The sequence below is a fragment of the Haliotis asinina genome, chromosome 3 (genome assembly GCF_037392515.1).
Source record: "Haliotis asinina isolate JCU_RB_2024 chromosome 3, JCU_Hal_asi_v2, whole genome shotgun sequence".
Taxonomy (NCBI): Eukaryota; Metazoa; Mollusca; class Gastropoda; order Lepetellida; family Haliotidae; genus Haliotis; species Haliotis asinina.
In genome coordinates this window covers 5,650,419-5,770,129 of record NC_090282.1, presented here as the reverse complement: position 1 = coordinate 5,770,129, position 119,711 = coordinate 5,650,419, and the positions used below count along the sequence as shown (strand labels likewise).

The 119,711-nt window shown below is 39.9% G+C and overlaps 3 protein-coding genes across 4 annotated transcripts; 2 read left to right on the top strand and 1 right to left on the bottom strand.

The window, feature by feature from the left end:
• Window positions 1-333: 333 nt before the first annotated feature.
• On the top strand, window positions 334-15,895 carry LOC137277356 (enhancer of mRNA-decapping protein 3-like). The gene is made up of 7 exons (XM_067809050.1): window positions 334-454; window positions 1,017-1,182; window positions 2,093-2,424; window positions 4,499-4,822; window positions 6,310-6,463; window positions 8,871-9,088; window positions 11,159-15,895. Exons 2-7 carry the CDS (start codon window positions 1,019-1,021, stop codon window positions 11,482-11,484), a joined length of 1,518 nt encoding a protein of 505 aa, XP_067665151.1. The 5' UTR covers window positions 334-454; window positions 1,017-1,018; the 3' UTR covers window positions 11,485-15,895.
• Window positions 15,896-28,675: 12,780 nt separating this feature from the next.
• Window positions 28,676-58,442, bottom strand: LOC137277355 (mucosa-associated lymphoid tissue lymphoma translocation protein 1 homolog). Of its 2 annotated transcripts, none has more exons than XM_067809049.1 (17): window positions 58,302-58,442; window positions 53,915-54,067; window positions 52,239-52,402; window positions 51,796-51,967; window positions 50,537-50,643; window positions 49,550-49,609; window positions 48,232-48,401; window positions 40,347-40,449; window positions 39,726-39,878; window positions 39,172-39,327; window positions 38,524-38,905; window positions 37,876-37,962; window positions 36,043-36,158; window positions 35,421-35,576; window positions 34,928-35,088; window positions 34,483-34,563; window positions 28,676-33,863 (listed from the first exon to the last, which is right to left on the bottom strand). In XM_067809049.1, exons 2-17 carry the CDS (start codon window positions 54,058-54,060, stop codon window positions 33,657-33,659), a joined length of 2,421 nt encoding a protein of 806 aa, XP_067665150.1. In that variant the 5' UTR covers window positions 54,061-54,067; window positions 58,302-58,442; the 3' UTR covers window positions 28,676-33,656. The 2 variants fall into 2 exon arrangements, with proteins under 2 accessions (XP_067665150.1, XP_067665149.1); XM_067809048.1 differs by having other exon boundaries at window positions 51,796-51,976; window positions 58,302-58,384.
• A 265-nt stretch (window positions 58,443-58,707) lies between these two features.
• On the top strand, window positions 58,708-113,121 carry LOC137277354 (spatacsin-like). Its single transcript, XM_067809047.1, has 43 exons — window positions 58,708-58,939; window positions 64,773-64,918; window positions 65,268-65,495; window positions 65,845-66,430; window positions 66,836-66,962; window positions 67,591-67,741; window positions 68,231-68,691; window positions 69,471-69,650; window positions 71,021-71,229; window positions 72,015-72,217; window positions 79,591-79,813; window positions 80,780-80,983; window positions 82,822-82,916; window positions 83,322-83,467; window positions 83,789-83,944; window positions 89,500-89,566; window positions 90,611-90,782; window positions 92,464-92,690; window positions 93,317-93,425; window positions 94,001-94,160; window positions 94,253-94,448; window positions 94,716-94,799; window positions 94,930-95,081; window positions 95,524-95,718; window positions 95,934-96,041; window positions 98,538-98,718; window positions 99,117-99,331; window positions 100,317-100,454; window positions 100,851-101,009; window positions 101,661-101,810; window positions 102,069-102,185; window positions 102,899-103,031; window positions 103,686-103,834; window positions 104,201-104,338; window positions 104,654-104,723; window positions 105,053-105,223; window positions 105,744-105,886; window positions 106,518-106,625; window positions 107,060-107,228; window positions 110,024-110,100; window positions 110,462-110,611; window positions 111,017-111,168; window positions 111,882-113,121. Exons 1-43 carry the CDS (start codon window positions 58,716-58,718, stop codon window positions 112,069-112,071), a joined length of 7,419 nt encoding a protein of 2,472 aa, XP_067665148.1. The 5' UTR covers window positions 58,708-58,715; the 3' UTR covers window positions 112,072-113,121.
• The last annotated feature ends 6,590 nt before the right edge of the window (window positions 113,122-119,711 follow it).

Below are 119,711 nucleotides of genomic sequence, written 5' to 3'. Positions count from 1 at the left end.
TCGGTGTTTATATAACACCCTAATGCGCACAATATTGGACAACTCTGTGTTAAATTAGTCGAAATCGGGTCAAGGACACTTCAACCAAACAAGCCAAACAAAACGAAAATTACATGAAAGGGGAAGTAACTGGTGTAGGTCTGGAAGTTTTGTTTTTATCGCTTACATCATTGATAATAATACATGTTGATATTGCTTGCAATACTTGGGACCTATTTGGAGATTTGTACTTTTGTCGCTTAGTTTTTACTACTAGTTCTATGATACATCGGTCTATGACTGTGCAACACCAGTGAAATACGGCTGTATTTAGATATATTTGATCACGGCCACAAGCGATATATAGGTTATTGGAAGCCATGTTTGTTGTTTGATATCAAGTGGATGGTGGTGCAATTTTGAAATATTGTCGAAGATATCACTTCATATCGGAATATTTCAACAAATAACAAAGGTGATAGATTCAAGGACTGTCTAATTAAGTATATATCTTGCTAAGCATGCGAAAAAGAAGAGGGTAACAGTCCCTTTGTCTTCCCAAATCTAAATGTTTTGAATCTTGTCTGTTTACTATCACGCAATAACTGTGCATCTTGATTCGTTGTGCGGTAGTTTGACAGGTCCCTCTGTTTACATCGAGTGTGTTTGGTTTGTAGGTCTAAAAGAAATTCCGTCACTTTCCTGTCCCAGCCACAATAGCTCATTATTGGCATTAAGGTTATGAGAGAAATTGCAATTCTGTTTTGCTGTTATGTTAAGTTTGGCAATGACGAGAAATACTTTTTTGATCCATAATTGTCCAGAAAGCCTAAAAATAAACACTCCTTGAAACATAACAGTTTCATTTCATTGACCTTGTAGAAGAAGACAAACCTGTCAAAGTCGTCAGAGTAATCTTTTCTGACACATTTTGTTAGCTGTCTGATTATTGCACAATAATGTGCAATTGCCAGTTGTGATTACTTATGGTTCCTGATAATGCATGCAATGTAACAAATGAATGCTATCTACTCTAGGCATGACTTGTGAATGGGTGGGCAGCATTGTGTCTCTGGACTGTGGAGAGGCTTTAGGAACATATCAAGGCCAGGTGAGGAAAATCGACAATGTCACACAGGCTCTCACTATCTTCAAAGCTTACAGGAATGGCCTCAGATGTGAAGTCCCCGAGCTGACAATCAAGTAAGTTACCTGTTTATCTTGTGTTATTTGCACATTTTTAAAGCTAACTGGAACCTGTTGAAGTTTGTTAGTGTTGACCATGGTGCAGAGGCAAAATGTGAACAATTTGAATAGAATAATTTGAATATATATCTTAATGATGATCATCATGAACATGGTGTTGATATATGAAATATGTGCATGTTGGCTTGAAGGTCTTGTGACTGTATGTTTGTGTTATCATTTTGGTCATTTGAATTATCTGTAAAATGTCTTATCAATTTCATTGATAGTACACCAGTACCCTATTTAGCAGTATTCCAGTTGACTTGTTTGAGTGGCATATTTAGAGGTTGGAAGTTGAATAGAATAAGTGGGTATGGATGACAACTTCTTTAGTACTACAACACAACTTTTATCCTTGTATCCATTGTTACCCCCTATTTTTGTTATCATCACTTGTTAATTAGTTTTCCGTAGTATATATATATATATCGCCTGTTCTCTCCCTATATCATTTACACTTGAAAACGATGCAAGAACCTGTATTGAAACATTGTGTTCTAGTTTTAAAGAAGTTGTCATCCATATACTCTTATTCTATTTAATATTCCAGTTCTGTGATACACTTGTTCAATGCTCATCCCAGGGCCAGACAGTTCAGTGACAGATCTCTGTGATCTACCTGTTTGGGATGTATCAATCACCTTATCCTGTACGTCACTTCATTATGACAAGAATTGGTTTCTGAGGACCAATTCTAACATGGAACTTTACAAAGTACCTCTATGGCAGCTCCTGTAGTAATGTGTGATCAGTCATTAAGAGTGATGAGAATAAGATACCAAAAATATTATCGATAAACTGATGCTTTAATCGTTTATGGCTGTGGACATAAATATATTCACTTGGGATGTTCTTTTGTCTTCAGTGCGGGAGACATAAAAGATTTGAAGATCCTGAAGTCTCCATCTGAGGCAAGATGCTTGCTGAACAAGCAAGCTACCCCATCAAAACTATCAAAAGAAGTTGAAGAGGCAGTCAATCCAACTTGTCCCTCTCCAGTGAAGGTCATTCAACCATCCAACCACATTCACACAAATGGTTATCACAATGGCAGACATAGTGCTAATGGACAGAGAATTACCCCAACTCGGGACTATCATGACTCCAATGGTCTCTATTATAACCATAGTGGAAGTGGCAGTGCAAGACACACACCTACAAGGGAACAGGGTGAGCAGAAAACAAGACGCAGTTCATGTGAGTAAAGTTTGAAAGCTGGCTATACACTGATGAGAGATGCGCATTTTAACTTGGTCATAAATCAAAGGAACTGTTACCAAGAATTTCTGTATTGTACAGCTTTTTGCGTGCTGATTCTAGGTGTCATGACATGACATCTGTTGGCTTGAGTCATGAGATACATGGAAGTGTCAGCCAGCATACATGGCAAACATTTCATGGCAATCAATACATCTTTCACTCAGTCATGCGAATTACTCTTGCCTCTCCTCATTGTGCACTTAACAGGGCTCCAGATAAACTTTTGACAACGTGAGTTTGATGCCCATACTTATGAAACTACGTTGGTATTTCGAAATTTCAAGTCTGTATCTATTGTTTTCTTTTGTTTTGTTATTCTTTTTGATACCCACCAAATTTTTAAAATCCAGGTATTTTTTTTCAAATAATAAGTTTAAGAAGTGCAGCATGTTTTCATTCAAGAATAGAAATAATACAAGATCCTCCAGGTTAAAGATGAATAACAAAAAATGCTATTTTGTAGCTAATTAAGAGATACAGTTCGCTCTACCACCAAGTATAGTGTATTAAAGCAAACATTCGCTCTTACCTATTATTGTTTAAGCACAAGGATGCTTGCAATGACTAGTCAAGCGATATTCTACAATTGCATTGTGGCAATGTAAACATGTGGCAGTGCGGACTCTACCGTGTCGCTGTTAAATTGTGAGTTGAACATTTAAATGTTGGAAAACATAAACATGATGTTTTGACCAATGATGTCAGGTGAGTGAGGCAACTGCAAACCATGAAACAGGATGCAGTGGAGTCGTTTACTGCAGGAGGCTGTATGAGGCGATCACAGCTGACATCAGTTACATTGTGACATAATGCAAAAAGTTTTCGGTGGCAAGAGGGCAGACTAGAATGGCGCAGGGACGCCAATACATTGTGACATTACACAGAAAGTGCACATTATGGAAATAATATCGAAGTATTATGTGCCCTAGTCAACATCTGTTTGGTGTTGGGAACACCTAATGTTGAAAGTTCAGTTAAAATATCACTGTCAACTGAATCTGATTATGAAACACAGCACTTGCCTACTAATTTATCTAGCAGTCCTCAAATGAAATAGTTTTCTGTTTGTAGTGTAATACAGTAGATACTTTATTTTGTGTGTGTTTAAGATTTTGACGATGCTGTCTCGACATTATCAATTGTTTACAGGACATTAGAAAGACAACAGCTATTTCACTGGTTGCTCTTTATATATATGGGCCAATCAGTGGAGGGTTTACAAACCATGACTGGTATTCTGTGTCGCTCATCTTAAATGCGTTTTCAGTTACTCAGGAATTTTATTTCAATTTAGTTCCAAAAAGTTTGATTTGGAAAAACTTATGGCTTGTTATGATTGGCTTGAACTGATATCATATGCAACATGATTTTGATGTATTTGGTAAATATGCATTGTTATTTTGACAGCATTAAAAATAAATTGAGTATTTTCTTATATGCTGGCATTTATTTTTCTTGTGTATTTCAACTTTTCTACAGCTTATACGTGAATATGCATCTTACCTGGAGCTCTGTTTTCCTAATAAGTGTTTAGGATACCTGAAAGAGAAAATGACATATATTGAGTGAATGAGTTAAAATGTAAAGTCACTTCATGTAATCAATATTTCAGCCGTATCATGGCTAAGACATTTATGGAAGTTTGAGATTACAGTTGTGTGAAAAATGGCAAATTTACAACAGTTTTGGCATTGATGAATTCATATACATTTGTACAGTGGTATTTGTTCAACATCAAGTGTCCTTTTCCATGATACAGCTGGAATCTTTCTCAGCTTAGAGTGTATGGTTTGCCTGAGAAATTATGATTCTTCCTTCTACAGTACATTACATGCTGTACATGATGATGTTATTCATAAAATTTGTCTCCATTGTCACCTTTCAACTCCAATCAAACATCATGTCACAAATATTTTTCTTTTATTTCCATTAAGATGGGGTTCATTGTTGCGTTACGTGCTTTATATGGATAACATGCTCTATTAATTGGTACACAATTGATTTGTTACAGTCTCAGACTCTAAAGGCCGTAAGTCTACCACACCACGAAAGATTGATGGACGCAACAATATCAGAAAGAGTACACCACGTGAAGACTGTTTCAGTGCCCCTGTGGAATCGTTTCTGTCAAAAGAGTTTGACTTTGAAAAAAACTTGGCTTTATTTGACAAAAAGGCGGTATTTGAAGAGATAGAAAACCAGTTTCCTGAGGTTGTCCGAGTGACAGACAAGAAGGGTGAGAAGTATCGCTGTGATGAGAATGTCCTACAGTCTGGCCCTGTGCAGCTGAGCCAGATACATGTGCCAGCATCAGGGGGTGGCGACTTTGTCACAGGTAGGTGTACATCACAGTGGCATGTGATGAGCTTTGACCTAAAGGCTTTTACACTTTGAAAAGTATTCATTTTTTCCTTATCCTGACTCATACTAATTGCTTTTCTGTCACTTTCCCAAGTTATGGAGAAAACGTCTGTCTTAAATTCCCTAGGAACAGCAAAACATCTCACTTATGTTATTTGCACCAGCTCTGTCATTCCCTATTTGCTTATTGATATGGTTGTTGGAAGTATTGTACGTATTCAGTGACATCAAGGCTGTACGTCCGTACATCCTCTTTCTTGTTATTGAGATATCTCATGAACTGTTGTACCCAATGTCTTCAAATTTGGTGACAGCCTACATTAGGGGATCAGGCAGACACCAGTTGATTTTGTTGACCTTGATCTTATCTTCAAAGTCACAGACACCAATCGATTTAGGTGACCTTGACCATATTTTCAAATCACCATGACTCTCTGACCACCCTACAAACGCTTGTTAACGAGATAGCTCATGAATTGTTGTACCCAGTGTCTTCATATTTGGTGACAGCCTACATAGGGGGATTGCCCAGACACCAGTTGATTTTGTTGATCATGATCTTATCTTCAAAGTCACCCTGACTCTTTGAGTTTGACTGCATTTCAGATTCTTGTTAACGTGATGTCTTATAAACTGTTGTACCCAATGTCTTCAAATATTTTGAGAGCCTACGTTGGGGAATTAAGGAGACCCCAGTCAATTTGGATGACCTTGACCTTATTTGCAATGTTACCTCGACACTTTGGACCCGTGAAGGTCCCAGGTAGAATAGGCCTTCAGCAACCCATGCTTGCCATAAAAGACGACTGTGCTTGTCGTAAGAGGTGACTAACGGGATCAGGTGGTCAGGTTCGCTGACTTGGTTGACACTTGTCATTGGTTCCCAATTGCGCCCATGATCGATGCTCATGTTGCTGATCACTGGATTGTCTGGTCCATACTTGATTATTTACAGACCGCCTCCATATAGCTGGAATATTGCTGAGTGTGGCATAAAACTAAACTCACTCACTCACCCCGACTCTTTGTCCACTTTCCGAACTTACGTTAGCACATTATCTCATAAAACATTGCGACCAGTGTCCTCAGTTTTGTCAACAGCCTGTATTGGGTGATTATCCAGACACCAGTCATTTCAAACACATGAGAAAAAAGTAGTGAATGTGTTAAAAATAGAGGCAAACATTTGTTTGTTTTAATCCAACCCATACTCTCAGAATTAATAACATTTTTCAAAATGTTTTTAGCATTAAAACTGCTTATTATTTCTTTACCAAACTTTGCAGAGTTTGGCAAACTAGTTAAATTCATCAAAATTTACATTTTGTTTCTCAAATGTACTGTCATGTCATGAAAAATTAACGTCACTATATGGTGATGCCTATTTGGTTGACTAAACAGTATGATGCATGACACCCATAGTTCTATCAAACTTACTGACTCTGTGTGGTGATGACCCAGATGCTGGTCTAGTGGTGCCCAGCGTCACATACCAGCTAAGAAACAAGATCCTGTCAACTGCTGAACAGTGTGGTCTGAGTGTGGACCGGCAGATTGAGATGGTGGGGAGGTCTGCCAGTGAGATGGTGCTTCAGTTACTTGGTGGAAGTCACAGGTAGGTTGGGAAATGTTCCAGTCATTGCCCCTGTCTTTAAAGAAACAAACTTTGGCTCACAATATTTAACTGATGCCACACAAGCACACAACAATCCAAGCTTGAGCTGAATATAATTTCCAAATGTGCATATTGAGCATAAGGGCATTGTGGGATGTATTCTGCCCAAGTTGCTGTGCAGAGTTGTGTCCCTTGGTGATGTATTGTTGTTGGTTTGATGTTTCAAGGTTTGTCAGGTCATACATGTATTTGTGGGTGTTACAAGAGTTGGAGACCGAAACCTGCTTCATCCTCCAACACTTAGTTTACACAGTCAAATAATTGGAATACTGTTCACAGCATTAAAGCCAACTTGCTCAGATCTTGCTATGATGTCCCTTGATTGCCTTTGATTAACAACATTCATTCAGTCTCTTTGCCATCCGTTTCTAGTTCTTTTTTCAGTGACCATTCCTTGTCATTTTTTACCGTAAATGTCCAAATCTGTATGACATGTAGCATAAAAATTGTTATTGAGTTGTATGCCTAGCATATTTCTTTCATCATAGGTTAAAATGTCATTGTTATCCTTATTATGATCATTTGCATGTCAGCACATAAGCCAATCTCATAAATGTCTTCAAGGTAGTTTATTGTCTGTATCATTTCAGGCTTTGCTTAGTTAAACATTTTGTGTTATTACTGAAATAGTGTTAAAAGTTGTTTTATAGAAAGCTCACAGATAATATTATTATTGCAGAAGAGATCACTATCATTAGCATAGTCAAAATACTCAGAAGAAGTCCTCCTTGAGGTACATGTAAGCATTTATATGTCCAGTAAAAACCCCAAGACAGTTGTAGCTGTATTTGTCAACAAAATATTTACAAAACAAAAACTTGGTTTTGTCTTGTGACACCACCCTTACAGGGCCCCACTAAGGTCCCCTACAGCCAAGAGCAGGTAACTCTAGCCGTCAACCTCTTACCTCACTTTACATGCTGTTGTTCTAAGTGACTGACATGCGTGGTCCATTTAGAAGTTGCTTTGACCCTTCCCTTGAACATGAGTGAGAAAAGAGTCTCAACTTGTATATATGGTTCCTTTTCTACCATATAGGCTCTAGCTTGAATTTAAAGGTTGCTTTTTTCATTCATGAATTGTAACTGTACGGTCTACTTCTGCCATATGGCAGGCAAGATGGCCTCTAATATGGCTTACATCGCTGTGTTGCTGCAGGTGGTCATCCCATTGGATGACCCCAACTCAACAGTTGGTGAAGCTTTCGCTCTATGCAAGACTTTCAAGGTCCAGCTCCGCATTTTGCCGTAGCTTGTTAGCAAGGTAATTGATCCTCTTTTATTTGGTAGCTGGTCTCAGTTCGATCTTCCGGAGCTTGGCTGATGCTACTCAGTGGGAGAGGATGTGCTGTTTGACCCCCAGTGGTTGAGAGTGTGTTTACGCCTCGATGGCACAAGGGGGTCATCTGGCCATAGCCAGACCTCAGCTAATATGGGTCACCCTTCACTTCCAGTAAGCAGGTGTTGTGGTAGGTGTACTCGTCCTTCAAGAAACAATACTGTAATGCCATTCATAGGACTAATAGCTGAGTGTGTTTTCGATCACCCAATCACAATATAGGCTTGACATTAGGGGTCCTTGCCGTGACTGACATCAGCGGTCAGGTGACTTGGTAAGTGTCATTTATATATCTCCTTAGAATGCCACTTCGAATGTACCCTATGTCAGACAGAATACCACTTCCCAGCTTTCGAGTTTTGGGAGTCTGTATAATGCTTATATGTACCCCAAGGAGGACTTCTTCTGAGAAAAAAATTATACAAACCTGTCTAGGTTATGATTTCTTTGAAGGAAGTTGTCTTTGATGGAAGGGGTATGGCCACCCACCTCCTATCATTCAGTTGGATTTGTTCAGCATGAAAAGTGAAGTACAAGGTTGACAGCTAGAGTTACCTGCTCTTGGCTGTAGGGGGCCTTAGTAGGCCCTGTCTGCAGGGTGGTGTCACAACATGAAACAAAGTTTTTGTTTTATAAATACTTTATTGCAAAATATGATTACAACTGTCATGGGATATTTAATGGACATAGAAACGTTTACATGTACCCTAAGGAGGACTTTCTTCAAAGAATTTATAACCTCTACAGTTTTGTATATTTATGTTTATTTTGTCGGTTAGGTGGGGTAGACTAGTAGTTAAAGCACTGGCTCTTCATGCTGAAGACCTGGGTTTGATTCCCAACATGGTACAAAATGTGAAGCTCATTTCTGTTGTCCTCCTGCCATCATATGACAGGAATCTTGCTAAACGCAGTATAAAACCATACTCAATCACTCTGTTGTGTCACCGTCTATGTAACGTTAACATTGTAATTATGTTGTGAATGAAATGCTGTTTTGGTTATGCAGGCTAAATCCCCAGAACGACCACCAGTTGCCGACTGTGATTGTGTTGTGCGGACCACACACACAGGGAGCCCAGGGCATCAGCTGTGCAAGGCATCTTGCCAACCACAATGTTAAAACAATAGTCTTTGTGCCAAACTTTGTCCGTATGAACCAGATTCTTGAGAAGGAGCTCCAGCTTTTTGAATTCTGTGATGGGAAGAAAACTTCCAGTACCAAAGGTAATACACATCAAATAAATCACCAACTGAACTATTCTGTCTTGAATGTATAGTACTCAATAAACGTTCAAGAACACCCAGTTTTGTCATATGATGAAAGTTAATCTGTCAGTATTTCACTCTCAGCACTCATGCTAAGCTTCCAATAGTGGATGTTTTTTTATCCTGTGTTAGACCCGGTCACAGATAAAATCGTAAGAAATAATACTAAAACACATGTATGCATTTGCTGCATTGAAGTATTGTGTATGTTCTAACTCTGTGACATCTGCGCGAAGGTAGCGCACCCCATCCCATCCAAATCAATTGAAGACATATCAAAAGGTGGCCAAATAAAAAGAAATGTGGTGATTCCAATAACGCTTCTTTAAAATTTAGGTACGAGTTGTATTTTTTTAATATATTTTTTTTTAGAAGTAGAGTATGAAATGTTAACACACATCAGTGTGTAATTGTGTTAATGCAACACCACAAAAAACTGACACAAAGTACTCAAATATGAGTCTTTATGTAGTTCAGCTTACAGACAGCTGGGTGACAATCAGGCAGCATGGAGGTCAAATATACACTGACAAGCATGTGCTTCTATGTGCATGAGCTTTGGAGAGGTCATGATGTGACCTTTGATGTGACCTGTGAGCTTCGACATTAAACATGAAGGTTAAGGCTACAGAGTAGTGGAAATTTACTGGCCACATGCAACCATTGTTTACACTTTTGACTGATAAGGATTTACATGGAAATGAACTTTAGATATTACGAAGTATTTTATTTTTGGACCACCTTGGATAAAATAATTAAAACCAATTTTAATACTTGGTTGGTAAACAGATTCATTATGAAGAACTTTTACATTGAAATGTATGTAATGAAATCTTGCATTCACAAATTGTTTTCTTCAATCATTTTTGCGGCCATCATATCAGCTTTCGCTATCAGAATGACTGACTGTCCTTTGGTGCCAGGAAAAAGACAATGATATCTGAAAGTTTATTTTATTCATACCACTTAGAAAATGGGGTCACCACCAATACAATACAATGATCAGTTGGGAAATTTGAATCACAGCATTATTTTTTAGACCTTAGTTCTCCTGAGGACTTTAAACATGTATTGAAATGGCTTTAGTTATCACAGCAAGTGAAAGCAGAAACATCATCCCCCCATTGGCTGTTTACACACACAAATTACCTAAAAAAGAAATAATCGAACTTGAAAAGGTCATTTATTTTATCGGAATTTCATTTCTAATTGTGGAAATACTGAAGCATTTATCTTTTCAGTAACTTCTGGAATATATTGAAACTGTGTATGACCCTTACTGCCATTACATCTAACTTGAATCAAAACTTACATCATCAAGAGTAATCATGCCACAACTAGAAGATCATTTGCACATTTTCTGTGCTAAAAATATAAAAGGAAGTGACTCTGCATATGACAGCAAATTGTATGTTACGTTCAAAGCAGCAAAACAATTTTTTGTTACGTTATTGTTACCTTGTATCCAAATGAATAGAAGTTTACTATGTTTTGGCGATAAATGTGATAAATAATAATAAAACTGTTTAGGTTCGTTACTTGTCTTAGTTTACGTTTGACAGTGTCATTTGCTTGTATCGTTTGCCGTAGTAAGTGAAATAGCAATACCGCGATAATAGAGAGTTGCTTCAATTTCCGGATCAAGTGAGGCAACTGAGATTGACGCGATCATGTTGAATGAGTTGTGATTATGTGGCACATTGTTTGTAACAGAAATAAAGATTAAACATCAGTCAACTGAAAATATATATGAAATTTCAAAAGTCAGTAGCTGTTGATAATCCCGAGGGCAACAACATTTACTACTGCGATAATAGAAGGCCCCATGACATTCATCTGCAAAGAAAAACAAAACAAGTATGAAAGGTTAAATGGTGATCAATTGAGAAATGTTTACTGATGCTTTTATTTATATCCATAACTATTAGGCAGTTTGCCAAGGACAGAAGGACAAGAGCACAGGTAATGATAAAATGTCCATTATAATTATATTCAAAAAAGGAAATATATTTGTTTTCCTCTGTTTAGAACTACCTACCATGCCTGACATGATAGTGAATGCCCTTGACAGCCATGAGAACCCCAACCTTAAGGACCAGTCATGGTACAAAAGTCTCACAGAGTGGGCTCGCAACAAGCGTGCTCCCTGTCTTGCCATAGACCCACCCGTTGAGGGAGCTGCACTCGACTCCAAATGGAGCCTTGGCATATGTCTTCCTCTGAGCCTGAAGAATGCAGCAAGTCAGATGTACCTGTGTGACCTGGGGCTGCCCAAGAAGGTGTTTGTAGAATCAGGGGTTCGTTATGTGTCCCCATTTAGTCATAAGTTTGTTATTCCACTCCACAGAAGATGATTCACAAAGCAGTAGAATGGAACTGCTGCTGTGCAATAAGAGGCACACAACAAACATATGTACTTACATGCACAGCTGTCTCCAACAGCAGGAACATGATACAGCTCCTTCTTCACTCATGGTTGTGCATATCTTCAGTTTTCAGGGAACATTCACACTCTTGGAGATGTATGACAGATATACCAAATATGACATGTACATGAACTGACTGAATCTTCAGGGTAACCTATTACTCTGGTGTTCCTTGTGATTTGCTCCAAACTAATGCGAAGTGCTTTGAGATACTGAGTCCCAATCTAAAATAGACTAGTTTTTTAAACCGTTGTAGCAAAGAGATGATATGACTGTATATTTTATCCATGGTCATCTCTTTTTCAGTGTATTTGTGCATTTATGGTGCTGTGTAAATTGTGACTAACAAATAAGCTAAAACCTAGTGTCCCTACCATCCTACTGAACACGTAAATAGGAGATACTCATCCTTCCTCTTTAGTTGATGGACACTGTTCTATTCCTTGCTACTAGATTTTTTACTATCAAAGCATATTTTGTACAGTCGTGACAGACTTAATGGGAATATATTTTATCAAAACATTCAACAGTGACAATAACTTAGCCCTATTCAGAGTTCAGTGTCTAATGTTATATATCACAATGGAAAAATTGCATGTACCATTGCATGTATATTACCATTACTCAAGAGTTTGTATCATGGTAATATTACTATCTCTCAGTGTATGAAATTGATGCTCATCCCTTTTTATTGCAGTTTGTGGATTCAATTTTGACCTTTGAGTGACAGTATTACAGCTTTCTGTCTCATAAACAGATGATATTTTATTCCTTGGAACAATCATTCATACAAACTGCTAAATGACACAATGCTATAATTATTGACTACCTGAAAGCATTTCTTTAATGTTGGTTGGAGAGATGGTATTGCTGAAATACTTCGTTACCAGTGCCATATAGATGATGATGTATTTCTATAGACCCTAGAGGAGGTTTCAGTGACATCCAACAGAAGATGTATTATTGTGATGAACTTTGACTTGTTTTCCATCCCAGAAACTTGTCAGTGGCTTATAGCATGCGACCTTGACATTTCGTGTGTTGGACGTACCTCCATATTATTGTTGTTATTCTGAACAGGGAAAAGGCAATAGTCACTTTATCTTTTAACTCTTCACATAGAAGTTACCATTTTAACAATTTTGGTTTTGCTTTAACCTATGCTCTGCTGACAGTATCTACTCTGAAAACAGAATATGGGTTACTGTTGTTTAACCCTTTAACATTTATCAATTAGCTGAACATGGATTCTCATGCCAGTTTGTTAAAAAAATGTGATAGTTTCAACAAATATATTTGTCATGCAGCTGTTTTGTAACTTACTTGAAAAACATTTTATCGTGTTTGACTTCAGTAACCCCACAGATCCATTTGTTCCTTATGAGCAACCCATGTCATTCTGTTGGAAAATGAAACATCCTTTCAAAGCAGAAATATGAAGATCAGTGCTCAGCTAATTGGAAGTTTTCATTTGAATTTAACTAACAAAATGTTGATTTATTTTGAACATGTTGATATGTGTGATATATTTTAACAATGTTTGAATTATTTTGGAATATTCTCTGTACAGTTTATGCCATTTTTGATTTGAATATCGACATGAATAGCTGAGACCATTACCCTTGTTACTACAGTGTATTTTTACCATCTTCCCCATTGTGTGACAAGGAGTGTATATACATGTCCTTGATATTGGAACATTCCAACATATGTATCATGACCAACATTTATATCACTATGGTGGACAATGACATTTTCAGATAATCAGCAATTGCTGTTTCTCATTTCTTAACAATATGTTCACGATTTTCCTTAGAATCATGTCCACATATTTGTGTAGTGGTGTATTTTATATTTATACAGCTAAGTGTCAAGTTAAGAATACTAAACCGGTATGTTTGTTATTCAAGTGCTTGTGATGTATGTAATATATCTACTACATTGTTTCCTTGTCATCGATTCCACAACATGAAACTTAGTTTTGTTTTGATCATATGGAGAGTATATTTGTCAGGCCATCTGAGGTGTGTACCCTATACTATTGGTGTATAGTACACATTCAAATAATGTATGTTCTTAGTAAAAAATATCTTTCCAGATAAACTGCAGTGTGTATGTGAATATTTTCACCATATGATGCATACATATTTATTCATACGTTCATAATCTCAAATGCTTATGTTAACGGAATTTTATTATCATTATTATTTTTTGTCAGTTGTTGATTTGTTTCATCAAAGAACTTCAGATTGGGTCTAACTATTAAGGAAGTACCAGAGCATAATGAAATAGTAAAGCAGTATCACTGTGAAAAGATTTAGTAAATGGGAAGTAAGTGGCAACAACAGCCATTATTACAAGTAGGACACCTTTTACCACAGCTGGAGGTTATGTTACGGTCTGCCTAGATGGTAGCACTTCTTGGATGAATACTTTGGTAAATTTTAGTCGCAAGTTCTTTCTGTTTTTATTCAGAATTTCAAAACAGGAACTACAGAGATTATTACTAAAATAGGTTATGACATTGCTTAACTTTACCTTTATGTTGAGCTGTAGAGCAGGTTACTGTATGTGTATTTATGTTGCTGTATGACAATCATGATGACAGAAATCCATAACATAACGTGAAGCCAGAATCAAACTTGGGTTAACTAGTTCTTTTTATAGTGTTACACAGATAATATGAACATGTGGGTTTTTTTTATTGAATGGAATTCTAAAATGCTTCGGTGAAAGATCAAAGGCACCAACAGTACATTATCATATGATAATGGGCACTTTTTGCATTACATAACAATGTGTTGGCGTCACTGGGCCATTCAAGCTGCCCAAAAGTGATTGAAAACTTTTGCATTATGTTACAATATAACAGACTCACGATGCATGTCAGTTGTTATCGCCTTGTACAGCCTCCTACAGTAAACTACTCAGTTGCATCCCGTTTCCTGGTTTGCAGTTGTTTCACTAAGCTGACATCACTGGAGGAAACATTACGTTTATGTTTTCCAATGGATAAAATGTCTCTTGGTTCGACTCACAATTTTCCACCGACGGGGTAGAGTTCACATGTTTGAATTGCCACAATGCACTCATAGAATGTTGCTTGACTAGTCAGCTTCATCTTGATGGACCTAAACTTGCGTTGGTAGCACAAATGCAACGTTCATATTGCCCCATATGGTATAAGTTAATCACAGATGTAATTGAAATGATTTTGAGAAGATATTTAACCCAAACGTAAACCATCACCAAACTTTATTATTATAATTTTCTGGTAATGTTTGTTTTGCTGTTGGGGCAGACTCTTTAAAGGAATAGTGTATCAGTTAGCTCTGTGCGAGGATTCTTAATTTAGGTCACTGACACTGCTGTTTGTTTTCTGCCTTAGATTAATTGAAATTATCCTTAGAATTTTAAAAATTTTGCATTTTAGAAAAGAAATACAGTTTGCTCCACCACCATATATAGTGTAATAAATCCTACTTTAGCCCTAACCATAATAGTTCAGGGCAAAAGGGTGCTTTGTTACACTATACATGGAGGTAGAGTGAACTGTATATCTTAAATAACTCGTTCATGTGGTATTGAGCTTTATTTAAAATAGGCAAGAAACATTTTGACCAGACTGTTTCAGTTTTCTGTTGCAAAATCGTATCTTTTTTGTTCTACAGCTGAACATGAGGTAGATAAGGGCACTCATTGCAGCCATTGTTCGATATTCAATCTATCTGCATGTCCTCACCAGATGTTGTACAGCTTTCATCATATGTGAGCCATACTGCTGTCCACAATCTTGTAAATAGTGAACAGCAAGAACACGTTTAAATGCTTATTAGAGAATTGTTTCACACATCTACAATGTCTTATATGTATTTAGTACTTGTACAGCTCTGAAAATGCCAAAATATCACATTTCGCAGCTGAATAACAATATACCATATTGCATACAATATTGTAGAGAAGGTTCTCATTTTCATTTGACTGTTTTCACCATCAACTTTTAGCAAAACCTTGAACATATTCATATTTGCAAATGAGATTTATATTTTACATTAATACAAAAACAGCAAAAAAAAAATATTTATGGATATGAATATGTTCAGTTTTACTGATGTATGTATTATGATGGACTGAGCCGCCTATGCAGTATTGTTTTGAATGATACAATTGTTGTGTATGTAAGTGATGGAAAGAGCGTGCTGCAGTACTTTGTGATTACTCTTTTGTGATGTTTGAAAGTTTGAAAATGAATTTCTTGGGGGAGTCATGAATATTATGTATTCTGTGATTGAGGTTTATGCAATTTGTGAAAGATTTCTCAATATTTTTACAAAAAAAAGATGTCTTTGTATACAGGCATTGAAAAAAAACGTAGACAAAAATTGTTTTCTTTTACTGACAGGTAAGCAAGCCATGAGACATTTGGAGTTGTTTGCAGATTTATGATTGCTTGTACTGTTTTGAACTTCATCATTGATTGAAGGTATTTTGTTTTGACCACTGCCATGTTCATGTACTAAGGATAGTATGGACTAGATTTAGAGTGTGACATGTTTTCCAGTTAGGAATTCAAGGAGCCATGGCAATGGAGGAATGTGCTTTGAATTGAAAGGAAATGAATTGAAAGCTTGTGACATCCAGCTTCAGTGAAGAGGAAAGTGAAAAGACCGTTTTTAGGAAAGGGAATTCTGCCACAAGAAGGTGTATAAAGAACTCATGTGTTCCAGAATTCATTTGATCATTATGAACTTCGAGGGTGGGACAAGACTACAGAAGAAATTAGAAAAGAGCTTTGTTGCTGTGTAGCTGACATGAAACTGAATGTGTTGCCTGATGAAACAGTACACAGTGTTATGTACAGAACAGGCAGCAATCTGCTCGTTCTTTTGGTTGGATTGTAGGCCCATGAGGCAACTGAAGCCCTGTGGTTTGTGTGAAACGTTCTTTTACAATGAATAATCACACACACACACACACACACACACAGAGATATATATATGTATATGTACTAAATGTAGAGTGTGCTGGACATGCTATCTTACCTCCTTGGTCCTGCCAGTTTTTTTGCGACTCCCAATGGCAACAACTGTTGCAGCAAACCAGGAATTTTCCCACCGTCTGTAGGAACATGAACAAAACACACTTTCCTGCATGTTATTCACTCTCTTATTGTCTCAACAACTATCACAATTAGAAAACTCAAGACCAGTTTCTAAATTCTTGCCTAATAGTCTCACTGTGGTAGTCTAACCCCCTTCCAATGTCCAGCTTTGATGAGAGCTTTGTTATTATCATTGAAGGGATGATGGCTCTCTGTTGCTCCTCAGTGTAACACACCAATGGAGAGTAGGGGACCAAGGAGTATATATGTGTCTAATTGAATGTATGGTTGAACTTTGAAATGTTGAAAGCATGGGATTGATTTGATGCTAGAGAACAAAATACGTAGTATAACAGACATGGAAGTAGGAAGATACTTGTGACAGAACAACCGTGTTCTGAAAGTTGGATAACTGAGGCACTGAGAATACCTTGTTTTCTAAGTGAATGTCCCATGTTGAACCTGTGTGTTTTGGACGATATTGCAACATACCTAACGTCATGTCTGGGACTGAGTTACCAGCTTTTCTGTCAACCTACATATGTTACATGGATGGGTGTTCTTCAGTTTACAGCCAGACAAGGGTACAACGGTATTCAGGGATATATGACTGATGAAGAAACATAACCATGTAACTTGTACCCCGTGTGCATAGTAGTGCCTACAGCTTAACATGTAGTGTCTTAGACTTTCAGTCATTTTAAGTCAAACTTTACCAAGTTGTTTACAGTTATGATGGATCTCCTTAAACAGAACTGGTTATCCATTAGGAAGACATGTCAGGTTCATGTGCGATAATTCATAATGTTCATAGCAGACCAATTCTTAAAGTATTTTCATTGACATGTGAATGCTCTTGCATATGTAGGTTGAGATTGCCAGTGCCTTTTGCTTCAATTTCATGCTTAGTCGAAAGACTGACTGGTCCTCATGTTTGTTTTTATGAAATTGCTGGCTCAGTTGCAATATTTCTTTGGTCAGTTTCTATAAGTCACATTGTTGGTTACTTAAAAGATGAATGTTGAGGTCACAAGAGTTGAGTCATTGCCATGTTAAATTTGCTAGATTAGGTTGGGATTCCATGTAATTGAGGGCTCAATGAAGGACATACCTTATGCTGAGGGTGACCTCGACAGACATAGCTGTGTCTGTAATAAGCCTGCTAGCTGTACTTCCAACAATCAACATCTGTCTTTATGATTTCATTGAACATTGTAGGCCCCTGTGTGAAAGTTTGCTGCATAAGATCAACAAGTACAGCAGAGGCTGTGTGTAAACAGTGAATGTGACAAATTTAGATTATTGACCAAATGTCATATCATAAACATCATATATTAGTAATAGTGTAATAAATATGGTATATTCCTAATATGTATTTGTGTATTATGGTACAGAATTATGAGATATGAAGTCTCCAATGTATATTGTCATTGTATATTGGATATTTCACATGAAATTTCACAGAGTGGAGCAGTTTTTGAAGCTGCAATTGAGCACAGTGTTTGTTAGAAGTGTGTGATTAAACATAATGCCAAAGAATTTGCAGTCGTATCAAACTACAAAAGCACACTTGCACAGGAAGAAGCCCAATTTGGAATGCATTTTTGGAACTTGAATGTTGTATCTCATATTATTAATTGTTGCTCTTGATGCCAAGTGTATTGGATTGGCTTATTTCATCAGTAATGTCAGCCATTAGATAATAAGCATTGCTTGAATGATATCATTCAAGCATTTCAGTCTGGAAGCAAAATAACAACCTTTTGTATGGATATGGTTGTTTGTACAAGTTTTGGTAAGAGATGTCATTATCAGGCTGTTGTTGTACACATATATTGCTTTCCAGGGCAACAGATGTGCATCATTGAGGTAAGGATTAGCATAAGCTGGCAACACAAAGCCAGTTAAGATAACGCAAGCATTGCTTTAACTGATGGCAGCAGGTTAGGTGTGTGAGAACAAGTTCTCTGCCAGGACATATATTCCAGGACTCTTGTTAAGGTGACCACTGTTGTGTAGGTATTGCTAGATTATCACTGGCTGGATGGCACTGTCTCTTAGCGAAGCCATTGCGATGTTCCATATTGAGACATTCAGTCTTTGTTCTTTCCCATGAATGTAGTGGTTGGGAAATAGTCATGTCCACTCTTTTCACAACATGGTGATGACAGCCTTCTGGAAACTATATGATCATTATAACTGATTGCCACTGACAACACAAGCTCATTTAGCAATGTCAGTGTTTCATCAACTTGCTTTGTTAGGTGATTTTACAGATATATGCGTGGCATTTGTTCTGGCAGCTAGTGCTGAGGGAGAATTATTTCCCTTTGATGCATCCAAACTAAGGCGACCAAAGTGAGATAATTGTACAAATAACGTGACTAAAATGGCAATGAGCATTTGCTCTACAACTCAAAATCAAAACATGTTGCCTTAAGGTGTAGTAAAATATGTCCCTTGTATTGCGTTTTCAGAGATATGAAGTGTTTTCTGTGGAGGTAGTCACCGGCTATGTTATTATTGTGTTTGATCTGACTGTGCCATATGTTGCAATTAGATTCATTGTGTTTCGGGAAGCTGTTGTTCTCACACTTCCAGTTATCATGTGTGTCTTTCTGTGTGGTTTTTATCTTGTCAATTTTAGTGATAGTTCTGTGAGTAATGTTAGAGATACGTTTGGTGATGTTCATATATTTGAATATATATCTCATAGTAAGGGATGAAGGTGAAGCCCAGAGTGTTTTAGGAATGTCATATGCATATCACTGTCTTCTTACATGTAGAAAATATAACTGGCACAAATAATAGAATTGGGAAAACTTTTTAAAAACGGATGATTGAAACTTGCTGTTCTGCCATTGATCTTGTTAACACTTGTCAGCCCTTCAAGTTGACAAAAGGCTTACGTTTTTTTCCCTGTCCATGAATTATGTCCATGTCAGAGACATTGATGCTGGCTCTACCACTTTTGTGGATATATTCTAATAATGTTCTTTATGGTTATTCAGTGAATGCAACTGATGACTGGCTGTGTTGGTAGGAAGTTGTCAAGTGTTATTGTGTTAGTCCTGTTTATTATGGATTATGGAGTATCCAATCTCTGAGACTTGTCACATTGTACATATCCATTGTATGTTCAAATGATCTCCGCTTTACATGAATGTACAGGACTTTGTACTTATGAACTTCTTGTCACTGTTCAGGTTCAGGATCAGGTTGGCGATCTACATTGTCACTTCTACAATACACAGAAACATTGTGTTATCTTATCAAAAGGTCTCCTGTAAGAATCTCATCAATCACCTAGTTATTTCTCTGATATAATACGTCTTTGCACAAAGTTTTGAGGACTTGTCTAAAGAAAGTCACATCAGGTGAGCAGAGAATGAAATTTGACCCTTAATGGTACTCCCTTTTAGGCTATAGATGCCATTCTACCCAGAAAAGACAGGATGTTTTCAATATTCTCATGAATAAAATCACGCCACCTTAGTTTCTTTTTATTGGACCTTCTTGTGTAAATTCGTTTTCAAGACATCAGATACGCAGGGTACTGAGTGTTTGGAAGCCTCAGAACTGAGTAGTTTATGCGTATACATGAACTCTCCTCAGATCTTCACTCATATACCAGTTGTATTGAAATGAAGATGTGATGTTAATAAGGTTGATGTAACACTACAGGTGTATCTTGGCTGATCTTCCATGCTGAGAAACTAGTGGAAAGTAGTGCAAATAAATGGCATCTTGGTGTAGAGAAATGACATTTCTATCACAGAGCAAATCTTTACCACCATTTGTTCTTTCAAAATACAGTCATTGCTATGTTTTTTATGCTTCTTCTTCATCTAGTCTAGTACATAGACTTGTATTGCAAAAGTGTGTAATGGCAGATTTAATCAGAAAATGTTTTAAAGTGAAAGCATTTTATTGTTTACTGTTATATTAGTATTTTGTTGGCTGTACCATGATTAAGGATTTGTCTTTTTGTTTGTGTGCTCAGAGTTTTGGTGGGGTTCTTTGTAATGATTACTTACTGCTGTTGTCAAAATTGGCTTATAGTGTAGCCACTTGCGTACCAATATAGTCAATTATTGTGTGTTATGCTGTTCCTCATGTATGTTATCATGACTCTGAATGGTATATGATAGATTATCATCCTGTGACAACAGGCCAACACCTAGCTGGGCCCAGGTTCATGTCGCACTCGGCAGGTGGATTCACATTCAGATATGTACACCTTAGTTATCTCAAGAAATTAATCATTGTCTTTTAGAACACCACCTCTGCTTGAAGAAAACACCCACTTCTGACAAAGTATCAGTGACAGATAAGGCATCAGCATAGTATCATTAAATAAATTACATTTGGATATACTAGTATATAGATTTTCACAACACTTGATGGCCTTTCACATGTACAATTCACTGAGAGGAGCTTGAAAGCAATATTCACTTGTACAAATTTCAGATACTGGGTATTTGCTTGAATAATTGTCCATTCACTTGGCCTGGGTGATGAGACTGCCCCTCAAGTGGGAACTGAACCTAAGGCTGTTGTATGCCAACCTGAGCCCTTCAACACAAAGCAATCTGACCATGAAAGGGGATATAGTCAACTGATTTTAACATGTGGTCGCCCTGAGATCACTGTTTGAAATGTTTGCCTCATAGACACTATAATCATTGTTTGCTTATGCTTCATGCGCATGATTATGATGAAGATGATTCTGGAAACGGTTTTTCGCTTTTGTTCACATATGTTTTTAATAGGAGAAGTTCGGAAAATGAACTTTTATGTAGTTACATGTACATATCACTGCTGCATAATCATGAACTAGAAGTAGTCTTTTCAGTCATTGTCACACCACAGATGTTTTACTGAACATCCTGCTGTCATTTATCATTCATTGTTTCCAGTTTGTTTATTGTTGACAAATGTTTTTAACTGTGGTTAAATCTGGGTTTCCTGCATCATGATTCAACTTCATGAGAAAGGTAACTAAAGAATGAAGCCTTATTGAAGGTGCACATCTTTGAAGAGTGGGTTAGTGGAAACAATGTTGACTGCCTGTAATGACTGTATGCTGCGTTTAACCAGAGTTCTTCCGGTGCAGGAACATTTGTTATGTTGAAGTGTATTTGCTGGTCATGTGTCACTGAGGTCATTATGATCTTTGGTGACCTCTGCTTGCCAGTAACATTTGTGTCGTACCTCTTGAAATTTGTGTTTGATGTTGTCAGGTTGGAATGGTCACTACATTTGGCGTTGATTACTGTGAAACTATTTTGGGCCACGTGATTTGAGAAATAGACCTTCAGGTTTAACCCTTAAACCACACAAAGTTAATGAAAATCCCAAATTTGCTCAATTCCTTCTGAGCTGGGACTCTGATCTTTAGTCAAGGAATAGGGTTGCTCTTTCGGCTTTTTTATTGACAATATTACGTGGATATTGAAAGTGTCAGTGCTGACTGAAACTCAGCTTCACTCTGAGGCTTACATGAACTTGTACAGAAATCTACTTGATAATAGGAATATCTAATCTTAACCCACTTAGTCAGCAGAAACATTTCTATGAGAAAATGATGGTGCATATCAATATTTTTGTGGTATTGTGATGTTTTTGATTGATGTGTCATTCTAGTCAAGATATATCAACCTGCATTTTATTTCATATTTCAAATATTTATCTCCATGGTCCATGAACAATAATTTTGAAATAAATGCTAAGTTTTTTCTAAGGAATACAGTCAGAATATTTTTGAATGATGAATGATGTCAGTTTATGTTAGTGTTAATCAGTGATAATGAGAGAGTCGTGCTGTTTCCCATCTGTTACAGCTGTAAGACTCAGTTGGGGCCTAATCCTAGCCTACGTGAGCAGGAAGTGTTCATCCCTTGTGTTGCATGCACTCTAGTTCCAGTCTTCCCATGACACCTTGTAGTATTACACAAGGAGTGGATGCTTCTTGGCTTACATGGATATTTTACTTATGTGTCTGTAGTTATCTGTTATGGCTGTTCTTTAACTTGTTTTGATTTGAAAATAATTTTAAAGGTCATTGTCAGTAACATGTTCACGCTCCTTAATGGAAAGTGTTTTATCAAAATGTTTAACTTGAAGATAACCTTTTATTTGTCCTTTTATGTGTGTTGATGAATGTACCTAAACTCCTCTAAGGAGTCCTGCTCTGTTCAGTAATTTATTGTGATTAGATGTTTAGATGTGTTTAAGTCTTATCAAGGTGTGGCTTCCTTGTTTATTGAATGAAAGCGTTATGACTTTCAGTGAGATAAAAGTGCTGGAGCAATACAACCATACATTGAGGATTACCTGGATGTTCGCAGGGACTAAATCCAAGTGAAAATGTTTGAAATGCCATATTTTCTGGAATGCCATAGCCTCTATGTTTCCAGGTCTCTCACTTCAGTCAATGTACATGGACCCCTGGATTCATTCCAGTGGCTTTTGCAGGATGAAATTACCTGTTTATGATTTTCATAAATGTGTCATCCACCAATCGAACTTTGACCGGAGGGAAATGGTTAGGGAGGTCATCTGTGTTGTTCAGAACCAAACCCAACACAAGTTTCAGATGACATTTTTTGGCAGCAAAGAGATTGTGTGTGTCCATCAGATTTCAGTATTGAATTTCTTGCAAACCTGATCATAATCAGTGGGACTGGCTGACTGACATGTTGATATTGCAACCACAACATTGAGGCTGATGTTTGCTGTTATGGTTGGTATATCTAGACCATAGCCAATTAACCTGACAAGCATAGATCTGACCCAGATAGTTTGAGATTGCTGGAATCATGGAATGAATCCAGGTGTTGGTTTTATGAGATGCCTGTCCTGGATTTTTTGAGGACAGCAATGCATTATAAAGCCTCATGATATTGTAGGTTTATAGATATTATGTGTAATACATTTATATGTAACTATTGCCAAATGGTTTGATTAGGTGTACGCTATTAAAATGATTTTTTATTGCTTAAAGAAATCTTGGTAATCTGTGTTAGAATATCATCGGCATAACAAGTTTTGTCTTGTAAAAGATGGTCACATCTCTATGTATGGTCTATAGAGACAAGTGGTATGGAGGCACAATATGGCTACAAGAGATCAGATATGGTATTTCATAGGTTGCAGAACACTTCCCCTTGTATGATCACGGTAGTCAAGTATTGTGTTTTGCATTAGTTTATGACCTGACCTTTAGGGTGCGACTTGTGTTTTGAGCCGCTGCCACCTTTGTTTTGTTTCAGTCACTTACTGTTTTGTGCTCTCCATTTCTGTGATGGTATATATATCATAACTCTGGTGTCATTTAGTCTTGTCAGGTTTTCTTTTACTTTGTGTATATCTAATGAGTTTGATTAGTATTATATGCTCTATGTATTAACATCTGACTGTAACCTGCTGAGGTGGAAAGACAAATGAAGCACTTTCTTTTCAATGAAGCACTTTAACTGGTTTTCTGAAACAGGAAGTAAACACATTATTTCATTAATGTTTTTTTCAAATGTGAGTCGCAACTTTATAAGGTATTTAAATTGTTGCTTATAGAGCAGTTGAAAATAACAAGATTTCTCACCTTACCTATACGTTGCACACTTTTAGCAATAAAAGGCCATCACTATTTGTTTTTGTATTGCATCTCTTACATTGCCATAAGTTCAGCCTGATAAATCTGATAAATGGTTATCAGTAAGTCTGTATTTAAAAATTATCAGATGTTTGTTACTACATCCATTTTCCTGATGATTTGTTGACAGTGCTTCCCAGAGTAAAATAATGAACAATATTGTAACCCTTTTCTTGTTGTTTTGGTAAATAGATTTTTTGTTTTAGATGTATGTTAATTGGTGTTAGCTGTCCCATCCCTGTCCATGACTAGACAGGTGCACTGGAGAAGCTCTGTTCTTTATATGATATAAAAGTCATTTCACAGAACAGGATGGGATGTTTTATGCTTAAACTTCTTTCTTTATATATATAGATTTAAACCTTGTATTGTTGTATGTTGGATAATGGAAAACTCACCGTGTAGTGCCAAGCTTTGAGAAGTTTGTATTTTCTTTCTCTGTTTAGACCAGTCCATGTGGTGCAGTAACAGAAACAAGAGAGTTGACCAGACAGGTATTATTATCAAGGGACCTCTCAAAATATGTTCTGTCAGTATTTGCCTGCTGCACACCAGGACCCTTTTCACAAAGCAATCATAGCGCTAACTGCAAATTGTCCCCCGCTGCAACGCAATACTATGTATTCAGCAACATCTGTCAATCTGTCTGTGCCCATTTCTTGTTAACATGATATCTTATGAACTCAAACTAAATATGCTTTATGGTTCAACATATTTAGCTTGATTCCACCAACTTCTAAATGCCTTGGAAACAACAACATCTTATGAACTGTTGTACCCAATTTCTTCAAATTAGGTGACAGTCTACATTAGGGGATTTTGCAGACAGAAGTCAATTTTGTTGACCTTGCCCATAATTTCAAGGTTACCATGACTCTTTGACTGCTGTACAAACTCTTCTTAACAGGATATCTCATGAGCTGTTGTACCCATGTCTTCACATTGGTGACAACCTACTTGATTTGGTTGACCTTTTAAGGTACCCCTGACTCTTTGACTGCTTTTCAAACTCTTTTTAACGTGACATCTGATAAACTGTTGTACCCAATGTCTTCAAATTTGAAGGCAGCCTACTTTGGGTGACACCAGTCACTTCACACATCTTGTGTGTGAGCAAAAAGTAAAAAGTAGTGAATATGTTATAAATATTTCATTCTTCTTTAGCCGCGGGGGACATTGCCATGTTACTGGCAAACACTTGTTCTAATTCAGCTTCAGTATATAACACAACTTCTGATTGGTCAATGTTATAAATTTCTGACTGTATAATCAGCAATTTGAAAACCAACTCACCAAAACCTTTGATTTAAATAATAAATTTTGGGGACATATACCGGTGGTTATATGGCCACAAATTTAACTAAATTTGCTCCTATATAACCACCAGTATGTATCCCCAATTTGTCACAGTATAGTTTTTAAATAAATGTTACAATACTTGCCACTTCACATGCTTCTGTTCTTACCTGTGTGCATTTCTTCTCAGAAAACAGAGTGGATCATATTATTTGTTGTGAGCTATGTTTGATGCAGGTACTACTGACCATTGCAGATGTAAGAATCAAAATCAGAAAGGCTTTTCGAAAATATTGACATACAAATGTTAAACCTCGAGATGTATATGTATCCACTTTATGTAAAAGGCTTAGGTTTTTTCGTTTGAATTATCCTTGTTGTACGAGATCCAACAATATACATTATGCTTTAGTCTCTTAATGGCAAAGTGCTTGTTTACAGACATTTTTTTTATTCTATTTCTTTCTCTTTTTTTTTTAAACAAAATACTTGGAAGCAGCAGTCTCTCTTGTTTCTGTTACAAACTAGAAAGTACATTGATATGTATTGTAGTGAAGACGCTACACATCTGAAGTTATGGATTATACATTAATTTTGTTTTTTATCCACAGTTCATTGCTAATGGTGCGTCGTTTTATTTCATATTGGATTTGATTGTGATTTTTAGGAAGATGTATTTATAGATGTTGTATAGTTTCTTTATGTCTTCGATGTAAGAAATTGGGATTGTTTATTTTAGCAGAGCCTCTTCCTGTCAGCAACAACATTACTTGTAGATTATACAAAACTATTCTTAAAAATATAGTCAAATTTATTGCAAATTTCACTATTGATTATTGTGTTAAGAATTTTTGTGGAAATGCAACCCCGTTTCTTGTGCATTATGCTCCTGTTTGCAACACTCTTATACTTTACTTCTGTTCTTAACCAGGTCATACTTTTAAGATCAGTGATTGCATTCCTGCCACATAATCTTAATTTTCAGTGTCTTACCTCTAAGCTGAAATAAACAAATGTATAAACAAAAGTGATACTTTTGACTTGTTTGTGTTATGAGTGCTTTGGCCTAAAATGTGGATCTACTTGATCATCAAAGGAACATATGATCAGGTGACCTTGTTTGCTCATGTTGCAGAGATTCATGACCCAGTGAGCTTGATTTGTGCATGACATGTTGTTTAGATTCATGACCCAGAGAGCTTACCTTGCACATATTCAACTTGACAGGACATGTCACTTTGATTCATGAGCCTTGCACATATTCAACTTGATATGTTACTGTGATTCATGACGAATTAGGCTTGATTGTATGACATGTCATTTAGATTCATGACCCAGAGAGCTTGCTTGCACATACTCAACTTGACATGACATGTCACTGAGATTCACGACCCATTCAGCTTGCCTTGCTCATGTTCAATTTGATATGTTATGGAGATTCATGATCCAGTGAGCATGTTTTACATGATACTCAGTTGTGACATGTTGTGTGAAGATTCATGATCCAGTAAGCTTGTCTAACACGATACTCAACAATGACGTTCTGTGAAGATTCCTGATCCAAGGAGCTTGTCTTACACAAAATAGCCAATGATGACAAGCTAATAGGAGATTCATGATCCAGTAAGCATGTCTTATATGATGCTTAACAATGACCTGTGTGAAGATTTATGATCCAGTGACCATGTCTTACATGATACTCAGTGATGACATGTGTGAAGATTCATGATCCAGTAAGCTTACCTAACACAATACTTAACAATGACATGTTGTGTGAAGATTCATGATCCAATGAGCTTGTGTTACACAAAATAGCCAATGACAAGCTATGAGAAGATTCATGATCCAGTAAGCTTGTCTAACACAATACTTAACAATGACGTGTGAAGATTCATGATCCAATGAGCTTGTCTAACACGATACTTAACAATGACGTGTGAAGATTCATGATCCAATGAGCTTGTCTAACATGATACTTAACAATGACATGTTGTGTGAAGATTCATGATCCAGTGAGTTTGTCTAACACCATACTCAACAATGATGTGTGACAATTTCTGATCCAGGGAGCTTGCACAAAATACCCAGTGACAAGCTATGAGAAGATTCATGATGGAATGACCTTGCTTTAACTATGTTGTTCAGCAATGACATGTTGTGGAGAATCATGACCCAGTGATTGTGGCCAACTGACAATGTTTAACATGTCAAGCTTAGGGGATTGATCCTTGCCTAGCTGTTGATGTTCAGTGTGGCATGTTATGGGTGAGTGAGTATGATTTTACACCGCTTTTAGCAATATTCCATCAATAACTCTGCAGGCAACACAAGAAATGGGCTTCACACATTACACCCCTGTGGGGAATTGAACCTGGGTCTTCAGCATGACGAGCAGATGCTTTACCCATTAGGCTACATCATCATATGATATAGATGTTTATGACCCAGTGTCTTTCTCATTTTGTTTTATCTGACATTTAATGAGTTGGTAGTGGAAGGCTTATTGACTGTGGGATTACCTTTTGTCATGAGGTGAATACCGAGTGCCTCAAGAATCTTACATGTCTTTCACAGAATATAGTGACTGCATGGTGCTGTTGAAATATCGATAAGTAAGTCAGCAAACATTACTGGAATTCTTTCACACAAGGGATGAGGATGGGGCTCTGTCCTGAAAAGTGCTTAATTGTCATTATCATTCTTATTGCAAAACATTGTCCATGACATTTTGAGTTGATAGTCCTAACACTGTTCTTCACAAACAACAACAGCAATAACAATCAGTCCCTCGGAGGACCATGTTAGCTACCTGGGGTGCTTCCTCAGTAAGAGATGAAAAACACATGACTTTATCTTCATCTGGTAGGTACATCTACTGGCTTTTCAAGATATGCAAATCACAATATATTTAATATTATTTACAGACCACCGCTAAGAAGCTAGTATATTGCTGAGTGCTTCGTAAAACTGAACTCAAAGTATACAACTACTGTCACTTGGCCAACAGGCCCAAGTTTGATGTGAAATATGTCCCAAAGACCGGTAGAAATTATGTTATAATTCAGGTCAACATTGAAGGATAACTTTAATACAGATATTACATTTTTTGTCATACATGAAATAAACACATAAAATATTGAATGTTCCAAGCAGGATTCTTGGCTGTAGCTGACTTGTCAGTAATGGTCAATGCAATGTTCCAGTTGTGAGTGCAGCTAATGCAGTGAAGGGGGAATCTGACAGCATGAGTGGAAATCCACCTTTCTGTGCAGGAATGATTCCATCAATTGTTGGTTCAAATCAATGATTGTGTTCCTTGCTTTGCTAGAAATACCAACTGGACTGTGTCACATGCCATCATCATGAGATGGCCCCTGTATTGATGTGGCCGTCTCTAATTCCTTCAATTAATCTAACTTAATGCCATCATGGACAGGTGAGGCCAGATTGGGCTGCGCAATATTACTGGTAAACCGACATGTACCAGTGCAGTGTCTCACGATACGATTATGGTTCAGATTCTGCAATATATTGGGTCATCCAGTGTTAGTTCTCTTTAATTATCTGCTCTTGATTTCTATAGCCACAAAATATAAAGGTACCAAATACGCTTTTACTTCTGTAGGTTTTTGCTAACACTTCACCAGCGGAAGTGTCTTTTAAAAGTGGCTCCAAAAGTGCCAAATGCTTTGTTTTGTGGGTTCGAATGGTTTCATATGTGATATTTTGGAGAAAATAAATGGCCTCAAATGGCCCAATCTCTTGAGAAAAGCAAGATTTGTGGATATCAACTTCTTGTAGTAAATAAAACAACATTTCGGGGTGTTAGGTTCAAGGTGATGAAGGAGCAAGCATCCAGTCTAAAATGTCGCATAAAGATGATAACATTCATAACCCTTGCTGTTCTTTCGGCCTCCCACGTCTCAGATTTCACTCATGTTTTATTTGGACATATTAGTTGACTTTCTTGTCATGAGTGACAATTTTGTTTGTTTTATAATGGGAAATATGTTATCAATTTATCATAAAGGTCAGAGTCTTATACATTTTGTAGGACGATGATGACATGCTCAGATAGTTCACCTAAATCATGTTTTTGTTTCATTTTACAATTGTTCATGTTAACACTGACATACAGTAACAATAATTACAAATATATTGTGCACTGAAGAAAGCAAAGCTGATGATGAAAATCATGTTATACTATCACCTTAATATCATTTTGTTTGCAAAAATTTGTTGCAATACAGTGCTTCAATGAAATATTCTATGTTAAGGCTCTATATTGTTTGATTTACCTGTAAACAATTGGCACACATCCATACACAATGAGGACAGGTGTCCTGATTCTGCAAGATGATGTCGAACACAGAGAGCTATTATGAATTTATATTGTACACACTTGTACAGAAACTTTCCATTAATCTATCACAATATACAATGCAATATCTCTTTAATTATTGCAATATATTGCAAAATAAATATCCAGCCCTAAGGACAGACATATGCAAGTTTACTTCTACATGAAAACTAACCAGTTTTACTGTTTGACAAAAATATACAGCTTATAGTTTTCAGAAGAAAGCCCCGTGTTTTGTCAATCACTTTGCTATAAGCATGTTCCTTACAAATATAGAAAACTGTATACACTGAAGAAATTTCACAACTTGAACGTGATCCAAAACCTTATGAAGGTATCAGGTGGGAGGCATTAAAAAAACCCAGTTCATTTACTAGTGAGTGAGTGAGTTTAGTTTTACGTCGCACTTAGCAATATTCCAGCTATATGGCGACGGTCTGTAAATAATCGAGTCTGGACCAGACAATCCAGTGATCAACAACATGAGCATCGATCTGCGCAATTGGGAACCGATGACATGTGTCAACCAAGTCAGCTAGTCTGACCACCCGATCCCGTTAGTCGACAAGCATAGTCACCTGTTATGGCAAGCATGGGTTGCTGAAGGCCTATTCTACCCCGGGACCTTCACGGGTAGTTCATTTACTAAGTAAATATAACACTTTACATGCCTGCAATACTATAATTTGGTTCACAGGCATATTATTTCAAGATGTAAGCCTCCACATGAGTTTACTGGCATCATCTCTCAGGTCAAGTTTTTAAAATATACATACAGTTCATCTGAGAACTTCTCTCTATAGGCTTTGTTAGGACACCTGAAAAACTGGCACAATAAGACTGACATCTAATTTTGAGGGGCAGATCCAGGGAGAAGTGCACATAAATCATATGAAGTCCTCCTCTGGATCAACCCCTGGTATTGTAAACAGAGTTCAATGGTAGAGGAGCACATAATATGGGCTTGGCAATATCAGTCACAGATACAAAAGTATCAACAGGAAAGATGCATTTGCATGAACAGAGGCTGTCTGTTGTGGTGACAGACCAATATGTTTGGTTTTTTGTGACCTTGATACTCTCTGATCATCTGTCCAGTCACAGCTGCGGATCATATCAGGTAGGAGCTCTCTAACTGTTAGGTGTTAAAGATTAAGATAAGGCATCATTGGTCATATTCCAGCCAATACTACAATACCGGTACATAACCAATACATTTAACAACAAACACTCAAATATGAAACATATTTACAAAATGGAATGGAATATATTCTGAGGTGATTCTTGAAACATTCTCAATAATATTAACAATCTGAGGTGGATGAAAAATAATGATACACAATCTAAGACTTCTTCAGCTCCCTCCTGATGGTCACTTGAGTTTATACGAACTTCCTTTGTTGCCACACTGATGGTGTGGACATAACAAGAATGTGTGGACTGTGTTATGTTCAGTTATCAATGGTATCGCTTCTGTCATCCCATTTTATTATGATTAAATACCCTGCACTGAATGTTTACCATGTCAGAAGTGACATTATCTCTCTTATCTCTGATCAAGATGATTAGTCATTCCTTCAAACAGTGCGTAAGCTAATAGAGAAATTCTTTTTGGAAACAGGAAGGTGTATATACAGAATCTCACCCAAGTGTCTACTGATATCAAATATATCAACACAAGTTGATAAAGCAACAAATATCCAAACCTTGCCAAGGATATTTTTACCTTTATCAACACATGTTGGTATAGTTTGAAAATAGACAAGCAAGAGTCATCAGAAGATGACATATCCCCCTGGCCACCACATATTTGAAAGGACAAATCATCTGACAGTTACTTAATGTCTTTCTAGAAACGAAGCCCATCCCTCCATTTTGAGACTAAGTCCAAATTGTTTCCATGGAAAACAGAAAAATAAATATGCCAAAACTTTATAAATAGCAAAAGGAATGACTTTGTAGTTTGCCTCAAACATCTGCGAAGTTTTGCAGAAAAATATCAAACAGTTTTTGAGTTCTGCCTATCCCTCCATTTTGAGACTAAGTCCAAAACATTTCCATGGAACCCGAGAAAATAATAAATCACAAAAACCTGTAAAACTTTGGGGTGTGCCACACATATCTACCAAGGTTTACTGACAGATATTAAGAAGCTTTTGAGGTCTTCTCCGGAAATGAACGAACACGAACGACAAACACACCTCTCACTTTTGAGACTAAGTCCGAAACATTTTCATAGAAACTGAGAAAATAAGAAATCACAAAAACCTGTACACAGCAAAAGGCACCACTTTAGGTTCTGACTAATATATCTACCAAGTTTTGAAGAAAAATATTGAGCGTTTTTTGAGTTGTGCTCCGGAAACGAAGCCCATTCCTCCATTTTGAGACTAAGTCCAAAACATTTCCACGGAAACTGAGAAAATAAGAAATCACAAGAACCTGTAGATAGCAAAAGGCACCACTTTAGGTTCTGATTGACATATCTACCACGTATTGCAGAAAAATATTGAACAATTTTTGAGTTGCGCTCCGGAAACGAAACACACCTCTCACTTTTGAGACATGTCCAAAACGTTTTCATGGAAACCAGGAAATGATAAATCACAAAACCCCCAAAAGGCACGACTTTAGGTTCTGATTGATATATGTAACAAGTTTTGCAAAACAATATTGAACGGTTTTTGAGGTCTGCTCCGGAAACGAAGTCTACCCCACCATGAGACTAACACCAAAATGTTCCTTGGAAAAAACAAAAAAATTAAAATGTCAAAACTCTGTAAATAGCAAAAGGCAGAACTATAGGTTGAGATTATTATATCTATCAATTTTGGTCTAAAAATAATCAACAGTTTCTGAGTTACGCTCCGGAATTATTACGGATGGACGGACAGACAGACTATATCCCCCTGGCATGTAATAAAGACAAACAAATTTTCTCTCATCACTCACAGTACCGTATCCATGGCCGTCAATCTGAATATAATCGCTCATATATGGGCGTGATGCCATGTTTGTGTACAGTGTGAAAGTAGTCCCTAAAATTTGCATACGACCTCTCTAATTTGCATTGGTATCCATATATGACCCCAATGGATACGGAAAATATCTGTTGGCTTTATCCTGCCGAGAACACTGCCCATTGTATGATAAATGCATTTACACATTCAAAAGCATACCTCATACCAGTAGTTGGCACAACTACTTTACAGTATGAAGACCTTCAAATATTGTATACTTGCAATATCTCTTCACACCACTCACTCACTCAAACAATAAACATCACAGAGGCAAATACTTATCTGACTGATGATGTCTATATTAGTAAGTAAACACCCTGAGTAAAAACTCCACACAAATTTCTGGCTTAACGATCCCAGCCCTACATGTGACCAGACATGAAAGAAATGTTTCTATACTGAGATGACACACTACTCATCAATCGACTTCACTGTCTGTCAATTACCAAGCAGTGACGTCATGACTTTCACGACTTGTACCAAGATGGCAGCATTCTCTGGAGGAGAGGCAATTATTGTGTTCAAGTTTTCTCTACTCAGGATGACCATAACTTATGCTAGGACAAACCCAGTTGTGTCACCAAAACATGTTCACTTCTATTTTTGTCTCAACTTCCCCATGTGTGACAGGTTATCCATTTCCATGACTACAGCAACTCTTTTGTGCCATCACATTGAGTGACTTCCATTTGTTGCATCTACATCCTCTGCTTGTTCTGTTGGCTCTCTCAGAGATGACTTGGCACTTCTGGGCTCCCATAGTTTCAGCTGTGCTACCAGTGGCATGCCCAAGTTGACCTTGTCTGGGTACAGCATCTGAGGTTGTACCTTGGACTTGACTCGGTACTTGACAGACAAGGTGATCTCAAGGTCATTCTGCAGACAGTGCAAATATTTATCTGAGTAATTAGCAAAGTGGAAAGTGTAAATACTGTATAAACATCGTGTCAACTGTTACTGTACTGGTGTTCAAGTCTACAGTGAAGGATGGTGTTCAAGGATACAGTGAAGGATGGTGTTCAAGGATACAGTGAAGGATGGTGTAAACTGTTACTGTATTAGATGGTGGTCACTGTTACTATGAAGGATGGTGTTCAAGGCTACAGTGAAGGATGGTGCCTACTGTTACTGTATTGGATGGTGGTCACTGTTACTGTATTGGATGGTGGTCACTGTTACTGTGAAGGATGGTGTTCAAGGCTACAGTGAAGGATGGTGTCTACTGTTACTGTACTGGATGGTGGGCACTGTTACTGTGAAGGATGGTGTTCAAGGATACACTGAAGGATGGTGTCTGCTGTTACTGTGAAGGATGGCGTTTAAGGATACAATGAAGGATGGTGTCTGCTGTTACTGTGAAGGATGGCGTTTAAGGATACAATGAAGGATGGTGTCAGCTGTTACTGTACTGGATGGTGGTCACTGTTACTATGTAGGATGGTGTCCACTGTTACTGTGTATGAGTGATTTGAGAAGAGAGGGACTGTGATCGTACCTTCAGTTTTTGTATGTCTTGTATCGAGTTGCGTGTCTTCCCCTCTGTCACAATGGTGGGCTGCTCAGCCACTGATACAGTCTGAAAAAAGATTATGTACTGCAACTGTCTCAAACTTTCACTCCAGGAAGAGTAATGATCTGTACTATCATTACAGGTCTAAAGATGCAGCGATAGTTTCAGTTTCCAGTTGGGCACGTGGCTGTACACCAAGTACACAGGTTGTGTCTACAGACAACAGATCCACTGAGAAGAAACGTCTTGACTTGTGTCTGTAGACAGGAGATCTACTGAGAAGAACAATGTTGCTAATGTGATCTTGTTAGGTAGAGTTAGAAGTGATGATTTAACATATTAATTGTCATTATCACCAGATTATCTGGTCTCAAATACTTACTGGTTGTTGTTATAGAGCTGGAATACATCAAACAAAGATCACACTTACTGTTGGGATCCGAGCAATCCAAGCAATACACTCTTCAGTCTGACCCTTGTCTTTGACAGTGATGAAAACATGGAGCACGTTGGAGAAGATGGACTGAAACTCCAGCTCCAGGACAATCCCTAGCTCCTTGCAGGCCAGGATGGTGAGAGACGCAGGCACCTCTGTATGACAAGAGATGACATGATACCACCAACATGACCAGTTCATCAAGGAGCAAGTGGAGCATGAAAACCTGGACACTAGGTAAGCATCTGTCATAGATAAGGATTATTTCTTATCAATTTTCACTCAACCTTGTGTAATGATCAATATCATTATGTATATTGTTCAGTGTTTCTGAAGAGCATGTTATCATAACCACAGAGACCTGAAGGAAAACAGACACTTCCACAACTCTACCATGCACCGCATCCCTTCAGGTCTTGTACCTAGTGAAGATACTTACCTGTTACAGATCACGATCAGCCACTGACTTGACTGTCACACAACTTACTGTGGGCATGTTCCCAGGCAATCTGGCGCCTGTTAAAGGCCTCGGTCCAGCCATTGTGATATAGAATTTGGTCAGTGAAAGAGCGCCCTGGCTGGAGGATGTTTGTGATGACTTCAGGAATCTGTTTTCCTTTAACTAGCTCTTCCGTCCCGATATCTGTCATGAACATTACGTGATGTTTATTACATTACATGAGCATTGGTTAGTGAGTTTGTGATCTGGATAAAATAATGTCTAAAAATAGTATACCAGTATAGGTAAGGCCACACAAACTAAGAATCATACAAATGGTAAACATACAATTCACAACTCATATTTGTAGCATTCTGTTCTGATGGATATGCCATCCTCAAACTACTGTGGAAAACGGCTGCCATTTAGTCCAAGTTTTAATGGGATCAACTGAATTCAGTGAAAGGATAAACATAGAAACCATGCACAGAGAATCATTCTTGACACATGAATGAATGAATGAATGAATGAATCAGTGTACTGTTGATGTCCCACACAGGGAATGAATAAATGAACATAGCAGAATTACCATGTCTGAAGCACAGGTTAACAATGAATGAACGAATGAAAAAATGAATGAACGAACGAATGAGCAAAACAGTGTACAGACCATGTCTCATGCAAGAGAATACATCTTCTATCTTCATGGGCAGACTGAGGTACTTCTGCAGGTGTTTCACCAGGATGCCCGACTCTCCGATCTCGTATGCCGCCATGCCAGCACATCTGATGAAAGATAAAAGGTGCAACAGGATATTTGTAGGTCTAGTACTCATATTTAAAGAATATGTAGGCAGAACATACGAGGTGGTATGAGCTTTTACAATGAATATAATATTCCTTTCGTTACTAAATTGTACCAATGACATGGCACATAAATATACAATCAAAAGTAATAAACTGTCTTTAATGGAATGAAAGTTGTCTACATCAAACTGTCATTGTAATTTCAGCCACTGGAATGAAGAAGAGGAAAGGTTGTTTAATACATGATAATGTAAATGTTGGTGTTTGTAATGACTGTTAAAACAATGTCATTACAGACAACATGGAGACTTATTGTAAAAGTGTCTTTACCTTTCTTATATATCATTTATATGTTAAATCTTGTGACCCTGAAATGCACTGTCCCTTTTCCAAAATGCTGTGTTCTTCTTAAATTATGTACCGTCCTGGTGACCAGTAATAATGCCATTTCGTCAATGCAAATATTCTGTTTGTGAATATGGACGATCAGATGGCATTTTTTAGGGTGTGCAAACACCTCTGAGACTGTGGGTTTGATCCCGGGATGGGACTCAACTCTAACAAAAGTCATCAGAAGATGACATATCCCCCCCAACCCCAAATGTTTGAAAGGACAAATCAACTGAAAGTTACTTGAAGTTTTTTTAGGCTAAGTTTGAATCATTTCCATGGAAATCATGAAAAATATAAATGCCATATATCTGTAAACAGCAAAAGGCACCACTTCATGATCTGTCTCATATACCTGCCAAAATCTGTTGAAAGATATCGAATGGTCTTCAAGTTGTGCTCTGGAAATGAAGCACATCCCTTCATTTTGAGACTAAGTTCAAAGCATTTCCATGGAAACCAAGAAAATAATCCATATCACAAAAATCTGTAAATATCAAATGGCACCACTTTGGGTTCTGACGGATATATCTACCAAGTTTTGCCGATAAATATTGAACAGTTTTCGAGTTATGCTCTGAAAACAAATCCCATTCCTCCATTTTAAGACTAAGTCTGAAACGTTTTCATGGAAACAGAGAAATAATAAACCACAAAAACCTGTAAATAGCAAAAGGCACCACTATAGGTTCTGACTGATATATCTAACAAGTTTTCCTGACAAATATTGAATGGTTCTTGAGTTGTGCTCCGGAAACAAAGCCCACCCCACCATTAGACTAAGACCAAAACGTTTCATGGAAAAATAAAAATAAGTGAAAACACCAAAAATCTTTAACTAGCAAAAGGTACAACCATAGGTTCAGATTAATATAGTTATCAATTTTGGTCTAAAAATATTGAACGGTTTTTTAGTTATGCCTCAGAAACAAAATGATTACGAACGAACAGACGGATAGATGGACGGACAGACAGGCAAGGTGTCGACTATATCCCCCTGCATAACATACCAGGGGAACAAAAAGCAGTAGAATTTGTGCTTTATTAAGAAAGTGTGATCCCAAATATAACATATGCTACATTTGACCACTTTTTAAATGGCATTGTGTAATGACAGTCCGATAGGTTGCAAGCTTCATACGAGGGCTTGTCCCAAATTTCGTGGCAAAAATTACTTGTAAGCCTGTTTTTTTTCCAAATGGTAGCTATGCCCCTGATGATTAACCACAAAGCAACACCGGTGCCCACTGGTGAATGAAATAAATATAATATAATATAATAAATAAATATCATTGCCCTCACTTACGTTGCATAACAAATGCAGGAGTTTCCCTCAGAGTTTGCCCTTGGAGCTACAGAAACAGTTTCTTCCATTGGTGGCCCATTCTTGTTTCTGGAAATGTTACAAGTGAATGCGACATGGAGGATCAAACAGATCACTTCTTGGGCTGATGTTACAGCAGATGACATGGATGAACACATCTGAACATTACAAACATCAAACGACCTGCTCACCCATGCCACCTTCATCTACAGAGATAGCTCATCACATGCAAGGGTAATAATGACGGCCAGGATGATGACTCCAGGCTATTGTCATGGAGTTAGAAGATACATTCTGTTCATACACATCATGTAAATATATGACACGGACCTTTACAAAGAGCTATCATATGAAGTAACGCCATTACTGACTGTTTCTCACCAACCACATATTTAGTCGTATCACGTATCACCTGGCTGATATCCTGATGTGATATAACAGATGATGTCACAACTTTCCTGATACTCATTAAAATTGATATGGGAAGTGCCAACCACCTCTCCAAGCCCACCTTGATTATATTAAATTTGGAATGGAGAAAAAAAATATGTATCAACAAAAACTGGACTGGATGTGAAAATGTTTTCAAGCATCACACAGCAGTACATATGCATTAAATAAAGTTTATACTTCTTCCTGCAGATGTCGAGGATCATGGTGCAGATCTTAGGCTTCTTCCGCTGCAACGAGTCCAACACAGAGTCTGCACTGAGACAATCTGTTTCCTTGAAATCGGTCTGGGCATCCTCCGGCACAAAATAGCAGTGACCTTTCTCCTCAAAGCCATGGCCACAGAAATAAAATACACTGTACACCCCATCTCCCAGAAGTTCACAGAACTCATCAACAGCAGCCTTCATTTCAGTCAAGGTCAAGTTCAACAAGGACACCACCTTGAAGTCAAGTCTCCGGAAGATATCTGACAAAATCTGAATATCTGTTTTGGGTGCTTTGAGACTTATTTCACATCTATAGTTGTAGTTTCCGATGAGAAGAGCTACCTTGTCTGTGGCTGAAGCATGAGAGGGTAATGTTGTAGTCTCATGAAAAAGTACAGACAGACATCTTGAAGCACATCAAAAGATGCTATCAAGAATGCAGAGAATAAGTCACTTTTGCTTTAATGTCACTGCAGATCTTTTAACTAGCCATATGGACAGAAAATATGCTTGGCAAAACCACAAAGATAATGATATGATGAGGAGAGGTTGCACAAATAGTTGGAGAGAGCTGGTATGCAAGGTATGTGTGAAGGATGAACATGTTGATATCACTGACCTGAATATCCCCCGATGGTGCGTGGCATTGGGGAGTTGATCTGGATTCGGAGGAAGACTGTGTTGGAGCAGGCCCGACCCCATCTGTTGGACACCTGACAATGGAGGACAGCTTCCTGCTGCACATGGGGCAGAGCCAACTGTGGTAATGTCGCCCCTAGCAACAAACAGTTTCGTCCATAGCAATATTATTTTCTTACAAAGTCTGTGTGACTGCTGAAGATGGAGAATTTTGACTACTAGTGTAACTGGCCTAATTGTGTTGTGGGACCCTCTCTTGATTCACTTGATCATGGGTTTATTTGAAGGGCAGGACTCAACAGTACAGGTGATTTGTTGCAAAAAATAAATAATACAATGATGAACAAAAACATTCCATTTGTTATGTCACATCAAAATCTCACCCATCTTTCTGCCTTTGTAGAGTGAATTCTGACGTGTGCAATCAGACTTAATGAAATACATACTGAACTGAACATTTTCAGCAACTAATTTCATATGTAGCGTTCTTAGTCATTAGCCCCAGTCTGGTTTAAATTTACACAAACTTGTTACCTGGGATTGGGTAGCCATCCTGAAACCACTGGTACTGCAGAGGTTGTTGTCCACAACCCTCACAGACAAACATGGCAGCGCTGCCAAAAGGAACATGGCAGCTGACTGGCTGCTGGATGATTTGGGGCAGGGACCCAGCATGTGGCTGTGGTTCTGGAGGTAATTACAATAATATACAACTGTAAAGTCATCTTTCTGGCCACAGTTTCTAGTGGCCTGCACATTTTGTAATTAGCATATTATCTCCCTTTGTATATCACAAGCAAAAACTTCTGATTTCATTCAAAGTTTGAGTTTTGTTAGTATCTCTGGAATCTTACATTTTCTGATACCATGTGCATAGATTAAACGTAAATGCAATGTACCAATAACTATGTGACAAACTTGTACAGTTAGTTTTGGGGTAAAGATTCTGAGAGAGTTGATGATCATGTCATTGTTTTGTAGGCTTGGTACCACTGAGTCATGTTTTAAAGGTTTGGAACAGTAGTTCATGATTTGGCATCATTATCACACAGAGTATTGACAATGGCTTACCATTTGCCACCACTATCAACCAGAGTATTGACACAGACATACCATTTGCCACCACCATCACCCAGAATATTGACACTGACTTACCATTTGCCACCATTATCACAGCTGGGATACTGACTGCCTCACCAAAGTCATTTATCACTCTGCATGTGTATCTGCCACTGTCATGAGGGGTAGCATTATCAACCTGTAACAAATAAACAATACTCTGTCAAAACCAGAAACAAAATGAACAAAAAGACAAAGTCATCAATATCCCCCGCAATGGCAAAATACTCTTCATGAATATGTCTACTAGTTATGATGATGTCAAATGTTTTGACAAACTGGAAGGAGAATATTGAAAATATTTTATACTGAATTCAAAACTACCAAAAGCCACCAGTACACCACCAAACCAATCTATGTGCCAAGTTTGGTGAAGAAAGATTGAAAGGTTTTACAGTTCTGCTCCAGAAAACAACTACTACTACAACTACTATTCAGTAAAAGTCAAGCTTGTCGCCATGGAAACACAGAAAGATATTTTATTCAGAATTCCAAATCTACCAAGAGACACAAGTACACAACGAGATCTATCTATGTGTCAAGTTATCCTCTGGAAAAGAGCACACCCACCAAATTCAGTCAAAGTCAAACTTGTTGCCTTGGAAACACAAAAAATTATTAAAATCTAAATATTTTAGATATTTAAATACTTACCTTACCATAGGTCTTATGCATATTACCTCTAGCTTCGCTAAACGAGATCAGACAGTCGTTGATTCGCCATCCCCTCGATGGCTACCTCATGTAATCTACGAATGTAGTCACGGAAGTGACGTGATCTCTCCACTCGCGCGAGAGCGCAGAATCCAAAATTCACTTTTACCGTCAACCGGAAGGTCCGAAGAGTCCAAAGTGGGGAGGAGCATCCAGCGTTGGGAGGGAGTCACCGCCCTATGGTAAGGTAAGTATTTAAATATCTAAAATATTTAGATTTTAATAAATTTTTAACTTACCTTACCATAGGTCTTATGCATATGGCTTCGACAGATGGATGGTGGTGTGGACTCCAGAGGACCATCCCTCAGCAAACAGTGCACATGCATCAGGAGAACTCGGGAAAGCCAATGTCAACGGTCTCAGGATAATACCTGGAACAGGACAAAGAGCAACCCAATAGAACTCCAAAGAAAAACCGACGCACCCTGGGGGTGAGGTTAATCTTAAGACCAAAGGTAAGTAGAAGTGTAGTTACCTAATGGGCGGATGGTCGGGTAAGTTGCTGAGCAACCACCAATGGACCAAATGACTGTAATCCCTCCACGTCTTCAACTGCCAAGTCCCTCAAGTAGTGGGATGCGAAGACAGTTGATGACCTCCAGAAACAGCCCTCCATGATCTGCGGTACTGTGCAGTTCCGATGGAGGGCCATCGTAGACGCCAAGGCCCTGATCTCGTGCGGGTTACTTGCTACCGGATGAGGCAGGTGCTTGTCGTCATAGGCCGCCAGGATAGTCGATCTGAGCCAGAGGGCAATAGTATTTCTGTTTACTTCACCTTTGCAGGACACGGCAAAGGGAATGAATAACCTTTTGCGGGATCGTCTCCTAGAGGCTGACCTTTTAATATAGCATCTGAGAGCCCTGACTGGACATAGCAGCTCCTCCTCCAAGTCATGATGACCCAAGATCGTAGACAAAGGAGGGATGGAGAATAACCTGTTAGGCTGCCCGGGAAGCTGGTTCTTAGCCACAAAATCCCAAAGCAAACCCAAATGAGCACGTCCGTGTCTTGACTGTTCAAATCGGATCTGAGTAACGTCAAGAGCATGGATCTCGCTGACTCTAGCCGCTGTTGCCAATGATAGTAAGAAAACCGTCTTCTTGGAAAGATGTTCAAAGGAGGCTTCTTCTAATGGCTCGTACGGCGGCCCTCTGAGATGTTGAAGGACAACATTAAGATCCCAAGCTGGAGGACGAAACTTGGTCTTCTGGTCTTCCAGCTTGAAAGCTTTGAGAAGCGCAATAAGTTCCGGTATCTTGGAGATCTGTGAATCTGACTTGATAGCAAGGACAGAATTCAAAGCTGACAAATAGGTGCCTAAGGTACTGCCTTTGAGATGTCTAGAGTTCCGTAGGTAGAGAAGGAACTGTGCCACAAACTGAGGAGATGCTGCCATGGGATCTTGAGATCTTCGTGTGCAAAAATTCTCAAAAGAGCGCCATTTGTCGTCATATAAAGAACGGGTAGAAACTCTATGCGCGCGAGCTATAACGTTCGCCACGTGCGCAGAGTAGCCCTTAGCCTTTAATGCTCTCTGCAGATGACCCATGCGTGAAGATGGAATCGCCGTGGATCCGGATGCAGCTGTCGACTGTGTGGATGTCGAAGCAGATGCAACCACTCTGGAAGTTTGTAAGGGTCTCCGCTGGCGAGCCGTCGAAGATCGGGAAACCACGATCTGGCTGGCCACCAAGGTGCGACCAAAAGCAGTCGGAGGTTCTGCGTCAGTCTGATCTTGGCGATTACATCCGAGAGAAGAATTGGAGGAGGGAACGCATATGCGTCCAGTCCTTCCCATGATAGAGACATCGCGTCGACTGCCCACGCCTGTGGATCCGGCACGGGAGATACGTACGTTGGTAACTGGTGATTGAAACTGGTGGCAAAAAGATCTACCAGTGGTCTCCCGAGTTGCCAGCAAATCTGGCGAAATGCGTCCGGATGAAGCATCCACTCCGTCGGGGATGGTTTGCCGGGGCGCGACAGGGCGTCTGCCAGAATGTTTTTGCAGCCGGGAATGTGACGAGCCGCGATCACGATGCCGTTGCTGTCTACCAGATCCGCTAACAGGAACATCTGGTCCAGAAGTTGTTTGGACCTGGTTGTACCCTGATTGTGAATCACCCACACGACCGTGGAATTGTCGGACGCTACCAGGAGTCTGGAGTCTGTTAGGACCGGTAGCCAGTGGCGAACCGCTAGGATGACTGCTTGCATCTCCAGGCTGTTGATATGCCACTCCTTTTCGGCGTCTGACCACAGCCCTGAGGTTGTCTGGCCGTTCAAATGAGCACCCCATCCCAAGAGGGATGCGTCTACAAACAATTCGTGGTCGTGGTTGAAGTTTGTCAAATAAACACCGGCGCAGACGTTCCACTCTACCGTCCACCACCTGAGGTACTGATGCAGGTGCGGGGGTAGAAGAAATGACGACTGGAGGTCGTTCTCTCGAATGAATGGTAATAGGAACCTCTGTAGTGGGAGCAGCATAAGCCGTCCTCTGAGGGTGAGGTCCTGCGCCGACGTCAACAAGCCCAACAGAGACTGCCATTCTCTGAGGGTGAGAGGTAGGGACAGAGCTCGATCCGTAAAGGCGAGAATCTTCTGCCATCGATCGGGAGGGACCCTGACTAGATTGAGCCGAGTCAGGAACAACCCCCCAATGAACGTTAACTCCTGCGTTGGTTTCAGTTGCGACTTCTCGAAATTGATAATCCATCCCAACTGTTGAAGTAGGCGTGTGGAGAAGTCCAGTTGTTTGCGTAGCAACTGAGGATTGCAGTGATTTAGAAAACAATCGTCGATGTAAGGATCGAAGTCTATCCCCCGGAGGTGCAGAAACCGGGTGACAGGCAGTGTGACCCGAGTGAAAAGCCACGGGGCCGTAGAAATTCCAAACGGCAGCACTCGCCACTGGTAGTGTACTCCGTTGAATATGAAACGCAGGAACTTCCTGTGGCGTGGGAATACAGGAACGTGCAGGTAAGCATCCTGTAAATCTAGGCTGGCCATCCAAGCTCCGGGTGACAATTTGGCTCGGATCTGATCCAGTGATGTCATTCGGAAATGCGGGGGCTCGGCTAAATACAGGTTGTTGAAAGTCGCCATGTTGTGAATCATCCGCATTTTGGTGGAACCTTTCTTGGGTATCAGGAAGATGGGTGAATAGAACCCCGGGGAGAGATGGGGTTCTGACACTATCTCTATAGCATGTTTTGTTAATAAAATGTTGATGTTTTCTAGGATAAGTACCTGTTGATCTATTGAGTACCCTCGTGACAGGGGAGTGGTAGTCAACGGCGGAGCTCTGGCTAGTGGTAGCTTGTAGCCGGCTCTCAGGATCTTGCAAACAAACGGGTCTTCCAGGAATGTCCAGTTGGCCCAGAAGATCCCTAGTCTCCCACCTACAGGGGTCGGATGAACTGGTACGACTGGGGGTGGGAGGTCCCAGTCGTAGTAGTCCATGGCTTCAGCGGCCGGAGTAGGGACGCTTGCCCCTACCTCGACCGGACGTAGCTGGGGCATCCCTGCCACGTTCTTGAGGCTTGCGCTGGACATCTGAGTCTTTGGTACGACCTCGTCCCCTCCCAAACGAGGAACGGATCGACTCTCTCCTGGGTACATATCTTTTCTTGGCATTACCCCTGGCTCGGCCACGAAATGCAGAGCCCAAGGCCTCGAAAGTTGACAGCGCCACTTCCGTGTTAGTAAGTTCGGCATGTTGTTTATACACCGACGGTATCTTTTCATCAAAGAGGAACTTAGACGTAAATGGTGCACGAAGAAGTTGACGTTTAAATTCCTCTTGCCAAGAACAAGCATCTAAAAATCCAGATCGGCGCATAGTAGTAGTCATGGCTAGCGCCGCACGTAAGTGTCCAAGTAGGTCATGGAGTACTCTGCCTTGCCAAGCAAAAATGGTAGTTAAATGATCCACCCTCGAGGCATTATCCTCTGACAAATCCAAGGCTGCAGCGGAGGTGGCTGACGCAAGCGCCGAGATAGGTTTAAGCATACGTTTCAGTTCAGTATCAACAGCTGCTAACTTTGAATCCTGAACTCTGTAAGATGATGGAGTTGAACTTGACAACCTCTTAATTGAATCGTCTAGCGCCGCCCCGTTGTCGGCAAAATCCAGACTGTGCACTTTATAATCTGATTTCTTAGACTTCGACGCTTTGATGGTCGGATTTAAGGATAACTTCGCAAAGTCCGAGTCTAACAAAGTAATCGCATCCGCCACCATAGGGTGTGGTGGAATAAGTAACTCAGGAGTCAAGTGAATCGACGCCGGGTTGTTTGAATCCGAAGAAGGGGAAGGACAGTCCGGTAATCTGTCGGCAATCCACTCAAAGACAGCAGTTAAGGGAAGATAGGTGCCATCACTATCACCAACATTGCCAGGTTCCTCCTCATAGTCTGGGCAAAAGAACTGTTCCTCGTGTTCCTCCCAGGAAATAGAGGTTGATTCTCGTCGCTGACTCGAGTTGGAAGCAGAGTTCTTAGTGTTAAATTCTTTGCCGGAAGTCCGCAGTGGTTCCGGCGATCGCGAACGCTGGGATCTAGAGAGACGTCGTGGTGATCTTGACCGAGATCGCACTCTACGTCTACTTCTGGTACGTGAGTCTTCCTCTAAGGAGCGCCTTGGAGAGCGGGAAACCAACCGGGAGCGCCGGCGCCTGCTACGGTGTGGAGAACGAGAGCGCCGACCCTTCGGGGACCTAGAACGAGATCTGCGCCGGGAGCGCTCAGCCTCTAAACGACGAGCGCGCTCTTCATCCAGCTGGCGCTGTAACATTTCTTCTTTAGTCAGCGTATGAGACACTCTGGGGATCCGATAAGACGTAGTTATAGGAGCAGGGTCCGGCAACAATATTGGCGCTGGCGTTGGTACAGGCGCTGGCGTCGGAATAGGCGCTGGCGTCGGAATAAGCGCTGACGAAAACACCGGTGCTGATGTAAACAAAGGCGCCGGGACAGGCAGTGGCGCCGGGACAGGCAGAGGCGCTGGTACAGGCAACGGCGCTGGCGTAAGTCTAGGCGCTGTCGTTGGTAAAGGTGTAGATACCGAGGTAGGGAGTACAGCAGCGCCCGGCGTCAAGAGAGATCGCAGAAGCCTCTGAACTTCAGGATGGGATAAGGCATCCGGGTGAGATAAATCTACAAAGGCGTCCGAACGCGTAGGCTCTGGAGAGGAGCGCGCCGGCGTAATAGATGAGCGCTCCACACTCGGCGTTGATAGTGGTATTGAAGGCGGTGGTAGATCTTGGTCGTCAGGTAAGGATCCCAAGGAAGACGCTGGCGACGACATTCTTCTCTTACGTTGCGTAAAACGTTTCCTCCGAACCGCCAAAAAGGTCTTGAAATCGGTGAGAGATAACGCTTGACAGTGTAGGCACCGACTATCGATGGAACAAACAGCGGACGCACAATCCGGACACCAGGGATGTGGGTCCTTGGCTGATTTCTGCCCCTTGCAGACAGTACAATAGTGTCGAGTCATACACAGAACTGTAACAGACAAGAAACCACGACTTGACGACATGTTAATACAATACTAGGAGGAAAACCCCCTACATAAAAATGTAGAAAGTAGTTGCACCCCTACGTAAAAAATAGGCACACCCGTAAGTGCGGGGCAGCGAAAAATAACAACCACAATGGCTGCCTTCGCTACGCTGAAATTCATGGCAGAAAAAAGTATGCTAAATACCGAAAACACAAGTGAAAATGACCAAGCATGGGCAGAAACATGACGGGCAAACCACCAACAAGATGAACTACCCTCATGGACGCCATGTCGTTCTCACCTCCGACATGGCCAAGCCAAGCCTGAGTGAGAAAAGAACAACACGAGGTAGCAAGGTAAGCACATTAAATGCTTGTATGACTTGACTTTGATACATAATGAGGGGATACAAACCATACCTACCAAGGAGTAGCAACTTTATTGAAACTACACACAGTAGGAAAAAAAAACTGCAAACCAACACGTCCGTTCGCACGAACGCTAAAGGTAAAAGTGAATTTTGGATTCTGCGCTCTCGCGCGAGTGGAGAGATCACGTCACTTCCGTGACTACATTCGTAGATTACATGAGGTAGCCATCGAGGGGATGGCGAATCAACGACTGTCTGATCTCGTTTAGCGAAGCTAGAGGTAATATGCATAAGACCTATGGTAAGGTAAGTCAAAAATTTATTTATTCAGAATTCAAAAACTACCTAAAGGCACCAGTACACCACCAGACTAATCAATGTGCCAAATTTGAGGAAAAAATATTGGAAGGTTTTACAGTTCTCCTCCGTAAAAAGATCACTACCACCAAATTCAGTCAAAGTCAAATTTGTTACCATGGAAATGCAAAAATATATTTCATTCAAAACTCCAAAACAACCAAAAGGCACCAGTACACCACAAAATCTATGTGCCAGGTTTGGTGAAGTAACAGTGAACGGTTTTGAAGTTCTGGTCTGGAGTTCTGGTCTGGAAAAAGGCACACCCAACAAATGCAGTCAAACTCAAAGTCAAACTTGTTACTATGGAAATGCCCAAAATACTTTATTCTTAATTCCAAAACTACCAAATGGCACCAGTACACCACCAGACCAACCTATGTGTCAAGTTTGGTTTAGAAATAGTGAAAGGTTTTACAGTTCTCCGGAAAAGAGCACACCCACCAAATTCAGTCAGTCAAACTTGTTACCATGGAAACACAAAAAATACTTCATTCAGTATTCAGAATTCCAAAACTACTAAACGGCACCTGTGCACCACCAGATCTGTCTATGTGTCTGTCTAAGTTTGGTGAAGAAATAAAGAACAAATGCACAAATGCATGGATGGATGCACACACGGATGGAGTGCATTTTAATACCCTCCCCACCCCTACCCTACAAAATGCATTGCAGTGGATAAAAACTGCTAACTGTCTGTCTACAAAATGGGTGATGAAGGTGGTTGGAACTGATAATACTACTTCAGAAAATAGTTCTATTTGTCAGCAAGATTAGACCCAAATGAGTACAGACCCCAAAATATCTGGAAGGAGGGATTTGTGTAAGGCATTTCGTTTCAGTGCTTCTGAAAGGTTTACTTTTCTTTCACCTAATACGTCTCTTTCATAACTTTCTGTATACCAAGCAAATATATCTGAGGCCAAATTCTTTTTTCTCTACATGGTCAGTGGCTGGTCCATTACCTGCAAGTAGGGGCAATGAGATTCCTTGTAAAACTGGTCTTCTTTAAGCCACCTGTAGCGCATTGGTTGTCTTCCCTCGGCTTCACACAGCAGAACAAAGGCATGACCATTGAAAACAAAGCTGTCCCTTGGGTGGCCTGTTATCACTGGTAGAAAACACATCTCCTTCTCTGAAATAAACATTAGAGATTTCAGTTATTACAGTACAAGTTTTCATTCCTGTTCATAATAGTTTCTATAACAGTCCATGGGCCTATTTTCTCAAAACGTTTGTAGCCTCTAGAGAATATATAGCCATATACTTCCCCTCACCCATCCATTATGCTGATGTTACAGCCCTACATAACTCCTTCCCACAAGTTCTGAAACCTGTTTCTGTGAAAATTATATATTTTCACCGTCTGTATTAGTCTTTGTACACAATGTAGAAGTACATCAAGTAAATCTGTAAATGATGTAACTACAACATCCAATGACTCTCATTATTACACAGTTGTTTTCAATAAACAAGGTAAAATTATTATATCAGTTTGAAATGATTCACAATCTTTGGAATTAAAAAACATTGCATGTAGATTATGAGTACTTTTTCTCTGTTTTTTCTTGTACAGACATCTTCATATTTTTTATACAATACAACATACATATAAAATCTTGCTTGATGAATATGACAAAGGGCACTCCCAACAGTGTTATCGCTTACAACAAGACATCATTTTGAATAAAGATCCACAAATCATACAGGTCAAGGATCTAACTAACACGATGAAAATTCATTCTTTACACACAATATGGAACTGGAAGTATGTGGAAACTTGAAGCACTTTTGTTTGAGAACATATTGATAAATTAATCCACTTGGAGTTAGTGTATGCAAATGATTACTGTACAATCAAGAAACAGAGTAGTGTTACAAATCAACAATTTGCCCAAATCTACAATAATATAATCACTATATACCTTTGACTCTCCAACACCAAGTGATTTCTTTTAAAATAGCAATAACATGGTTATGATAAAATGGAGATAAACATATTGTGTTGGATAATCAGAGGTATAGCACAAAACTATAATAGGTCTAAATTTGTCACTTAAACCTCACGCAACATATTTGGTTTTAAATTAAATTTAGAGCTAATATAATTTCGCTATATATCTATGACTATCTAACACAGTATGTTTATCTCCATATTATGTGAGATGTGATGATCTTTGAGTTAAGATCGCAAGTGCATGTGGGTCCTACACTACATCTACATGAGTGAGCCAACATGTGTCCCTGGATGGACTGATCTGTTGCAGTGTTCGAGTCACTTGCCTGCTGGATACACCGCTGGCTGCTGGCCTTTCTCCATGGGAATGTCTGTCTTCTCCAGCACTGAACACAAAACAACACAAACCACTGAATGCAATGTCATTTGGAATCAAGGAAACAAGTTATGTTATTGTTGCAGCCTATGTTCCCTGTAGTACTGGGACATTAACAAAGTGAGTGAGTGAGTGAGTTTAGTTTTACGTCGCACTCGGAATTATTCCAGCCATATGTAAATAATTGAGTCTGGACCAGACAATCCAGTGATCAACATCAATCTGCGCAATTAGGAACCGATGACATGTGTCAACCAAGTCAGTGAGCTTGACCACCCAATCCCTCTTACGACAAGCATAGTCGCCTTTTATGTCAAGCCTGGGTTGCTGAAGGCCTATTCTACCCCGTGACCTTCACACGTCACATTACCAAAATTTCCTGTAAGGGACAGGGTGTGTACCAAAAAAGCCGGGTGACCTGGCCCCTGGCCCCTGCATATTCAACAACATCTGTCAGACTACCGGTTCTTGCTATACAGTGGCCTTTTGTAACATGTTATTGTCTGGGATAACACTTTCCCAGAAAAGTACAGATTCTCGTACTTTTGTCAGGTGCCTAATTGCCACCACATAAAGTAAGCCAACAACATACTCAGCCACTGCAAGCTCCATATAAATGGAACTGGACAACAGGTAGTCTAGACCAGGAACTCCCACCACCAGAAGCTTTGAATACACAATGTATTCCCAGGGGTCATCTCTTACAACATGGGGAGGTAGGGTAGCCCAGTGATTAAACAGTTCACTTATCATGCCAAAGACTTGGGTTTGATTCACCACATTGGTACAATGTGTGAATCTCATTTCTGGTGTCCCCCCGCAGTAATATTGCTCTAATACTACTAAAAGCGGTGTAATCCTCAACTCATTCACTGTTTTACAACTTGAGAGTTCTCTAGAAACACATGTAGTCATTCCATAAAGGAAATGCACAAACCTGGAGTGTTCAGATATACTCTGACACTGGCATACTCAGTGAATTTTACTTGACTGTTGTCTGCACTGTTGTGAAGGCGGCAAATATACTCCCCACTGTCCTTCTCTCTGTAGACAAACACAACAGGGCTATAACATATAAACCTGAAGTGTGCTTCTAACTACATCTTTTTTTCCTAGAATAACCACATTTTAAGGTTTTGTTTTGCAGGGACAGGTTTTACTTTTCGCTAGATAGACCTCCTCCCAGGTTATAGTTTCTGCAATCTTTTCCTAAGTCTATATGAACATCAACATTCAAATGATATTGACTGAAATCAACTGAAAAATATTGTTTAAGATTAAGCTCAAAGTATAAATGTTTTCCCTAGGAGGCCTGGAAGTGCATCATTCAGATTTGTAGGCAGACGCTTTACTGGGCTGTTGAAGGAAGTGGGGTTGAATTATCCATTTATAGTTACTGTCATTAAATTGATTTTACATGCACTTCAGTTATAGTTATGTAGCTTTATTAAATGATCATCTGCACTGTAATTATCCATCAATGACGGTATATATATTAGAGGAAACACTTCTCCTCTGTTTGGCTAGACAATGTAAAACCACTGGGGTCAGATTTCCTTCCCCTTGCGGTTTTACATTGTCTACCCAAACCTCGGAGGCATGTTTTGATTTGAAGATTTGATTTGGCTGATTTGAGGATAAGAATGCAGGGACTGGTGCTCCTGGTAAATAATCCTCCTGACTAGAAATATGTTCCGATATATACAAAATATAACCCAGTTACTTTGTTGCATCCTGGAATGTAAAATGTCTTTAGAGTATTTGTGCATTGTTAACAGGTGGAGGAACTGACAGTTTAGTTGAGTATGGGAACACAAGATATATGTATATTACACAGGAAATAAATGAAGCACCATTAGCTGTCATCATCCACCATATTCAGCTCAAACCCAGCCGGTGTTAAACTCCTCCCTACATCCCTACTTTACTGTCTCAATGCCAAGATGATTCATAATCAACTGGGAATGTAAATATTTTTTATCCCTTAGTGGTAATCTTCACTACAATGGCTGAGTGATCTAACAAAGTCTTGCAAATGCAATTATTATGAAGAATGTAGGTCACTGTTTAAAGGTGAATTCTGCCTCACCTATAATAATATCTCTCTATGAACATTTTGTAATGTCTCCCTAAACATCCACACTATAGTTAGCATCCAAGCTGAAACTGTGTTATTTCTTTTCAATAAATACTTACTTGACATTGTTAATTGTGAACATGCTCTCTGTAGCCCTGTCGATTCTGGTGTCTCCTTTAAACCACTGGTACCGGGGGTATGGGAAGCCTGTAGCTCTCACATGCAGCACCAGCTTCTCACCAGCATACAGCTTCAGCTGGCTCTCTGGCTGCTCATTGATCTCTATAGGCTCTGTCAAAACTACAACTTGTACATGATGGTAAACTCACCATATCTACATTAAAAAAACCCCAGTAATTTCAATATCAATCCATTCAAGATATGTTATTCCACCTGTAGAATTTGATAACATGCCAGACTTTAGGCTTCATGATAATGCTGACTGTGCCCTGTGTGCCATCAACATACACCTTAAGAGAAACCATACATCTACACTGGGGAAATCTTAACCATTGAATAGCACTGAATTAGGGGAATGACGAGATAAATCAACTGGACAAACCATAGTTTTTGAACTCTCTGAGAATTTTCTCAAGTTTGAGCTGATCCAGATAGTGCACCAGTTCCTTCACTTTCATTCCACGCCCTCCTAGAGATAACAATAACTGGTTGGCTGGACTTCCGTTGCTGTAGATCTGCATGGCAAATCTCTCAATCTCTGACTGCCTGAAAATCAGCAGAGGAATGTCATCTCTATATTATCTTTGTTGAGTGAGTTAGTGAGTTTTGTTTTATGCTGCATTCAGTTATATTCCAGCTATATGACGGAGGTCTGTAAATAATCAGTTCTGGACTAGACAATCCAGTGATCAACAACATGAGGATCGATCTGCACTAATGGGAACTGATGACTTGGTGTCAACCAAGTCAGCGAGCCTGACCACCCGATCCCATTAGTCGCCTCTTACAACAAGAACAGTTGCCTTTTGTGGCAAGCATGGGTTGCTGAAGGCCTATTCTAGTAATTTCTACTCCGGAACCTTCACGGGTCTCAGATTCTAGTTCTTTATATACTTAACCACTATTGTGAAAAGTGTTAGGCACCTACAGCATTGTTGCCTAATGTTTCAAGCGTGGGTTGGTGAAGACCTATTCTACCCCAGATCTTCATGGATGTTGACTGAGACTGTGAGAGTGAGTGTATGAGTACAGGCCTATACTGCTTTCAGCAATATTTCATCTATATTCAACAGAGTAACACCTGTGAGCAACTCCTTAAGAGAAAACAAGTTAGATGTTAGGTTGCATGTCAGCTTCCACTATTGTTGAGATCTATTTCCTAATTGAGAGGTCAGATGACAGTTGAAACCATGGTAACACATAAACACATTAAACAACAGAGAAACAAAGTGTCTACTACAGCATTATTCATTTGAGATCAACGGAACTAGGCACATTGTGAATTATTTCATAACTGATATCAAATAAAAGAAATACACTTATTTACATTATGTTCATGTATGGACTGCTATGTGTGTTGATAGCTTAACACTGCTCTCAATGATATTCCTGCGGTATATCATAGATCGAGGACAGGGTACAATGACCTGCCATCAACAAAGTCACAAGGTCTGCTAACTTATTATCACACATAACAAACATTCTTACATTGTTTCCCACTTTCGGGGTTCGCTGAATTTACGAAGAACGCTCTCAAAGTTCCACCTAATCATACTGTCACTGACCAAATCATACAGGTTTAAGGATACTCTGTTTCATTATTAAAGATCTGCATAGCACAGGATGGCTATATATACTGAGGGAAAAGAGATGGGGTGACATGAATGATGAAAGTACCGAGTGCAAGTGTTTCTTTACTTGTTTCCAAGCTTTCTTCACAAGTATATGGCACACCTTGTAAAGAAACCTGGAAAAAAATAAAGGAGCACTTGTTCTTTAATGTGATCCTTTATTTTTTCCCTTCAGTATATGTCAAGTACAATATGGTTGTCTGGTCTTGCAAAGTTGCCCTAACTGGGAGGGTGAACCAAGTCTTCGCCCGAATCAGCATGACCAACGGTTTAATACAACTCTACATCCCTCAGTGCTTTCTTTATGCATGGCTGGACAGAGATGTTATCATCAGGGCTAAGTAAATTGCAAGTACTAACTTCTTCTACTAACAACTCTGTTTCAGTTCCTGCTGCCTGAAGTAAAAAGTTTTCATGACTGACTTACTTGAACACATAGGGTTCTCTGAGTATTGCTGCCAAGGCCCTCCAGTTCTGTGATTCAGGGGCAGTATCTAGATCATCGCGAAGCTGCAGCATCACCCGCCCACTGAGGCTGCAGATGTTGTTGTTACCAGGGACACGAAGTGTCATCTTGTACCTGTGACAGAATACCTCCATTTCAACACTGATTTACCACCATCACCTTCACAATCGTATTCTTCTATTCAGTCAATGACAGTATATATGCATTACATGATCATCCTCCACTAGATCAGCCATAATTTTTCTGTGTTTCCTAAGTCCCTCACCACATGGGAGACTCATTCTGAAATAATACAATAATTTGAAGTTTTCTTATCACTATCGTCCCCTCTGAGGAAAATGTTGCCTTGCTGCAATGAAAAAAAAAACACTTTAATGATTGAACACTCATGAATGTTTTTTTATAAACTGTTTACGAATAAAAAACATAAATCAATGTACATACCCTTCATTTAGAACATGACAGAAAAAAACACTCATTTACTTTCATTACACTGTTTGTTAGACTGCTGCCTTGCTGGTTGATCTTAGAGATGATCAAGACATGTAAAAATATGGATGGCTTTCCAGCAAATAGGACGAGGTTGCTCGAAAAGAAACTCATTTACATATTCAGTGTCAGGCCTCAAAGTTACTAAGCACTTGGATATTCAGAAATATCAAGATTCTTTCCTCATGCTATCAAAGTTTAACACATAAAACCAGAGAATGAAACACAATACATTAACAAATATGTCCCTTCAGAAGTAACAAGAAGACAAAGTCATCAATATCACCCAAAATGGCAAACTACACTTCATGGATAGGTCTACTAATTATGATAACAGTACTTCAATGTTTTGGTGTGCATTTGGCAGAGTGGAAGGAGACTATTGTAAGGTTTTGCAGTTCTGCTGTGGAAAAGAACAATGCCACCAAATTCAGTCAAAGTCGAACTTGTTGCAATGGAAAAACAAAATTATTTTATTCAGAAATCCAAACCTACCAAAAGACATCACTATAACACCAGACCTATCCATGTGCCAAGTCTGTGCCGGAAAAGAGCACAACTATCAATTTCAGTCAAAACCAAACTTGTTGTCATGGAAACCACAAAATATAAAATTCACACACTGGTGTAACCAGTGACATATCTAGTGATCATGGTGAACATGGTGTTCATGTGTACCAAGTTTGATAAAGCTAAAGTTTGGAGCAAACTGGCATCCTCAAAGCCACAGCCTAAGTCAAGTTTCCATGGAAACTGCAGAAAATGAAATTCACAGTTAAACCCAAAAAGGCACATCGTGGGATCATGCTTGATATGTGTACAAATATTGATGAATCTGGCATGTATAGTTTGGGAGATCTGCTCCAGACAAGATGACATCCTCACAGCCCCATCCTAAGTCATGTTTCCATGGAAACCACTAAAACTAAAATTCATATCTGAGTCTATCCGCAAAAAGGCACATGTTGATATTTGTATCAAGTTTGCTTAAGCTATAACCAAAGTTTAGGAGATTTGCTTTGGACAAAGTATTGTGGCCACACAGACAGAAGGAACTTGTTGGGATGGAAGATAACCCTGACCATCTCCACACTCGAACAGTGATACCCACTGATATGCTTGACATTCCACTATCCCTAAGGATAAAATAGCAAAACTGGTCTGGCTTAAGGGCACTATCATCCTGGTAGTGCACATGTGACAATGGTTCATGACTGTGTCATGTTCTGTCAGAATGATCAGCAGCAAACAATACAGAATAATTGATTTATTCTGTGATTTGCGTTAAACACTTCTCAGAATTTCATTTACTTGTATATCATAGCAGGTTGTTATGGGAAAGGTATTTGAAAAGCCTTTCTCTTATTTTGGTTGGGGATTTACTCATTTGAATGAAATTTAGTAAGTGAGTGAAAATATGTCTAAAATGGAGAGTAAAATATTATGTGCTCCCTACCATGACTACAACTACATGGATTCAATGGGCAGTACCTTTCATTCACATTATGCACTGCGCAGTGCAGATTATTTGCATCCATCCCTATAGATAAGACATAACACATTAATTGGTGATGTAACAGTAACTATAGCAACACCCATGTGGAAACAATGGGCATGTCAGATGACACATATTCAGTACATACCAAGGATTTTGCTCACATAATCATGACTCAATAGTGATTGAATTAAATAGGGTCAAGAGCTTCACCTAGTACCATCGAGCACACCTGTCTCACATACAACAGACGATATGCCATTTCACATACACAGCCCACAACAAACTGTACCAGGACAGAAAGGAAGTGCACTATTGAAATACAGGGGAATTCCCTTGAATTTTCATTTTTAACTGGATTATGTCCACCAATACCTGTCTCCTTACAAATTGTCATATGTGTGTAAATGTGTATGTACAATTATGTGTTTCAGTATACAGCATTTGGGTGTACATATTATTTTTGCACAAATGAAATTATGACTACATATGTAACATGCTCTACATTTTGGGTTTACACATTCTAAGTAAGATATGTAGATATTGCCAGACATACTCCTTGAACAAGGTAATGGCCTGATAATATTTATTTAGATTTTGTTGGCTGTAATTTGCTATACTTGCATTTCGTTTCTATTCATTTGTTGTAGCAATAAACAGAATCATTCCACTTACTTTGTGCTATCTTTCATTTGTTCTTGTAGCACTGAACAGTAACTTTCCACAATATTTGTGTTTCAATCATTTGTAGCATTGAACAGAAACATTCCACTCATTTGTGCTATCACAGGAAATGTCTTTGAATGCCTACAAATTAGTAATAAATAATATCTACTTGTTGTGTTTTTTTTAAAAATAATAATTAAAAACACACAAAAGGTCAACTAGATTGTTTACACTGTTCCATTTCATAATGTACATAAACATAATAATAGATCAATAATGCTATGGTCATAATCAAATACACAAAAACTTACATTACTATATCTCTCTAAGTTCATATACAAGTGAAACAGAAGCTGAATGTGATGACTACTGGCTAGCAACCAGTTATCGCCGCGCACCAATTATCGCCAACACTAGTCCAGCATATAACTAGACGACTTCGCACTATACCAAGGTGTGCTCGACGTCTAGCCGGTGAGTGAATTTTCTTTGGCGCACTGTGCGCTGTACAGATATGTACAGCGGTTTAAGGCAAAAATCCAGCCTATCGACTAGAACAGGTGCACGGATTGCTAAAACAAACACTCATTTTCAAAACAGTATATTTACATCCACTAACATCCATTTACTTTATTTTATATCAGCCCTGATACAGAACCACCCCCGTTTTTCACCAATTGTTGGACATTTTGATTGGTTAACCAAAAAGTGGAATCGCCTTAAAACGGTTAGCGGTAAATTGACTGTGGTTGTGGGGAAACTAACTTAAGGCATTTGTTCATCGTTTGTAGACATTTCTGGATCCCATATATCATCGCACCATTCACTGAACTCTTAAAATTACATTGATTACTCTAAAACGAAATGAATCACTGTAAGTAATTATAATTCTACACCATTATGATAATGGCAGTGTTCATGTAGTATACATAATGGGTCTTACAAAGATGGCAGTTTTCACTTTCATGCACTTTGTAAAGTTGACATATTTCCAAACAAGGATTTCTTCACTGATTCATTCAAATGTTTCATTTCCTCTACGTTCTACATGTCTACACCATACAATATCCTATCATTCAGTAATAAAGTGGTGCCATTACGCAAGTTACATGACGCCGAAAGAAGACATATTCAACAAATCGGTGAATGTATTTCCAAGATAAGAAAAACTGTATGACACATGCTCTTGGGATTGTATTTCATCATGAATAATTTGATAGTGTTTCATATGCTGGCACATTCACTTAAAATCGTTTTAGAGTAATCAATGTAATTTTGGTATAGTGCGAAGTCGTCTAGTTATATGCTGGACTAGGTATGTGACGTGACCATTAGTGTGTTGACATGAAATTTCATAAATTAAGAGAAGTGAATGAAAATTATCCACGCTTTGTTGTGAATCTATGACTTGACATTATTCAGCCCATAAAAGTGCAGTTTTAATTTGTCTGAACATATATGCCAAATGTCAAACTACAATGACACTGAATATCGTTAAATGAAAACACACGTGATACTCGTGGCTCCAACAGGATATTGTAGGCATATACTTGGTCGGACGTATCCTATTCAGTCCATAATTTCATGTGGTGTTTGCAACTGCGAGTGTGAAAGTACAATCAACAAATACCTATGATCATCGTTAGTAAAGGAATTATACTAAAACAAGCCCGAATAAGAGGCAGAGACAAATCTTACCGTTATCATAGACCAAGTAGATAATATTATGACATAACTGTTACATATAACAGTTAGGTCGCTTCCAAATAGATCGTTTACAAGTATAAATCAACGATACATCCCATTCCCAGACACGTTTTTGCACTACCAGGAAGTAAATGACGAAAACAATTTCTCGTCCAATCAAAACAGAACACCTATTTTTAGCACACATCACCAATGACAATATAAATATTAATATATCTTTAGCATTTCGCCATTTAGCGAACAATTACGTGATTATTTTCAAGGTATAGATAATGGCATTCCATTTGTAGATAGTGCTATTCATTGCAATGAGTTTCAATCAAAATCACGATTGCAAATTCATTTTGAAGTTTATGTCAAGTCTTGAAAACTAGATTCCCCCTTCTGTCATGTGATCAGTTCAAAATGGCGACTGTATCGCAAGGTGGTGCGTCAAATAACACATGTTTACAGTGCCGTTTGTGCAAATTGTGTAATACAGTTAACATAAGAGGAAATGCAAATTTGTGTATTTGTCCAAAAAATACATGGCTTACCGTATATGATGACAACAACTGTCTCAGAGTGACAAGAATCCATAAACAATCGAAAGAAGGCGTCACTCACTTCGCTCTCCAGAATGTGACAAGGTATGTACATGTTGACGTACTGAAGATTTCCATTAGTTTATATTCCAATAACCGATTGAAAGAATGCAATCGCCAAGGATAGAGTTAGTAATCTGTGATACCCACAGGAAACAGGTCCAAATGGCCACAGGGAAAAATGGTCTCAATGACACTAGCCAAATTGACCTCACAAAACGTTTTAATTGATTGATCTAATGTAATGTATTGTGATATGGGGCTTGGTGCATATATAGCTGATCAGCTGTCTTGAAATGGCAGTGGATACAAATCAGATGTTGGGAGTGGCATTGTAGTGAGTGAGTGAGGTTAGTTTTACGCCGCACTCAGCAATATTGCCGCTATATGGCGGCCGTCTGAAAATAATCGAGTCTGGATCAGACAATCCAGTGATCAACAACATGAGCACTGATCTGCACAATTGGGAACCAATGACATGTGTCAACCAAGTCAGCAAGTCTGACCACCCGATCCCATTAGTCGCCTCTTACAAGAAGAACAGTCGTCTTTTATCGCAAGCATGGGTTGCTGAAGACCTATTCTAGTAATTTCTACTCCGGAACCTTCACGGGTCTCAGATTCTAGTTCTTTATATACTTAACCACTATTGTGAAAAGTAAAAATGAACACAATGAAAATGAAAACATAAGACGGAAAGAGTTCCGCCCGTTACCCCCTCTTTTTAAGAAGTAAGTTTTCTCCTTCCCCTGTGTAATATTCTAACACTGAAATAAGTTTGTTAATTGTTCTTTATGCCTGTTCCTGTTTATTGAATGTACATTTAGGGTGAGGTATGCATGTCAGTTTGTAATTTTGGCTTTTGATGGAGAGGGGGGTAGGGGTGGAACTCTTACCTGTAAGACTTTTCCACCAAACATTGTAACAGTAAAGAATATATTCTTTGAGTGGCATTTTTGGAAGCTGCATATGTCTGTCAGCATGGTCAGTATGTTCAGATACTGTAATGTATCAATTACAACATCTCTGCAAGTTTACGACAGTTAACTACATTAAAAGCACACTTATGCCACCAAGTTGTGTTTGTTGCACGGTGTCAGAAGAGTTGGACATGAAAAAACGCCAAAGTTAGGCAAAAGGCTTTCAAAAAAGAATCACAATAAATGGAAATTCAGAATAATGTCTGCAAGCAATAATCCGAGCGTAAACTGACAAGTTGTCAACCTAGACAAGGAGTGGAAACGTTTCCAACAACTTTGTATGTTTATGTTTCATGAACTGCTCGCATCAAAATCTAAAATTGAAAAAGTGAACTAACTTTTGACAAATATAGGTGACAAATGGTAGGGAGGTCACCCCAGACAATGGTGACTTCAACCACTACAATGCTTACCTCCCTCCCAGCGAGAGTACCGAGTGTTGTGAACTGAAGTGGTCACACAAGCAAACCCGCCAAAGAGACTTGATCTTTAAGGGGGAATATGAGAGAATTTCAGTAATTTGCTGTGTGAAAGATATAGTTATCAAAAACATATACCCAAAGTTTCAAGTACAAATTATGAATGTTTACGTCTTAACTGCGAAAACAGTTTGTGTTATCTTAGCTTCAGCCATTATGCATATTCTGCTGGAAGTCATGTGACCTTTCCGCTCATGACGTCAAATGTGACTAGCTTCCAAAGACCAAGCACTCCAGTAATACAAGTCATGTTGTTTCTGTCGTTTTGGCAAATGGTACGATAGTTTATTCAGTTGCCTCGGGATGCATGGAATCATCGAACAATGAAAAGAGCCACCATTTCATCTGTTTTCCAAGTATAAAGACAGATGTAGGCAAGAGAAATATTCCGATCATTCTGAGTCAGGAGCCCTTACTTTCAAGACCAGTTGACATCGGAATGCACTCACCACAGTCACACCTAAGACTATATTAAAGTACAATGAAAACATCTCTGTGTGTTTGAACTGTAGTACCATCATTTATGCAATTCATCTGTTTAAACAGATTAATTAGTGCTTCATGAATAAAGTTTATATATCACAATTGGCTCCTTAACAATATAACTGAACCGATAAAACCGATTATTCGACAGTTGTTTATATGACAAACTTACGAAAAGAGAAATGTTATTCAAAGATGTCCCTCTTAGATAAACATTTCTAATGCATTTATCTTGTAAAAGAGGTTATACTTGTATAAATACATTTATTACAATTGTTAGCCACCATTTCAAGCTCTCTGTACTCAACAATTATCAGTGCTATGGTAGCTGTATCATGGGCGTGTGCCCCCCTAACGAAATAAACACAATCTGACAAACTAACTAGTCCGTGTTCCCGAGTTTTCCGATGTTGACATCAAGCGGTCAAGATGTTATAATTGTAAGTAATTTGCTCCATGTATAGATTATTACACATATTTCCTTCACAGTTGAATGTAAACCCTATCAAATAAGGCCGCGTTGGGCTGGTGTGGTAGATACACGCACGTTTCTACTCAAAGGTGTGTTATAAAGTTTGGTCTGAAATATTAAGAATGGAATCACACACCCTTCCTCACCAGTGTTATCTATTCCTATAAAAGCTTGATGAAAATGGTAAGCATACATGGGTTTCAGATATCCGCCCCATATTTTTCACAACTGGTGTTTCATATGTTTGGATAGAGGAAGATGCAGGAAAAATACAAATGTGTAACAGCACTTTTGCATGAAGAATCCGTGATATATATTCCCAAATTTGGCATGACTCTCTTTGTATATCCACATTTTTAAGGAATTTTTCGACTTTAGAATTACAGCCCGAAATAAAACCTTACAGTACTAAGTGATAACACCTTGATTCGTGCATTCTGTAAATTACGTATTGTGTTGCCACAGGTTAAAGTTAGTTTATTGAGAACATTGTACTAATGAAAGCACTCCTTGTATGCACTGTGTATGTATGTTGTAATAATCTAGGAGTTTCCGAAGATGAGTACCATGTATTATTTATATGTGAAAGGTATGCGCATCTCGGAACAAAATAATTACATGGTATCAATTTCAAAAGTCTGTTCTCGGAACACAAAATACCCAAACCATAACTTCTGTCGCTATTTTCATGAAACATGTGTTTTCCTTTTCATGAAGATGCACATATGTTCTTCCTGTCACGTGTTATGGCTGTGTCGTCACAATCAATTGTACTTTGGGTCACAAGACTCACATATATCCAAACTACCGAATAAATAATTGAATTGAAATGAATCAAATTGGTGCCTCCGTTTTGGTGGATTCTTCTTCTTCATGTTCATTAGAAGTTTCTGCTGCATGATGTAAAATCAGCTGGTATTTGATATACAACCAAAGAGGATGCCACCGGCTATAGTCACATTTGACGTCATGTCATACGACACCGCCTCTGCTCAACTGTCGGGTGTTTCCGTAATAAGCGGAAATCCGAGGTCGTTTTTCATGTTTTTATTGCGATTTTACAAACTTTTTGAGACATTTTGATATGGAAAGTGATCTTTAGGATGCTCTTTTCCACATATCAAAAAATAGTTTTACGTTAGTGTTCTCCTTTCATTTTTAATCTTAATGGTTCAAATGATAATTGCTGAAGTTAACATGACTCTAAATGATAATTGCTGAAGTTAACATCCTGGTCAACCAGACTAAAGGAGAGAGACTTTTAATTTATTTTCAGATCCTGTCCATCCTTGAGAAAGGATAAAGCCATTCATTTAACTTTAATGTTCTAAAGAAGAAGCTTTTGTAGGTTTGAAAGGGAGATGTAACATATCAATTACGACATTCCTATAGGTTAACATCAGTTAATGACATTAAAAGCACACTCTCGCCACCATATTGTATTTGCTACAGACACAATTAAAGAAACATGTTAAAACTCATCCTTATCAGATGAAGAATTTGTAAATAGGTGATATGATTAGAACTAGATTAAGGGGGGATACAGGCAGAAGTCTTTCTGATTTTGCAGATTCTGCAGTACCAAAGACATTCCAAACATAGCTTGTGGTGTCAGAATTTAGGCTGTACGAAGGTCATGTAATGCAGAAACACCTTTGGCATTATTTAACCAGAGAAATCTGAAAGATCTGTTTTTCAGAGGGAGAATAATAAATTGCTTGCTTTTGTATTCAATGCTATGACATATTCTGTTTTTAAAGGGTGGTGAAATGAAAATATATGTTTTTAAAGCCAAACTCTTTTGGACCATGGACTTAAAATGGTAATGGTAACATCATCTCGTCACTATATGGCTGGAATAATGCCAATGTGACATAACACCCAACTCAACTCAACTCAACTCAACTCAACTGCCAAGTCTGACTTAATTCTTAACATGATTATGAGGATAACTTGCCATTTGCTATCCAGTTCCTATGTGTTGTGTTAATTTATTTGTATATAATTTATTTAATATAATTTCTATAATGACAGTTTTGTTCGTTCAAAATAACAAAGATTATGGTTAAGTTTTTCCATGTTATTAAGCAATTCAAGGTTTAATTTTTCTGCGTTAGGATCATGTCATATATATACCAAACCGAAACGGACTGAACCAAAGACCTTGTACTGTAACACCTACTGTACCGTACCATGATGAGAGTGTACCATTTCACCCCTGTCAAAGAATGTGAATATAGAATATGTTTTCACCCAAACATTAGCAATAATATGTAAGGTTTTATGTGGATACACCTTTTTAAAGTCTGCTTATTGGTCTCCAACTCCTGTATATTATCAGACAGCTCTCAAACTGAACCATGGCAACTTTGTTGTAATTTGGGTTTTGCCATCTTTCAGCTAGGAAAATCTAGCAAATATAATTGCAGCTGGTATTAAGTGCAAAGCAATAAATATATTATGCTGCAACACCCTCTCCATAGTAACTAGCGAGTCCCCATGGCACAGATGGTTGTATAATGATTGTGTGTATGTTAGTAAGTTAGGTTGTGTGTATGAGGAAGCTGTGGTTACTTCAAGGAAGTGAGAGGAGTAGTGATAAACCTGGTTTTCTGCCCTTCCAGCTAGGGTCTCTGAAGGAGGATACATGTCCCGATACTGATACCAGCCAGTTAACTTGTTTTTCTGTTGGTCCTCCTACTGGCAGGTGATTCTTCATTCAGTATTGGGATACAGTGACATAGCCTGCATAGTCTTGGGGACAACAGTCAGAAACAAGCAACTGTAGTACAACTAAATGAAGGCTCAGTTTATGCAAGAAAAATGTCATATAATATAATATCGCGCTGGTCATTGCTGTCAACCATGTGTGAAAATCCCCCATAAAATGCGCTTAATTCCCCAGAGGTTATCACAGATGCCAAGTCTCACCCAAGAACATTAACGTACACATATTGAACTTTTTCATTGCCTTGTGTTCAGTGTTTAGAAAATATACAAAGGATTGGCAGTGTGTAGGAGTGGAGTGTCCATGTTACAAAGCAGCATAGTATCTTTGTGGGCTAGCTGTATATAACACTGGTAAACTACTACAGGCTTGCATGTATATGTGTGAAATATTCTTGAACATTACTTGTGGGAACTTGACATTGTGTCACATTCACCAGACAAGATTACTTGAATATGGACCCTTGGTCATGACTGACTGGACACAGACCCACAGCAATATACCATCAAATAATTGCATTTGTTAAAAGCTATAAAATGTACAATCCATTCTTCAAATGTGGAAATAAAGTTTAGACAAGTTGGTTTTTTTTACTGCAACTTACCCGCAGTTACTTCATGACCACAATATTGCAAATGACCAAAACAAGTTCATGATTGGAACATGACATGCTTAAAGAGGCAATGCAGTCAAAACCTTGATATTTGAAACTGACTTGTGATGTTGACTGCTTCAGTTTTGCCTGGAGACCAGCCAGAGGTGACTGCCTATGTGTGGTGGACAGTGAGATGACCATAGCCGAGTACTCCCTGCATGGCCCAGCACCCACCATCAGTCATCGCTGGACTTTCCACAAACTACAGGCAGAAATAATCTCAAGAGGCAAGTCCAAAAGTTATTCCTGTATATGACAAGTACTGTCAAGGATTGTGCTGAATAAGTTTGTATCTCGATCCTTCATTTCACTATGTGATTCACCTTAGTAAGTTAGTTTTAGTCCCTACATGCGTTATATCAAACTAACTTTGCAATCATTAGTTTTAGGGGAAACATCAGGACATCACAACTTTGTAGGTAGTCAGCTTTGTGAAGAAAATAAACCACACAAGCAGACTTTATTTATGTATGTATGCAAAGGACCTTTATCAATATGATCAGTATTATAAATTTGTTGGTTTTGTATGAAGAAAATTTAATGTACAAAGGGCAATTATTCTGTTGTATTTTTTAGTAGCTGAGGTGTCAACAGTAGACACACTCTCCCTGGTTCATTGCACGTCCACTACATGCCTCCTGCTTGTCAATACCAGCATCTTCGTCTCCATCAAGCTACTGGATGAGGAACACTGCCAGCATGCGGCCATTTTGGCTATTCCTGGGACTAGTCAGAGTTGTCTACCTTCGTTCCAAATTGTTGCTGATAGATTGGTGGTGCTGGCAGAGAAAAGTGAAGCTCTTTGTATCCTTTATGTTTTGATCAACAGTAGTGGTGTGTAGTAGAGAAGGAAATCCTGTCTACTTGTTCATCCCAAACGTTACTTTGTGTAGATATTTTTATGTGCAGGTGGGAAAACATACTTTATTATGTTTTTTTACAGAACATATAATAACTCCATGCTGTGTGTGTAGTGAACAAGTATTGTTGTTGGTGAAAACTTGTAACCCATAGCAAAACAGTTCAGGACAGGTTATTAATTTCACAAAATGTTTGTCACTGAAAAATTAAATGTTATTTCTGCATTTCTTTGATCAGGATTAGTTTGGAATGAGATGTATTGGACTTCTTTTGTTCCTTACCTGTACTGTAGACATCTTTGACATTGTTGCTGGCCGCTTGTGGTGTCATGTTGATTTACAATTCTCAAAACTTGATCCAGCCAATCAGATGCAATGGAGAGTATCACATGATTTCCGCAGACTGATTCTGATTGGTCAGGACTGGATGCTCCACACACTGGCACTTGACGCTTACATCCAAGCTTATCCTAAATGTCTTAAAGTGGAGCCCTCAGTATTTCATCCTTACAGAGACAGGACATTTCGACCAAACCACTCTACTTGTCATCATGGTGATTCTACATGGAGAGAAAAGTTATTAAATCTACATGAAGAAAAGCACCTCAACCAAAACAGTAGAAAATACACTACAAGAAGTCATATAAGACATGAAAGGAAGCATGTAACAGGCTTCAAATCAAGATATTCAGTTGGTGGAGCACTGAGTGAAACAATTGTAGACTGTCATGAGTTACCGTCAGAGATGCACCAGTACACAGTAGTCGATATGGCTGTGAGCAGGTTTGCTCTGACTCTCTCACTGGCTGAGAAGGCAGCTGAGGGCAGACAAGCATTATGTGTTATAGACACCGCCTCCCACAATGTTCTTATGAAAAGGTATAGCATCCAGTAAAGTCTCCTCAGTGAATACCATACCTGCATGTAAATATGTTCAGGTAGTGATTTTTCAAGTGTGTACTCGCACTGTCCTTTTGCTCTATAAAAATATAATTGGTCCAATTGACTTAGATGTACAAAGACACTGACTATCATACCTATTGATACTGTGTAACATACTGGTAGGTATACAACAGAGAAATCACTGTGGCATTCATAACTTCAGTGTTTAACATGAACTTCCAACATATGCAGCTGTAATGCTTCAATCACTTTTTGCAGTTTACTATTTAGTGCCTCTAACATGTATGTTGTATTGTCAAAGATGTTTCTATGGCAATTCATCTAGAACTAAACAAGTAATGATGGGGAGACCTCATCAGCTGTGTCCATGTGTGGTTTCAGTATCTCCAGGAATCAAAGAATTGTGTTGTCCTCCACACCTGGGCACACCCACCTGGTTGTCAGCGATGTGTTTGTCTTCCATGTTGTCACTGAAGCTGCTATAGAGCAGGAGGATCTCGTCAGCAAGGTGACTATAGCGTAGTCGCTGTTGTGTCTTGTCACCAGTGATGCTCATATTGAATCCGTGCCAGTATTGACTTATTGTCAATGATAGTTTTGGAATCAGAGAATGTTATTGAAAAAATGAAGTTTTATAGTAAGAACTCAGATTTGGAGAGCATATTTGGAATTTTAAAAATGATTATGTGAGCTGTATGTGCTGTAATAAGAGTCTCTGACAGTGTTTGGAGCTGTATGTGCTGTAATAAGAGTCTCTGACTGTGTTTGGAGCTGTATGTGCTGTAATAAGAGTCTCTGACAGTGTTTGGAGCTGTATGTGCTGTAATAAGAGTCTCTGACAGTGTTTGGAGCTTACTGAAACTGTGTAAGAAATGGTTTGAGAATTATTTGATAGCAGTTGCTTGGAAATACAATCCATCTTCTGCTTCAGTTTAATGTACAAAATACGGATGGATTGACATTTGTGATTGAAAAGATTACTGAGCGATTGGTCTAGAAGGATCAAGAAACTCCAAGCAGGGAGCTTAATATGGCTTGGTAGTGTATTCATTTGATTTGAACTTTGAAACATATTTTGGAGTTGTATTATAATAGTACTTTGATTATTCATTCTGTATGTTTATATCCATATGTAGCTGATGCTGTATGGTGGTGCGACTTCTGCTGATATGTTGTGTGACTTCAACAAGTGGGGGCGCTGTACAGTGCCAGTGCACACTTTACAGATTGGGATACAACATCGGCAACTAGACACTGTAGCTTTCTTCCTGAAGAGCAAGGAGAACCGTACGTACATGTTGATCTTCATATTAAAACATACACTTTTTACCATATGTTTTTGAGAATCAATCAGGATCATTATGGAAAGAAAATTACCCCAAAATTATCAAATGCCATAACTCTGGAGAGTTAAACCATGCTGCCCACAAGACAGTAATGGTCTAAAGAAGACAACTCATACTCACAGCTTGAAGATATGTTTTATTTTGAAAATTCTAACTTTAAGTTAAGCTGTCTAATGTGTATGTGATGGAAAGCCACACTGAGCTTGGTGAGCCTGGTGGCAGCAAAAGTTGTATACTCCCAAGGGAGTTGAGATTGATAGTATGATGTGCCTTTGAGATTAACATGATCAAGGGAGAAAATCATACCATTGCCTTCAGTAACCACTGCTTGCATGGATATGTGCACTATATGAATATCCTATAATAATAAGAAGAAATAAAAGTGACAGTTTTTTGTCCCAGTGTTAAAGGAGTTGTCTTGATGTTTCAGTGTTCACAGCCAACAAACAGAAGCCATCTATGTCCCCAGTGTCTGCTGGGGATGAATCCATGCTGTGGACATGCCAACTTTGCCATTATGATAGTGTGAAGCAGTTAGAGCCAGCCCTGTCCTTCCTAGTCCAAGCAGTGAGAGAAAATGTGAATGATCAGCAGTCACGTGACTTTGCCAACAAACTCTTGACCTTGACCTTAGAGTTTCTGTATGGCCTTGTCCACAATGGTCTGTCAGTTCACAGGGGCCTTGGCCAGACCGTTCATGATCAGGAGGAAAAGGGTGACCTTGAGAAAGCCATTGACCTGTTGATGGGATATATTGCTCAACTACGCCAGTGCCTGACTGTGGTGGAACTGGCACGTACCAAGTTGATCGTCAAGGCATCAGACGCTCCCGATGGACTGACTACTGGCAACAGCCGAGAGGAGTATGAATGGTCATGTTTGGCAGCAAAGGTGGGATTCTTATTACTTATGAGATGATTAGCTGTTTGTTTTTCATATCATGAACATCATATTGTAGATATGAAAATGGATTGTTGAAGACTTCAGTCAACCATACTGATGGCTTGTCTCCCAGCTGGGGAAAGGTTTATTTCTTCTGAGGCATTTCTACATTGTACCTGTAATAATTTTTGCCTCCATGTTTTTGTTAATCTTGCTATGGGTGTCACACAAGAGACGTCTACTCAGCCATAATCTTAATTATACTTGTTGGTGGGATATGGGGCCCTCAAAATGTTACAGAACGAATAAACTCAATTTTGTGGTACTCTTTTTATGCATATGAAAGACTTCTGGTTGGTCATAAACGAAACACAATTTTTTTTAAAAAAAACCTTGTTAATTAATACCAAGCGCTTAAAAGTTACTGAAAAGCCGTCTGTTTCTCTCTCGCCCGCAAGCAAAACCACAGAGAGGTTATCTAACTCTGTCGCCAGAGCCCTGCAGTGACGTCATAGAAGGAACGATTTTCAGTTATTTGTATAGAAAATGTGTAGGAAGCTCATCATTTCGCTGATTTCTCGACGTCACCAAAGACATGTCCAGTTGTTATGTTGCCGTCAATTGCTCCTTAAGGTTGGGTGATGGTGTCATAATCCACAAATTTCCACCGGATCCCATAGTTTGTGCTCAGAATAGTTGTTTGTGCATGCGAAGCTTTCATTCACAAATTGATGCTGTGTTGAAGATTCTGTGACTACAGTAACCATGGTAACCAGTATACATTCCAGGGTGCAGTGGAGGCAGCAACCTTGAAGAACCAACTTCTTCTCCTGCAGTCTCACATGTTAATGAGAGGTGATACAGGTGTCGCCAGGTATGAACAACTCGTTACGAACTGCATGGACCAGGTTCTGCACTACCTAAGCAACAAAGATATGAATAAAGCAAAGAAGCTTTTATGTAATATGGTGAGTACACTGGGAAAACAAGACTTGGAGGGATCTACTCCATGTTAACAATAATCAGGGCAGTGAAATTTAGTGTCGTTCTTTATGAAAATATAATCCTCTCCAAGGAGCATGCCTCAGTGTGGTTATCAGGCATGTTTCTGTGTTGGCATGTTTTCATTGTTTAGATCTGGAAATGTAAAGTATTTCCATATTTCCTCAAATAATTGCTGGGTCTCTAATATGCATCGGATACGTTCTTTATAAATATATTCTCCCTTCATCCAAAAATAAAGTTATCAAGAAATGGCCCCTAGCTTTGATGTAACAAGTAATTAAGGTACACCCAGAAAGCACAAAAATCACAGGGTCTCCAATAAGCGTGGGACCCCTAATAAGTGCCGGGGCCGTTATTAGAGGAATGTTGCAGTATGTTGTTTCAGATTTACCAGCCGAGTTGGATGTCCATGTAAACAGCAGCATGGTGTCTCAGTGAAGTAGCTCTATAAAACCAGCATCAGTGAAGTTTGAGAAGAAACCCACACTGTACACAAATATTCCTTCAGTTACAGTTTGTTTGCGTGTAGATTCCACCGTACTTAGAAATTGTATGATTATCCACATAAATGTGATTGTCTATGCATTGTGTAGAAGCCTCAGTGCTGATTGACAATGGAGATTGTGTCTGATCTTAATGCATATGAGTTAAAAAAGCCCATCAGCCAATGCAAGTCAGTTCTCATTTCAGACAATCAAATAATGGTATCTTACTTGTCCATGGGCTACTAGATAATTTCTGCACATGGTCTCGAACTGCAAATATACTTAGAGTTCATTTAATACCTGCTCAAAATGTAGGTGTTAAATATTCTCAGTGATAATAAAGGAGGGATATCTTTCGTTGCTATTTAGCGCTTTTTGACATGTAGTCCAGTAAACATTAACATCAAATACTTTATTTATTCTCTCATAATTTCATCATCATGATTATGTCATAAAAATGAGGACAAGCGGAAAATTTGTCAGAACAAGTTACTTTCTTAAAGTCACTTTACCTGTGGCAAGTGGCTTCTACAAAAAGTTTTGAACCCCATATGCATTGTATCATTGTAGATATGTAAAATACTTGATGTATGATGAGGAGGATAAATGGCCGTCCTGTTCTTCTATCATTTGGATCTGCTTATAGCCAATAATGTATATGTAAATTTAAAGAGGAAATTATGGAAATATTTGATGCCAGGATGTTTAGCAGTGCTGAGACAACAGGGCCTTGTAGCCCTAAGACGATCATAACTCCCATACTTTAACACAGACTTACAACTGTGGAAGCACTACAATTGCTTTGAGGATTCCTTATCCAAGAAGTTCACCCAGTATTTTGCCTGCAGGGTTTTGATGTCTCTGCCAAACTATGGACCCTGGCAGAGTGTGTGAAGTCACGTGACCTCCAAATGTTTATAGCATTGGAGCTCCACAAGACTGGCAGTCTCTCCCCAGAGGAGGCCAGTGAGGTTTCCTTCCTGCAGCAGCTGTACGACCTCTACCCATGCAGCTCCTTCAGCCAAGCCATGCTGACCGCAACGGGAACCCCCAGCAGGTAATGGCTTCACAGTCCTCGCTCACTCGGTGCTGAGATTTAGCATTTAACTATGTTGAAGGCCAAGTATCCAATCTGTTCTTGACATTGTCTTATTGGTTAGTGTAAGCAATAAGCTTTATTTCATACCTCTCTATTGACTTCTCTATTGACATACCTTAAGAATATGTTCACTCACTCACTTGAAACGTCTGAATGCTTCAGTATATGCCCTCCAAGAAATGAGATGATAAAGCCATTGTTACACATGGATGGGCCAAGCGATGGTGTGAATACCGGAGCCTGCTGCTCTTGGTTCTACAAACATGCACAAGCATGAAGATGATCTGGGAACTATGTTGGTTCTTTTACTGATCAGATTTGAAATACACACAATGATAATATGACTGAATATTTGATACTAAGCTTACGATAACTGATGGATGGACACTTTTGCCAAATGTTCCTCACCAAAACACAACAAGCTTGAGTTTTTAAATATTCAAGCCAGACATCATCATGATCAGAAGATTCTTGTATGAAATGCCTTCCATGAATCATGTTTGTCAAAATTGCTTTTCCCTCGATATTGAGGTAGTTTGGGATAACTGTCCCACCAATTTTCATGGTTGATATCAGTTAAGAGAATTTTGGTATTCTACTTAGTGTAATTTATATTCGGTTTCAAATTTGTGATATAGCATACACATCAGAAAATTCTCATCATGTCAACATCCCTTTGTAATAAGAAACAAAATATGTGTAAATGGGATCGTGCTTAAGATAATCATGTGTGTTATTTACAGTGCATGGTCAGATGAAACTCTCTTGGCATCTCTGCTGAACAAAACCAATCATGAGGTCAACTCTGTCTGTGGAGATATTGGTGAGCAAAGGTCTCAGAACAGTCCTGATGGTTTATATGCTGAGGTGATTCTAACATGGATACGATCTTGGGACCAAGAAACAAGGGAGAGAATTCTGTTAGAAGCACAGATTGGAAAGGATGGTAAGTTACTTTGATTGTTTAACATGATGTGGAAGTAAGTAAAGTAAAGCTGTGCCATAAGGGGAATCATGTTCGAATAGTATATAAGAGTAATGTTCAGACAATCTATTCAGAATGAACATGCAAATGTTATACAAAACATACAACCTCTGAACACAGCAAATATATTACTGTGTAGTAAAGGTTTCTCAGTTTCTTATCTTCACCATACTTGGAAATGAATATATTGAACAAATACCCGTTGAAAAATAGATTGTGTGCTATCAAGAGCTAATCTAGCTGGGGATTAATGATATTAATTTAGAAGGTGCCGTGCATCTGTTTGTCATGGAGCTCACCTGTGATATCACTTACACTTGTTAAAGAGGTTCAGATCCAATTTTCATTCTGACATCACGGCAACCTAAAACCCCCTGAAGAAAGCAAACCTTTCCCCACATCAGCGCTAGCTATTATGTTTGTATATTTTGTTATTGAAATATTTAGGTTTTCAACAGAAGTGCTCTTCACTGTTCCTTGTTACTATCCACAAGCACTTGAGGCACTAGTGTTATACATGACAGAAAGCATTCACATCAACATGCAAAACATGCTTTTGCATAGTTTTCTTTCTTTCCAGCTGAGGCCTACTTTTAGAATACAGCACCACAAACTTTAAAAACAAAGTCATAACACTCTTTTAAGTAATTGTAGGTGATTAGGTTTAGGTTAGCTGGGTTGGGTTGGGTTAACCCAAGCGTCCTCACGAAAGTTGTGGTGCTGTATTCTAAAGGTGCTCCACAGCTGAAGCTGTTAACAACATATTCAGGTGATCTTCTGTGACGAGAGCATTTCTATAAGAACATTAGTGTCAGCATGTCAGGCTATGACCTGTGTGTGTAGCTGTGTATTACTGCTGAATGAGACATAGAAACCCATCTTCAAACTCATGTATGTTACAAACACTTATTTTTCCTTATCCATAACCTCCACTTCCCTGGTGAAGGTACTGGAACACCTGAAATCCCTTGAAGTTCCCTTCTAAAAGAAGCGGACGTAAAAATACACTCACCCATGAGTAACCTCCCTTTACCTGCACACATGGTCAGCTGATCAGCCATGATTGTCACTGTTTCCTCATCGTGTGTGGAGGCACCTGGGGTTCCTATTACGGCGATTTTTTTCAACTGTTTCAGTCCTTTAACTAATTCTTTTTCAGAAGAAGTTTTCCTTTGGGTACATATATAACATTAAAATGTCCATTTTAAAATGCCTATGACAGTTCTAACAATATTTCAATAAATATTTTACAAAACAAAAAATCTTGTTTTTGTCTTGTGAGACCACTCCTACAGGGCCCCTGACTGGGCCCCCTCCAGCCAAGAGCATGTAATTCTCACCATCTACCTTGTACCTCACTTTTCATGCTGTCGTTGTCATGTACAGTCATCCATCCCACATTCTTCATAATAGAAGCTTACAACCTTGAGATAGAGAAAATGAGTGAGAAAGCATGTAATTCTGTATATATGGTTCCTCTTTTAATGCACAAGCGCTATTAGGAATGTATATATCGCTCTTTTCATTCATAATATTTTGTAATTTTGTGTGATGTCCACTGTTTCCAGCCATGTGGCTGGTAAGATGGCGGTCGGCATGGTCTTCATGGTCTTCATGGTAACTTTTTCTAGCTTTGTGAGCGTGGATAGAGGGCACTATAGGATTATATTTCAATATTAGTACATGCTTAACTTATTATCTCATGTTCTCCAGTGAGGTGTTGGTAAGTCTTTTGTCGAATATTGTGCTGGTTACTTACGTATCATTGACAAATTACTCTAATTTGCGCATGGATAGTTGCAATTATTCCTTGTTAGGAGTAATAGCTTTACTTATTTACCAGTTAAATACCACCCGTGTGTACTATTGTTTCCATTGAATATTTGACCGGACCTACTATCCCAGAATGGCATGCCGCACCCCAATCCCGGGATTCAGTGGGTGGCCTGGCCATTGTCAGGAATCGCCTCCAAGCGAGCGGAATTCCTGCACCAGTTGCAAACACAATTCTGGCTTTGTGAAGGGATTCGACAACCATTCAATATGAAGATAGATGGGCCTGTTATGTGCACTGGTGTGTTGACAGAGAGATTCTTAATCCCTTTTCTTCAACTTAAGTTGAAGAATTGGAGTTCTTACAGTCTCGGTTAGAGGCCAGTTTAGTCACGTCTGCTATCTGAGGCTACTCCATGGCTATCTCTGCCTTCCATACTCCTGTCGACAGTGGTCTCTTGGGGCAGCAACCTCTTGTGCAGTGCTTTTTAGCAGGCATGGATAGGATCTGTCCAACTGTCTGGCAGATTAGTCCCCCGTGGGACTTGTCAGTTGTTCTGGATTGGTTGTCCAGGCCTCTTTCTCATGAGCTGTCATCTGTGTCTCCAGCTGTTAACTTGGAAGGCTGCCTTTCTTGTGGCGGTAACATCTGGCAGGCAGGTTGGCAACATTCACACAATGTCTGCAGATCCTGCTCTGACTGTCTTTCATAAAGACCAAGTCAGTATTAGACTTCCGGATTCTTACCACTCTAAGATTGCACGAGCTATTCATGTTAAAGCACCTATTGACCTACCTACACTCCCTTGTCCCTTGTACTTCTCTTCGACATGCTCACATGGTAGATGTCCTTAAGACCCTCAAGGCTTATATCAAATGAACTGCTGATATCAGAAAGTATAAACAGCTGTTCTGCTGTTATGACGGAGGGATAGCTGGTCTGCCAGTGAATAAGCAAACCATCTCTAGGTGGCTTGTCTCAGCCATATGTATAGCTTCTACTCATAAAGGGTTAGCAATAACAAACGGTTAAAAGCTCATTTGGTTAGGGCAGTGGCTACATCACAGGCTTATGCAGCAGCACTGGACATTGAGGAGATCTGATCAGCGGCTCTTTGGAGCCAGCCGAGTACATTTATCCGACACTACCAACTGGACAAACATTCACGGGAGTGTGCTCGGTTTGGCCAGACAGTTCTCACCAGTGGGCAGAGTCGTGATTCTCTAGCTGGATGAGCTTTCGACTTTGCAATCATGTTTTATTTTTCCTGGTGGTGGGATACGATGTATTACCCATTTTTTTCATATTGGTGATGGGTATTTAATGGGTGGTGGTATTTTTCGATTGATTGTAGCGTCAACATATGCTATCATCCACTGTTTTATTCCCGGCACTGTATTTCGCTGGTTTTGGGGATTTTCAGTGGAAATAATGAAGTGTGTCCATACTTTGCCCCTCTTTGGAGGACTGGGGAATGACATACGTCTATAACCTATAAGCTCTGTTTTGATTAGCTCTTGCCCCCCTCATTTGCCACACCATTGACATCGGCGGTCTTGGTGATTGGGTAAATCTATTTCTCTATCTCTTGCAGCTTCAACAGTGTATGAGAGTGTGTGATGGGTACACGTTAGCAGACAGAATGCCTCTCCCAACTCCCGATTCAATGGGAGTCTGTCTTATGCTATATATGTACCCCAAGGAGGACCCAAGTTTGGAGTGAGATTCACCTACAACGAGTGAGTGCACCTGCATGGGTGAGTGCACTCAGGTGAGTGAGTACGCTTGCGTGAGTGAGTACGCTTACTCGGGTGAATGCTCTTAAAGGTCTACTTGTCAGTGCAGAAGATCTTCATCAGTCTCCTCAGCTCATTGAAGGCATCCATCGAATGCATCACACTCACGGATGGATGAAGTCAGATACTACTGATCATCATCTCCAGAGGAAGCCCTCTTCTCGGACTCTGAAGTTACATTGTGGATCATGAAAGGTCTGGACTTAGTCTCACCATCCAGTGACTCCAATGAAACCAACACTTATAGGATGAAGAATGAAGACGCTCCTTTCTTTGCCATATGGATCCCTTCATCAGAGCACCAGATGTAGACGAGGCATACAAGCCACGCATCACACAGGAAAAGGAGCAGCAGTTATGTCCGAACATCTCACCTCTACTGCTGCGAGACTGAATCTACTTCGTTGACAGGGGTCTCTTGTCCGCCTCATCATGGAGTGAGATTTTCACAGGGCCCTAATATCAAGCCCCATGGTCTGCGCCTGCAATATTGTATGGGAAGATTGAAGAGGGAGCAAGGACCAACGCCCAAGACTCCAGAGGAGTCATGATGATACCTTGACAACGATATCTTGACAACGGTGCTCAAGCAGACAAGTCAGTGTTACACTGACAAGTCCAAGTTCTCCAGAGTCTAGAGATCAAGAGATAAGACTTTCAGACTTTCAAACTTTCAAAGCTGGAAAGATGTCGATTACACACTAGATTAGCAGTTTACAGCATCATTTGATTCTTCAGACAGCATGATCTTCAGGTCTAACAGCAGATTCAACATTGCCTATCACAAGGCTTGCAGCAATGAATGACAGTCTCTGATCGGACAGGCAGCCAGCTATAAATAGACCTCCTTCGAATGTCAACATGCTCATATGAACAAGGTTGATGATCTGAAGACGAAGAATGATGCATCTTAACATCATACAAGTTCATCATGAGAGAAGTCAGCTCAGTCTACAGTTGGACTCAGTATCAGGCTACTAACTCAGCTCGGATGAAATGTCAATCTAAATTCCAGTTTTAAGCGCAGAGGATACTCAGCAAGAGCAGCGAAAGCAGTTACGTTAGCCTTACAGAAATCCACTCACACCCTGTATGATGACAAGTGGAAACACTTTGAGGCACACATCAGGAAGAAAGGATTCATGGTAATGAAGGCGACACATCCTTAGATAGCAGATTATCTATGCCATCTACGCCATTCCAGAGATCCTTCAAGATCAACAATGCAGAATAGAGCCCCAGTGTGGGATCTAAACGTTGTACTCCAACATCTCACAAGTGATGCGTATGAGCCACTTGACCGGATCTCAGTTGAACTGCTAAATCAGAAGACATTGTTTTTACTTGCCTTGGCTGCAGCTGCATGAATGTTAGAAATTCATGCTCTAGACTTCAATCGAAGGAGCTTTGATGCAAATCACCAAGAGACAGCTCATTTGGGTCTTCGATGGGAGTTTATTGCAAAAAATCAACTGCCAGGTCAACCAGAGAGACAGTTCCACATACTGGCCTTGTCTTCAATCCTTGGACCTCATGATATGCAAGACGTATCATCATGTCCAGTCAGAGCATTGAAGACATACATCGCACGTACCAAGTCTAGAAGACAACGTTTCAAGTGCCTGTTCATCCCTATATATAGTGAGACACCTACGGAAGTATTCCGCAACATTATCTCAGTGTGGATCAGAGCTTTTATAGTGAAAGCCTACAAGGCAGGAGGATTGGAACCTCCACGAGCCTCCAAACCACATATAGTCAGAGCCTTCGCCTCTACGCTAGCGTTACATGAGAATTGCTCGCTATCAACTATAATGACGGACTGCTTTTGGAAATCAAACATAGTGTTACAAGTTCCCATTAAGGGGGAAGATTGTTGGACGTAATTTTGACAACCAGCAGAATCAATCGTGGCCTGACCCACCACTGTTTCTGCCGGATTCTGTAAGCAATTAAGCATGAGTCAGGATAAGGAAAAATATGTAATTTTCTGAATAAAATTGATGTTTTATTCTTATTCTGACTCATGGCAAAAGTCCTCCCAACTGCCCCTCACATGCACGCTGAATTCCTATAATTCTCGTGTTGGGCGATTATTAAGGAGAGAGTGACAATCGTGGCTGATCGGCTGACCACGTGTGCAAGTAAAGGGAGGCTACTCGTGGCTGAGTATATTTTTCTTCTTTTAGAAGGGAACTTTGAGGAATATCAGGTGTTCCACTACCTTTGCCAGGAAGAGGAGATAAGCAATTAAGCATGAGTTAGGATAAGTATAAAATATCAATTTTATCCAGAAAACTAAATTTCTCTGAAATATGAATGCTGTAGAGGTTCTGTTACTAATTCCAAGGGTATGCTTGTAACCTTTCAGTCACATTCTGGCATCAAGAACAGTCAGAGAGCGCTCGTATGTTATGAATATTCACAAAGTCTTCTGTGTATAAACTTAATTATCTCATTTAGAATGAACACTGAACAATGCTGTCATAAAATGGTGAAATACTTTAAAACTGGTTTTATTTTGATGTTGAGGTGTGTTGTAGTTGGTGTTAGATTAAAAGATATTAGTATCATGATATGTATTGTATTGCCACCCTTATATCAGGATTGATATTGTGTCGCAGCTTCAATGCACAATACTTTGGCAATCTATAGGTGTGACTAAAATTTCAGTACCACGATATATCATGTTGCTGTTGTATGCCAATACCAGCATTATTAGTTCGGAAGTTGTTTCCTGTTGTTTCATGCAGACTTGAGACTGTACGTCATTCCATACACATATATGTCCTTGTCTTATAATGTTTTTAATGTCAGCAACATATACAAATATATTTTTCTAGATTGGAATCTGGGGATTAAAAGTATTAGCCACACTTGTTAAAGCTGTACTGTATTTTGATTGGATTTAGAATCGGTGAGGCTGTTGCAGCATGATTGTAGTGTCTCTAGATCTGCTTGTGTCCGTGTTTTGGGGTAAATAACCTGTGAAATTCTAATTGATGTTGCTGTTTAATACGAATTGACTACTACATGGTTTTACATATTAGGAGTTATAGATATGAAGAATTATTAATGACCATTGGAGGTATCACTGTTTAAAATCTACAGTGGTAATACACATTGTGTGACACCGAATCTATGATGTCATAGTGGTTTACAGTTATGACATTACAATGCTAATACATCTGTCACACTGATGAAAGCTGAATTATTACACAGTAGGCAGTTTATGTTGGAGAGTAATAAGCGGAATACCGTGACATACCATTTTTATAAAACTAGTATTAAACAAACTTTCACTCCTTTGATACCAGATCAGTAACTCATTTTATAAAAATGGTATAACATAGAAGGTTGTTAGTATCATCTGTATATTGAACTCCATTTCTTAAATGACTTGATGTGCAAGGTTGATGTATTGTGACACCGAGAGTGTTCACCATGTCAACAATGGATTGTAGTTTCAAATCAAAACATACTGAGAATCCAATAGGGTCTTGTGTAATGATGTGACTAGCATGTAATTGTTGAGCTTGAATAGGAGGGCCATAAAATGATATCAAATGGTTTGCTTGTCATAGTGATACATGATGATATGCCCTAGTCGGATGTCTTGAAGTTGGATAACTGGATGTTTTTTGGTTTTTTTGATCCCATGAATATTGAAAAGTTTCGGTGCTCGACTGTATCTTCACAATGGCTATGGTATGAATAGACTAAATTTAGTTTCAAATTAGATGTAAATTCCACTCTTCTTTCAGATTTCATCATAGAAATGTATCCAAACAGAAAATTGTTATGGAAGTACCTCTTGAGCCACAATCAGCATGACGATGCGCTGACCTTACTTGATCTCATGATCAGAGAGGTCACTGAAGATGGCAGCAGTTGTAGACAACGTCAAGACTGCATCATTGACCTTTACAGTGACCTTGACCTCTGCAATGAATCAATGCAGATGGACATTACTTTGCGGCTGATGATGTAAGTGAAAACAATGAACAATATATAGACGAGTAGAGTAATGTATAATTTCACTATAAACTTATTTATTGCCCTCCGGTGGAAGTTACTGCAGTGTAATATTTTTACGGCAATATTATACTAGTGTAATACCGCTAGATGTATGACCCCATAACGTTTCCATGTTATGACGTCACAGTGCCAATGCCGTTGTCACAGTGGTACTAGACCTTACTTGACTCATGGAAAGCTGAGAGTCCTCACACTGTGCCATAGTCGCAGCAGTTTCTATGAATTTATGTTGGAGAGTAATAAACAGTATGCTAAACTTGCTTCCATGAAATACCATATTTATTAAACTCATGGAAGATTGACATCGTATCGTTTGATACCAAATCATTAACTCATTTAATAAAAATGGTATTAATTGGAAGACCATTTAGTATCCTCAATTAGTAACACTGATGCTTGCATATGTCATCATCTAAACAATAGCTTTCCCTGAATACAACAAACAAAATATCATGGGAACAATAGAAACTGTATTTTGACATGTAACAGTGAATTATTACAATACTTTCTTCCTGTAACTAAATTTATCAGATTTGTTCCCTGAACACATGACACAACAAGGAAATAAGTACTAGACATGTTTCATATGCATAACCAATAGGAAAGGTCGCTCTATAATTTCCTAGGATGATATTAGATTGTGACAATTATATGGGTCATTCTTGCCATGTGTAAAGAAGGAAATATTGATATCTGCCTCAGGCACTGCATTGTATCAAATGCATTGTTATGATGTCTTTGACTAAAGGGTAAATGTTATTCTGACATGATCTTGTAACTGAAAGTTTATTTGTGGTGACATTTGTTTGTTTATTGTCAACAGAAAGGATATAACTCAAGTGATCTTTGTTTGTATATTACTGAAAGAAAATGTTTCAAAAATGATTTTTGTGAGATTTTATTTATTTATTTTAGGAAAGGTTTCATGGGGTGTGAGATGCTGTCTGACTTCCCCATTTTAATGAAGCACCTGTCAAGGGTGGGAGGGGTGTTGTGTTCCCCCCACCCCCTACAGCATCTGGATCAACACACACTCCAACACTTCCACCATCACTTCCTGGCCTACTGCACCAGACACCAGCTCGTCCTGCCACTATGGAAATATTGCATCATGCACAGGTTAGTATATAACTCCAGCATCCATGTTAGCTCCAGACACAGGTTAGTATATAACTCCAGCAACCATGTTGGCTCCAGACACAGGTTAGTATATAACTCCAGCAACCATGTTGGCTCCAGACACAGGTTAGTATCTAACTCCAGCTACCATGTTGTCTCCAGACACAGGTTAGTATATAACTCCAGCATCCATGTTGTCTCCAGACACAGGTTAGTAGAATAGTACATAACTCCAGCAACCATGCTGGCTGCAGACACGTGTTAGTATATAACTCCAGCGTCCATGTTGTCTCCAGACACAGGTTAGTAGAATAGTACATAACTCCAGCAACCATGCTGGCTGCAGACACGTGTTAGTATATAACTCCAGCGTCCATGTTGTCTCCAGACACAGGTTAGTATATAACTCCAGCAACCATGTTGTCTCCAGACACAGGTTAGTATATAACTCCAGCAACCATGTTGGCTCCAGACACAGGTTAGTGTATAACTCCAGCAACCATGTTGGCTCCAGACACAGGTTAGTATATAACTCCAGCAACCATGTTGTCTCCAGACACAGGTTATTATATAACTCCAGCAACCATGTTGGCTCCAGACACAGGTTATTATATAACTCCAGCTACCATGTTAGCTCCAGACACAGGTTAGTATATAACTCCAGCTACCATGTTAGCTCCAGACACAGGTTAGTATATAACTCCAGCGTCCATGTTAGCTCCAGACACAGGTTAGTATATAACTCCAGCTACCATGTTAGCTCCAGACACAGGTTAGTATATAACTCCAGCATCCATGTTGTCTCCAGACACAGGTTAGTACATAACTCCAGCGTCCATGTTAGCTCCAGACACAGGTTAGTATATAACTCCAGCTACCATGTTAGCTCCAGACACAGGTTAGTATATAACTCCAGCAACCATGCTGGCTACAGACACAGGTTAGTACATAACTCCAGCGTCCATGTTAGCTCCAGACACAGGTTAGTATATAACTCCAGCATCCATGTTGGCTCCAGACACAGGTTAGTACATAACTCCAGCGTCCATGTTAGCTCCAGACACAGGTTAGTATATAACTCCAGCATCCATGTTGGCTCCAGACACAGGTTAGTATATAACTCCAGCAACCATGTTGGCTCCAGACACAGGTTAGTATATAACTCCAGCAACCATGCTGGCTCCAGACACAGGTATGTATATAACTCCAGCAACCATGTTGTCTCCAGACACAGGTTAGTATATAACTCCAGCAACCATGTTGGCTCCAGACACAGGTTAGTATATAACTCCAGCAACCATGCTGGCTCCAGACACAGGTTAGTATATAACTCCAGCTACCATGTTGTCTCCAGACACAGGTTAGTAGAATAGTACATAACTCCAGCAACCATGCTGGCTGCAGACACAGGTATGTATAAAACTCCAGCATTGGCTGCATACTGTGTGAAGGTTTCATTGCTGGCAATGAAACACTCTGGAAATATGGAAATATTTTGCTCAGCATATGGCACTATGGATGTTTAGTAGCCAAAGTGACAATGGTTTAGACTGTCATCAAAGGGTATTTGACTACCAGGCTTTCCAAATTCAAGAAAAGTATTCAAATGCAGTGTAGGTCTTGAATGACTAGTTGCATCTACGTAGTGATTAGCTAGGTCAAGGTTTGAATGATTATTTGCCTGTAGTTATTGATTGATTGGTTAGGTCAAGGTTTGAATGACTAGTTACATGCAGATATTGATTAGCTAGGTCAAGGTTTGAAACAAAAATGACCAGTTACCTCTACGTAGTGATTAGCTAGATAATGGTGTTGAATGTATATGTTTGTCTGTGTAGACTGCAGTTGGACAAGATTGATGTGGACAGTCAGGACCTGAAGACATGGCTTGCCAGTCTGCAGCATTTCTTCACCATCTGCCGCAACCCAGATGGTAACGATGATGTTGTTTTTGTCAAAGTTGACCAGTTGAACTGAACACTGACGTCTTGGATTTGCTGGTTGAGATCTGTCACTGTGCCCTGATGTGGAGATAACATTTTCTAACTTGTATTCAGCTTTCAATGAACTTGTATTTATTTTTCCAACACATGCTGTTTAAATCCTTCAGGAAATGTTTTTGTATATACAGTTTTTGTACATTGAACAGCATTATGAGGTAGAGTCAGATTCATTGCAAGTGCTATAGCTTCTTCATTCATTGAAATCCCAGACTGACAGTATGATTCTGATTCTAGCTTTGTCAGCACCCATGTTTTCCAAACAGTAAACTGTTCATTGTTGTATGAACTCCATGTCACCAACTGTCAGTAAATCTGTGTCTTACTTGTATTGCCAGACTCGGATGCTGTATATCAGGCAAGTCTCATGTGTGCGGCCAGTGTGTGGAACATGGAGGAACCATCCCTAGCAGACCTCATTACACAAGATCATGTGACAGTTGCCATAGCAACACTTCCATATCTGCCAACACCCTTGCATCAGGTATAGGTTTAATACATTCACATGAATAAGATCACACGGTGTATAACTGTCTATTTACTGCTTTGTTAACCCGGTTGATGTGTGTTAAGTTTGCTGAAGTTATATAGTGGGCCTCATTACACAAGGTCATCATGTTGAGTTATCTGCTTCCCACGGATCTGAGGAAAGTGTTGAAGTCCTCATCGATCCCCTGGCTGAGAGGATAATGTATCACTATGACCACATTTTTAGATGCGATTTGATGAATTATTAATGTACACATTACTGTTGTTATTGTTTTTGTTGTTGATGCTGTTATAAACATTATTGTATGTTCTTCAGACATCAGATGTGTGGAGACCAGAGATCTTTGGTACCTTGGACCAGAGGCTAGTGCAGGACAAGTTGAAGGCATTCCCCAAACTGTACTCTGCTCTGTTCCCCACTGGCTCTATAGTATCCCCTCGTATTGATGTCAACGTCTACCAGCTGCTCATGGTAGGTCACCAGTCAGGGTAGAATCCCATGTAGTTCTCTCACAGAGTCTGTGTGTTACTGGGGATGGCGACACTAAGTGTTCATATGTTATGCTTTGGACCTTGGATAAGTTATTCCCCACTCAGTCCCAGAGTGTGTAGCCCGTTGCTTGTCTTCCCTCAAGTGACATTGTTGAAATATTGCCATTAAATCATCTGAAACCACATCCTCTCCCTCACACCCAGAGTAAGGCCTGTCATTAAGCATGGTGAATATTACATGTTACATACGGTTTTCATAATTTGCTTTTCTCAGCTTTACTCTTTGTTTGTTTTGGTGTTATTTTTCAGTTTTCATGGATATTTTTGTGTGTCAGGAGTAATATTAAATTTTTAAACTCATCCTTTCTCACGATTTGCATTTCTCCTCTTGCTTTGATGCTGAGTGGAACTTTCCCTGTAGGCCTCTCTTGTCCACATGCCCGTGTTCCCCAGGCTGCTCTCTTTAAATGACAAGTCCTTAGACCCTGGTTAAGCATGCAGCACACCCCCCTATTTATCCCCTATATCCCACGTCACTGCCCGACAAATCCGCTGCATTCAACAACAAGTATTACATGCTTGTAGGAAGGTGATGATGTTTTTTTGGTGTGCGCGTCGTCATATGTCTACAGTACTTGTTAAGTACAGTGTCTTGCATTTTTTTGCCGGGTCAAGTCAGATGCAGGATTCCAATCCATACATGTAGGACATTGTGTAGTGAGATGTTTACTTGTCATTCCACCTCACTGAGCAGCTCTGTTTTACCAGCTGTCTCACACAGCTGATCTACATCGTCAAATTGCTGTACTGATTACATCAAGTCAGTTCGCCTTATATGACTGTTTCTTATCGCCAAGAAGGTTCACATCATTGAATTGACTCACTACACTGAATCTGTTCACAACTCTGAATAGATTCACAATTTTGCCATGGCCTATTGGGTCATAACATCAATTCAATTCACCATATTTATGACTGTTTCTTTTCGCCAAAATGGCTCACACCATTGAATTGATTCACCACACCGGAATGGTTCACTTCGCCATAACAGCTCTCTTCACTAAAACGATTCACCTCATTGAACTATCTCATCTTGGTTGTTCTAGATTGTTCTTGATATTGGTATTGGCTGAGATCATTGAAAAATTATCAAACCAATCCAAACCACAATGCTGATTCACAGAATCGTCCCAATAGTTTATCAACGTTCTGGCTCACCATTCTGAACCAGATCACTGAGCTGGACTGATTTACCAGCCTGCTGAATTGATTCACATTTGATGTCAGTAGCACAAACATCTAGACAAATTACTTGATGAACTTGATGTTGTGACAATCTCAGATCTCAAGACTCCTCTGTGACTGGGGCTCATCTCATTCTAGATATAATCTACCTTCCGATCTTCACCTTTAATGAATGATTCGTTTCAATATTTTTGGCGTAGATACTAGCTCTACAACCATCCATTTTGGGGCATTGCTCAACAAGCTTGATATCCAAGAATACTCTGCAATGCTTCACTGTGTCAAGTTACTACAGACTACTTGTAACAGTGGTTTGCTGGATCACTTGGTGTAATCTTCACCACCCTTCCATTTACATCATCTGATGGGTCAAGTTTCTACACATGGTAGCAGTGATGTCATGTCAAGTGGCCAGCATTGCTTAGCCTGGATTTTATGGATTGTCACTCGTCGCTCTACTGAAGACCATGTTGTCTGGATTTTTGTCACTGTTGCATTGTTGGTAACATTTGTAAATGGGGAACTACTGTTTTTTTACCAGTAATTTTGATGATTAGAGTGACCTGAAGTGCCGATCATACAAATGTCACCAATTGGTTTACAATGTTAATGTTCCTGTAGATTGACAATCTCCATGAGCCAAACCTACTCATGCAGCACTCCAGACCAACAGAAGTATCTCTGACAATCCCAGAGAGTTGATTCATCTTCCTGTGCAACTGCGACCAGTTCTTCTTTAGTAGCTCGATGAGCAGAATGTTTGCGCAACATTCGCTATGGTGCCCTTCACACTGACTCATCACCTGGGGCGCCCTCTTTCTTCATCATCAAGTGGCCAGGCAGTGGTCATCTGCAGAAGACCATTCACATGAGTTGGAATTCAGTGTTGTTATTCTTGACCATTTAGCATTGAGCGGCAGAACTCAGGTGTCCCATCTACTGATTCACTCAGACAACTTGACAGTAGTATGGTACATCACTCATCAAGGCTCAACAGGTTCAGCAGCTGTGCTTCAGTGGACATTTCAATTTTACCATCTAATCGATACGGCCAGAGCCAGACACATTTCTGGGTTGAGAAATGTCATAGCCGACCCCCTGTCATGCCCCCAACCGGCATCACCAACAGTGGAAGTTACTGCCCCAATAGTCCAGTCAGTGATCTACCCAGTATCTTGACCAGATGCAGATCTATTTGCCACTCGGTACAGCCATCAGCTTCCACGATTTGTGTCCCCTATTCCGGATCCTCAGGTGTGGGACTACGATACGTTAGCCATATCATGGGAGGGTCTGAATGCTTATTAGTTCTCATTTCCTTTCAAAGTATTTTGGTAGCATTTAATTAGAATGATGAAGGGCAGGGCTGTACCTAGCTTCCCTATGTATCAGATAAAAAACAACGGATCCTCAGGTGTGGGACTACGATATGTTAGCCATATCATGGGAGGGTCTGAACGCTTATTAGTTCTCATTTCCTTTCAAAGTATTTTGGTAGCATTTAATTAGAATGATGAAGGGCAGGGCTGTACCTAGCTTCCCTATGTATCAGATAAAAAACAACGGATCCTCAGGTGTGGGACTACGATATGTTAGCCATATCATGGGAGGGTCTGAACGCTTATTAGTTCTCATTTCCTGGCATTTCCTCAACTGTCACTGCTACTCAAGGTAGTTCAGAGTTACTTGGAACCAGCAAGAGTTCTCTCCTCTTGGTTGTGTCCATTTGGTGAGCAAGAAACTTGCTTGTCAGCTTTAAAAAGCTAGCAGAACCGAAATCCAGTACTGCCACCTGCCCTAAAAATCCTACTCCGTTATCCACACTTGGACGTGCTATCACAAACCCTCAGTCTACACATATGGCACATTTACAGAATTTTTAAAAGCCAAGGGTTATTCTCTCAGAGTAGCCACAGCTGTAACATCTACGCATAGGATATCAACCCGATCATTGTGTGACAGAATAATGGAATAAATATGAACATTACTGTAGGGTTTATGAGAATTAATTCTCCCACCGCTCCATCAGATTAGGTTGTTGCTGAATTTCTACAGCATTTACATTCTACAAAGAAGCTCAAAGGTACTACATTGTCAACCTATTTGGCTGCCATTAGTTCGCTTCTTGCCACAACAACTGGAACCAAGGTGCTTACCACTCCTGAGCTCCAGTATCTGCTTCGTTGGTTCAGACTTTCTATGCAATCTAGAAGGTTCAGCCCTCCTGCATGGGATTTGTCAGTTGTCCTTTGTCAGTTGTAGCATTAGGTACTGTGGCTCGTATTTCGGAGGTACATGCATTGTGAATCATGTACATTTTGAATGAAAAGTCATGGCAGAATTTTTTCTGGGACTGCATTGGGACTTCATCGCAAAGAACCAGTTACTAGGACAACCAGATAGAATGTTTCCTGTCCCACCGTTGTCAACCATTCTTGGGCCAGATGATGTTGAAGATCTATGTCTTCATTCATACATTGATAAAATATCAATCATAAAATTCCAATATCCCAAACTTATTTTGTCCAATATGTATAGATATACAATTTTTAGTTTAAGTTTCCAGTTATCATGTATACTTTTAAAAGTTTGTTTCAGAATGGTTTTCAAAGTATTTTGGTAGCATTTAGTTAGAATGATGTAGGGCAGGGCTGTACCTACGAGGGTTGGCTGAAAAGTTCTAAGCCTCACTGAAAAAAAGTTACAAAGTCCACGTTTGTAATTTATTTTTCTACATAGTCCCCTTCCAAGTTCACACACTTTTGCCAGCAATGTTGCAAGGCCCGAATCCCAGTCAGGAAGAAATCTTCTTCAGCTACCCTAAAAAAATCAGTCACAGCGGAAATGACGTCATCATTACTTGCAAATTGGCGACAGACGAGTTCCTTTTTCATTTTGGGGAACAGGCGGAAGTCAGAAGGAGCCAAATCAGGTGAATAAGGAGGATGGTCAATGAGTTCAAAGCCACAATCGCGGATTGTTGACATGGCCACCACTGATTTGTGAACAGGCGCATTGTCTTGGTGGAAGAGGACACCTTTAGCGATCATCCCTCGTCGTTTGGCTTTGATTGCTTCTCGCAACTGGTTCAGTAGATCAGCATAGTATCTGCCGTTGACAGTTTGATCTTTTTCAAGATAATCAATGAGCAGAATACCCCTGGAATCCCAAAAGACTGATGCCATCACCTTTCCAGCTGAAGGAACAGACTTGGCTTTCTTCGGAGCTGGGGAATCAGGATGCTTCCACTGTTTTGACTGTAGTTTTGTTTCTGGTTGAAAGTGATGTATCCAGGTCTCATCCATTGTTACAAATCGTGCCACAAAATCATCGGGATCTGCTTCAAAACGACGCAAATTGTCAAGGGACGTCTGGAACCTGACATGTTTCTGTTCTGCTGTCAAAAGCTTTGGCACCCATCTTGCAGAAACTTTAGTCATTCCTAATTCGTTGGTAATAATATGCTCAACCCTCTCATGAGAGATGCCCACTACATTAGCAATATGTCGAGTAGTCAATCGTCGATCATCCATCAACATATCGAGCACTCGCGGGATGTTTTCTGGAGTGGTTGCTGTTGAAGGCCTTCCTGAGTGTGGGTCATCATCAAGGCTTTGTCTGCTTCACTTAAATTCTGCAGCCCACTTCTTTACTGTGGAAAATGAAGGAGCATCATCCCCTAGAGCGGAGACCATGTCAGCATGTATCTGTGTTGGGGACATCCCTTTCTTTTGCAAGTACTTGATGACTGCCCTGTATTCAGTTTTGTCCAATTTCTGATGATTTCAGAGGGTAGGTTTACCAAAAGAGCTGTAGTTGAGATAAAACTATTAGTAGGTTTGTAGTTCTTGTGTCTATGATTCACTAAATGATTGTCCTCATTGGTGGCAAGCACCTGTCTCTACCTGGTGGGGAGAAACCACTCAGGCTGAGAACTTTTCAGCCAACTCTCATATCTTCCCTATGTATCAGATAAAAAACAAGTTCTTTATTGGTAGAGTATTTTAATTTCTCATTTCACGTAACACTTTCAGTAGCAAAAACTGCATATATATATATATATATGGGGTATCTGGAAGACTCTTCAAAATGCAAGGGATTTCTCTAGATTTTGTGAAGATCAAGAAATAATTGGATAGCTATTTCCATGAATGTCAGACAAAAAACCGTTTTAGTGATATATCAAGACAATGCTATGGATGTGTATTCACAAGGTTTCTGAGTGACAAAGACGAGACTTGACAATGTTATTCAGGAATGTTGTTATAGTTTTTCATGGTGGTTTTTCAGGGAAGTGCACCACTGGACCCGAGGCGGTTGTTTGGTTGGCAGGATGGGAACACAGTAGCTGGAGAAGGTGGGCCCAGCACACACATCACACAATCACATACCACACAATCACACAATTGCATACCACACACAATCATTGATACAAAACGGCACACAAATCACACAATACACTATATCACACACACCACAAGATACAATACAATACCATGTACAAATCACACGATACGACATACTGCATACACACTCTTTATGGCAACCTGATACATGCTTGACTGACTCGACAATGATTGTCTACAAGATTCTGTGCAATGTACAGTGAATTCAAACTACTCAACGAGTAGTTACAATTGCTTATTGTAAGAGGTTTGCTGGATACTGGGTTTATTGCTAGCATCATATATCAACATGGAACAATGTCCATGCCATCAATCACTCCAGGGCCTTGGTTAAAGTCAGTTATTTCCTAGCTTCCCTCATACATGCCATAAAAAAAGTAGGGAAGATTCCATTTTGTGAACATATCACTAGCCAATACCAATTGAACATATGCCATATTTGGGATTTCACTTTCTTAGTAAGGTACAAATTCTAGTACTTTTTGGGTTGAGTACCATCTGGAATTTGAACCCTCACCCTCAGAGTCAGGCACCTTATCGCTAGCACACAAAGTCAGCCGTCTAGCCCGCTCAGCCACCACGACTACCACTGCTGGCGATTAGGTGCCCGACTCTGAGGATGAGGGTTCGAATCCTGGATGGGACTCAACCAAAACAGTACTAGAATTTCTGCTTTACTAGGAAAGTGTAATCCCAAATATGACATATGTTACATCTGACCACTTTCTGAATGGTACTGTGAAATCAATGCCAGTGTATATGAGAAAAAGTAATATATATCCATACAGATGAAACATTTCCATAGGGATGGAATAAATCGTCATATTTTCCCTTTATTTCTGTTTATCACCTTTTTCTTCCTTGGCTTAATCATTTGCATTTATGAGTCTGGTAAATCCAATGTCGCTACTTTCTTTAAATGTTGGACTGTTGTTGGCTGTACCCTGAAACAGTAAACAACTGAAGTTTAACACATTCAATGTGTATTTGTACAGAGTGCCAGAGTTTTCTGCCGTACTTCTCCCAGTCCGACTTGGTGTCTCAGTTTGCCTACTCTGAGAAGATACGTTACATATACTACCTCAAACATGGCCGACCTACATATGCCTTTCTCTCCTTCCTGGCAGAGGAGATTGACTCAGGGGCAACAACTATTAGCAACAAGAGGTAAGTTGCACAGATACCTAGTTGGGAAGAGATGGTCAAAATCAGTAGGAATTTCTTGCCAGCAATCATTACAAGAATACCTCAGTTCTTGCCCAATATGACAGGAAGTCAGTATGTCCACTTGATGTTTTCAAATGATATACTGTCACAAAGGGACAGTGGTGCTGTGAGTGTAATGCCTACACTTGACTCCTGGTAGCTGCATGGGACACTGTAATAATGGTTTTGCCTTGTATGGGAAATTTTGAAGAACCTTATATGTTGGTTTACTTGATGATAACTGCTTCATTCCTTGTATCCATTTCATGTGGTATATGTTCAACTGGTATTCTCCTGATGAAGGGACAAGATGTCACCTTAAAATTTTGTTAAAAAAATGGTAGGTAGTTATTTTTAGATCGTTTCAAAGGCATTTAGAAGTTGGAGGAATCAAACTAAAAGTGCTTTATGGTTCAACTTGTTTATTATACAACGTTTCGAGACAGATTCTAGTCTCTTCTTCAGGTGAAGTGAGGATAAAACTAAAGGGTTGTAGTATATATACACATAAGAGTAGACCGAGAACAATGGGTACAAGATATACAGGTTTGTATTAATTGATGTACAGGTTTCGATTGATTGATGTACAGGCTTCAACAAGCCTGCACACCAATCAGTTGATTGAGACAAAATCTAAGGCAATGGGTCACAAAATATATAGCAAACTCACCAAAGTCTTGATTTACACAGAGAGTGAGAAAGAGTTATGGAGAATGTATCACATTGAGCGGTCATGCAGTGGTTATGTAGATCAAGCGTTGACATTGATTGATGATGTGTATACTCCAGTAATTGTGTGTCCGTGTCTGTCGAATACGGCAACTAGCTTTTATATATACCTTCAGTCATTTCCTGAACGTTCGAGCACATACGACTATGGCCACTAAAGTTGAATGCTCTAGAACAGTCCTAGCCTCATGTTTATGTCTTTTCAAATGGAAGTAACTCTAAGGTACTGCCTTAGAGGCATGCCACTTAAATAATTCTCTGTAGGAAATGTGACCCAGTTACAACTACCGCAGTCATAATTAATAACAACTCAAATCACGGAAAATACATTCTCGTAACAATATTCAGTGATTTCCTTTTGAGTTTTTATTTTGTGAAAATACTAGATCCCATCAATCACTGCATGCCATCGGCCCTACCATGTATGATCCTAAGTATGAGGGTCGTTTAGCCGCTATGACCTCTACTCATATACTCTGTAAGGCTGCCTTGGCCAAGCACCCAGCAAATGTTCAATCACTTTTAGTTTAATGGAACAGAATAATGTCTTCGTGACAGACTGTCACTGCTAAAGTTGAAGAGAATAACGTAAAAGACTCACTCTTCACTATTCCTTGTATCTGCACCCTTGGATGAGGAATCATCCTCATGGACACAGAGATTGTAAACCAGCCAACCAATAATCTTTGGAAATCAGAGCTTATGTTAACAGGTTCATGGCCAGAATACATCCCACTACACCTCCTCATTACTTTATGCAACAAACAAGAAGATGTCATCCATAAACTTGGATGTTTCAATATATTCAATATTGATAATGAAACGTAGTCATGCATTATGGATGACAGTGAGAACGATAAGCTGGGATATCAGGAGGTGCAGCAGATAAATGTATTTGCACTTCGTCTCACAGGATTCACACAGTTTGTGGAGTGGCGCTATGGATGGCTGTGAAGAACTTCACCAGTGCTGCCATCACAAGTGCATGTGTAACATTTGTGGAGATGATAGACCAGGACAGTCTGCCATTGCGAACATATGTCCAAGCAGGTGTGGAAATTCTTGCCCACATGAACAGTGGCATTATGGGGACCATTGACAAGAGGAAGGAGGCAATGCATGCAAACGAGGAAGAAGTGGGTAAGAAGAACCTTGTGATGAACCTTTGCAGGATCAGATGAAATAATGAATTTAATTATTTCTACTTTTAATCACTTCTATACATTCAAGTCAAGTTCTTATATTTTTGTGAGTGCAATGTTTCAGTACAGATTCTTATACTCTTGTGCACAGTTTCAACAGAGAATGTTGAACAGTTAAATAGTGTTCCCAAAATAAATCCTACCTTCATCTGAAACGCACTCCAAATTTTTACCTTTGAAATACAAAAATAGAATATTACACAGCATTGCAGATGCATAGAGCTTGTCTCTCTCAGTTGCCAGCAGCACACTGAAACTGTACGTGTGCTGGAGTTGTGACAAATTCGGCTAGATGCCTCAATGACTGTACACTTGTTATATGCATACCAGTGTACATTTGTTATCAAAATTGTACTTTACATCAGCTGTATTAACTGTATATAATTATTAATGTCAACTGTAATCTTATAGAAATATCTTAAAACTTCACAAAACTTATAACATGGTAAATGTGTTAAATTCTGAGGGATATTGAAGTATGCAAGTACTCGTAACTTGGACTCTCAACCACACTCTGCATGCAATGTTCGTCAGTGTGAGCACATACACTGTACTGTTCTACAGTGGACCTCTTGCTGAACTGTGTGCGACGGAGGAGAAGGAATGGCCCAAGTGTGGTGGAAGCCTTGGAGAAGGCTACATCAGACAGCATCATCAAGAAGGGCATCAACAGGTTGGTAGCAGTCCTTTCTTCACTGGGGAGCCTGATGCAGCAGGTTGGTTGCAGTCCTTGCTTCACTGGGGAGCCTGATGCAACAGGGTCATCTGTGTCAAGTCAGGGTTTTTGCAATCAAAAACTTTCTCATCAAGTTGTGGCAGTGAAATCTTTCTATCTTGAGAAAATACATACACAAAAAAAAGTTTACAATGTTCTTCCTTCTCAAATATGTCATTGAGAAATGCTGAGTATCAGGTCATCATGGAGATCACACAAACATGTTCAGTTCTGCCACAGTAGATTCAAGTGTCTGTGCCAGTGTCTGTATTGAGCTTGCCTCACCAACCGTTGTGTTTTTTCACATGTACCTGATCCAGAGCTAACATCCCCTTATCTTTGAATGAAAAATGCGAATATTCTGCACAGGGACTGACAGTTATGTAACTTTGAGCAGCATTCACCTACGTAATGCACATGAAATTAGCTGTAGTTCTCTAGAATTTTACACACAAATGTCCCACATACTTTTAAGGATGCTGAATTTCCACTTTCATTATTACTCACGTGTGATGTGTGTGTCTGCCTTACAGTACAAGTTTTGAGGCTGCCCACCAATGGCTGTTGACTGTAACCCTCTGCCACCTGCTCCATCTGCCTCTGTCCACAGTATTCCTGGAGGAGTGCGCCCATGCTGACAAATGGCTGCCCTTCCTCTGGTTTGCCCAGCTGCATCAGCTCCCTAAACAACAGGTTTGTTGCACACTCTGTACTAAAGAAGTGGTTTGACTTTGGTGATATTATTCCTTGATTCATCCGTGACTACTGTCAACTGTGTTGATCAGTTGCAGGGCCTACTTCACCAGTTCCGCAGTCGACATCTACGAGAACACCTCCACTATGTTATAGAAAATGCAGATGCAAAGTCTGTGATGTTGCGAAGGAAGTTGTCGGAAACACCCAGTGACACTCAGACAAGGGGCTCCACAAAGGATGCCAGATCATCACTTTATGCTAAGATTGGTCTGTCAAAGGGGAAAGGTACAGTGATTTGTCTGTAACATGTTGTCAATACCTTAGGAGTTCTTGACCTCAGATTTTGTGTTTGGTTCTGCTTCAAAGAGACAAATAACCATGTTTACAGTTTCTGTCAAACTTAATTGTCTAGGCCTGGTGGACAGGAATTGATTTTGAACTCTTTTTTTGAATTCCTATAATTATTGGCCTGTCAAAAGCAGGTTGAGCTATCTGCATCTGTCTCAATGTTGAATGTATGATGTCACCCTGGTGACAATGTTTTCTGTTCAGGGAATGTAAGCAGCGATGAGGAGGACCATGCTAGCTTGACCTCAACTCAGGGTGAGACACTGACCCTGGACCAAACCCAGCCAGGTGAGCAGATAAATGTCATTCAGGTTTACCCCAAGGCTTGAGACGGCTTGAACAGAAATGACTCTCGAACTATTGTTGCTGAGCTGATCCTCTGACTGTTGTAGCTGACCTTACCATCTGATTATTATAGTTGACCTGACGTTGACGGAGGAATCAGCAGGGGAAGATGTGTTCCAGGTTGTGTTCACATCACAGGCGGCCACTTCTCCATGGAAGTCCCTCCTGCAAGCATCTGTTGTCCTGCGCAACTCACTGTTTGCTGAACTGGCTGCATGTCAGCAGGTACTATGTCATAAAGCAGAGTACAATGTAACTTGATTTTGCAACCTGCATTCTTTTCATGGACATCATATCGATGACGAGTTTTCCTTTCTCATCAGACGGATGTGTTCTAAAACCATTTGCAAGAATCAGGAACAATGTAATGTCTTGAAATCAGTTCACATTTTATAGCAAAAAGCAAATTACAGTTCAGGCTCATTAAGTATAAAACCTATAGTTTGATGCAATACCGGTACCTTACTAAAGGTAGGTCAATCTGAACACATCTCTGTATAGTACCAGTCATCTATACCGCTTAGTTTGAATGAATGATTATCACCACTTGCCTGTCATGGATCCTCTGTTCATCCGATGATGCACAGAGATATTATGTTAGTATAGTAGCTCTGCTCTTACTGAGACTGAGTAATTTTTAGTTTCACTTCATGCTTTTGATATTCAGGATGCTTCAGTGGCTGCCTGTTTATGTGGATGGTTGGTGGCCATGATGGATCGTACTGAGCATGCTCAGTTCCTAGAGGCTCATGGGAAATCTGCCTCAGTTTGGAATATGGCAGAGCTTGAAATTCTGATTGACCTATATATTGGCAAACATTGGGATTATACTCTTGCTACAGGATTTGACATATTTCAAACCGTAAGTGGCAAGACTTTTCATGTCATACGTTTATGGTAAAAGAATTGCTCACCATGCACAAGATTAAACGCTTTTATGTCCTACACATTTTCTTATTAAAACCTTTTTTCGCACATTTTAGTAAAGTAATGTGAGGTTTCTTCACCTACAGAGTGATAGCTAGTAGGATTAGGCACAGTAAACCAATCATTTAGGCATTTTTACTTTTGTTTTAGAACTCACCAATGCTCCCGTTTTTGAAGTTCCTGGCTGAGTTGACACAGGGAAGGAACTACAGCATCTGCACTGGTCTTCTGGGAGATTTCAAGGATGCAATGTCTAATGTAATACATTTTGCCAAATTATGAAGCTGTGTCTACTTCTGAATGTTTGTCTTTGCTTTGTGAAGATAATGCTAAATTAACATACACCAGAGCTCCTGACTGTTGGAGAGTGAAGGTGTAAGTTCATTGCATGATATAATCAGTTATTTCACATGATCTAATCCTCAGTGCAGATACATATCGATGCATCAACACACATGTATCACTCCTTTAGGAAACAAACATATCACACACATATGAGCACTTTAGGTAGTGATGACAGGGCACAGTAGATCTCCAGTGGCCGGTGTTTGTTAGACTGAGTGATTTTGATATGTCACTGCTATGGAAGGTTATTTCACGGTGAGCCATATGTAAATGGAGGTAATCCTGAGAGACATGTGTCCTAAATTATGATCATGAAATAGAATGATAAGGATCCTAGACGCTTTCATCATTTCCTGAAACCATGGAAATCTAGACTTGCCACATATTCTAAACTTGCACAGGCTTTCTTGGATACATTTGTCTATATGACAGATCATGTGAAGCCTTGAATGGTTGGAACAGTCATCATCCATGATGTTATAATGACATAAGACTGTGTCATCATTTATTCTCCCTGACATTCCTGGCTGATGCCTGACATATAGACCATGTCATCATTGATTCTCTCTGACATTCCTGGCTGATGCCTGATATATAGACCATGTCATCATTGATTCTCTCTGACATTCCTGGCTGATGCCTGACCTATAGACCGTGTCATCATTGATTCTCTCTGACATTCCTGGCTGATGCCTGACATATAGACTGTGTCATCATTGATTCTCCCTGACATTCCTGGCTGATGCCTGACATATAGACTGTGTCATCATTGATTCTCCCTGACATTCCTGGCTGATGCCTGACCTATAGACTGTGTCATCATTGATTCTCTCTGACATTCCTGGCTGATGCCTGACATATAGACTGTGTCATCATTGATTCTCCCTGACATTCCTGGCTGATGCCTGACCTATAGACTGTGTCATCATTGATTCTCTCTGACATTCCTGGCAGATGCCTGACCTATAGACTGTGTCATCATTGATTCTCTCTGACATTCCAGGCTGATGCCTGACATACAGACTGTGTCATCATTGATTCTCCCTCACATTCCTGGCTGATGCCTGACCTATAGACTGTGTCATCATTGATTCTCTCTGACATTCCTGGCTGATGCCTGACATATAGACAGTGTCATCATTGATTTTCTGTGACATTCCTGGCTGATGCCTGACATATAGACAGTGTCATCATTGATTTTCTGTGACATTCCTGGCTGATGCCTGGTATAAGACTGTGTCATCATTGATTCTCTCTGACATTCCTGGCAGATGCCTGACATAAGATTCTATGGAGCTTATTTGGGATTACACTTTCTTAGTAAAGTACAAATTCTAGTAGTTGTTTGGTTGAGTCCCATCAGGGAGCGGGCTAGGTGGCTGACTTTGTAGGCTGGCGATTACGTGCCTTACTCTTAGGGCGCGGGTTCGTTTCCAAGTACTAGGATTTGTACTTTACTAAGAAAGTTTAATCATAATATGACATATGTTACATCTGACCACTTTCCAAAATGGCATTGTGTAATTGTAAGATGTATCATCTCACTGTCAACCTTTAGTTTTCTAAGTCTGCTCGAGTGATACAATTGCATTTTATAGTCTGTACTCCTCTGCATCAGCTATTATGTCATGAAAATTACCACAGTACATTTCTGTGCTTTTTGTTTGATTGTGTGCTAACTGCCCATTTTTAGCATAAATTTCCCATGATGTAAGCACTTTTTAAATGCCCATTTTGAAATTAGACTTGGCTGTATTATAAATGATAGTTGCTGTAAAAAATAATAACTTTTGTGCTGAAACTATTAAGGATGTAGCTATCAAGGAGTCTCACTGTCAATATAAAAACAAACAGGTAGGAGGGGTAGTCTCAAAAGCAAAACAAGGATGGGTGAAGCAGACAATGGTTGGGGTCGGGCTGGGGATAGAAATATCAGCTAAGGTGTGATAATCCCATAGGGGAATTAAAGTAGAGAAGTACACAGCATGTCCTAATATATATAACAATATCCAGTCCTCTCGATCTTCAGGTGGTCATGCCACCTACACTCATGTCCCATATTGGCCAAGTTCACAAAATGGCCACCATGTAATTTTCGCCTTTTGAGATGGGATGTAAATAAAGTTTGATTTCAAAATAGTGCCTCAAGTCCCTTACCTGATATTTTAAGTATTTACTGCACGTAAAGTAAAATATATGAGTAAACATGCTTTTCTGGATATCCTTGTACACATCCCACTGAATGCCCAGTGAGACCAGCTTGAGTTATTTCGACATATTCTATTTACAGTTGTGTAAATTTGAGGAATACAGAGACTATTTCTGACAGTACTTTAATCAGTTTTTCGATTCTACAATTTAACTGGGGTGTACTCTCAAATGAAGATGTGTTATCTTTTTACTTTGCAGTACCGTGAAGGAAGATTGGAATCTTCACAGCAATTAATTTTGGGCAACACCTACTGGCTAGAAATGACAGCTAATCGGCTGCTGCAACGTCAGTTGTGTCACACTTCAAATCTGTATGAGGCACAACAACTTGTCAAATTATTGGATCAAGAAAATATTGCTCTTGTCTTCAGTTTTGATGGTATGACACCCTTTGGTATTCATTTGTTGGAACAAATGTTTTTCTTTGTTAATTAGAACAGATAGAAGGTGAAGTGAATGCAAAGTATATGTTTTTGTGTGGTGCAACTTTCTGTTGGAATTAATCACTGCACTGTTTATAAACCATCTGTATAGAAAACCCATAATAAATAGAGTATTCATTGGTTCTTGCCTAGTGAAAGCTTTGTATCTTCTCATGGCCTGAAAAAATGGAAATATCAACTGTCAGGTTACTGTATGTTTTCCAAGAGAAGAAGCCTTATGCTCTCTATTTATTATTGTGTTTGGTACATTATTCAATGTAATTCAACTTGCACAAACAGTACAGAAGAATGCAACTTTATATGAGGTATAGCCATGTTTTCATTTGCGTGACAGTGCCTGACTACAGCCGTCTCCATAAGTTAGTGCGCATCCTGCATGCCAACCAGTTGGAGACAGTGGCTTTCCCAGTATTCCTGGAGCAGGAAGATGGCAGCCGTACAGAGTTGGAGAAGGCCATTACTCTGCTGATTGAGACGAAGGCATTTGGTGATGCGTACAAGTTCGCCCGCCTCTCTAACATGCCCTGCGATGATATCACCTTGAAGGAGGTAACATCCACTCATGGTCTCTTTATGGCAGATAAGACAATCCAGTGATTATGTATTGCTTTTCTCCAGTTTTTCTTGTTAAAATTATATAATGAATATGCTCTTGGTAAGGGCGGTAGTTTATGTCATAACCTCTCTGTACCGTTAGAAACACCCCAAAGGGTAAATGTATGGAATATCAAGTCTTGATTATCCTGGAAGACAGATGACATGAAAGGCAAAGTCACATTAAAACTATATGAGTGGATACCTGAAACACAGTTATGATACTAGAGGCGTCCGGGCACAGGCATTCAGGATCGAGTGCTCGCAGGCACTTACGGTTTTAGACATGCCACAGGTGTTTGTGAAAACAAACGTGCATGAGGAGAACAAAAATCAACTTCTAAAGTGAATAAGGTACAGTCAGCCTAAGTAATCTTAGTCTCAGTATTATTTGTTAAACTCCAACACTGAGTCTAAGAAACCAATACTGAGTCTAAGAAACCATAAAAGGAGGTTGTGTCAGGCAACTTAAGAGCAACCTATGACTGTCCAATCAAATGCAAGACAGACGAATGGATTTAACAGACAACAGCTACTGTTTAGGGTTTGCGGTGACTTACAAAATGTCCTTCAACAAACAAAAATATGCATAAAATATAGATATTTGACCTGCAGTATATACACTGTCACATGCTCGATGTGCATCACCCGGAAGCAATCATACGGAAAGTATTATTTGGGTACAGACCATTTCAAGGTAAAATTTCAAAGGTATATGCAAGTGTCCACTGTTGTGATTTGGTAAGCTGTGTTCTGATTGGTCAATCTCAAAGGTTACCTGATGCTACCTCCCAGTAGGGTTTGTTAGACTCAGTAGAGGAGTGTAACAAATAATACTTAGACTAAGTACACATGGACTGAAGATAAAGTTGTCTCCACTCAGCAACCCGACCAACTGAGAGCAAGAACAGACATATGAAGTGAACATGTTTTACTACAGATGTTAACGGAGAAAGAGATGTTGGAGAAGACTCTGGTGTGGAGGTCAAAGGTTGCCAGGGCCCGCTTCTGGAGGTCATGTGCGGACAAGTTCAGACTAAATCAGATCTCGCCATCTAGTGTCATGGATTTCTTCAAAGTAAGTGTTCCCTTGTACACATTTTAAATAGAAAGTACAAGTCCATGATCAGACTGAATATTTACTGAGTTCACTGAGACGTGAAACTGAGATAATTCAACCAATGTCTGTATGTCAGGGCTGCAAAAGCTTAAGCACAAGTGTCAATATATTTGTGTTTTACAGAAGCAGCGTACTGGCTGCTCCATTCATGCTCTGCAACACAATTCAGATTTGTTCATAATCTGAACCAGGTGCTCACAAAATACCAGTCAAATTGTTTTGCATTTTGATTTCCACTTATATGGAATTTGATCTTGAATGATTCGTGTAGGACACAATGAAGGTGAGCTTCAGAACCTCATGTTTCCAACATCCACATGCTGAAATGAAAGACGATGTTGCCTTTGTTTACAGCTGGAAGCAGAAGCAATTAGTAGCATGAGTGAGAAGGCCAGTATCCACCAGCTGTGTCTGGATCTGATGACAGGCAGTGAGGACACAGACAGCCTGTATGACCAGGTTCACAGGCAGATGTGGCACTGTCGCATACAAGCCAAGATTTCACAACAAAAGGTAATGTGTGCATACAGTGGCCCATAGGACTCACAATGACTCATAGGACTCAGAATGACCCATACAACTCACAATGACCCATAGGACTCACAATGGCTCATGGGACTCAGGTTGACCCTAGGACTCACAATGGCTCATGGGACTCAGGATGACCCTAGGACTTACAATGACCCATACAACTCACAATGACCCATAGGACTCACAATGGCTCATGGGACTCAGGTTGACCCTAGGACTCACAATGGCTCATGGGACTCAGGATGACCCTAGGACTTACAATGACCCATACAACTCACAATAACCCATATGACGCACAATGACCCATACAACTCACAGTGACCCTTAGGACTCACAATGATCCCTAGGACTCACAATGACCCATAGGACTCACAATGATCCATTCAACTTACAATGACCCATAGGACTCACAGTGCCTAGTTAATATTGAAGTGCATCATTGCGTGTTCCTCTGCCTGCCTTTACTTCAAATTGCCCTGCCTTTTCTATTGTTGACTAAAGCAATGTGGTGCAGGTCACAGTTCTCATTGTGATGATTATAGTGATACTTCAAGATGATTACTGTGAGAATGTTGACATGAATGAAAGTAATATGGCACTGCTTGTTAGAAGTTGGTGGGTTGTTTGTTATAGGGGGAGAGTGAGGAGGGTAGCGAGCCTGTGGAGGAGATCCTGTCTGTCATGGAGGCCACAGACAATGGGAAATCATCGGCAGATAAGACTGAGCTTCTTTGTCTGGGCAAGATGCCACCCAGTAGGAGACAGTCACAGGTCTTGCCAGAGGTACCGTAATGTATCATACAGCTTGGTGCAGCTTTACTTCCATCAACATGGACACACTCTACTTGTGATGCTCTATATCTGAATCACTTTAAGGGTCATATTTGATATATGCGCTTTCTTTTGACGTACTCTTTGTTCTAAAATGTTTTCAGTGCAGCAATATATATTCACTCACCTACTCACCCTGTGATGATTGATTGATCACTTCATAGAATGCCCTCAATAATAGTCCAGTTACAACATCAATAACGGTTTCAGGAAACACAAGCTCTTAACTCTCTGATCGGAGAGCTACTTGATGAGGGCAAGCTTCGTGAGAGTTGCCAGGTGACCAGCATTTTTCATCACTACAGTCAGGATCTGGCCATCATCCTAGTAAGTAGCCGTCTGTTTCTGTAGCATCCATATTCCTTGTATGTAGCCATATACTTGAAGTAGAATCTATTATCCTTGCAAACAGCCGTCTGTTTCTGTAGCATCCATATTCCTTGTATATAGCCACATATTTAAAGTAGCAGCTGTTATCCTTGCAAGCAGCCATCTGTTTCTGTAGCATCCATATTCCTTGTATATAGCCACATATTTAAGTAGCATCTAGCATCCTTGTAAGTAGCCATCTATTTCTGTAGCATCCATATTCCTTGTATATAGCCACATATTTAAGTAGCATCTATTATCCTTGCAAGCAGCCATCTATTTCTGTAGCATCCATATTCCTTGTATATAGCCACATATTTAAAGTAGCATCTATTATCCTTGTAAGTAGCCATCTATTTCTGTAGCATCCGTCATCCTTGTAAGCAGCCATATATTTAAGTAGCATCTATTATCCTTGCAAGCAGCCATCTATTTCTGTAGCATCCATATTCCTTGTATATAGCCACATATTTAAGTAGCATCTATTATCCTTGCAAGCAGCCATCTATTCAACTAGCCTGTGTCTTCCATGAAGGTAGCAATCTATTCAAGAAGCATCCATCATCTATGTAAATAACATTCCTTGTCTATGTTAATAGCTCCTTGTATTTGCAATGTGTTGTCATGCATTTCTGTTTTTATTCAAAGTTGCTAATATTTCTGTGTTTCAGACATGTATCCGACTCAGTAATGATGCTGTTACTCGAGAAACAATGGAACCTGAGATAAGGCGTCTTCTGACAATAGACAGAAGGTCAAGGTCAAGCTTGGGATCATTTTCTGGTTTCAGTCGTACATCAAGTTGTAAGTGCTGACTCCTTGCTGAAAGAAATATTTGTACTTTTTGTGGCTATGTAGCTCCGTTTACTGATAGTGGGATACTGGTAGCTTGGGTGAACTGCTTGTGGAAGGTACAAGGTTCAGGTGTTTTGATAATGAGAAGTGGATAGTTCAGATGTACTGATAGTGGGAGGTGGATAGTTCAGGTGTACTGATAGTGAGAGTTTGTAAGTTCAGGTGTACAGATAGAGTTTGATAGTTCAGGTGTATTGATAGTGAGAGTTTTATAGTTCAGGTGTACTGATAGTGAGAATTTGATAGTTCAGGTGTACTGATAATGAGAGTTTGATAATTCAGATGTACTGATAGTGAGAGTTTGATAGTTCAGGTGTACTGATAGTGGGAGTATGATAGTTCAGGTGTACTGATAGTGAGAGTTTGTAAGTTCAGGTGTACAGATAGAGTTTGATAGTTCAGGTGTATTGATGGTGAGAGTTTGATAGTTCAGGTGTACTGATAGTGGGAGGTGACTCCTGTACATTATGACTAATCAACTTTCTAAAAAGATTTAGTCTGTTTGTTTGTGTTGTATGATGGATCAGTTGTCACTGTACGTTATAAGCATTAATGTTTCTCTATATCCTGTAACTGATGCACTTTTGGTGAATCTTACTTCAGCTGTGAGTCTGGCAAGTACTTCTACATCCTGGGACTTTCTGCCCGTTGAGAAGGAAGATGCCATCGTTGTCATGGAGAAGCTTCTTGGGCACTGTAACCATGGACAACAGTGCTGCCTGAGGATAATCACCGCATTTAAAGTTGCATGTGTAAGTGTTAACCAGAAAACTCACATACATTAGTGTTGTGTTCATAGATAGGCTGTATCAAGCACGTGTCATGTTGTCAAAGGTTTACATTTCTAATTCTTTCTGTAGATAAGAGAACAGGGAGTATTAATTGTTCCAGAGTTTGTGTGAGTAGTTATTTCTTTAGCTTATGAGACAGAATCAAGGGAGGTGATTGGTCGTGGGTTTGAATATCTTGTTCTTCAGAAGTCAAAGACAGTATCAAGGTTTTTGAGAATTTGCTGTGAGTGCTTGAGATGTTTACAGGTGCTAGATGTGCCAGCAGTGTTTGTACTTGATGTGCTTACACATGCTTGAGGTGATAACAGATTCTTGATGTGTTTACAGGTGCTTGATGTGGAATATGCAGAAGTTGTTAGTAAAGAAGAGTTTTCTGTCCTGGATGAGCTACTGCGAACATCATATCCCCAACGGTTTAACCTTGCCAGGGACTATCTGAGCACTAGTTCTTTGTCAGATGAGCAGGTTACTAAGCTTGCTTACTTTATCAATGTTGCATATATACATGCATGCACGCACACACGCATGCACATTCATACATAGAGTGGCATACAGTTGGAAAAGATGTGAGACTGGAGCAAATTGTTTTCAAAGTGAGACAGGTTTATGTTTGGAGTTTTGAGACTAATTTCTGAATATATTGTTATGGAAGCATTTCAGTTTTCTTGAAAGATATCTAGCAATATTCCTAAAATCATTGAAGCCAAAAGTGCACCGAATACAAAATTTGTGAGTTTTTGAGATGTGATAAATGTTTCCTGTTTGCTTCTTGTGTCACAGGTTGCTAGCTTCCTGTCTGTGTCCATCATCAAGGCTCTCAAGGTCAGCATGGGAGGACAGTCGGGTCAAGGTCAGTGGATACAGCAATTACATTAATGACCCTCAAAACTTGATTTAAGGGACAGAAAGTCAGAATAAAAAAAAATATATCTGCCAAGATAATGTCTCATTTTTTATGAGAGATATATTTTGTTTATCTCTTCTCCAAATTGTCCATGTTTTCTAATTTTAATTTGGTTGTATCTGGAAGGTCTAGTATGTCATAACATGAGCATAGCTGATATGAAGACCTCTTGCCCTTAACCCCTTATGTCACGTACTCATAAAGCTGTGTGACATGGTATGTGGGTATGAAGGCCAGTTTGACTCCCCAACACCTCATGTCCTGTATTCTTGTAGGGATGAGAGCGTCCAGCCCTCGAGACATGATGTTCAACCCTGTTGAGAAGATTTCCATGTTTGACCAGTTCATTAAGCTGTGTAAGGAGCCATCCCGCCTGGGGGAGAACCTACTGGAGGCCTCCTTAGCCTTGGGCGACTGCTCCGATGACCTGCCCTCAAATGGCCAGAGTAAGACAAATATTCCTGCAACAAGAATGCTCAGCTATGAGGCTCTTGTCATTGTGCTGTTTGTAGATTTAGGGGTCCCCAGATCCGGTGATTGATGATAATACAACAGATATCAGAATAACATATAACTAGTATTTTCAAACAGTGTATGTGCACTACTAAAATGTACAGTTTGATCCCCTCATTGCCACCATGTTAGGTCAATTATTTGGCTGTGATCTGTGATGATCATTATTTGAGCCAATCCCTGAAAATTCCATTATGGCCATTTGTGCTTGTGACTAGGTATAGTTGCCATGGGAACGAGTTATCTAAAACTTTTATGGCAAGGTTTGGCCTCTAGTCCACACGTGTTTTGAATAGGAAATGAGTAAAGTCTCCCATATAGGACTTACAGTTCCACCAACTTGGGCCATGCTAGATATATATATGCTAGGATTAGCTGGTATGTTTTAGAACTGCCAACATGACCAATGCTGGATCATAGATTCTTCGACTGACCTCCATGTCTTTCTTGTAGCCTTGGCGATACACACAGAGCTTATGATCATGGCACATGACTGTCACACTGCAGCCTGCAACATGGAGGGCATCTCACACGTGCTGCGAGCTGCACGCATCTGTACCGACAGTCTCACCCATGCCGAGGAGTTTTCCCTCATGGTAATATATAACACAACAATTCAGCGCCTCCTTTCACAAAGCACCAAGGTGATTGTAAGACACTATGGCAACCTTAGTGCGGTGTTAAAGCATAGGAGTTTAGGTTAACCTTAGTAAAGGTTGCGTCATGAAAGGACCCCAGCTTTTCCTCTGTGGAACCGGTCATAACCAGACTGTCCCAACACCAGGGCCTGGATTTAGGTTCGAAAATCTGGGGCCTGGACACTGAGAAGTGATATATCTTTTAATGTTAACTACATTTACTTGTCTTCATCTTGTGCTTTGATCTCACTAATCCAGACAGGACTGATTGGGAGTAAACTTCCGGTCCTCTGAAATCTGATTCAGATTGTGAAGTAATCGTTCAGCTGTAAACTTAAATTAATGTCTATATGCTGTTGGTTCAATGTTTGAATCTTTCTGACACGGATGTTGTGTGTGGATGGTAAATCATGATGTTGCACTCCTCACCTCTGGTACATCATGGCCGTAACATCCTGTGGTATACAACTCCAACATATGTCAGTGGCGAAGAGGATGTCTGGCTATAAAACCTAGGAGATAAGGGTTACTACACTTCTTGTCTGATCAAGTGTGGCAGATGTCACTGTTTAGATGCAACTTGCTTCAGATTCGGCTGCTGACTGGAGTGGGCCGGTTCAATGAGATGACATATATCTTTGATGCCTTGAAACTCCACCACAAGTTTGAACTACTGCTGGGAAAGGGGATGGAGAGGGTATGTAGACACTACTGAATGTCTCACCATGGATTCTGTATTTGTACGTTTCACTGATTTAGCTGTCAACAATGTGAGGATCTCAGAGAACTTTCCTGATGTGAATACGGGTCAATCAATCAATCAATCAATCAATCAATCAATCAATCAATCAATCAATCAGAAGTTGCAGCTGTTATTTTGCTAGAATACTACTAAGTACAGGCAGTAATACTGAAATCTACTGAAAATAATGCCAAGACATAGGTTAAGGCCAGTAGACACTTTTCTGTCATAGCTTGATTATGGATAATGCAACTACAGTGACAGAGAGCACTTCTGTAACAGAAACTCATTTTCCCTGTCCACTGAGCATGCTGTGTTGGTGTTCACTGATATTGTGTGTGAAGACGTTATGTAGACGTTTATGAAAGAGTTTGTGTTCCTGTTGCCAGGGTGACAACTTCAAGACAGCGGTATTGGACTACCTGAAACGCTTCCACCCTGAAGACAAGGACAGCTACACAATGGTGGCTCACAAGTTCATGATGCATCGGGAGATTGCACAAATGCTGGAGGAGTATGGCTGCCGGAACCTGAAGGCCCTCAAGGACAAACCGTTAGGTAACAAGAGTAGATGGACGCAGTTGATAATGTCACAGTGGTAGAGTCACCTATTACTGTAATTGACTAAAGTCGGTTTTTTCACTGAAACAATTTTAAATTTGAAATCCCGTTATTTAAAATATTGAATCATGTCATAAATCATTGTAAGGAAAAGTAATGGCCACACAGCACTTTTATGAAGTGCACAATGTCGTCCAGGGCCCCATTTTGTCACTAATGTGACCATATCTCCTATACAATTGTTATACATATTTCAGATGTATGTCATATTGGCCTATGGCCTCTGCCTGAAGATGCCTTAGATCATCATAGTGCTAAGATCGTTTTGTGGGACATGATCCTGGTCAATTACAACCTTAACTAAACCTGCTGCTTACCAAGGGAGATAACTCAGTTTTGTGGGCCATGATCCTGGTCAACTACAACCTTAACTAAACCTGCTGCTTACCATGGGAGATAACTCAGTTTTGTGGGCCATGATCCTGGTCAATTACAACCTTAACTAAACCTGCTGCTTACCAAGGGAGATAACTCAGTTTTGTGGGACATGATCCTGGTCAATTACAATCTTAACTAAACCTGCTGCTTACCATGGGAGATAACTCAGTTTTGTGGGCCATGATCCTGGTCAATTACAACCTTAACTAAACCTGCTGCTTACCAAGGGAGATAACTCAGTTTTGTGGGACATGATCCTGGTCAATTACAATCTTAACTACAGTCCGTTTGATTCCATTTGAGACCGATGAATTGCTCACTAACACAAACTCTAATAATTGCAACTACACCAAATTTTGCACAGCCACATGAAATCGACAGACCGACTCTGATGATGTGTCTCATAATTTGGGACACCCGAATAAGAAAGTTGTTTAACAAACGATCATCATGTTCTTGTCACTTTTCGCTGTTTTGTATAAAGGGGGCCTCTTGCTTGTAAAACAGCCAGGTGGGCAAGGTGCACATGTGAAATTGACACGTGTGATTTGCTCGGCAAACCAGACATTCATGATTGCGGTACCTGAAACAATGAGATTATCACATGACGCTAAGTCAATTTTTTTTCAAAGTATTTAACTTTTTTAAAAACGAAGGTGAAAGGGGTAGGCCTCAATTTGCTTTGGCTAAGTATCGTTTACAAACTGCATGTGCTGTTGGGATGACGGAAGGAAAGTTAAAAACTATCTTGAAAAACTGTACCGATTCAACCTGCACGGACACAACTGAGGTTGCAAGAGTCCGGGATTCCTACGTGGCTGCTCCCTGGTCCTCAAGGCAAAATCTAAAGACATCCGAGACTATCATACCGAAACCTTGTAAGGTCCCCCCATGTTAAAGAATGGGAGTTAGGTTAACCTTAGTAAGGTTTGTGTCACAAAAGGAGCCCCTGGTTAATTAAATACTTAAAGGTCACATGCAATATAAAACAGAACTTTGCAGATTCTGATACCCTTTGGTATGCACTTACCGAAACCTATCAAAAATGCCAATTCAGCCTATAAAGTTGGAAAAAAACCGCGATGAAAAAAAGCCTGCAAAATCAGATTTCAAACGACTCTCTAATTTTTCCCCAGTGCTGGGGAAAAAGTGGTTTCAACAGCTGTGCTGTACTGCGCTCCTAACGCATGCACAGTAAACAGTTTTGTAGAGTTTGACACAGTATGCCTGCCAGGAGTATGAGGTTGTTAGCAGTAGTCTAATCATGGTTGTGTACACAAACAAGTAAATAATCTACTTGTTACCTAAAAATGCATGTTGATTGTGATAAAGCAGCTTCTGTCACAGAGAAAACTCAATGTCTGGTTTATTGACACCTACATATCAGCCTGCCTGTCTGCTACATGGCAATATGCATTGCACAACTACAGTCATTGAACACATCCAATTTGAAATTAATGCCTATCAGGCTTATATGCCATAAACAAAGGGTCAGCTAAGCATATCAGCAAATGAACCAGTGGCCAATGATAAGGCTTTGTTACACTTCAGTGCACACCCACCAGCTCTGATTGGGTTCAGTACTGTGGCTTCTTTGTTGCGAAGAAGGTAAACCCAAGTACAAAATATTGCACTTTTGATTTGCGATTATACGCTTATAATTTGGCATATATGTTTTTTCTTAATCAGCAATGCAGTTTGTATATCATGAATAAGTGATAACTGTGTTTTAAGTATGTTTGATTTTTTGGTTGCATTATAATGACCTTCAGGTTACACCACACCAGATATTTTCCCTTAGACTTCTATAGTAACCCTATATTAGTTTAACAAATACCCAGGCTATCAGCAGCCATTCCATGTACATAGGGGTACAGTCTGACCTTTAACCTACAATAAGACACAAATTCTGTCCAGCTTGTATGGTAATTTTTCCAATCACAGGAAGTGAAACACATCAACCCTCCATTCCGCACTAAATGTCACCTACTTGAAAATATCTGTGCACACATAAGCATTAGTCATGGTGATAAAAATAACAGCACTAAATACTTAAAATTGGGATCAGTTTTAATTTCTGGATGGATGTGCTTCTAAAACAAATAAACATCTTACACTATTTCATCCAATCACAGCTGTCACAGGCCTCTGTCCATTTGAGTTGTTTCCATACAGTTCTCCAACAAGCAGTGGAACAATGAGCTTGAAGCATTTGATGCCATGGTAGACGTGAAGAATGTATAAGGAAGCTTGGTATCTGATGTATCAACATGATTTGTAAACGTTTTATGTCTTTTTGACATTTGTTTAGTTTTTGTGTTGACAGCTACTCTGTTTCCTTTTATATCTGACAGAAAACAATCGGGATGTTCAGGACAACCTGAAGAGAAGTGCCCAGTACTTCTCTGATGCTGCTGAGAGCTATGTAAAGGTACTTGATGCTGTGTGTAGTATTCTGGAAGCTATTGGGGCCAGCTGTCGCCATAATGTAATATTCATCCATGCACCACTACAGGCATAGTCTCAAGGAGATCTCAGCAATGCCGATTTCCCAGCTGTGTTTGAAACAGTATGATGCTCAACCAAGGATGTTAATGAAACCTATCTATTTATCTATTTGTGGGGTTCAAAGCACTGACTTTCAGTGTTTGAATTTCTACATTCTGCATAACTTCATGGTAATAATATAGGATGCTGTTTTACACACACAAATAATCGGAACTGTGTGAAGTATGTGTAATGGAAGTTTTCTGTGTAATCTCTATGGAGCTAACATTTGCTGTTGCTTGTAGGACAGCTGCCTACGTCATGCACATCAGTGTCTGCGGCAAGCGCGTCTACTGGAGCTGCAACTTCAGCACCTTTCTTCAGGGGTCCAAGTAGTCAACCTCTCCCCAGAGGGTGTTACAGCTCTCATCTCACAACACCCCAAGTTTGTCGAGGTTTGATCAGTGTTTTGTACAGTATGATAAGAACATCAGTTGAATGTTTTCTAACGTTGTTATTATGCACATTTCTGTCCAGTGAGTATCCTCTTTGTGTTTGATACACTCATGGAAACCAATAAGGTGAAAGTAGAAGTGTTCCTACATTCTTTTCCAGGTTTCATTGCAAGGTATATATTGCGTTGTGTGGGAAATTCTGGAAATTAATAAAGAAACCTGTACTTTCATGTGTTCCCTTAATCGTTTCCATGAATATATATATATATATATGTGTGTGTGTGTATGTTTCAGATGAGGTTCACTGACCTCACATCATCCCTGAGCTGATATGGTGTGGTTGGAATATTGCCAGATGTTTTATTAATCCAAACTCACCCATTCATCCAAACTCGTAATTTTCAGTCCCTGATTGTCAGCGAGGCTTATGGGAAACGTGCCAACTGGTCTGAAGCCATCTATTACAATGTAATCCTGAATGGTGACTTCCGCTACCTCCAGGATCTGAGATCACACATACGCTTGAAAGCTGCCATGATCCAGGAGGCCATCACCAGGTACATCACATATCACCTTTCATGTACTCATACCGTAGTCATGGTACTTGGATCAAGCTGTGACATGTGATCCATTGAGCAGACCTCAGAGAACTTATGTTGATGACCCCTGTTTAAGGTGAAGGTCACCAGAAGTGTAGATTACTTCATGAAAAATCAAAGTCTTTTCAAACTCTTCCAACAATCTCAAAGTGACTATTGTCATATGCCCTGGATTCAATAAATGTCAAGCTGAAGGGGAAATCTTTATGGAAGTCAGCTTTTGTAATGTGATGAACAGGACATCATGGAGTGTATTTTTACACAAAATAAAGAGACCCCAAAACATCCCCAAACCAACCCCTCCCCCCATCATAAGCTAATGAACAGTGATGATGTAGTAAGAATTCAGTTTCATGAAAGATATAATTTGTCTGAGAACATTTGGTATTAATACAATCAGATTTTCGTGCGTGCAATTTAATGACTGACTTGAGGGCATCAACATTTGGGTGACATTTTTAAACAGAATAGTTGATGTGTCCTTCAGATTAGGTAGTGTCTTCTACAACACAGGTAATGTGGAGTAAAGGTACGTTGTGTGTATGACAGACTATGTAATGTAAACTCTACTGTACACTGTAGACAAATCTGCAGAACTGTGCATTACAGCTAGCAGGCAACAAGATCTGTGACTAAACCTGCAGGTAAGATAATGATGTGTGTATTTTCAGGTTCCAGCAGTCTGTGAACAGTGCCCCTCAACAACAACACTTGAACAACATCAAGAAGCTGCTGCCTTTCTGCAAGGATGTACGCATGCAGTACAACATAGCGAAAGATCTGCAGCTGAATGATGTTGTTACCTCCATGCTAAAGAATGACACTTGGAATTACCTGACAGACATTGTCGCCATGTCTTAGGGCTGTGAACATGTGTTGCCTCTGTCTCACTGTCTTGTCATTACTGTGCAGTGAGTGCTGCAAGCTCCAGAGGTGGTAATGTCAAAGCACAATGAAGTGGAGCAGGCAGAAATGTGAGACATTCATTGGTCCTTTTACTTGTTGTGTTACAGTATTATCATGTGATATAGCTACTGATTTCACTGGGATGTATGTAATGAACATGATAATGTGTGTAAGTTGATTGTGTGAGACTCAAAACCCAAGGTGCATGTTCAGACCACAACAACATTATTACTTCGGTCAGTGTGCAGTTGATTTTCATTCTCATGTTTCCTTGGAAGTAGAGGACTCAAGGTGCTTTGTCAAGCTCAAGAAGGTTAACAGTTCATTTGTACAGATGTGGTGTTGAAGATATATACAGTCTTTGAAGATTTGATATGTGGTGTATGTACCATATGTACAGATGTGATATGGAAAATATGTACATTTGTACAGATGTAATAAGGGATGTTTATACCATGTTGATACGTATTACGTGTTTTGCAAGTAAGATAGCTATTATGAAACTAGTCAACCTCTCTTTCACTTTCCATGTGCAATAGGCCAATGTCATTATTGATAAAAACTTAAATCTGATGATGTTTGCATTGTGTTACCTCCGTTCCAAGCATAACTACACTTTTACTCACTAATTATGTCATCCTCAAGTTCAAGTGAGTGAAGCATCATGATGATTCATTGTAAATAAGAGACAATTGGGACTGATATGTAAATACACAGTAATTAATCAACCTTGTCTTTCATTCATACACAGAACAAAATACACACACATTTGTATTCATAGAATGTAATTCCTAAGTGATGGTTACCTGGACATACAGAAATATATCTTACCTAAGATGTAATGTTAAGCTTGTTTATATTGGGATGTACAAATCTACATGTCTCAGTGGCCTCCCTATTGTATATGTCCAGAAGTGCTATAATCTTCATTTCCGCTCCATGTTTTCTCAACTGCACTATGATGACTAACCCATTTTTTCAAAATAAACTGTTTATTTTTTTAAATGAACGAGTCATTTATTTTCACTGTTCAATACAACAGTAACATGTCTGAGTGGTTTGAATTAATTGATTGATTCATCATGATTCAGACATGACAGCGTGACAGATGTCATCCAGGTCATCTTACCAAACAAACATCTTACCAAGATACCTGCATGGCCACATCTCATTCACATACCACCACAACAACAAACATCTCACCACGATACACCCATAGCAACATCTCATCCAGGTACCCACACAACAACATATCATCCAAGTACCCACATAACAACAAACATCTCACCACGATACACCCACAGCAACATCTCATCCAGGTACCACCACAACAACAAACATCTTACCACGATACACCCATAGCAACATCTCATCCAGGTACCCACACAACAACAAACATCTCACCACGATACACCCATAGCAACATCTCATCCAGGTACCACCACAACAACAAACATCTCACCACGATACCCCCATAGCAACATCTCATCCAGACCCATGGGGAATAGGCCTTCAGCAAGCCATGCTTCCCATAAAAGGCGACTGTGGTTGTTGTGAGAGGCAGCTAAAGATTTCGGGTGGTCAGACTTGCTCACTTGGTTGACACATGTCCCAGTGGCGCAGATTGTTGCTCATGCTGTTGATCACTGGATGGTCTGATCCAGACTCTATTATTTACAGACCGCTGCCATTTAGCTGGAATATTGCTGAGTGGACATGAGACTCATCTCACTCACTCACTCATATCTCATCCAGGTACCCAAACAACAACAAACATCTTACCACGTTACCCCCATAGCAACATCTCATCCAGGTACCCTCATAGCAACATCTCATCCAGGTACCCTCATAGCAACAACGAATCCAGGTACCCACATAGCAACATCTCATCCTGGTACCCACATAGCAACATCTCATCCAGGTACCAACATAGCAACATCTCATCCAGGTACCAACATAGCAACATCTCATCCAGGTAGCAACAAAGCAACATCTCATCCGGTTACCCACATAACAACATCTCATCCAGGTACCCACACAGCAACATCTCATCCAGGTACCAACATAGCAACATCTCATCCAGGTACCCACATAGCAACATCTCATCCAGGTACCAACACAGCAACATCTCATCCAGGTACCAACATAGCAACATCTCATCCAGGTACCCACATAGCAACATCTCATCCGGGTACTCACATAACAACATCTCATCCAGGTACCCACATAGCAACATCTCATCCAGGTACCCACATAGCAACATCTCATCCAGGTACCAACATAGCAACATCTCATCCAGGTGGCAACATAGCAACATCTCATCCAGGAGCAACATCTCATCCAGGTACCAACATAGCAACATCTCATCCAGGTACCAACATAGCAACATCTCATCCAGGTGGCAACATAGCAACATCTCATCTGGGTACCCACATAGCAACATCTCATCCAGGTACCCACATAGCAACATCTCATCCAGGTACCAACATCGCAACATCTCATCCAGGTACCAACATAGCAACATCTCATCCAGGTACCCACATAGCAACATCTCATCCAGGTACCCACATAGCAACATCTCATCCAGGTAGCAACATAGCAACATCTCATTCAGGTACCAACATAGCAACATCTCATCCAGGTACCAACATAGCAACATCTCATCCAGGTACCAACATAGCAACATCTCATCCAGGAGCAACATCTCATCCAGGTACCCACATAACAACATCTCATCCAGGTACCCACATAGCAACATCTCATCCAGGAGCAACATCTCATCCAGGTGGCAACATAGCAACATCTCATCCAGGTACCCACATAACAACATCTCATCCAGGTAGCAACATAGCAACATTAGCAACATCTCATCCAGGTAGCAACATAGCAACATCTCATCCAGGTAGCAACATAGCAACATCTCATCCGGGTACCCACATAACAACATCTCATCCAGGTACCCACATAGCAACATCTCATCCAGGTACCCACATAGCAACATCTCATCCAGGAGCAACATCTCATCCAGGTGGCAACATAGCAACATCTCATCCAGGTACCCACATAACAACATCTCATCCAGGTAGCAACATAGCAACATTAGCAACATCTCATCCAGGTACCAACATAGCAACATCTCATCCAGGTACCCACATAGCAACATCTCATCCAGGTGCCAACATAGCAACATCTCATCCAGGAGCAACATCTCATCCAGGTACCCACATAGCAACATCTCATCCAGGTACCCACATAGCAACATCTCATCCAGGAGCAACATCTCATCCAGGTGGCAACATAGCAACATCTCATCCAGGTACCCACATAACAACATCTCATCCAGGTAGCAACATAGCAACATTAGCAACATCTCATCCAGGTACCAACATAGCAACATCTCATCCAGGTAGCAACATAGCAACATCTCATCCGGGTACCCACATAACAACATCTCATCCAGGTACCCACATAGCAACATCTCATCCAGGTACCCACATAGCAACATCTCATCCAGGTACCAACATAGCAACATCTCATCCAGGAGCAACATCTCATCCAGGTGGCAACATAGCAACATCTCATCCAGGTAGCAACATAGCAACATTAGCAACATCTCATCCAGGTACCAACATAGCAACATCTCATCCAGGTAGCAACATCTCATCCGGGTACCGACATAACAACATCTCATCCAGGTACCCACATAGCAACATCTCATCCAGGTACCCACATAGCAACATCTCATCCAGGTACCAACATAGCAACATCTCATCCAGGAGCAACATCTCATCCAGGTGGCAACATAGCAACATCTCATCCAGGTACCCACATAGCAACATCTCATCCAGGTACCAACATAGCAACATCTCATCCAGGTACTAACATAGCAACATCTCATCCAGGTACCAACATAGCAACATCTCATCCAGGAGCAACATAGCAACATCTCATCCGGGTACCCACATAGCAACATCTCATCCAGGAGCAACATAGCAACATCTCATCCGGGTACCCACATAACAACATCTCATCCAGGTACCCACATAACAACATCTCATCCAGGTACCCACATAACAACATCTCATCCAGGTACCCACATAGCAACATCTCATCCAGGTACCAACATAGCAACATCTCATCCAGGTAGCAACATAGCAACATCTCATCCGGGTACCCACATAGCAACATCTCATCCAGGTAGCAACATAGCAACATCTCATCCGGGTACCCACATAACAACATCTCATCCAGGTACCCACATAACAACATCTCATCCAGGTACCCACATAGCAACATCTCATCCAGGTACCAACATAGGAACATCTCATCCAGGTACCAACATAGCAACATCTCATCCAGGTACCAACATAGCAACATCTCATCCAGGAGCAACATCTCATCCAGGTACCAACATAGCAACATCTCATCCAGGTACCAACATAGCAACATCTCATCAGGGTACCCACATAGCAACATCTCATCCGGGTACCCACATAGCAACATCTCATCCAGGAGCAACATAGCAACATCTCATCTGGGTACCCACATAGCAACATCTCATCCAGGTACCCACATAGCAACATCCCATCCAGGTACCAACATAGCAACATCTCATCCAGGTACCCACATAGCAACATCTCATCCAGGTACCCACATAGCAACATCTCATCCAGGTAGCAACATAGCAACATCTCATTCAGGTACCAACATAGCAACATCTCATCCAGGTACCAACATAGTAACATCTCATCCAGGTACCAGCATAGCAACATCTCATCCAGGAGCAACATCTCATCCAGGTACCCACATAGCAACATCTCATCCAGGTACCCACATAGCAACATCTCATCCAGGAGCAACATCTCATCCAGGTGGCAACATAGCAACATCTCATCCAGGTACCCACATAACAACATCTCATCCAGGTAGCAACATAGCAACATTAGCAACATCTCATCCAGGTACCAACATAGCAACATCTCATCCAGGTAGCAACATAGCAACATCTCATCCGGGTACCCACATAACAACATCTCATCCAGGTACCCACATAGCAACATCTCATCCAGGTACCCACATAGCAACATCTCATCCAGGTACCAACATAGCAACATCCCATCCAGGAGCAACATCTCATCCAGGTGGCAACATAGCAACATCTCATCCAGGTACCCACATAACAACATCTCATCCAGGTACCAACATAGCAACATTAGCAACATCTCATCCAGGTACCAACATACCAACATCTCATCCAGGTACCCACATAGCAACATCTGATCCAGGTACCAACATAGCAACATCTCATCCAGGAGCAACATCTCATCCAGGTACCCACATAGCAACATCTCATCCAGGTACCCACATAGCAACATCTCATCCAGGAGCAACATCTCATCCAGGTACCCACATAACAACATCTCATCCAGGTACCAACATAGCAACATTAGCAACATCTCATCCAGGTACCAACATAGCAACATCTCATCCAGGTGCCAACATAGCAACATCTCATTCAGGTACCAACATAGCAACATCTCATCCAGGTACCCACATAGCAACATCTCATCCAGGTACCAACATAGCAACATCTCATCCAGGAGCAACATCTCATCCAGGTACCCACATAGCAACATCTCATCCAGGTACCCACATAGCAACATCTCATCCAGGAGCAACATCTCATCCAGGTGGCAACATAGCAACATCTCATCCAGGTACCCACATAACAACATCTCATCCAGGTAGCAACATAGCAACATTAGCAACATCTCATCCAGGTACCAACATAGCAACATCTCATCCAGGTACCAACATAGCAACATCTCATCCGGGTACCCACATAACAACATCTCATCCAGGTACCCACATAGCAACATCTCATCCAGGTACCCACATAGCAACATCTCATCCAGGTACCAACATAGCAACATCTCATCCAGGAGCAACATCTCATCCAGGTGGCAACATAGCAACATCTCATCCAGGTACCCACATAACAACATCTCATCCAGGTACCAACATAGCAACATTAGCAACATCTCATCCAGGTACCAACATAGCAACATCTCATCCAGGTACCCACATAACAACATCTCATCCAGGTACCCACATAGCAACATCTCATCCAGGTACCCACATAGCAACATCTCATCCAGGTACCAACATAGCAACATCTCATCCAGGAGCAACATCTCATCCAGGTGGCAACATAGCAACATCTCATCCAGGTAGCAACATAGCTACAGTAGCAACATCTCATCCAGGTACCAACATAGCAACATCTCATCCAGGAGCAACATCTCATCCAGGTGGCAACATAGCAACATCTCATCCAGGTACCCACATAGCAACATCTCATCCAGGTACCAACATAGCAACATCTCATCCAGGTACCAACATAGCAACATCTCATCCAGGAGCAACATCTCATCCAGGAGCAACATCTCATCCAGGCACCATCATAGCAACATCTCATCCAGGTACCAACATAGCAACATCTCATCCAGGACCAACATCTCATCCAGGTACCAACATAGCAACATCTCATCCAGGAGCAACATCTCATCCAGGTACCCACATAGCAACATCTCATCCAGGAGCAACAACACATCCAGGTACCAACATAGCAACATCTCATCCAGGTACCAACATAGCAACATCTCATCCAGGAGCAACATCTCATCCAGGTACCAACATAGGAACATCTCATCCAGGTGGCAACATAGCAACATCTCATCCAGGTACCCACATAGCAACATCTCATCCAGGAGCAACAACTCATCCAGGCACCAACATAGCAACATCTCATCCAGGTACCAACATAGCAACATCTCATCCAGGTACCAACATAGCAACATCTCATCCAGGCACCAACATAGCAACATCTCATCCAGGTACCAACATAGCAGGTACCCACATAGCAACATCTCATCCAGGTACCAACATTGCAACATCTCATCCAGGTACCAACATAGCAACATCTCATTCAGGTACCAGCATAGCAACATCTCACCCGGGTACCAAGATAACAGCATCTCATCCAGGTAGCAACATAGCAACATCTCATCTGGGTACCAAGATCACAGCATCGCTGGCATGTTCTACATGGCAACAACAGCTATATCTCTCTTTGGTGAAATAACAAATCAGTATATGTAACTGAGTCTGGACCAGACAATCCAGTGATCAATGCCATAAGCATCGGCACCATTGGGAATGGATGATATATGTGTCCACTATGTCACGAGCCTAACTCGCGATCCCGTTAGTCGCTTCTTGCGATATGCATGGGTTACTGAAGATCAGTTCTAGCCTGGACCTTCAGCCTGGATGTTGTCTGGTAAAGACAATCTCCTGTTTGAGATAGACAGTAATGACCACTGCCGTCATGGTATACTGACACCTAATGAACCAGTTCACTGATCTGATTGCCTGGTGTCTTAGGTCACCTCTCATCACAAGAAGATGGAGGTTCCTAGGGGCGTATTCTAATTGAGAATCCCGGTAAGGCCCTCCCCAAGGAAATGAAACGATCAAAACTGTAAATCGTCACCAGAAACCTGCATGAATTTCAGGACTGTTACCTGCTCCCC

What these genes read in the sequence shown, in the direction of transcription:
- LOC137277356 (XM_067809050.1), top strand. Translation starts at nt 1,019, where the DNA reads ATGACTTGTGAATGGGTGGGCAGCATTGTGTCTCTGGACTGTGGAGAG. An exon ending in GTCCCCGAGCTGACAATCAA is followed by an intron (nt 1,183 to 2,092) that starts GTAAGTTACCTG and finishes TTTTGTCTTCAG; the next exon opens with TGCGGGAGACATAAAAGATT. An exon ending in GAAAACAAGACGCAGTTCAT is followed by an intron (nt 2,425 to 4,498) that starts GTGAGTAAAGTT and finishes GATTTGTTACAG; the next exon opens with TCTCAGACTCTAAAGGCCGT.
- LOC137277355 (XM_067809048.1), bottom strand. Translation starts at nt 54,060, where the DNA reads ATGACACTTCGTGTCCCTGGTAACAACAACATCTGCAGCCTCAGTGGG. An exon ending in AGAGAACCCTATGTGTTCAA is followed by an intron (nt 52,403 to 53,914) that starts GTAAGTCAGTCA and finishes GCTGATTTTCAG; the next exon opens with GCAGTCAGAGATTGAGAGAT. An exon ending in CTCATTGCCCCTACTTGCAG is followed by an intron (nt 40,450 to 48,231) that starts GTAATGGACCAG and finishes TATTTGTTACAG; the next exon opens with GTTGATAATGCTACCCCTCA.
- LOC137277354 (XM_067809047.1), top strand. Translation starts at nt 58,716, where the DNA reads ATGGCGACTGTATCGCAAGGTGGTGCGTCAAATAACACATGTTTACAG. An exon ending in AGCACAGATTGGAAAGGATG is followed by an intron (nt 72,218 to 79,590) that starts GTAAGTTACTTT and finishes CTCTTCTTTCAG; the next exon opens with ATTTCATCATAGAAATGTAT. An exon ending in TGCCAACACCCTTGCATCAG is followed by an intron (nt 83,468 to 83,788) that starts GTATAGGTTTAA and finishes TATGTTCTTCAG; the next exon opens with ACATCAGATGTGTGGAGACC.